This window comes from Molothrus aeneus, chromosome 17, assembly GCF_037042795.1.
Source record: "Molothrus aeneus isolate 106 chromosome 17, BPBGC_Maene_1.0, whole genome shotgun sequence".
Taxonomy (NCBI): domain Eukaryota; kingdom Metazoa; phylum Chordata; class Aves; order Passeriformes; family Icteridae; genus Molothrus; species Molothrus aeneus.
The window spans coordinates 12,953,357-13,092,704 of NC_089662.1; the positions used below are offsets into that span (position 1 = coordinate 12,953,357).

Here is a 139,348-nt window from a genome sequence, read left to right on the forward strand (position 1 = left end):
CGTCTGCAGATTTAACCAGCTCACACTTCACTCACTTTTCCCCCCCTTAAAGATCGGGGAAGAAAAATAACAAGATCGCTAATTAAAATTTAAAAAAAAAAAATCCAAACACCATAAACCCCTCCATGAGACTAAATGAATGATCTAAAAATAAACCCGAGGAGGACGGGGGTGCTGGAAGTAACTGTTGGAGGTGTTATCTGCCTTATCTACCACGCAGGTGCTGATTTGCAGCAGTTGCATTAAGCCCGTCATCATCAGCGACTCCACATTATCATTTTTGGTGGAGTCTCTATTTATTTTTATTTTTTTTAACGACGGTGTTTTTCTTCCAGGGATGTTTCTTTGAAATGCAGTTCGCGACGATTATTAGCGAGTGTGCTTGCGCTGCTCCTGGCGTCTTTAAGACTAGGAATCTAAATAATAAAATACAGGGGGAGCTTGAAGTTCATTTGTATTAAAGGGACAAGATGGATTTAGAAAGAAACGAGGAAGGGAACCGTCGAGCTTCCCTGGTTTGGGATCAGCTCTTCTTCCTTCCAAAGGAGAATTGTAACAACTTCGGTTATTTTTATTATAACCTCAGAAGCCAGATTTTGTTTCTTCTCAGAAATGTCACACTGAGAAACGAGCACGATTTTATCATTCTGTGGGATTGTCAGTGCCTGAACACCTTCGTTTTGGTGGCCAAAATCACGAAGATGAATTCGCGTTATTTATTGTGTATCTAGGAATAATATTTATAAATAGAAGCGTGGAAGAGGATGAGGGACGTATAAAAAATCACCTAAACAAGGCGACCGAAATAAACCCTTGGCTTCCTAAACAGAAGCCAAGAGAGCAGAGAGGAGGCTGAACGCGACCGAGTTTGAGAGAAACTTTCCCGCACACCCCCTTGCTCCTCGCTCTGCGCTCGCAGCCGCTGCCAGGGGCCGGCGCGGGGTCCGGGACCCGCGGGGAGCACCAGGAGAAGAGAATGGAAGGGAAAAGAAGGGAAGGGAGGCAGGGAGGGAAGGGAAGGCAGGGCAGGAGCGGGCACTGCCCGGCAGGTGATGGATGCTGGCCCTGCCCGGGTGCGGCTGCCCAGGGATGCTGTGGTGCGGGCACACGGCGGCTCAGCTGCTCCGCTCCTCTCGGCGGGCTCGGGGAGGGATAACGCTCCTGGGGCCGCTCCCTCTGGGCACGGTGCGTTCCCGGAGCGGTGCCGTTCCCGGAGCGGTGCCGTTCCGCAGCGCTCCGCGCCTCGCTCAGAGCCCGGCTCAGTCCCCGCGGAGCTCAGCCGCAGCCGCGCCCGCACAAACGCTCCGCTCCCAGCGCACTCCGGGGATGCTCAGGCAGCCGGGACTGCTGCAGGGACACAGAACCGCCCCGGACACGCCTCTGAGACTGGGGCAGAGCAGGGTCCGACCAGCAGCCGGGCAGGGAGGTGGGTGCTGACAGGTGGCGGCTTTTATTTACTTATTAAAAATAATAATAAATAAGTATTTTAAAATTGGTGCTCTAACTCCGGGGATATCTCCCCCGATTCCGAGCAGAAGGGGTGCCTTGCTCCGTGGGCGATTGGTTCCCTTTTTGACGAGGCTGCAGTTTCCCGTGGGGAGCACGAAGCACCCCCGGGCGTGAACACGCTTCGGGAGGGGAGCCAGAGCCCACTGCTGCGCCTCTGTCACACGCTGTAGTTTTCCTATTTGGCAGCAATTAAAAGAGAGCGTGGGGATGCTAATTAGTTACATCCTTCTTCCTCTGAAAAAATTATTTAAACACGCACATATCTGTATTGTTAATGAGGCTGCAGCAACCTGTCCGGATTGTCGCCTGGGCTCCTGCAGAGCCGCACAAAGGCAGCGGCTGCCCCGCGGCCCCGGGACACTGCGCGGGTTTGGGCGCGGATCCCCCCGGAGGGGCAGGACCCCCGCCCGCAGCCCAGGGCCGGGGCAGAGCCGCGGGGTCGGGACGGCTCCCGGGGGGCTCCGGGGGTGACCGGGGCCGCGGTACGAAGGTGCCGGGCGATGCTCCTCGGCTCAGCCACGGCCAGCCGGCCCCGCGGACGGAGCATCCCCACCGCGCCCCTCCCGCTGCCCTCCCCCTCCCCGAGCGCGGCCGCCCCCGCTCCGGGAAGGCACCGAGACCCAGCCCGTTCGGGCCGCAGCGCCGCGGCACAGCCCGCACGTTTCCAGGCTTTTTTTCCCCCGCTGTTTCTCCTCCCTTCACGGCCCCGGGGGATGCGGGGTGGGGGGCGGTGTCTGTGCGCGGCTCCGGCACCGGGAGCATCCCTGGAATCTCTGCCTGCCGGGAGCCTTTCCTCGCCCTCGCCGTGCCCCCCCGGCAGGGCAGCGGCCGCAGAGCCCCGGGCAGCTCCCCCGAGGCTCCCGCAGCATCCCCGGCAATGGCAGCCCGGGGGCTGCGGGCACCTGCCCCGCTGCCAGGTGTGCCCAAGGCCAGGCTGGACGGGGCTGGAAGCGACCTGGGCTGGCAGGAGGTGTCCCTGCCCAGCGCAGGGGGCTGGAGCTGCATCGTCTTTAAGGTCCCTCCCAACCCAAACCATTCTGTGATTCTGTGATTCTGTGATTCTGTGATTCTGTGATTCTGTGATTCTGTGATTCTGCACCGGTATGGGAGGTGCAGGCTGGGCTGTGAGTGGGCTGGGCCCCCCAAAATTGAAGGTGATGGGGAGGGGAGAGGGGCTGCACTGACAGGACTGAATCCCTGCCCAGCTCCCAGCCTCAGCTTCCAGCCCTTACCTCTGCAGGAAGTGAGAAGTGCCCACACTTTCTTCATTTTCCCCCAACCTATTAATTTGCTTAATAAACACCATCCCAGCTATGTTTTCTTCCTGCTCCTTCCCTCTGGAGCTGGAGGAGCAGAGTCCCCTGGCCATGGTGTGCCCTGAGCCTGCAGCACAGAGGATGTTTAGCAATTCCTGGGCAGAAGTGATGGGCTTTGGCAGCAGGCACTTTTGGGCCCTGGGTGAGATGCTCCCTGGCATGTGGCAGAGGCTCAGCAGGGATGTGCAGCTGCCTGGGGCTCCTGCAGAGGAGTTTCTCTGGCTTTTGTGCATGAGAAGTTCTGCCAGGCTGGATGGTTTGAGGCAGGAGATGGATACCTGGGAGAGAGAGAGCTCACAAGAGCCTGCCTGCAGCCACAGCATGGGACAGGGCACAGGAGCAGCCAGATTCCAGCCTGGCCCTGTCCCTGAGGCAGGGCATGACCACAAATGTGACAGCAGCTGCATTTACCCTGCTCTGCTCATTCATAGAACAGGGATAATAATCCCAGCAGTGGCCAGGGCTGAATTCAGCTCTGGTGGAAGCAGGAGAGGAGTGGGAGCTGTGGTCCCTGATCCCATCTCTGCCCAGAGGTGCCTCCTCAGGGCTCTGACATTTTGCCTGCAGTGGAATGATCCTTCCATGCTGGAGAGATGCTCTGATTTTTTAAAATTCCCTCCTTTTTATGTCCGTCAGGAGCTGTTAGCCAGTGCTGCTCCAAAGGCTGTCATTGCTGGACTGTGTGTAACCGTATCCAGCTCCCCCTTGCAGGGAACAGGCTCAAAATAAAAGATAAAAAACCCCAAACAGCCAAAACACCACAATGCCAAAAGTGAAATCAGGATTCATATATTTAGTTAGGCTGTTTTCTGTAAGTAAAAACATAAACGGGCTCTTGGCTCAAAAGACACAATTCATATTATAAAAACTCAAGGTTGGTGATGGTGTTTCATGCACACAATGGTTGGGGTACAATGCTGATGTCTGGGGAAGGTTCCTCTGTGGACAGAGATGGGCACCAAAGGGTCCTTCCCATCCCTGCCTTTGCGGGCTCCTGCAGCCCATGCACTGTCAGGGTATCAATCAAGCGTGTAAAGTGTCCTTTTTAAAGCACTCATTCTCCATGTACATCCATAGATGCACACAGACATGAGAGGAAAATTATCCAAACACCTCCCAAGGTGATTTTGGGCACAATATGAAGCAGAGATGCAGACAGTCCCTGTGCAGGAGGGAAGGAGTTTCCAGAGCAGCACTCAGCTCCCTTATTTCTTGTTACCTTTCACTCCTCAGGGGTGATGAAATAAGGAAACTGACCTTGATGCCAGGACAATGGGTCCTGTGAGTTGAAGCTGAGGATTTTCCCTGCAGGCAATTTAAGTAAAGAAAATATATTCAGTTACTCTCTGACTTCCATGGTCCAGTTTCTTGAAAACTCCTAATCCCTCTAAATAGCCATTTTTTCCTGGAGTTCTCCATCAAACTCAGCTGCACAAAATCTGAACTGCATCACAAACAGGGGAAAAGCTCTCTCAGGGACTTGATTTTGGTTACTCTAGCCAACACATGCAGAGGCTGAGTGGTTCTTTAACAGGTTTATTTTTTCCATGTAAAATCATTCGTGACAATTCCTGTAGCACTGGTGTTGCAGAGGCACAGAGGAGATACTCCATGGTGAAAGAATTCCCCCTGGTTTGAAGGCTCCTATCCACGTCCAGGTGATTTTGTGCAGGTAGGGCTGCAGAGGGACACAGGTTTGGGATGTCCAGGTGATTTTTCTTCTGTTAAAAACCCCCAAAACAGAGGCAAGATGACTCAGGGTGCTTCAGTTCCAACGTGAATTCAGGCAGCATTTCAGGCATCTGCATTTCTGGGCTTCCTGGGATTTAAGAGCCACAGTCCAGACACCACCAGGCAACACAGCACAAGCAGCTTTAAATCTCTTCCTCCTCCTCCTCCAAAAATCCAACACTGGAAAGCACTAAGTCAGTATAAAGTCACTCCACCAATGCAAATGCATTGAAAATGAAGCTGGCATTAACTTGCAGCAGTTTTACGCTGTGTAAGATGTCTTGTGCCCACACCAGCAGCCTGACCTGGTCTGTCGTCCTGTCCCCAAAACCAATCCACAGAAGCTCCAAAGCTGAGCCCAACCCTTTGGCTGGCTCGGCAGGAAGGCAGCCTTGGGCCCAGATTTGGATTGTTGGGGGAGCTGGGTGTCCAGAGAGCTGGGATCAACAATGCTGGGAGCCTTAGAGAGCACCTGAGGGAAGGAAGCCTTGGGGGATGTCAGAAGAGCTGCTCTGGGACACGGGGAGCTGTGCTTTGGAATGAGAGGGAATTTGGAGGGCAGGGAAGGCGGTTCTTACACTGAGAGCTGCACTGGTGGAAGATGGATGGTGCCTTTGAGAGCCAGCCCTGGTGCTGAGACAGGAACGAGGTCACCACTTCCTTGTGGTGCTGCATTAGAATGGAAAACAATCACAGCAGCGAAACAAAACCAGCTCAGCCCAAGGGATGCAAATCCAGCGGCAGACACAGCTCCAAGCAGGTCAGGCTACACCCATGCAAATGCTGGGGGAGCCCAGAGATCAGCCAGGAGGGTCACAGGGGGGCTCAGGGTGACCCCAGCCCAGCCCGGGCTCTGGGCACTGCTGGAGCCTGGCACAGAGCCCCTGAGATGGGATGGGATGGGATGGGATGGGATGGGATGGGATGGGATGGGATGGGATGGATGGGATGGATGGGATGGATGGGATGGGATGGATAGGATGGGAAGGATGGGATGGGATGGGATGGGATGGGATGGGACAGGACGGGACGGGACGGGACGGGATGGGATGGGATGGGGTGGGATGGGATGGATGCTTCTCCCTGTGCCCCTGGGGAGCTGTGCCAGCAGAGCAGAGTGATCAAGGCTGCTCTGCCCTGTGCAGACACAGAACAGCCCAGCTGAAGCACTGCTCTGTCAGTGGGGCTCAGCCCGGCTGCCTCCTGCCAAGGAATGCTGCTCCTTCTGCCAGGCTGGGCTGGGAGCTGCTCACAGAACTGGCACCAGGGCTGCTCCCCACTCCCAAATCCCTGCAGTGCTCCCTGCTCCCAAATCCCTGCGGTGCTCCCTGCTGGGGACACGGACCAGGGCTGTTCCCTGTTCCCGAGTCACAGGCACCTGCTCTGCCCCAGACATCAATAAAGCCACCACGATGGCCAGGGAAACAGGGCCCTGTGTGAGGGTCCTCCAGGGCACCAGGAATGCCCAGGCTCACCCTGTCCATGCCCAGGGCACCAGGAATGCCCAGGCTCACCCTGTCCATGCCCAGGGCACCAGCTGTCTGTCCCCTGTGCCTGTGGCTCATTCCAGCACAGCCAAACCTCTCTGAGCCCACAGTGCCTTCTGGAGCCCAAAGCTGGCCCTGCTTAATAACACAGGGCTGTGGATGGTCACAGGGAGGCTTCCCAGTGCATGGAGGGAGGGAGGGATGAGTTCACATTTCTGCTGCCACAGCTTTTGCCCAGTGCTGATTTCCTGGGATGATGAGTGGAAGAGCCCTGTGCTGTTGACTGTCTGTATAAAACTGCACTAACTGGGAAGGGAAGAGTTTGAACACTCTCCTTTTAAAATCCTGAGCCCTCCCTCCCTAAAAACCTCCCTCAGGATTTCAGGAGACCATGCTGTGACCATGGTCTGTGGTGAGGATCCCGTTTGCACACAAGCAGGGGAGGAGAATTTACATCTCCAGCAGCCCCAGACTGAGAATCTGCCAGGCTCTGCCTGTCCTCAGCAGCCCTGCACTACCCACACAGGCAGGCAGCACCAGCAGCAGCTCTGGGCTGAGCTGTTTCCTTGTTTAGAGCAGGGAAGCAGGAAGCAGGCACATGTAAAGCATATCCACAAGCTACAAACCTCCAGCTCACCCCGAGCTGCCCAGAGCTGAGCCGGGAGCTTGGAGCCCTGGCCGTGCTGGGACACCCAGGAGCTGTGTCAGCTCCCTCTGAGCAGTGGCTGCAGGCCTCCCCAGCCCTGGCACATCCAGCCAGCTCTGAGCAGGCACAGGGACAGCCCTGCCCCTGCAGATGTGCCCAGAGCACCTTGGCCAGCACCCGGGTGATGCTGACTCCCAGCACGGCCTCATCCCCTCCCTGGGACATGGAAAAACCTGGGTGGAGGCTGTGACAGCCCCACTGAAATGCTGGAAACAGAAAAGAAGGCCTTACAAACACTCTGGAATGGAGATCCCATCAAAGGAAATGCAATTGAAGGGGGAAAAAAATAAAGAAAATTGGGAAATTTTGTGACTATAAGAAAATGGACTGGGATTACATGAGGTGCAGTGCAAAGGACCAAAAGAGGCCAAAACTAACCTCAGAGATGGTGCAAAAGCAGGGGAAAAAATCAAGGAGGAAGGAAAAAAATCAAGGACACAACTTGGAGGGGAAGATATGAGGGACATGGCATGGATACTTTAAAAAAAAATCTTGGCCAAAGTGAAAGCCATCAAAAGGCATCAAGGGCAGGGACATGGACCAAAGCTTTCCCAATTGAAATTGCAAGATTTCGTTTCCCTTCCCAAAAGGAAGAAAAATGAAATTTCCTTTCGGGAAGGGAAATGAAACCTTGGAATGGGCAGGAGGCTCTGGGCAGGCTCCCCACACACACCTGGCTGGGGACAGCCCTGGAGGCTGCAGTCTCAGGACAGCCTCTCCCTGCACCATGCAATTGCTGCTCCTTGTAATTTTCCCCGAGCTGGTGCCATTGCAAATGCCATCCTTATCTCCCTAAGTACAGATCCTCTCCCCAGCCATGTCACACAGCAATTTGTTACATAAGCTCATTAAGTTTTTTAATGTATCTATGTTAATAGGCACATAAATATGGAAATCTTAATTTCAGGCCTGTCTCTGAAAAGCATTAGCTGGGAAACTGGTCTGAGAAAAAGCAAACAGGGCCCAGGAACGGCCAGGGTTTGGTGAATGGAGCAGGAGTTGTGCTCCTCACTGATCATCACCTGTGACCTTCTAAAAGCTCATTCTCAACAGAGAACCTGCAGTTGCTCTGCTCTGTTCTCTCCACCCTCAGCAATGCTGCAGTGCCAGGCTGGTTTTATCTCTGTTATTTTTCTCTCTTATCACAGGTGCACTATTAGCACAAATAAAAGGACTCTGGTTCTCCAAAGCAAACAGAGACGTTGGCTGCAGCCCAAGGATCCCCAGTGAACAACTGTAACCTGCAAAGTGCATTTAAAATGGCTCAGCAGAATTCCATCCACATTCATTTTCTGCATCATTTACAGTAGTAAATACTACTTCAGGTGTACTCCTGTTTGGCTCCACACCTTTAATTTGGTGATTTAACACAGGAGAACATCTCCACACCTCGTGATCCTTCCCTGCAAGGATCCTGACAGGAAAGGAGCTCTCAGGCCAGGAGCAGCTGTGCACTCTGCATTCATCCCACAGGCTCTGGGACAGCCCTGTGCCCCACCAGGCACTCAGGGCCTGCAGATGAAGCTCACTTTAATGAGTGATGTGGATTTGGCTGCCCCAGAGTAACTCCCTGCACTGCCAGGAGATGCCAAACCCTGTCTGGAGGCACCAGATGAGCAATTCCTGCCCGCCTGAAGCAGGGAACTGGTTCAGTGCTGTGATGGCTTTTAGGGGCCAGCTGGCTGGGGGGTGTGCACAGTGTGTCACAGCGTGTCCCCACCTCAGCAGGGATGAATCCAGGTGTCCCTGCACCCCCGGGGTGCTGGATGGGGCAGCAGTGCCCAGACTCCCTGGCACTGCTCATGGCCTCAGGCTGCCCTTTCCTGGAGCACCAGCAGCTCAGCAGGGCCAAAAGGGACTGGGGGATTTCTCCTCTTCCTTCTCTTTTTGAGCTCTCCCAGCAGCAGGACCCAGCTCCTGGGTCACTCCATGCATTTACTGCTAGATCAGTGGATGGAAGTGGCTCCAGAGGGCTCCCATGGGCACCAGGTACCCAGCAGGGGCAGTTTCTGCTTTGCTTTCCCAGGTCAGCACCCAGCACATTAAATTCACTTCCCTCTCCCAGCATTCTCCCTGCCAGGCAGAGATTGAGGCCATTCCCAGGCATTGTACTTGGCAAAATACAAATACAAATAATACAAATACGGATTTCCTCCTGGCACGGCTGGGATGGAGGCACCTCTCCTGGCCTGGCCATGTCCTCAGCTCTGCCTTTCCCTGCCCGGCTTCCCAGGAAAATGCTGCCGAGTGCTCCGCAGCCCCCAGCCCTGCAGAGGGCACCTGGTGCCATTGCCACGTTTGTGAAATATTGCAGGTTGCTAATTAGGCAGTGATGACCAATGGGAAGGGCATTTCCCGGCTGTTAACTGCAGACTCCTGACCTGGAAGGTCGCTCTCAGTCACCCAGGAATTACTAAAGGAAGGAGGAGGAGAGAAACAGACCAAAAAGAGCAAAAACCTCATTTTTTAAAGTTCTTCTCCATTGCCCTGCCCAGCAGGGAAGGGAGGGCAGGCACCCCAGCCTGCCCAGGGCTGCTCTGCTCCTGCCCCTCTCTCCCAGTTACTCCCATTTCCCAATTAATCCCCGTGCTCATGAGGAAACAGGACATTAAATATTCAAGGATTAGCTCATTTTTTAATATCTAGCTAAAAGGTGAAGCTGCAATTAGCAATAATGGGCAGCTGCTGGGCCTGTGTGTGCTGATCCCTGCCCACTTCTGAGGGGAAGGTTTCCACCCACTCCGCTTCCAAACTGGGCCATTTCCCCCATTTCACACCTGAATGGGGCCGGCTCTGCTCTCCCTGGCAGGTGACTGCATTTCAGCGGCTTCACAGTTAATTAAATTGCTGTGAATTGCCGCCTTTCCTCGGGGCTGACCCTGCAGAGCCCCGTGGTTGTGTTCGAGCACCTCTGCTTAGAGACACGCGGAGCTCCTGGAGCTCCTCAGCCCGGCCCTGGGGCCTGGGGCCGCCTCCGAGGGACAAGCAGCGACAAAAATTCACATCCCCGTGCCCTAATTCCCCACTCAGGGCCTGGCAAGCGCGCCCTGCTCTAAATACAAGCAAAGGAGAGCCAGAAGGGAGCAAAGGGCCTGCCAAACAGGCATGGGATGGGATCCCTCTCTTTTCCTGGCAGGGAAGATGCTGGTGCTTGGATTTTAAACAAAAATCCAATTTCTACCTGAGTCTCCAGCTCCGATAACAGCAAAGGGTCAGAAGGCTGACATTGAGGGGACCCTCCCTGACCCCTCTAAACCATGGAATCACAGAAGGGACCTTAGAGCTCCTCTCATTCCACCCCTGCCATGGGCAGGGACACCTTCCACCAGACCAGGCAGCTCCATGGCCCTCCAAGCTGGCCTTGGACATTCCAGGGACATCTATTATCTATTAATTATCTATCTATCTGTCTATCTCTATCTATCTATATCTATTTATGTGTATATGTATCTATCTCTATCTATCTAATCTCTATATCTATCTATCTATCTATCTATCTATCTATCTATCTATCTATCTTTTTTCAGTTCCTTACAGTTGTACCTTGGTAAAAAGCATAAAAATAAGGGAAGAAATCAGAAAATGCAGATGAGAAGGTGCAGAATTGTCAAAGGCAGATTTTGCTCACCAAAGGAGGTGTCCAGAAATATTCTCCAGTCCCTGAAGACCTCCAGGATCACAGCTCTGAGGTGTCTCCAGAGCAGCAGGAGATCATACACAAGAAGCAGATTTCATGGTCAAGGTTAGCTTTTGGCTAAAGAAAAAGTGATAAAATTGTAGAGGAAATGTCACTTGTAGAGCTTTGAACATTCTGATTTTTTTTTTTTTTTTTTTTTTGAGAACCAAGATTAGCTGAAAGCTCACAGTTTGCAGGCTGTTTTTGTTGCCCTGTCCTTGGCACACCTGCAGACAGGCAGGGACTGCTGCACCTTGCTGGGAGCTACAGGCAGAGCTGGGCAGCACAGGAATTCCATCCTCAGCAGGGTGGAATTCTCCCTTTGGGGAGAAGATGACAGCAGCCAAAAGGAATATGGAAAAATGAACCATTCAAGCAAACTGATTTTTTTTTTAAATGTAGTCTCTCCTATTCCTTTGGCCCAAGGGATGCTCTGAGCAGCCCTGTCTAACCCTCACTATGTCCAAATGATGCCAGCTCACCTCACCTGGATGCAGGCATGAGGCAGGGTGCTCCTCTCCTCCCCTGTCCAGCTTCTCCCATTCCCAGAAAAAGCAGGAAAGTCCTGTCTGCATAACCCTGATTATTTCCTGTGCATGTTCAAGCCAATCATGATGGGCCCACAAGAGCCAGAGCATGAGAGGCTTTTCTAGAACACTTCTTGGGGATCAAACCCTGCTCACTTTCTCCCCCAGGTGATTTCCTTCCCTTGGAGGGGGTGTTAAACCAGCAGCACCAGTGGCAGAATGAAAGGACCTGTTATTCTCCAGTGCAAGGAGGTTTTCCCACTCTTCATGAGGAGCAGAAACCTATTAGGAATCATATAAAGCAGGATTTATATGCAGCCTAGACTGATGAGCCATGTTATGCTACCTTTCAAAAAAATCCCAAAGCAGTCCACACCCAGCACAAATCAGGGGAATAAAGGCTTTTAACAGACAGTCTGCGAATTCCTTAAAAAAATATTCCATCCTGCCTGTACAAAAGGTTGGTGAGGAATTTACAAACGGTTCTAATCCCCCCCTAATCCTTTAAAACACCGAGCTGTGATCACAGATGCTGCTTGGTGATTATGTGTCTTCAAGGGCTTGTTTGGATACTTATTTAAGAGATACCAACTCACTTTCGTCATGGAGAGATTCACCGTGGCTTGATGTGTTTTTCTTGCACATTCTTCTGAGGAGAAACCCCAGGTCTGCTGGGAAAGGGCAGCCAGCCCCACGCCGAGCCACTGGCACAGCTTTTGGGGACAACCAGAGCTCAAAGGGTTCAAACCCACGGAGGATGCAAGGGGAGAATGCTCCTCTCCTTCCTCCCACCCTCGGCTCTTCTTCTTTGCAAGTGGGGAGAGCAATGGCTCATCTCATTCCAAAAAATGTTTCAGGACTCATCTCATTCCAAAAAATATTTCAATACTCATCTCATTCTAAAAAAATATTTCAAGACTCATCTCATTCTAGAAAAATATTTCAAGACGCATCTCATTCTAAAAAAATATTTCAGGACTCGTCTCATTCTAAAAAATATTTTAAGACTCATTCTAAAAAACACCTCAAGACCTCCCCAGCAGAAGCTGCAGAGGAGGCACAGTGTGTGATTACTCTGGTGGTGCCTTCAGCAAGCTCCTAATGGAGACTTTGTCTGCTTTAAGTTGTGTGTGATATTTCTGTGTGCACAGATAACCAGGGCAGAGCCGAGTTTTAACTGCTCATATGTGTTTAATTAGAGTTGCATTTTTAATCCTTTTAATTTGTATCTCTTTCTTAATAACCTCATCTTGGCAAGGGTTGAAAAGGAAGAAGTGTCATTTGAATATTGGGTAAAACCTGGTAACAGCTGAGCAGATTGTTTAGCAAAAAGGTTTCAGAATGTTCTTTAAAGACTGTGGGTAGCAGTTGTAGCTAAGCCGAGGTTTGCATCCTTTGGGAATAATTTCAGAGCAGCTTAATAAAAATACTCTGGAGCTCAATATATCATCCAAGGTATGGGGTGTTTAGCAAGTGTTATTTGTCTGTAATCTCCAGGCAGGTAAGATCACAGCAACTTCGATTTTTGCAGCCCAGTTCTGAAATCTCAATGCAATCACGCCATAAATTCATATTTAACTTTTGCACCAAAGGAGAAAAAGTCATTGCAGACTTCTGCAATCCCTGCTGATGAAAGGAAACATGCTCAGAGGTTAAAAATCCCATGGGAATGCTCCAAGCTGAATGAGTGAAAACACTTTCAATAATCTCTAAGTCTTGAACCCAGCTCTGATGGGGAGCAATGAACCCATTTCACAAGCACTTGCTTCTTTGCTTCAGATAAATCTCAAATTTTATCTCAGGAAAAAACTCCCCCTCTCATTAAATACAGGATGACCTGAAAAGAAGAACAGATAAAATCAGCAAATACAGTTGCAAATGCTACCATGAATTTGACCCAACACTGTGGATGGATCTCAACTCTGAGACAGCCCAGACTCCTCAGGCAGGTGATTTCTGCTTTAGAAGAAACAAGGCAAAGAGATAATGCAAGAAGAGCACATAAAACCACTGTGACACTTTGGGTGTCTTATGTGGCATAATCTCCTTCTCAGCAGTTCTGCTGTACCACCAAAATCCAACATTTTGGTGTAAAAAGTGGCCACTCTGGGCAGTGTCTGTGCCCCTCAAATGCAGGGATTTGCTGGGTTTGCTGTTTCTCACCAGCTGCTAACAGAGGCCAGCTCTCAGCATCTCCCACTTTGGTGATTCCTCAGCCTCTTCCCAGTGCATGCGTGGGAGCAGCACACAGTGAACAAAAGTTTATTTTTCTTTGCTATCATGCACAGGCTGTTTGGAAAGGGCCCACGAAGCCCTGAGCTGCTGGAGCTGCCTGGAAAGTGCAGATTTCAAGAAAGGCCAAGTGTTAAAGCAAGAGCTTCATTTGAGCTCTGGCAAAACACAGCATCCTCATCCTCAGGACAGCTCTCACCAGGCAGCAGCACTGGGAGCTCACAAACCACCTCATGTTCCAGTTCTGAAGATGGAAGGAAATAACTCAGTTCCCAGCCAATGCCCAGCCCAAGCTGCTGAGCAGAACTGGTCACCCCTCCCTCAGCAGCCCCAACCCAGCAGGAATTCTCTGCAGATGCAGCAGCTCCAACCCAGCAGGAATTCTCTGCAGATGCAGCAGCCCAAATCCAGCAGGAATTCTCTGCAGATGCAGCAGCCCCAACCTAGCAGGAATTCTCTGCAGATGCAGCAGCCCCAGTCCAGCAGGAATTCTCTGCAGATGCAGCAGCCCCAGTCCAGCAGGAATTCTCTGCAGATGCAGCAGCTCCCTGCCAATGCAGCCAGCATTCCTCCCCTGCGTGTGCCCATGCCCACACTCCAAGCCAGGCAAGGCAAGTCCCTGCAGGAAGCTCTGCAGCTGTGGGTATCTGCAGGAAGGGATCTCTGGGAGCTGCAAGCCAAGCCTGCCCTGCTCTGCTTTGCTCTGACTGCTCCAGTTTTGCCCTGCATTGCTGTGGCCACGCAGCTCTGGGAGGTTTTGAAATCAATAATGGTTGCCCTGGTCAAGGCTCTTGCCCAACGCTGTGGCTGAGGGGATGTTCCATGCTGGGGGTTGTGTGATGCTTCCCAGAAGGCTCCAGAGTTCTCAGACAAAATTACAGAGTTTTGTTCGTTCCTTTTGTTCGTGCCATTGCTGGGCTGTTTTCTTATGGATCATTTTCTGACTGGGAAACTGGGATAAGCCCTGTGATGGTGCCATGGGTGACACGCCACCAGCCCTGCAGAGCATGCAGAATTCACCACAGCACTGGGGGCTGAGTGGAAGCAGGGTGTTTTCTTCCGCCCTGCCAGGAAAAACTCACTGATGTGACACTGGGAATTCAGCTGTTGAGGAGAGCCTCTGCTCAGAAAGGTGGATTTTCACATTTTCACACCAAGCTGCTCCTGGGCTGATGGATATCCTCCCCTGGGAGGTGGCAGGGGGTGTGATGCCATCTGATGTCCTCGTGTTGGGGTGCACAGGAAGTGTGACAGACACAAAATGACCCCTTGGGGGGCTCAGAGGGGTGTCCTGCCTTTCTGTGTGTGGGTGGGGAGGGATGGTTTGGGCCTGCTGGAGAGGAACAGCAAAGGATTCCATTGTTGGGGCTGTTTGAAGGGCAGCAGTCATCCCCAGCACAGCTGCAGGTGCATTCCCAAGGGGAGCATCCAGAGGAGGGAAAACAGAGCTGCAGGGATGCCCTGCACCATCCTGGGCTCAGGACCTGCCCCTGTCCTCTCTGCTCATCACCCTTCCCACTGCACCTCCAAAATTCTGCAGCCCTGCTAGGGACACAAACCCTGGGAATCCCTGCCTGCCTTGAATTTCTTTCCTATCAGTAATTTTTAGACTGATGTTGAAGCCAACATCATCAACCACCCCTCAGTGAGGGTGTGCTGGCACCAGTGAGGAGGGATCAGGAGGGGATGGCACTGATTAACTCACCCAACACTAATTAACTCACCCAGCCAGCAGTGCCAACCCACTGGCTTTTCTTAATGTTTCAGTTATGATTTGAAACCAGGATGGTGCCACCTCTGTTTAGCCAGACCTCAAACACCAAGGGAAGACTGGAGCACAATTTATCAGCCTGAACCAAGCCCAGTGGGAACACAAGGAATGTGACAAGAGCAGAGCAAGTGCCACCCAAATTCATGGCCTGAAACTCTCCTCCAGTGCCAAGAGCTCCCCTGGGTGCCAACCCCACAGCAGCCAGATCCTTGTGCCATCTTCTCCCAAAATCCTGCCCTGCCTTTGATATGTTAATCCTGCATAAGGCAAATTCTCCCATTAGAATAAAGTCCATTCTGGTCTCCCTGCAATCTGCATGATCCAGTTCAAAGTTAAATTAAAAATCCCAACCTGTGTGAATGTTGCAATCGCATTATGAAATCTGTAAATCTATTTTTAATGTCTTAATGCTGAACGAGGCAAGGCGACTGCTGCATGGCATTTGCTTTACACTTTTTTGGATTCTCATGCACTCATTAAATATTCACTCTGCAGCTTTTGCATTTCCAGTAGTGCAGGACCCTAAAATAGAAGACAAGTTTTTCTTTCCCTCTTTTGTTTCTGAAATTCCAACTTGACTCCAAGATCTCTCCAAATCAAATGTGAAGCACTAAACACTGCAAGGAGAAAATGTTTCAAATTAATAGAGATGCCAGAAAATAGGATTTAAATCCTAAACATGCAGCTATTTACATTGTTTTTAGGAGGTGACAGAGCAAAATGTTTGATTTTATTTCAACTTTAAGATATATGCAATGTTAATTCTCTGAGTAGCTTGTTTTTATTAAGAAAATATTTGAACATTGCTGGAACAACTCTCCCAAATCATCATCTTATAGAACATTTCTTGGGGGAGCAGTTTGTGCTTTTCATTCTGATCTGGGATGGAAACAAGCTCTGAAAGACTGGAATTTTCTGTGTAGCAAACTTTATTTTCTGACCGACTGGCTTTGAAAAATCAGTGTATGAAGCAGCGAAATGAATCCTGCAGTTGTCACTTGGGAGCTGTGCCATGAGAGCTCGGGCTCTGCCTCTCCCTCTGTGCAGTCACCTCTTTGTCACCACTGATGTCCCAGCTGGGATGAACTCCTCGGTGTGAAGTGTATACAAAAATCCTGTGTATAAACAGCCGAGAGAGCAGGGAAGGACGGCAGAGGCGATGGATTTGTCCCGAAATCCCAGATTTTCCCAGCAGAGCGGCTCCTGCAGCGCTGCAGACCCCGCGGGTGCCGCGACCCCAGCGCCACTCGTGCCATGGAGCCTGAGGCTGGAAAGAGACGGGGATGGACATGGGGATGGACACAGGGATGGACACGGGGATGGACACGGGGATGGACATGGAGGGGATGGACACGGAGATGGACATGGAGGGGATGGACACGGGGATGGACACGGGGATGGACAGGGCAGGGATGGACACCAGGATGGACATGGCGGGGATGGACATGGGGATGGACATGGGGATGGACAGGGCAGGGATGGACATGGGGATGGACACGGGGATGGACAGGGCAGGGATGGACACCAGGATGGACATGGAGGGGATGGACACGGGGATGGACATGGGGATGGACAGGGCAGGGATGGACACGGGGATGGACATGGCGGGGATGGACATGGGGATGGACACGGCGGGGATGGACAGGGCGGGGATGGACACGGGGATGGACATGGTGGGGATGGACACGGGGATGGACATGGGGATGGACATGGGGATGGACACGGGGATGGACATGGTGGGGATGGACACGGGGATGGACACAGGGATGGACACGGGGATGGACAGGGCGGGGATGCACAGCCCAGCAGGGATGCACAGCCCGGCAGGGATGCACAGCCCGGCCAGCCTGGGCACTGTGGGCACCGCGGGCCCCTTTGGAAGGGCTGGGCTCTGGGTGTGCGGAGGGGCCGCTGGGCTGTGCCCGCTCTGTCCCTCCCTGTTTCCCCTGTCCCACTCTGTCCCCTCATGTCTCCTCTATCCACTCTCTATCCCCTCTCTATCCCCTCTCTGTCCCCTCTCTGTACCCTCTGTCCCCTCACTGTCCCCTCTCCGTCCCGGGGCGCTCCCGGCGCTGCCGTGCCCGAGCCGCTGCCGCCCCCTCGTGGCCGCCGGCCGGAAGCGCAGCCCGGCCTCAGCCCGCGGGCTGATTTTGGCTCCAAATTCCTTAAATAAAACAAAATAAAACCAAAAAGTCTTCCAGAGGCTCAATCCAGCCCCGTACCCAGCCATTCCTTCGGGATCGATGCATTCCACAGCATTTCGGGATGCTCCAGGCGCCCGCTCCCCGCTGCGGATCCCGCATTGCCCGGGATGCATCCCCAGGCGCATCCCCAGGAGCGCACCTCACTCATTTACAGGTGCTCGTTCGCGGGGAGAAAAGGTGTATGCGGCACTGAAGCTTGGTCTATTCAGTGAAATTCCAGCTTTTTTGGGGAATTTTGCCCACTGGAGCGCCGGCTGGCGGTGTCCATGGAGCCTCCCCGCTGCATCCATTGGGACCAGAGCTCTGGGATCGGTTTAATGATTCCTAAAGGAATGGGAACATGCAAACCAAATGAGCTTGGGGCAGCTGAAATCTCAATGGGGGAGTAAATGGCTGCAGTTTAAGAGATCCAAGCAGCCCAGGCCGGCCGCCGCTGACAGCAATTCAAATGCGAGCAGATTGGGCGGCACTGAATGAAACAACAGCGCCTGTTCAAATATTAGGAAAGACAAGGAAAAAAAAAGCTCTTGAAGAAACAAATCCTGCTGTGCTGGATGAGTTCCACGGGCTGACTAATCCGGGGATCTGTCCCAGGAGTCAGCAGCACCAAATACCTGAGGAAGGTGCGAGGCGTGGACACCTCACCTGCCCCGGGACACTGGGCTGGGAATGGTTCAGGGTAGCACCATCAGTGTGTAAGAACTGGGGAATCTAAAGTGAAAGACCAGAGCTCAACTCCATCCAAATGAGCAGACAATGCCGTTTTCATGGCCGACTTCTCAATTTTGTTAATATAATTTATTGGTCCCAGGCAGTGAAGAGGAGCTCAGATTCAAAGTTCAGCTCTGGGCTCACTAAAATTCCATGCGCTGCCATTGGGAATGGCGTGTTCCCAGCAGCTGGAGCAGGCAGGGAGCAGCTGGGAGGTGGCACCGGCCGTGCAGGGCGATCCAGGGCTGAGAGGAGCATTTATTTGCAGGTATTGTGGCTGGCCTGGCCAGCGCTAATAATCATTGCCATTCATAAGCATGAAAGAGTCAAGTATTCCCACCCCCCTGCTGCCATTTGAAAAGTATCTGACCTAATTATTACTATCCCTGTTGTGTAAATTCAGCACTTTGTCAGTCTGAATAAATGTACATTAGCCTTAACATGAGTGAAACAAGTTTAAACAATGAAGGCAGCTTTGTAAAGCTCCCTCGCTTTTTAACTTATTTGACACCACACTAAAGAGCCCATTTAGACTAAAGAGTTCAGCACATTTTGGGACCCATTAAATGCCCAGGTTGAGACTAGATATTCTCCTTTTTCTTTTTTTAATTTGTCCTCCCCAGTTGCTAAAGTCAGCAGAATTGAGCAATAAGCTGCTTTGCATTTCTTTAGCTTTGTAGGCAAGTTGCAGAAAGCTGCACCCATCCCGGCCAGCACAGGGCAAACCTCACTTATCACTGAGACCAAGGCATTCCTTGGAATTAGTTTTAATTAAAAGAAATTGCTCTTAATTAAAAAAAAAAAAAGAGGAAACTCATAGCACAAAAATGTGATATTCATGACTGCTAGGAAAACTTACACTGTCAAATTGTTTCTATTTTAGGCTAACAACATAGAATTTAGAGTCAGGTCAGCCTTTCATAGAGTTATGGAATTTTTATGGTCGGAAAAGAGCTCCAGGACCACCCAGTGCCAGCTGTGCCTGACCCCCACCCTGTCCCCAGCCCAGAGCACCCAGTGCCACCTCCAGGAATGCCTGGGACACCTCCAGGGATGGGCACCCCAACCCTCCCTGGGCAGTTCCAAGGCCTGAGCCCCCTTTCCACAGGGAAATTCCTGCTGATGGAGGAGTGACAAACTCCAAGTGTATCCTGACTGCAGCTGCCGTCACATTCAGGACATGACCTGGGAGAAGGAGAAAATTTACCCAGTCTTGGCTGCAGGACAAATGCAGATCAGCTCCATAAGAGCAAAAGGGGCTGAAAAACCAGAGCATCATCACCCTCATCATTCCCTGTTCCCTGCCCTCCTCCATCACTGAGGACATTTCCGAAGGCAGCAGAAAGAAAGAGGCAAACGAGAGGAAACAAGGGAAAAACTGGGTGGAAAAAGCAGCAGCGCAGTCAGAGCTGAACACTTCTGCCAGGGGAAGGGGTTTCTCCAGCAGTGAGCCCCTGACTTTTGAGAAAACCTCTCAGAGATCCCACACAAAGGCTGGGCTCTGCTGGATGTGTCACAAAGAGCTGGCAGGGAAACATTTTCCAAAGAGAATTTCATTTTACTCAAAGCCGTAATGAAACCGGTTCTTTCCCAGATGAGATCTGTGGTCAGTCTGTAAATTGAATTCTGTCACTGACCTGTGAGAGATACTTGGATCCACAAGAAGTTCAGTGCTTGACAAAGCCACAGCTCTGACGTTGGCAGCAGCACCTCCCCAGGATCTGGGCTCTTGGATGGATATTCAGATGAAAACCCTGCTTTATAGGCAGAGCTGCAGATGGATTTGGATTCCATCCCTCTTACTCATTTTGAAGCTTGGTTAAGTTTGAAGCACAGAACAAACCCAACTTAATTATAATTTCTAGCTGTCAGGAAGGAATTCTATCAGCTCCATCCTCCAGAAGGAAATCCACACTGTCTAGCAGTAATCAGTTCCATTTGTGACCCTCCCAACAAAACCCTTTTTGTCTGTGATTTGTATTCAGCTTAGGACATGCTGATTTCAGACCCTCTGTGGATTGTAATGTCTAAACAGCCTTTTTATTTTTAAATGCAAGCAAGAAACTATTTGGCAGGGTCTGAATCTGAAGCAGAATCTCCCAACTGCACTGGGGTCTGGGCTCACAGCAAGGCAGGACACTCACAGACAACTCTGTTTGTTCAGTTCAGCTAAGAATAGGATGTTAGTAAGAAATATTTTAATCTAACAGGCATCATGTTTTGAAGGGAATTTTCAGCTTTTTTGGCCAATTTGAGTGGCATGTGATGATCTCATGGTGTGGCAGCTGGAGGACAAATGAAGCTGCAGCTCTGACCACTGAGGATGGGCTGGGTGTGGGAACTCCCTCAGGTTTTGGGATTCAGAGGCAGCAATGTGGAAAGGACTGAGCCTGTCCCATGCCAGCCAGGCAGCTCCAGGATGCTGATTCAGGACACAGAGCTTTCCCCTTGTGCACACCTGGGCCAGCTTTCACCACCAGAGTGAGAAGGAATTTGCTGCATTTCAATCCAATCCCCAAATTCCACACCAAAAATCAGCCCCCAGTTATACAACTGGCACTAATTGGATTTTTTTTTTGAGCTTTTTTCAGAAGAGAGGCCAAGGCTTGAAGAGCATGGAAACAAAACTGTCCCATGAATTCCCCAGAACTGCCCCACGGATGCAGCGCTGCCAGAGCCTCATGTGGCATCTCAAAAAACACAGATTCCACATTCTAAGGCTTCTGCAGTTTTCAACTTTCACCAGCATTCAAATCCACCTACATTAAAAGAAAATTAAATTGCCCTCTCCAACAAAGAGCAAACCACAACAAAGCAAACATCCTGCAGCAAACTATTCCCTTGAATCCATTAAAAATTGCCAAGTCAACGTTCCAGCGCCCGCTGCCCATCCCAGGCTGCCAACAGCACCAGTGGCACTCTGGGCTCCTGTCTGCCACCAGCTGTGGCAAGAACAGGCCAGAAATATTCCATATTCCAACCAGATCTCATATTCCACATGCCAACAATTTATCACATTCCTTCCCAGCTGGAGCTCTGTAAAGGGCAGGAAAAGCCCCCAGTGCAAACACCTCCAGAAACCATAAATGGTGTAAGGTGGGGATGGTGGAATATTGGACACAGCCCTGGCAGAGAGGCAGAGCACGAGCTGATGGACCCAGGGGTGCAGGAGGAATCAGGCAGGAATTTGTTTCAATAGATGAGCAGATCAGAAGCAAAAAGGAGTCACTGTTATGGCCCAGTGGGCAGGAAAACCTGGGACCAACAGCTTGGACTGCATGATTTATCACAACAAAGAGAAGTAAACTGAATATTATGTTTCTCTGTGTATTTTTAGCAAAGTATTAACTAAATCAAAAAGCATTAAATAATTCCCTTTAGGGTTTATAACTGCTGGAAGTAGAGGAAAAGTGCAGTCCTATAAAACAGCAATAGGATTTTAACATGTGTTGTCAAACAGAATTAAACTACAAATAAAAACCCTACCATGGGACACCTTTAGTGCAGAAATTTCATTATCTGTAAGCAACAAATAATAAAGGATCATCATGAAAAGAATACAGAACAAGGAGAACAAAGCTGATCCCCAGCCATGCATACAAAATGTGCCTGATTCTTCCTGGAAGCTCCAGCAAACCTCAAACTGTTTGATGTGCTCACATCTCTGGGAAACAAAAACTTCTTACCACCATATAAATTCTACAGCAAACCAATTTTTAATTATAGCTATCAAAATAATAATAAAATCCCTGTTTCATTCAAGCTGTTTGAATCATGGAGACCACCTATGCAAATATCAACACAGCATCTGAATCTCCAGGTAACTACTGCCAATTATAAATGGGGACACTTTTAAAATGATATTACAAAGATAATTAATCATTTTCACATGCAAAGGTAACAAGGTAACATCATGCAGTGGTTTTTAAAGCCTCCTACTTTCTGCATTTCTAATCTGGTTCGTTTGTGCCAAGATTAGAGAAGCAGATTTCAATTTTAAAAGAGGGAGAGAGGAAAGTGAAAAAGTTCCAGCCTTGCCTCTGGTCATTCCATGTGGGGATTATGGGATTCAGACACTAACAAGGGAATATTCTGCTGTTAGGAACAGGCTACAACAACATGGACAAGGATGCTGCACAAACATTTTCATGACTGTGCTCTCATCTACTGTGTCGAAAGGTAAATTATTTGAAAAAATCTGCAGAAGCTTTTAGAAATACAGAGTTCTACTGAGGGCCCAGTTGGCTTGACAAACCAAAAAAGCATCATTTCTATTTTTGCTGTCATAAAGTTAGAGAGGGTTTGAATTCTGTAGTAATACACTGAAAGCTGTAATTACACAATTATTTTGTGGCACAAATCAACAGAGGAGAAGAGCAGGAACTTCTCCTCTCCTCCTGAGGACACTGTGACTGAGGATAACATCCAACTGGGAGGAGAAAAGGAGAATTTTTGTGCAAAAATTCCAACATTTCAGAATGAAATCTGCTGCTACAAACATGGATTCTGCTGGTCTGCTTCTTATTCACCAGAAGCTGCAGCTGACACAGGTTCTCCAGCTATGACCAGGTTTATAACCAACTTCCAAAGAGGAACTGCAGCCAGGAGCAGAGCTGGGCAGAGGGAGCCATGGGGAGGAAGGAGCCAGGGCTGCTCCTCATTGTTTCAGAAATAGTAAGCTGTGTGAGTAACCCAGTTGGAACACTCCTCCTTGGAACGTTTTGCTGAGCTGTGAGTTGTAAAAATAGATTTGTAAGCCTCAGACTTGTCCTCGCTGTCTGCAATGGATCTCTTGGTGCTGCTGCAAGGAGCTTTGTTGACTTTTCCTGGGACTGATGGGTTTCCATTCTCTGAGGGCAAAAAGAAACACAACGAAGCGTGACAGCTTACAATGGACAAAGGTGGTTAAATAAAGATGAAAAACAATGTTTGAAAATTTAAATATATGCATTTTTCAGCTCTCTCGTAAATATCTCCCATAACTTGGATGCAACAGCTTTTAGAGTTCACACTCAAAATAGATTTAGAAATCTTGAGAGAGGAATTCTGCAAATTTCTTGCACTGCAATTCAGAACTGACAACATTTATTCCTCCAAGTGAAAAATGGCTGATGAGCTCTGGTGTTTAGCAACATGAAAGCCCCCAGCAGCCTGCAGCATTGTTTGGAAATCAGCTCCCAAATGCCAAAAACTGAACTTGTGCCACACCTTTCCCCAGGGAATCCCTCTGCTCCCTTCATTCTTTGCAAAGCTATGACCAACAACAATGCTCTGCATCATTTGATGTCTGCAGGGGGGAAATGCCCATCCTCTGCTCCTGAGACCATTTTTCTCAGTCTATTTTATCTCCTGCTACATAAAAATCCTTTTTTTATTTTTTTTTTTTTACTATTTCATCTCCCAAGTTGGAGGATGGTGTTTGAAAAAAGCCAGGACTCTGGTGCAGAGAAATGAATGCAGAAATTCAACATCCTGAGTCAAACTGAGGCACAGGGGCTGCCAGGAACTGGGTGTGCAACCCTAAATCCTCACAAAACTGTGTGTGCAGCCCTAAATCCTCACAAAACTGTGTGTGCAGCCCTAAATCCTCACAGAATTGGTGTGCAACCCCAAATCCTCAAAGAATTGTGTGTGCCACCCCAAATCCTCACAGAATTGAGTGTGCAACCCCAAACTTGTGTGTGCCACCCCAAATCCTCACAGAATTGGGTGTGCAATCCCAGCAGAACAGTTTCAAAAAGCACTTTTTTTTTTATTTACACCCTCAGAAAATAAAAAAATCATTAATATTAATAGAATTACGAGGTTGCTCAACATCCAGGAGCAATTCTCATCATCTGGGATGAAATATTTTTAAAAGTCTCTCCTGTATAAAAGCAGACAGTAGAGGGCAGGTCAGGCATTGCTGATGGAATTTCATCAGTTCATCCTGAAGTTCTATTCCAGTGTTCCCAAGGTCTCACAGCAAATTATCAGGTAAAACAGAGGATTAAGAGTTAAATAATCAGGAGTTTTTAACAAAATTCATCCAAATAAAATGCCATAACATAGTTTTTGATCAACTGGACATCAGGAAACTGCAAATTCTCCTCCACTACCTCACAGCCAGGAAAACAGACACAACAAATCCATGAGTGTGTAAATAAGAATCTGTAATCTCATGAAGTCAGGTTCCCAACTTCAAGCAATACTAGAGTGACAAACAAGCAAATCTGGCCCCATTTTCACATCAGGATTAACCACCAACCTGAACTTTTGGTGAAGATTATCTGCCTGTTTTCCCCAGAGCTGGAATTGACACAATCCTTTCCACTCTTAGCTTTTGAAGGACCTGGAGAATCTAAAAAAAATAAAAATAAAAAAAAAAAATTAAAAACCAGAAAAATGAAATCCTGACAGCTTCAAGACTCAGAAGGTGAGACAGAATTTGGAGAATATTACCTGCAGAGGGCTCTTGTTGAGAGGCTGCTGCTGCAGTCTTGCCTTTCTTCGATTTCTGAAACAACACAAGCAGAAATCTGTAACAGACTGAAAGGAGATAAAACTCCCAGCTTGTATTTGATAGACACAAAATTGAATTCAGAACATTTTTGTTTCTTACCCAGTAGAACTCCTCCTTCCACATTTTTTGTATTATTTCTACATAGAAAAAGTAAAAATCTTGAGAACGTTGCAGTTACATTGAAGAAAATTATGCAGGACAAAATTGGATTTGTCTGGATTTAGTATTTTGGGTTGCATACTTTGAAAGGGGGGTGTGTTATTCTCATTAAATGATCATCAGAACCCACCCAGCAGCACAATAAATTGCACAACATTAATAAGACACAATTAATTGTAATAAAAAAAGATGTTTTTCAATAAAAATGTCAGAAGAATCTGGAATCTTGTATCCACTCAATTTTGTTTAGTCCATAAAAAAAAATCCCTCCTTGATACCTGCCAATAACTGAACCCTCTGCTGCCGGATTGTTTGGGAAGAAAAGATGGAAACAGTTAATCTAAATTTTTAAAAAGCATCTGTGCAACAGATTTTCCAAATTAATTTATGTTTGTACAGATTAAGAAACAGAAAAAAAAACAAGAAGAATCCCATTACTGGCTTTGATTATATAAAAAGAAAGAAGCATTATAACAGTCATTAGCATTATTCTCACTGGATACATTCTGAATTGTGAACATGTGGTAAGACAGCTGCACAAACTCAAAAGAAAATAAATATATTGAATTCTGTTCTAAAGCTCAGGAGAACCCCTGCTGTGAAGCAGAGGCAAAAATGCCACAGGAAATGTGGCTGCAAAGCTGACCCAGGAGGGGGGACAGAGGATCAGGGCTCTGCTGGAGGCAGGTCCATGGCAGCTCATCCCATCCAACCTTCCACAAACCAGCTCCTGTCCATTCTGCCCTTCAGGCACCTGGAAAACCCCAGTGCAGGGGATTCCCAGCTTTTCTAGGGGTGGATTTACAAAGCAAAGTCATTTCCCAGATGTTTGTAATTCCATGGATGCATAAATTCACCATGCAGAATATAGACTGGAGAGATTTCAGTATGGGCACCGTGACAGCTGCGAACTGAATCATTTTTTATCCTGGTTCCAGCTGCATCTTCCTGATGTTTTGTCTCATGGGGATAAAGAAAATGGGGGGTTTGTGCTTCCTGCCCTAAACACAGCAGGTCCACTGAGAAAGGAAAGTGAGAAAGGAAAGAAGGAAGGAAAGGAAGGAAGGAAAGGAAAGGGAGGGAGGGAGGAAGGGAGGGAGGGAGGGAGGGAGGGAGGGAGGGAGGGAGGGAGGGAGGAAGGGAGGAAGGGAGGAAGGGAGGAAGGGAGGAAGGGAGGAAGGGAGGAAGGGAGGAAGGGAGGAAGGGAGGAAGGGAGGAAGGGAGGAAGGAAGGAAGGAAGGAAGGAAGGAAGGAAGGAAGGAAGGAAGGAAGGAAGGAAGGAAGGAAGGAAGGAAGGAAGGAAGGAAGGAAGGAAGGAAGGAAGGAAGGAAGGAAGGAAGGAAGGAAGGAAGGAAGGAAGGAAGGAAGGAAGGAAGGAAGGAAGGAAGGAAGGAAGGAAGGAAGGAAGGAAGGAAATCTGGGTAACAGTGCCAGGACAGTGGGCATTGTGCTGCCAAGTGTGCTGCCACGGGCACTGGGGCTCCCAGGCCTCGGGTGTGCAGGGACAGCAGAGCTGGCTCCAGCTGCAGGGACCAGCTGGGGCACCAAGGTCACCACCTGAGGCTGGGAGATTTGCAAATCCTGTCCTGTAATTCTCCACTAACCAAAGAAATCCCATTTGCATCTTGCCCCAGGGCACACAGAGCCCCAGGAGCAGGGCACTGTGTCCCTTTGTGCTGTCACCCTAAAGCCACATCTGCTCTGCACACTCAGGCACTTTGCTGGGCAGAAATTGTGGGCAGCATCACCTTCCAGATTATTCAAAATTACTTGCTCCAAAGCTACAGGTGCTTTGTTAGGGCTCTGTTTCTAAAGAAAACCAACACAACCAACCACTCACTCATCTGCTGAGATCTGCAACAGTCTAGCAACAAATTATAAATTTAGTTTTTATCCCAAACTTTTAACTACCAAGTACTGAGGGAAAAAAAAAAAGAAAAAACCCTCTGAACAGACACCATGAGATTGTCACTCTTATGCCAGAAGTCATCAGACATGAGGTACAGAGACTATGAAAAACAGGAAGCAGACCAGCAGGATTTTTATGGAAAAGCATCTTTTTGATGTATTGCCCAGGCCCAGTGATGCTGCACTGGCACAGATGAATGAAGCCCCTGTGAGGAGAAGGAATCATATGCTCCCCAGCAAGTAAACAAGCATTTGCTTGAAAACAAACCAGGGAAATATTTGCATGGCAAAATCAAGGGATGAAACCTCCATCTCAAATCTCAGAGGCTGAAAGCATCAGATTTATGAGTTATGATTTCTGTTCCTGAGATCCAGCTAAGTCAGAGCACCCTGAACTGAGTCAGCACTAAAGGTTTGCTTGCTTTGGCATCCTCCAGGGAGTTCAGGGGAAAACAGCAGTGCTGACAAAATCCCCAAATGCAGAAGTGTCATTTGACAGCTCAGCAGCACAGAACAGCTCCCAGCTCACAGGGCAGAGCTGCAGGGATTTCATTTCCTCTGCATTTTACCTGGGCTGACATCAAAATGCAAAGGCCTCAACAGCATGGTGGGAATTAAGGGAAGCAGTGATTGCTGAGGACTCTGAGAACCACGAAACATCATCAGCTTCCACACCCTTACAGCACCAGCCCAGGAATGCACAGATCCCAGCATCCTGCTTCTGACAGAGGCCAATAAAAACCATTTTATTTTATAAGATCAAAAAACTGATGTTGTCATCAGGAACTGCCACAAGAAATACAGGGATGATGTAGCTCATTACTAGAATGAATTCATTTCAGGAAAACCACAAAATATTGTTCCATTTTACCCATTTTGAGTGCACAGGGCACTTCCTGCTGTTCAGGAGAAAGTTTGGGATGTACAACTTCAAGATGTTATTGGCCAAATACATACAAAAACCTCATTGCTTTTCAAAGCAGTGTTTAAATACAGCACAGCTCAGGGAGTAAATTCCTCCATCTTTAAAAAGATCAGCAAATCTAAAATCTTGCAGACAAGAATTTTCCCAATTTTATAATAAATAATGCTTAAAAATCTCACCTTTTCTAATTTACTTTTAACTCTTCTTTCCTCCATCCTTTTCTTCAGAATTTCCACATCCTCTTTATTACCATTAAGGACAATCACATCTTCCTCTTGAAAGGGAACACCACACTTCATGAAAGAAAAGAAAGGACAAAATTGCATATTTCTTTTTCTGTCTTCTATAAACAATACTCTGAACTAATTCTTTTATTTGTGTATTTTCTTTTCATGGTTTCCTTGTTTTACTGGCACAAATGGACTTAAAAGTATTCCAAATTAGCATCTACTCAATTTACTGAACCCCACAGCTAAAACCCAAAAGTACTTTCTGATTTTTAGTAATGAATGTAATTGATTAAGACCTGGATGCCATTCTGCTCTTGAATTTGTCTTTCACCTTAGTGACATAAGAAACAGCAGCTGATGGGAGCAAAGGTGTTATTCCTCTACATGTGGAACAGACAGCAAATTTTTCTCTTCAATTGGTAGACAGGAAAACATGAAGGGGGTTTTTGTTTGGGTTTTTTGTGGGGGTTTTTGTTTGTTTTGTTTTGTTTATTTTTATTTTACTGTGGGAATAAAAAAGAGTCATAAAAGCAGAATAATTCATTACCCTTGCCTTGCTGCCTCACTGGATTGTATCACAGAGACCATACCCTTATCTGATTTATCAAACACTCCCAAGTTTCCAACTACTTTCATAAATTAATCTGGATAATGGCTGTAATGTGCTCTGTGTACCTCCACATGTTTCATGGTTGAAGGCACAAATGTTTTCCTGTGCACATTTGCAATAATTTGATGTACCAGCCCATTGACCATGATGTTTTCTTGTCTAAGATCTCAAATTGCTTTTTTTTTTGTCTATTTGTTTTGTTTCTTGGGGTTTTTTTTGGAGTGGTTGTTTGTTTGTTTTGGGTTTTTGTTTTTTGTTTGGTTGGTTGGTTGGTTTTGGGTTTTTTTTTTTGTTATTTTGTTAAATGCAGAAGCTTTCTATTAATCTGCAAGATTAAATTATAATCCTGCCTCTGCCATTACTCTTCTTTTTCCCAACGAAGGTTTGGAAAGGTTACTCCTGTATTTGCAGGAGGAATTAAACAAATGAAAGGACATATGGGCAGGACTTTGCTCAAGTGCTGAGCTTCAAAAATGAACCTGAGCCTGAGAGGAGAACCAGGGCTTAGAGAGAGGCACAGCAGGCAGGAAGGGGATCAGTCACACCCAGGAAATGTGGGAGTAGCTCATGTTTCTCCATTTCTACTCCAGGAGAAATCCCAGCCTGGTGTGATCTCACACTTGGGAGGGAGAAGAAAAAAATCAAGAATTTCAGTTCAAAATCAAGAAATTGATTGTCAAAATTGAAAGTCAAATCAAGAATTGAAGAAATTGAAAGTCAAAATCAAGAATTTCAGTCTTCTTTCTGAGGCAGGAGCTGGCAGCTGACTTGGTTCTGAAGAAGCCCCACAAATTCCTCTATAAAAGCCCCACAATTTCTTTTCTAGGGTGGTTTCCTAATACAGCATTTTTCAAAGATATTTTGTCAGCAGAATAATTTCATTAAATGGTGCATTTTTAAAAGAGCAAGCAAATTCAGGTTCCCATCTGGAAAACACAGGCGGAATTGTTCAAAAGTGAGAAGTATTTACAAGAAACAAGGAAATGAAGACAGTGTTCTTTCCATTCCCTGAAAAAAAAAAATTTTGCCATGACAACATTGGATTATGTCAGCGACCATACCCTTCCAAACATCTTAATGAGATAAAAAGCAGAAAGAAGTTTCAGTTCTGCAAATTCAGATGTTTCTTCCTGCAGATTAATTAAGGTCTTGGGGCAGATCTTTCTTTTATGATATCACAGGGTCTCCTCTGCTGTGCCTTGTTTATCTTGGGCCTTTAAATATATATGAAGGTACCTGCTGAGCTCTTAGCACCTTGAATAGAGGACATTCCTAAATGACATAGTTTTTATCTTTCTTAAAATATAAAAGACAGGATTTTTAAAGTAGTAATGAACTCTTAATTTAAGATGATTTTCTGAATTCTAGAATTTACAGTTTCAGCTGCCTAAGAGAAGAGTTGTACATTATTTCTTGCTACATGGACACATTTATTTTTTTTTATAGCATCTAAAATGTAGTTCTGTGCATGACTACTCCAGTCTTAATGTAATACAAATAAACAACAGGCAGATATGTTTTCATATCTAAATATTTACACCAATGTTACAGCCTGGTGTCCTCAGAGAAACCTAAAGGCTCTTTCCCACATTCTAACAGTGAATTCCTGCAGTTCTTCTGAACATGACCATTACCAGGAAATTCCCACCAGGATATGGGACATGGATGGCCACAACCCGAGTGTCCCTCTCCAAACAGGGACATTTAGGAAGAGGATTGATCATCTCACTGTTCATCTCCCAGCCACACAAGCTCATGTATTAAAGATTATTCTTGTTTGCCACATTTAACTAAAACTTGTTTTAAGAGAGAGAATTTTCCAGAGGTTTAGCCATTAAAAGTTCAGGAGTGTAAGATTTGCTGAACATGGTTTTTTTGTAGACTGTCACCCAACCCAGACATGCAATGGATCAGGGAGCAAAGGACAAGTCGGGAGCAGTGGAAATTTCCCACCTAGCGATTCACAGAATGTGAACTTCCACTCAGGAGCTGCAGCATCTATTTCAAAACCAGTTCAAGAAAAAGCCTCAATTTACAGAGTTTCTCTTAAAATCAGTGATAATTCTGTACCTGTAATACCTGCAGCTGTGCCTTAACTTACTTTGCGGTTTTCTCTCTGTTTATTTCTGACCAACATGCTATTTGTATCAGAATGTTTCCTCCCAGTCCCAGCACATTTAAGCTCAACTTTCCACTTATTAAAGAACCTTTAAAAGGCTGTAACAGCAAACAGTGTGTGTGTGAAGGATGGCTCAAAGCAATCTGCTCCACAGCAGGTACTGTAAAGTAAAGCAAACCTTTCTGCACCAGAGAACACGTAGGGTTAACAACTCCTGGTGCCTTTCTGCCTGGGGTTCATTTCACACAGACCTTTATACTTTTACAATTCTGGCGTCTGTTTGTTTGCTTAGCTAAAAATTAGAGTTTGAAGGGCTGGGGTCTTACAGAACTTGTGGTTTCTTTATCTCAGGGTTCCAAACATGGCACACGGCTCTACTACACATACTTATCACACACACCTCGCTTTACTGCTACAACACTTACACTCTGTTTATAGCTGTGATTTATAACTATTATGTCCTTCTGTTTCCTATCCATTACCAATCTGTTTTTCTAGCCTTTTGTATCAGCTCTTCGTATTTTCCTGGCCCAGCGGGGCTGGTCCTTTGCTCACAGCATTCAGACACAGCAGTCACACTTAAACCTCCTCCTCATCTCCTTACCCACCACGGCCAGACCCTGTTCTGCAGAAGTGCCAGCAGTTCCATTCAAACCCTTTTTTTCTTATCTCTTCGGCCCACTCGGGGCTTGATCCCCGTTTTGCAGAGGGGGTTACATTTATAAGAAGCACTCACATTGAATTCTTTCGCTGACTTACACCTTAATTCTTTCTAACTTCCGCTAAGCTGCTGCTCCCAAGAGAGGTCTGTGCTTCCAGGAGATCTTTCTCTTTTCAAGAGAGATCCTTTTCAAGGAGATTTATTCTCTTTTCAGCTCCCAGCCACTGAGAATGCCCGGCAGCAGCAATTGCCTGCTGGAACCGGAAAGTTTCGGCAGGCGAACAGTTAAGGGCAGGGGGAGGAGGAGGAGGAGGAGGAAGAGGAGGAGGAGGAGGAGGAGGCAGCTCCCAGTGCTCCCAGTGCAGCAGCCGCAGCTCGGGGGGCTCAGGTGGGATTGGGGGGCACACACACAGCGTTGTTCCTGCTCCTGGGTAACATTCCCTTCTCCTGGGCAATATTCCCTTCTCCTGGGTAACATTCCCAGCCCCGGGCAATATTCCCAGCCCCGTTCAGGCTGTTTGGCCGGGAAGGCAGCAGCGTTCCCCGGACAGCACTGCGGGATGTGGAGCGCTCCGTTAATGGTTAACGGCACCGCCAGCCCTGCTGAAGGACAATGAGCCCCAAAATCATCTTTATTATTTTTACTGTTATTATTATGCTGCCGTCTCCTGGACCAGGTAAGGCTGCATCACTTGCTTCTTGCTTTTTCCTTATGTAAAGTGGTCATTTTACTGAGAAAACACTGCGCTAAGCTTTGCATTTCCTTTCCTTCTTTATGGATGCCCAGAAGGATGGAGGTCATTAGTACTGATTGTATTACAAAAATCACGGTATTTATGCAACTTATTTTTTTACAGCTCTAGAACTTAAGGGTTTAAGTAGCTTTCATTGTGTTTGTTTTAAATTACTGTGAGGTCAAATACACAAGGGGAAAAAAAAGGTAACAGGAAAAGAAGAAAAATAGCAAAATAAAGACAAACACTAAAACTTCATAAATTCGCTGTGTATGCAAATTACGCAGCGTTTTTAAATAATGATTTAAATAACTGGGTTTGATGGAGAAATGTTTATACTCAATGCACCTCAAAATCAGAAGCAGACTCCATGTTCTGACCCCCTTTTAAACAAAAACAAAGCAATGGAAAAAGCATTTTAAATAACTGATTTTAACATTTTTTTAAGGACTGAAGTAGTCTTCCCTTGTTTATAAAATGTCTACATTAATGCCTGCCTAAATACCTTTCAAACAAAAAAAATCAGCTATAAAAAAGTTGAAATAAGTATTTAATGCTTTTTCAGTATTTTATTAGAAGGTGAAGCATTCCCAAGTCATTTCTCTCACTAAATTACAAGGTCATATGAAGAAAACTTGATCTAAACTTTAATATTAGGCAAAAGCAAAGAGCACAGAGCAACCAGAATGTTTCGAGGTGCAGTGATGCAGTCCTAAATGCAGTGGCAGGAGAAACGGCAAAAAGCAGGAGTTGTTACCACAAAAGGCACCGTGTGTGCTAATGGGGTCTCCATGAGCTGAGCTGACATTTCACAGCCTTTTTCCAGGCATCATCATAATTCCCCTTTCCTCTAGACTTTACTTTGTTAATTGAGATGGAGTATCTTAGGCTTACAGCAATTTTCTGTTAAGCAAGGTCCTTAAAAGCATCCACAAAGGTGCTTGAAAATCCCTATTTTTTTTTTCTTTTATTCCAAGAATGTCACACGCTACTCGCAGGAGTTTTAAAAATTCATACAGCTCCAGGTTTAGAAAACCTGTGCATAAGGTAAGAAATGCTGAGTTTCAGAGACCTTCTGCTAACAGAAAATACTTGTCATGGCACTCTTACATAATAAGACTCAAGGGCAAGACAGTCCCAGTGCAGGGTCATTATGGACAGTGGTCATTCCCTACGGGATCTCTTGCTCCTCAAGGGCAGCAGGAAATTTGGGATAAAAATCCTTCCAGCAGATAGGGCTGAGAGTATCCTGCTAAACAACAAATTTCATATCCAGTGGCACTGACAGCTGCAATTCCAGCTCTAAGTCTGGTACCAAGAAGCTTTCATTCCATAATATCCTCCCAGGGCTGAAAGATGTCAAATGTTCTTGCAATTCCCCATGAACATATTAACACTGGAGAGGAATTGCTGCCTCTTGCCTGATTATGGGCTGTTTGTGTACTTTTATGCTGCCATAAAAATACAGTTTTTAGATGTCACACAGTCCAGTAGGAAAAAATCCATGGTAAGCACTTAACAGCCTGAAACAGCCCCAGAAGCTATTACTTGAAGGGTAATAAAAATTCAGGTGTATGAAACAAGCAGCTTACAGCTTGACTCCCTGCAATTACACTTTGCAACCTGTCCAGAATGTATTTAAGGAAAAAAACCTGCCAAGCACCCTCATTCTGGCCAGGTTCAGAGAATATTCCAAGTTGGAAGGGACAAGGATCACTGAATTCAACCCCCAAGTAAATGGTCTGTGATGAACCCACAATCTTGGTGTTGTTTTATATTTATCAGGTATAAAATCCTAAATATTTTTACAGCTGCCTGCTGTTGTTAGTGTAATTCTTATATTCAGAATGTCCTTCCCTGTGACACCCCAGAGATCTCATGACATTCACTAATTCAGAGGAATCTCAATGTTCTCCTGCCAATTATTCCCTCAGAATAAAGAGTTTGTCCAAGTCCAGCTCTGTTAGAACCCTAGCTGCTAAGAATCTGAAACTTTCTGTACTACCAGACACTAACCCCCAAGAGAACACTACATTTAACCTGAAGCAAAAAAAAAAAGCTCCCAAAATTAAATAATAGAGCTGAGATTCTAAGTGTGTAGTTTGAATAGAAGTGTGTAATATCACATAGTAGAAAACTTAAATTTTAAAGTTTTAGAATATAGTAATATATGTCTAAGGCAAAATAGAAGATTTAGAGCAAAAGCTAGTTCTTGTTCTTCACCTTTTTCTTCTTAAGTAGTATTGTGTAATTAGGGTAATTAGGGCTCCACAGAAATCAGTGTTTCCCCAAATCCAGCCCCTGGGTCTGTACATCATGGTCCTCACAGAAACCCCTCTGGGCTCTGGCACAGAGAGGATTCTGTGAAAATGAAATTAATGGATTTAATGTCATTTTTAATGCAGAAATCCTGCCTTTCCCCTTGCAGTGGCATCCCTGCTCTCCTGCTTTCTGCACAGCATCCACGGGCTTGATTTGCTGCAGCTTTTTGCTCGGATGGATGGAAGGCTCCCATCAAGGTTGTTTACCCAGTAAATGGATCCCTGAGGAGCTCCAAGGCAAAAATCCTCTCCTGGGAGCTGACTGCCTCCTGTTTTCCTTTGAGCTGCCTAAAGAGCATCCCAGGAAAATGGAGGAGCCCTGCACCTAAGAGGCAGCTCTGCTTTCTGGAATGTCAGTGGGAAGGAGGCACCATTCCAGCATGAAATCCAGTGCATACCAGTGAGGACCAAAAGATAAATACATTCTTTCCCAACAGCCTAACAAGATCTTAAAAATGTGGGAATATGGAGGATCCCTTCCCTCGTTTCCATTTGTTTTCTTGATGCTTTCTGAATTTCATGTCTCGTTGCTGTTTTAACTACAATGCCCTCTTTATTTTCAAGCTTTTAAGGGAGATACTGATTTTTTTATTAAAAAAAAAGTATTTTGCACTTCTTCCTAATGAAAACCTCGAGCCTTCTAACCACAGCAACATTCTTCTAATGAAACTACCTTTATAAAAATCTATTTTTCTATGTTTCTGTGTGACGCTAAATACTTCATGATTTTGATAGCTGCAAAATGTAAAATATTTCAATGCAAATTTTGTTTAAAAAAATCATTGAATGAAAGAAGAGAAAATTAATTACCTTTAAAATAAATTTAAAATCTTTAAAAAAATTAACTATTGAGCTCAATAGGAGCTGATGGACCTTCTCCTTGGTGTTTTTCTCTAGAATTTTGTGCTTCAAGGATAAAGACTTCATGTAACTGCTGTGGGATTCAGGACTGCTGCACTCTCATTCTTCTGACTGTTCAACACGGCAAAGGTAAGGAAAAAACCACAATGGAAAAATTCCTGTGCTAATACTGCTGTAAATTGGTTATCTCAGAATGCAATTGCTGGCATTGTGTCCTTATCTCAGGGTATGCACAAATACCAAAAAGAAGAAATGAGTGTTGTCCCCTTGTTCAGTTTTCCAAAGCTCAAATACAAAGATGTCAGAGGAAAAAAAAAAATAAAAATCTCCAAGTCAGAAACATGAGCTGACTTTATAAGGATAAAACCCAGTGTATTTCGTGGATTACGTTTTAGCCTCTTCCTTCTGTTTATTTAATAAATTTTCTGTTGATTTAATTTACTGAATTCTGATCCTCTGGCAGAACTTCAAGTTTCCCAGGCCTTGAGGAAATCTCAGCAGCAGCTGCTCCTGGGCTCTCAAAGCTCACTTCTTCCCTGGGCTCACCTCTGAGCACAGGGATCTCCCACCTGAGGGGCTGAGACCCCCTTGGTCAAGCAGTGAAGAATTCAAAGCCATTTTGGGTCCTTTTGTAGCATTTTGAGATCATTTTGTCCTGCAAGGACAAAATTCCTGCCTCGTGGCTCTGCATTCCCAGGGCTGAGTGCACTCAGTGTGGGCACACACAGTTCCTCCTGGTAGTAATCCCAATATGAATAAATGCAGCACTGATGTGGCATCTATTAAAAAAATAAACAGCTTCTTTCCCTCTGTCTCATTTTTCCTTTCAGATGATCTGAATGTTTAATTGGACTATGATAAGAAGACAGGAGCTGGAAGTAAAAGATGAACCCACTTCATGCAAAGAAATCAAGATTTTTAGTGTGTGTTGCTGGCTGTATGTGCATCTACACCTTCATTTACCTAACAGTTCCACTTTATGACGAGTCTGATGACCAAAAATCCCGGGTCAGAAGAGCAGAGTGTGGTTTTTACCCCGATGAACTTTGCTCAGCTCTTTTTGTGGGGAAACCTGCAGCCTCTAAAATTGGAAACTTCTGTCAGAAGTCCTACCAGCCCAAAGCCCTCAGCTGCATTCAGACTTCCTGCAGCTGCTCCACAGTCCTGAAGACTCTGCATTTTATCACCAGACCACTGTCAGAGGAAGAAGGAAATTTCTCCTTGGCATACATTATTACAATTCACAAGGAGCTGGAAATGTTTGTGAGGCTGCTAAGAGCTATTTATATGCCTCAGAATATTTACTGCATCCACATTGATGAAAAGTCACCCAGAGGTTATAAAACTGCTGTACAGAACATCGTTAACTGCTTTGAAAATATTTTTATTTCCTCCAAAAGAGAACACGTTGTTTATGCAGGGTTTTCAAGATTACAAGCTGACATTAATTGCATGAGAGACCTTGTTAACTCCAAAGTTCAGTGGAATTATGTTATTAATCTGTGTGGTCAAGATTACCCCCTGAAAACAAATAAAGAAATCATAGAATATATAAAAACTAAGTGGAATGGTAAAAACATCACGCCTGGGATAGTGCAGCCCCTGCATGTGAAGCACAGGACAGAGGTCAGCTACAGGGAGTTTGTGCACTCTGGAGTGCCCTACGTGTACCCAGCAAAGGTCAGGAAAGCTCAGCCCCCACATAACCTCACCATCTATTTTGGCAGTGCCTATTACATCCTCAGCAAGGCCTTTGTGGAGTTCACACTGAGTGATGCCCGGGCTAAAGCTCTGCTGGAGTGGTCCAGGGACACCTACAGCCCTGATGAGCACTACTGGGTCACCCTCAATCGTTTACCTGGTAAGCCTTGGGCATTTCTGCCACAAATAAACACAGCAGGGCAGGGAGAGGCTGTGAGCTGGGAGCTGAACAGCTCTGAAATGCAGAAATGAAGTCATTTCTTCAGCTTTGCTGCTGCCCTTTTGAAAAGTTGTATCTGGTGGCTGAGATGCAAAGCTTGATTGCAGGAAATGGCTACTTCAGTGCAGACCAGGAGTTAGAAAAATTCTGGTTAAAAAGTTTTTTGCTGCACGAAAGCTTTTGCTCTAAAGAAATTTTAAAAAGTGATTATACTGAGAATGCTACCTGTTCTTATGACATAAATATCTGCAAATAAATACTTAATGTGACTGCAGTTAAGAAGTGTCCAGCAGTGAAAATTTTCCCTGTAATAAGTAGAAAAGAAGCTTATCAGAGCCTTTTGTTTTGAAAGATGCTCCAGGGGCTACACCCAATGCAGGCTGGCAAGGAGACCTAAGAGCCATTAAATGGAAAGATCAAGAAGGGCTCTCACACAAAGGCTGCAAAGGTAACGTGAATTTTGATCATGAACTTAAATTTCATTCACTGGTGAGCATAAATTGGTGATTACATATTATTTAAAGCAGCTCTTAAATGTACTTCAGTGGTCATATATAATTTATTTTGGAAGTATTAAATAAAACAAGGCACCCTATAAATTATTGCACTATCCATTGATATATCCATTTGATATATATGTTATATTAATATATTAGTTACATATTTTATATATTTTGATATGACTGCAGGATTTATCCACTGACAATCCTTCTTTCAACCCCTAATTACCACTGCACTAATTTCACTGATCACTTCTCAGTGGAGGGGCTTTACCTGACAAGGATGTTTGTTAGGAACTTTCATCAACATTGGCTTGAATCCCTTCAATTTGAACAACAATAAGACAGAATAGTGCTGACCACATGGAAAGCATGCAGAAATAATTAAAATCCCCAAGTGTGCAAGCTGAGCCCGGGTGTGATTGAGCAGGGAATCCCAGTAGGAGCTCAGAACATCTGATGCCCACCTACAAGATTTTATTAAGCAGAACAACATGGCAGGGAGACAGCTGGAGGTAACAAACATCTATTTATGTAAAACATAAACATTCTGAATGTCTTTATGGACATTGGGGCATTATCCTCCAGCTCCATTTCTAATCCAAAGGTGAAAAACTCTTTTTAAAAAACGCTTTCGTTCATCTTCCCGCTGCTGCCACACCTCTCCAATTTCTCTCTGCAGGTCATTACGTCAGAGACATCTGCATTTATGGCCTGGGGGATCTGCAGTGGATTATTGAGTCCCCTCATCTGTTTGCCAACAAGTTTGAGGCTGGCAGGAACCCCCTGGCCCTGGAGTGCCTGGAGCGGCGGCTGCGGCTCAAGGTGCTGCGCCAGGCTCAGGTGCCCATCGAGCAGCACTGGCGCCTGCAGGAGCACAGCCCCTTCAACATGCAGCTGGATGTGTGAGCTCAGCCCCTCACAGCAGATCCTCCTGGGCAGGAAAGAGCAGAAAATGTGGATATTTACAGCCACAGCTTCACTGTGCATCGAGGGTAAAGCACAATCCGTAAATAAACGGGGTTTATTCATTCCGGTAGCAATGGGTTCATTCCCAAAGAATGCCCGAAATCAAAGGGGGAAGTTCATCATCCATTAAGTGACTTCTGTAGCTGGAAAATCAATATTCCTCATGTTCACAGCCAAAGCATGAAAATAATAAAATGGAAGCAGTGACTGAACAAAGATAAAATATGGAGAAATAACAAATTAAAGTCATGGTCACTGAATGTCTCGTGAAATGTTTTGAATAATGAAGTTGATGCTAAAATTTCAGAGCTTGTCCATAAGTGACAACCAGCTTGTGACACAGCCCGTGCCACTGGGGGGTGAGGGGTTGTTTTTGTTTCCCATGGCCAGCCACGTCCCTAATTTCATTTTGTAGCATGGCACACCACTGCTGCCCTTCTCAGGCTTTGCTCCTAATAACAGAAGGATCCTGCAGCAGATGTTTATCTCCAAGTGTCTGTTCTGAGTCTCTGCAGGAGTTCAGGGCAAGGAGACAGGGAAGATTTCAGGCTAGGGATTACAGGAAAACTGAGCAAAAAGCCATTTTTCAAACATTCTTCCATCCCTGACTGAGAAAAGCAAAGAGCCTGCAGCAAGTGCAGTAACACCTGGACAACTCACTTGATTAAAAAACTGCAAATTATTAATAAAAATTCATTAAATAAATAAAAATAAATTGTAAAAGGAGCAATTTCAATGCAATCTTCAATATGCACCCAAAACATCCCTGAGTTTTTACAAGAAAACTGGCTACAGATTGAACCTATTCCCAAAAAAAACCAACCCAACAACAGGACATGAAAGTTCCTTGTTCCAAACTTATTCCCAGGTTGCTGGAACTTTATCCTCATTTTCCCACACAAGTTTATTGGAAACATCATTTCTTGCAAATGAACTTTAACCTAAAGAAAGGCCATCTGGTCCCTATTTATTTACAAACTCAACCCAAAGGCCTGTGCTGGGTTTCATGGATAATCCAGGACTGATCCTGTGGCTAAATATTGCTGGAGATGGTTTTTTTTATGGAGGGAAATAAAGCTAAAAAAGCAAAGGAAAATAGAAGCCAGGCACATGTTCATGCTGAGCTTGTTGAGAGTCTCTCTCCAAACCATTACTGAAGCTAATGGGTGTCTGGCATGTACTAATCCCAGTAATATTCATCATTAATTCCTCTCCAGTGCACTGTAGGGCACTGCCAGCATTTATCCACTCCATGATGTCTTTTAAAATGGGAAAGGAGCGTTCCTTATTGCTGTCATTGCAGCAAATCCAGTCTCCAGCTTTCACCCCTGGCACCACCACATAGAAAAATTGTTGTGCATCACTTCCAAATTGAATTAAAATGAAAAGTTCAATAGCCAGGCACTGTATATCATGGGCTCCTTTTGCAGAAATTGAACCAGGCAAAAAACCTGCACAAAAAGGCCTCTGAAAATACAATTTTGATATCACTTGAATTATCTTTGCAGCATGACATTCTTTGCTTAAAGGATTTTGGATTTGAAACAAAATTTTAGGAAAATCATCAATAAACAATTTTCAAGTAATAAGAAATATTATTCAACTCATTATTGTGATTACCACGACCACATCACCTTGAAACACAAGTGAAAAGCTTTCATGAATTCTGTGTTATTATGTTAAGAGTTGCTCAATCAGACCTCAGTAAATATTTGTTAATTTGGTGCCCTAGGAGCAGAAAGTTCCAAAGTGACCCTGGTTCCAGGAACCACTGCTGCACACCCAGCTCTGGATCTGACAGGCATGGGCATAAATTCTGTTTCAGAAAGCTTCATATCTAAATTAAACCTGGGGTTAAGTGTTTGATATGGCACAGAGCTGAATACTTAGGGCACTAGTTCAAGTCTGTGTTTACTTGACTCTGAAAACAAATCCAAAATAAACTTTGGAGTGATCCAAGAAAGTACATTTTCAATGTAATCTTGGATTACATTTTTGAAAGTTAAATGTAACTTTCAAAGTGACCCCAGAAGGACTTCCAGCAGCAATCCCAGAACCTCTGTCCTGTCCCCACACCACTTGTAGCATATTTTACATCCATAGGAACTTCTTAGAGGGTCAGCTTTCAAATTAAAGCACAATTTCTAATGCTGCTAAGGAGTGCTTTGGACACGAAGAAACTGTGAGATACCACAAAGCACAGCAACGTGTTCAGAAGAGTTCTACTCCCCTCCTTGATTCTGAAGGAGAACAGCATCAGAATACACCCAAAAATCTGCCAAATCTCTCTTAGACCTTACTCAGTGTGCTCTCTCAGCTGGTTGCCATTGTCTTTGTGCATCAAAACCCAGCCATGAGAGGATGAGACACTAAATATTATATCAATTATTTCTAGAAGAATCTTTCTGAATATTGTGAAGAATTTCCAGCTGCATGCTAAATACTCTTGACTGAAAAAATGCTAGGGAAAATATGTGGTATTCATTTGGTTTTTGTAAAATTATCAGACTGGCCAAACAATGGACAAAACATCTCATTCCTGCATTTTATGCTCTGGTTACACCCATCCATCAACAAAAATTTAGATGCAAACAAAAAAACCTCATTAAAAATAAATGAATATCTGCCAAGAGGAAACAAAGCCATTAGGACAGAACAAAATGAGCACTGAAAGCAGCAATGTGAGATTAAACCTTACAATATTCAACAATTTACCAAGACAAAAGTGTTTCCCTCCCAGGTCTTGTTTAATATAAATATACTCCACATTTTATCCAATATCAGAGTGTTCACAGAAATTAAATAACTGCCCAATCTTGCTGATAATGAAAGTAGTGATAGGAAAAAAGGGTATTTGCTCATCATTGTCCTTAGCTACAAAAAAACCTGTACAATGAGATCAGCTATGTGAAATTAGGTCAGGATTTTCTACAATAATTTATAGAACTGCTGAGAATTCTACAAAGTTGGCCCCACCCAAAAATAAAGCAATGCCCAATGTTCTTCAAAAATACAAAACATTACCTGAACATACAACCAGTTTAACCATAGAACAGGTACTGATCAACACAAGCCATGTGCATTCAGGAAGAAAAAATTACCCATCAAACAAAACTCCCAGAACCAAACCAATCACCCTTTTAAAAACTGAAATTAGTACCAAATATTGGGGGAAAAGTACTTACTGCACAATATAACTCTGAGAACAAAAATACTCACTTTTATAATTATTTAGAGTATTTTTTTTAATTAAAAAGGCCATCAAGAAATACTTGAGGCCATCATATAACATAACTTTCACAAGTTCCATTTCAATTTGCATACTGAGATTAAAAACTCCCTTTTTAGAGCAGCAAATGCACTTGTATAAAAACACAGATGGCCCAACTGCTTCCACAGCTGGAAAAACTCACCTTGTGACAAACTTCTGCTTTAATTTCCTTGAGAGCACGCTCAGAGAACACACAGCCACAGTTTCTCAGGAAGCAAAACCTTCCAAGAAAAGATAACACACAATAATTTTTGGAGAACTAAGAGAGATCTGTGCAGTGCTGGCAGGTCACAGCCCACCTTCTTTACAAGTTCTTGCACCTAATCAAACTATCAGCATAGTTAAATGGGCAATTAGTTTATTATTAATTTGCATAGTGTAAAACATGAATGAAAAATATTGGCTACATTAAACCACAATAGATATTTTGGTTTTTTTATCTTGAGTATCTCCTGGCTAATCCCTCTCTGGAGGAAGAAATTCTTTGCAACCATTAAGGTGTGAACTCCTCCTCTTCTCATCCCTCAGGTGATAAAGAAGTTGCTGCTCTGCCCAAACCAGGCTGTGAGGAAATCCCCTGGCCCAGAGCAGTAAAATACAGATTTACTGCAGGGTTGGGACAGAGAATCCATCTCCAGTCCGATCCTAACACAGGGAGACAGAATGTGAGGAAAGGCTGGGAGAGCTGGGATTGTTCACATGGAGAAGCTTTGGGGTGGGCTCAGTGTGGCCTCACAGGGCCTGGAGGAGCTGCAGGAAAGATGGAGAGAGAGTTTGGACAAGGGCTGGAGGGACAGGACCCAGGGAATGGCTTCAAACTGCCAGAGGGCAGGGCTGGATGGGACACTGGGCAGGAATATTCTTGCCCAGAGCAGCTGGGGCTGCCCCTGGATCCCTGGCAGTGCCCAAGGCCAGGCTGGACAGGGCTTGGAGCCACCTGGGCCAGTGTCAGGGGTAGCACTGGAGAACTTTAAGGTCCATCCCAAGCCAAATCAATCCATGACTCCAACTGCTTGATGTGACTCCAAGGGAGGGCACACCCCATCTCCTGTGCTTCAGCCCCCAAATAACCTGTAGGCAATTTTTCCTTGCCAACACTGCCCCTACTCCTCCATTACACATCTTAATTTATTCAAGAAAAGGTTAACTTTTATCTTTCCTCTTAAATATACCATGAAAGAACACCCAGAAGCCACTTGAACTCTGAATGTTCAAGCTTGAAAACTGACAGCCAGACAGATATTTCCCCCCAGCCCTGAGTTAGCTCCTGATTTCCATTTCCCAGGCAGTTTCCCTGCTCTGTGTGCAGTTTGCAGAGCCCTGACCTGTGCCTGCCATTCATCTCCAGCCCCACCACGGGGCAGATGAAGCGTGCAGCCTGCAGGTCGTCGTACTTGTCCCCCTTGATGCTCTCCTTGTCCCCACACCAGGCTGGGTTATCCACCAGCTGCAGCTCTGTCACGTTCTGCAAAGGAAAAAACACAAACCTGGGTCAGGAGCAGGGAGGTCACTGCTGCCCTGTGCTGGGCACTGCTGGAATGCTGGGCCCAGTTCTGGCCCCTCACTTTGGAAGGACATGGAGGGGCTGGGAACACAAAGAACCCCTGAGGGAGCTGGGGGTGCTCAGCCTGGAGAAAAGGAGACTCAGGGCTGCCCCCATCACTCTCTGCAGCTCCTGAAAGGGGCCTGTGCTCAGCTGGGGCTGGGCTCTTTCTCCAGCAGCACTGACACAACCAGAGCACACAGCCTCGAGCTGCACCAAGGGAAATTCAGGTTGGAGATTGGGAAAAGGTTTTTTACAGCAAGGGTGATGAAGCTCTGCAATGGCTGCCTGGGGAGGTGGTGGAGTCCCCATCCCTGGGTGTGTTTAACAAAGCCTGGGTGTGGCACTGGGTGCCAGGGGCTGGCTGAGGTGCTGGGGCTGGGCTGGACTCAATGATCTGCAAAGTCTCTTCCAACCTGGTCATTCTGTGATTTCTGTGAAACTTTAAGCTTTTTTCCCCATGATTTTTGAGGCATGATAACAATCCTTAACATTTTTGCCATTGTGTTTTGTTGTTTAACACTTTAACCTATACTTACAGCATGACTCACAAATTTAACATTTTATTTCAACTTGTCACATTAAACACAAGCTGTTTACCTTAATGCTCTTGATATGGGATGCAGATTCCATGGGGGTTTTATCAGGGGATTTATCCAACAAATATTCAATGATGGCATCTTTGTTGTACAGCCTGTAACAGAAAAATCCCAGCGGTTATATTGGTTTGCCATAATGTTTTGTATTTATAATTTTATATTTATAACTTTAATTGATTTTATATTTTTATATTTAAGTAATTCCAATATATTAATATTATGTTATAATATATAACTAATATTTAATATACTACACTAAATTTGATTTTAACAGATTTAAATTAATTATTTCATATTTATAGTTTTATATTTATAAGTTTAATTGATCATTAATAAATTAAATTAAATTGTTAATCAATTAAACTAAATTATATCATTGATTATATATTTCTCTATTTAACTATTTTAATATACTACTATAATGTTATAATACATCATATAATTAATATTTAATATACTACATAAAAGTTGATCTTGATATATTTTAATCCTATATTATTTAGTTTTGTATCTATAATTTTATACTAATAATTTGAATTTATTTAATATTTTTATATTGAATTATTTTAATATATTTAAATTAATTATATATTATTTAATTCTGCATTTAGAATTTATACTTAAATTTTAATAGATTTTATATTTTCATATAAAATTACTTTAATATATGTTAATTAATTTTTACAACATTATTTAATGTTATATTTAGAATTTATAATTTTTTTTATAACTCCTGAGGAGTCCATGGCAGCATTCCCACCTGCCCAGCTCACAGGCCACGATGGGCCGACGCAGCTTCTCCTGGCTCAGGGCACAGTAGAACCACCTGGCCACCAACTCAGCAACCTTGTCAACCTGGAGGGAGAAAAACACTCATTAATTAAAAAATCTGTGAATTATTTAAGCATAAAATCAGCTCATACTTGAAGCATTCCTCAAACCCCCAGCTTTCTTACCAAACCTGCTTTGTGCACTCCGAGTTAATTCATGAAATAACTTCAGCCAAAGATTTTGGTAAAATTTCTCATCAGTTCTCCAGCACCTCCCTGGGCAGTTCCAATCCCTGACCCCCTTCCCATGGGGAAATTCCTGCTGTGCCCACCCTGAGCTGCCCTGGCCCAGCCTGAGGCCGTTCCCTCTGCTCCTGTCCCTGTTCCCTGGGACCTGTCCCCTCCTGGCAGGGAACTCCAGAGAGGGAAAAGATCCCTGGGGATCCTCCTTTGCTCCAGGCTGAGCCCCTTCCCAGCTCCTTCAGGAATTCTCCATTCCCTTCCCAGCCCCCTCAGGAATTCTCCATTCCCTTCCCAGCCCCCTCAGGAATTCTCCATTCCCTCCCCACCCCGCAGCGCTCCCGGGGCTGGTGTCACCTCAGTGCAGCTCCCGGCCCTTGGCCTTGCTGAATTCACGTCCAACCCCCTCCACAGCACACAGGGCCCCACCGCCCTGAGCGGCCACCAGCGCGACGCTAACACAGGGGCCCGGGGCCGGACTTTCCCCTCCCCGCACCCCTCCAGCCCTCACGGATGTCCCTCCCGGACCTTCTCGACTTTGCGGGGCCCCTTGACCAGCTCGTGCCGCTTGGGGATGGTGCCGCCATCGCATCCCATGGCGCTTCCGGGTTCTCCTTCCTCGCGCACTTCCGGGTACGCCAAACCATTTCCGGCGCACTCCGATGACGCATTGCCTAGCAACAATCACTTAGCAGCGGTCACTGTTGCTTAGCAACGGGTGGCTGGGGGCGTGGCCTTGACGCCTGGGCGGGGCGGGGCGGGCGAGCCCATCGTGCCGGGACCGGGGGCGCGCGGAACGTACCAACTCAGCGCGGGGGGGAGGGGATGTTCCCAGCGCTAGTCCCGCCCCTTTCCCTTAGGTTTATCCTTTATTTTTATGAGGAAATCCCCCGGGACACCCATTTTGGGAGGATTTCCGGCCAAACCAGGCGCTCCCGGGGCGGTGCGGGCTGGCGGGGGCGCTGACGAGGCGCGTCCCGCCCTCAGCGCTGTCATTGCGGTACAGGAGGGAGTTTAATCCACAGGAATTCCCTGTGGGATGCGAGCGCTGCTCTGAGTGGGATGTCGCGATGATAGTGACCCATGTCGGCGATAAATCACCCCGAAAACACGGGGGTGACAAGGAGAACGATGCTGAGGGGGCAGCGGGTCCCCGGGGCTGCTCACACCGTGATTGTCCCTTGTGAGGGTGGACACCCAGCAAAGGCCAGGCCTTGCAGCCATAAAATAAATTAATTAGAACTACAATTAGCGCGGGCGTAGCCGTGAGAGGCCGCAGTGTCTCTGTCACACCCAGAAATGTTCATGTCCAGAAAATTGGGGGATAAAGTAAAAAAGCTGTGCAGGCCGAGGCTCTGAGGGCTGGGCTGGAGCACTGAGAGCTTCCCCAGCAGGGAACAACATCTCCTGTCCAGCTGCCCAAAGCCTCTGCACCTTCAGTGACTATTTATTTAGAAATAAATGGGTTTTTCTCAGCTTGATAAGTGCTCTGAGAGCTCCGGGCTGTGACAGAGGGTGGTGTGCTCCCTGTGGATTTATCAGAGTCAGGACTTCTCCCAAAGTTTCCCTCTGTGCTCAGGTACCAGCCTGGTGCATTTCCTATTCACCAGATTTTGTACCATGTTGCATTTGTTAAAACCAAAAAGTAGCTTTGCAGCTGTTTAAAAAAAAAAAAAAACCAAAACAACCCTGTAATTAAAACCTTTGAGTAAAGTCCTCAGGAAACAATCGATATTGGGATAAGTTACAGAACATTGTGCAGCTACATTTAAAGACAGACTTTACAAGAGTAGAAAAAACAATTAAAAAGGAAAATACATTTATCAGACATACATAGAGAACAAAAAAAAAAAAATCAGTCCAATAATCGAAAACTTTTGCTCCAATACACAGCAAACAGTCCCACCCAGCCACTGTGACAATGACATTTCCAGGCAGGATGTGAAGGGTGGAGAATAAAGTGCAGATTTAATTCTGCATCAGCTGCTGTGGGGACCTTCAACTGCACTGGCACCCAGGGAATTCCTGATGGGAATTCTGAGTGTGGGGATCTTCAACTGCTACCAGGCAATTCCTGGTGGGAATTCTGCATGAGGGGATCTTCACCTGAACCAGCACCCAGGGAATTCCGAGTGGGAGTTCTGAATGGGGAGATCTTCACCTGCATGGGCAACCCAGGGAGCTCCTGGTGGGAATCCTGAGTGTGGGGATCTTCAACTGCTACCAGGCAATTCCTGGTGGGAATTCTGCATGAGGGGATCTTCACCTGCTACCCAGTGCACCCAAGGAGTTTCTGGTGGAAGTTCTGAGTGAGGGGATCTGCACCTGAACCAGGGTATTCCTGGTGGGAATTCTGAGTGGGGGGATGTTCACTTGCTACCAGGGAATTCTTGGAGGGAATTCTTAGTGGGGATATTCACCTGCACTGGCACACAGTGAATTCCTGGTGGGAATTCCGACTGGGGGGATCTTCAACTGCTAGCAGGCAATTCCTTGTGGGAATTCTGCATGAGGGGATCTTCACCTGCTACCAGGGAATTCCTGGTGGGAGTTCAGAGTGGGGATCTGCACCAGAACCAGCACCCAGGGAGTAGCTGGTGGGAATTCTGAGTGAGGGGATCCTCTCCAGAAGCAGCACCCAGGGAGTCCCTGAAGGGTGGAAGCTCAGGGTGTGACCCAGTGCCCAGGAGCTGCCCTGGCCCCTCAGTCCATCATGGCCCGGAACTGCTGGGTGTACTGGGCCAGCTGCTCCGCCTGCTCCCGCAGCTCCCTGCTGGCCTCGGCGTTGGGGAATTTGAGGGCAGCGCTTTTGGTGGCCAGGGCCAGGTTCTTGAGCAGGCTGCAGAAGCGGCTGCTGCTGTGCAGGATGTCGCTCCGGGCCTCCCTCTCCTGGCTCTCCTGGCACAGGGAATCCACCAGCTTCTGGCCCACCATGATGATGAGTTTGCTGTGGGAGATGAAGATTTCGGGGGGCTGCTGGCTGCTGAGGCTGGCGCTGAACACGCCCAGGGCCTTGTGCAGGGCGGCGAAGCACAGCCTGCAGTGCTCAGGGAGGGGGATTTTCCTGGCAGGTTCCTGCCTGCTGGCATTTTCAGTCTTTTTTGCACATGGCAAGACCTGGAGGAAAGGTTAAAACAGAAATAGATTCAGCCTGGTGTCACACGCTGGTTGTTTCTTCGGTTGCTCTACCCTGAATTGTTGTGGTCTCCAAATCGCCACACCCTGGAGCCTTTACAGTAATTTCTCTTTCCATAAAGTGTTGGAAATTCTCCTGATTGCTTTTTAAATGCAGTTTTAATATTGGATAGCAGACAAAGTGCTGCAGCTGAATATCAATCCTTTACACACTCTGTCCTTGAAGCTTTCAAATAATACAAAACATTGATCTTTAATGGACTTAATCGGGATTATGAATGATTAAAATGCACGAAACAAGAGTCAGTTTTGTGCCAGTGCATGATAAGATACTTTGAAATACTGATTCTCACAGCCTTTTCTCAAATGATGCTGAAAGGCAATAAAATAAACTGTATGACTCTAAACTGGAGTTGTTTGATTGAGGAAAATAAGTGTTCTTCACAGGTTTTCAGCAGTAATTCTGGGAAAATGATCTCTGAGAAGCAAATAGGTCTCTATGTATAGAGATGTGTGTCTGAATGCAAATTACTCTGAGTTTTATCAAGCACAGAAATCAGGGACTAAAAGCCCTTATAAATAATATTTTCAAAGTTAGAAATACCTTTGGGTTTGACTCTGTACTCTTCTTTGCTACTTCTTTACATGAAATGACTTTCTGTGCCTGTTACAAATTAAAATGAAAGCAAAGTTGAAACAACTACATAAAGTATTTAAATATAAATGTGGTTTTCTCTGATTTCATGGGGAAACAACTACTTGTTCTGCAGCCTTCATGTTGCAAATAGAAATGGGGGATTTATTAGAAGGAGCTGTAGGTTTTCTCCTCCTAAAAATGATCCTGCAAGATCTGAGACTGAAACCAACATCAACAAAACATTTCAATGTAACATTCCCTAAATTTTAAGGACAATCAGTATTTCAAACTAAGGGAGATATTCTTAGTAGATACTTTAGTGATTCTAAGGAGATTCTTACAATCATCCAGAATTATTCCAACAAATAAATGTGATAATTCACAGAGTTTCATTTCTATGCAAATTGGATTTCTATCCAAGTTAGGAAGGAACATCTCTTGTCGTGCCAAACACAATGTAGTGGCAGGAAGAGAAAAAAGAGAAGTAAGGTTTTGCTAACTTCCAATGAAACCTACTTCCCAAATGAATTCAAGCTGGCAAGAATGATAAAAATGTTTGATTTTCTCTGTTGATTAAAATTACTGCTCATTGTACACGTGCCATCCAGCACTGCCACAAAATCCTGGATCTATGTAAAGTCTGGAAAGTGGGATGTAGTGCAAACTGAGTGTGGCAGTGCAAAGTAAAATAGTGCTGATAGTTAACAGCCTAACATCTGCCAAGGGTGAGGAGTTCAGAGAGGAAACCTCAGTGTCACTGACCTGCAACTGGACATAATCACAATCCTCGCTGCAGCTTTCTTCTGGTTTCTGCACAGGGACCTGGCTTTGGCTGGGTTTCTCAGGAGCATTTCTCTGGAGTGACTCAATTTCTACTCTTCTTGGCACTGGGATTTGTTTTGCCATTTTGCATTCTGGGTTCACTTTTGGTTGCTTCTTTTCTTGCTCCTTCTCGCTCTTCCTGAAGAGCAGTTTCCCGTTGGCGATGATGATGGACACAAACCTCTTGATATCGTCTGGAATTGTCCTGGCCACCATAACGAAGCGATCCAGGTCGTCAGGGTTGTTCTGGGGCTTCCTGAGCACCAAAGCCTCCAGGGACCAACTGCAGCTGTTGAGAGCTTCCCTTGTTTCTGTCAATATTTTGTAGGAGTTCATGAGGATTTCCAGCTGTTTTTTAATTCTGGCCTGCAGGTTGTTATCCGTGAGGTTGGAGGCGTTTCCCTTCAGGGCTTGAGCAAAGGCCAGGAACTCTCCCAGTGACACCTTTATGTGGTCCACTGCTCTGTGGATCTCCTCCAGGCTTTTCTCCAGGTGCTCCTGCAATCTCCACTTGCTGCTCACAAAGATCATTAAACTGGCGATGGAGCTGGACACGCCGTGCTGCAGCCGGGTCAGGGTCTCGATGGCTGCTTCCAGCTCCAGTTTGATTTCTTGGACAGGCTCTGGTGATGGTGACAGCCTAGAAGATGACTCAGCAGAGGAGCTGGAGGATGAGGACAGAGTGCTGCTTCTGCTGTCCGCACTAGAAACACACAAACTGTCATTCTCTGACTTGGCATCCATGGAGAGCTGTGGAGAAGCACCGTGTGCTTGGTCACTGTTGTTTTCCTTCTCTCTCTTGGAGTGCCCAGCACTGGGCAAACCTTTGGGAATATCATAAACATTCTCCTCAGAGATCTGACTCTCAGCCTTGGCAGCCAGGAGCCTCGGGGGCAGCCCAGAGCTGCCGTTCTGTGGCAGGAGGAGCAGGTCCCGCGAGGGCGGAACGTCGTACAGGGGGATTTCTGGAAGCGTTAGTTTCCGCTGTGCCGGTGGGATGTCGTACAGCTGGGGATTCCCAGCCTTGGCTTCAGCTGGAGCCTTGTACCTGGCTGGGGGAATGTCATACAGCACCTGCTTCTCCACAGGCTGCCCAGGAGGGGCGGGTTTGAAGCCGGAGTTTTCAGGCGATACTGGAATGTCGTAAATCCATTCGGACTTCCGAGGGTTTGGCAAGGTGTTGTAATGGCCCCAGCACTTCTTCTGAGGTTTCGTTTCTGAGTCATCGAGCTCTCTTTTGGGAGGGACATCATATAACTGCAACAGAGCACAGAGGGTTCATAAACCATCTTTTTAAACAAGAATGAGAAGGCAGAACCGAATTCTCAGAGCACACAAATGTGTGCAGCTCCACTGATGTCGATGCAATGGCACCACGGAAAGGCTGCCTGTATCTTTTATTTTCTACCATGCACAAGCTGCATGTATAAAAGGTAAAATATTTGGAGCACAGGTGATTAGATCCCACAGCAGAGTCCCTAGCCAGTGAAATCTGTAGACACTTGATTTTTCCCCACTCACATGCACACCCATTCAAACAATGAATCACCAACAGACACCACTGACTCTACTCAAACACCTTCAATAAATTTAATTTTTGTTTGATACAGATATATGTGTGTACAGCTGGAGTCTAAGCCGGGAAAGGGGCGTTCAGGACCATTTGTTGTGTAAGAAACAGTGGGGAAGAGATGGGAGACCTGTCCCTGCTCCAAGCCAGGAGTGACAGATTATTGTGTGCCCACCAAGCCTGACTTACATTGCCTGCTGGTGAGGCCTGGCTGCCAGCTCCTCCTTTTTCTGCCTTGGATGGGATGTTGTAAAGCTGCTTCTGCTCTGCCTGGAAGCTCTCAGTGGATCTGCCCAGCATGGAGACCTTCCTTGTGCTGGGGGGAGTGGCACCACTCTGCTCAAAAGGAAAAAGAAAGGTTTATTTTGATCCTTTTTAGAGCCCATGGGGGCCTTGAGTGGGATCAAAGGCTTTGGGCCATACATGAGTAGGTTGGGTCTGAGCAGGGATCACCCAGGAAATCTGTGGATATTGATGGACTGGGCTCAGGCCTGCCCTGCCAGGAGCAGCAGGGAGTGGGGAGGCCCCTGATGTGCACCAGTGCCACTCACACCTCGGTGTGCGAGGTGACAGGACAGGCTGGGGGCTGGCGCCTGTCCCACCCTCAGAGGTGCAGGAAATGTGACTGCCACTGTAGGACACAACACAACACAGACTTGCTGCTCTTTCCAAGGTAAAAAAGGGGCTTTTTATTTTCTGACTCTAACATTTACAGATCTCCAAAAGTGACAGTGGACTGGAGGGTGACAGTGCCACCTCTCCAATGACACTGGACAAACCAACAGTCTATCAGATTTCTCCTCCTCCATAAAAGAAAGCAAAACAATAAGTTATTTACATAAAGTGTGTGAGGAAGTTTGTTACAAGAATGTAACCATCAGAAGGCTTAGAAAATCTTAAAAAATCAGGGGACATTCAGTGAGCCCAGGGGAGTGGGACAGCACCAGGGACAGGATTGTGTAACAGGACACGTCACAGTGATGTGACCAAATCCAGGGTGTGTTTTTCCCAGGAAGAGGGTGGTGGGGTGACATTTAATTTCTTGTGGACGTGGGCTTGTGACTCTTCTCTAAACACCCCCGAATCACCCCCACCAAATGACACCACCACATTTCCTCATGGATTCCGAGGCAGAGTGGGTGACAGGTCAATTCTACTGTCACCCTATTTGCTTTCTGTCAAATTGGGAAGAAAATCATCTGTTTTTAGCTCAAAACCTCAGTTCTCCTGAGTTTCTTAGAAATTTAGAGCAACGTGTCTTAAATCTGGTGCATTTCTAGTACACTTCCATTTTTTTCTATTTCTTTTTCTATTATAATTCCAAGGCAGAGAGGGTGACACTACTGATGTCTTACTGAATTTTCTGTATCAGTGCCAACCTCTCAGCCTCTGAATCCATGGAGAAATACCTTACTGACAGAAAAAATTGAAGTGTTTCTTAGAAACGCACCAGATTTGGGACACGTTGCTCTAAATGTCTAAGAAACTCAGGAGAACTGAGGTTTTGAGCTAAAAATAGATGATTTTCCACCCAATTTGACAAAAAGCAAACAGGGTGACAGTAGAAGTGACCTGCAGATGTGCTCTGAGGTGCTGCAGGGTGGCAGCTGCGGGGAGGGAGGGACAGGACTCACCTGTGGCAGCGGGGACCCATGGTGCTGCAAGGAGGGGACATCGTACACCTCACCCCTGATGTTGGGGGCTGAAGCCCTGCAGGCTCTGGGCAGGGTAAACAGGTGCTTGGAGGGGAGAAAAAAATAGTAATAGTAATAGTAATAGTAATAGTAATAGTAATAGTAATAGTAATAGTAATAGTAATAATAATAATAATAATAATAATAATAATAATAATAATAACAAAACTGCATCAACAGGAAGCTTTGAAAAGTCATTCGGCTGGAAAATCCACTGTTGGAGTAATCATTCTTAAGCGATAAAAACCTTCAGCTCTTCACTGAAAGTGAGAGACAGGAACTGACCTCACAGGCAACAGCATGTTTATTCTCAAATAATTCTCCTTTACCAGCAGTTCTGGTACATTTTAGATAAGATCTGACCTGGCACAAAGACAATCTGCCTTACTAACCACAGGGCAGAAAAGATTTGGAGAAAATCCAGCTGCAGTTATCACTTAAACCTTTAAACTGCCCAAAAGCAGAACCACTTAAAAAAGGAAGTGGGGAAATTTCGACTTCTCCAAGCCCACAGTCATTGGGTCAAGCCAATTTAATGTCAGAGCAGCAGCAAAGTGCAGGCTGAGCATTATTCTGTAGTTATGAACAAATGACTCATTTGGAAGGATTAAACCTTGATGTCCTGTCCAGCTTAATAAACAGGGAATTGCATCTTTGCAGTCAGATTCTTCTGTTTGATTAAAACATAATTTGAGCAGCCATGACCAGATCTGTGGGACAATTAATGTCACAAAATATGAATGCTGGGTTAGGACTTTTCTTTTTTACAATCAACCACCAAAAGATGGAATTTTGTTCATCCAGCCTGCCTTCAGCCTGGCTGCCCTCAGCTAATTTATAAATGGGCCCTTGCAAAGCACTGACCTCCAGAAACACTGCTGGGGTGAGATATTACAGGAAATTTTAAATTTTAAACTGGTTTTAAACTAGAGGGAGTGATTCCCATCGTGCAAATCCTGCAGCAGCTAAATGTAGGGGAAATATGGTAGAGGAAGAAGAAGAGTGCAGCTTCACTGTGCCTGGTTCAGCTCTCATGTGGGAGCGGGGAATGAGGAGTGAAGAGAAATCCCCTGAGTGCTGTGACAGAGAATCACAGAGCCACAAAATGGTTTGGGTTGGGAGGGATCTAAAAGACCATTTCTGCCACCCTCTGCAGAGGGCAGGAGCATCTTCCACTGTGCCAGGCTGCTCCAAACCCCCTCCAATGTGGCCTGGGACTCCTCCAGGGATGGGGAAACCTGTGCCTGAAGGAAGGCACAGATATGAGCATCCTCCTTGCAAACACAGGCACAGCTTCCCTGAGTGAAAGGGTAAAAGGTAAAAGCCATCCTTAGGCCAGGTCTGCTTCCAGATGGACAAATCTGAGAATCCAGCAGAAAGGAAACTCACTGGGTATCACATGTTGGCGCTTTTGGAAGTGGCAATAGAACCAGAAGGAAGGAGGTTTCTCTGTGGGGTGAAAACACCCCAGCTCTGAGGGATTTATTCTCGTTTCAGTGCTTCAATCAGCTCCCTCAAAGACTCACAGTGGCTTTTCCCAGCTGCTCAGAGGACAGCTGAGTATGGCAGGAGCTTTGCCAGCTGTGCCACAGGATCTCTGTGGGATGGTCTGGATTGTTCTGTGCTCCCTGAGCTCCCCTGCCTTGGGGACAGCTTGTGACCACCAGGGTGCAGCTGGTGTGGGGACAGCTGGGACACTGTGCCACAGGCAGCCCCACTCTCAGCTTCTGGATAACCATCAGAGGCTGGGACAGTCCTTTTTCATTCTTCATTCTTTTTCATTCTCAGACTAGGTGGATAAATTCATGAAATGAGGCAGGGAGAGCCAAGGAGCTGCTCTGCCAGACCATTCATCCACATAATGAATAGATGACACTTTCCACCTGATCTGCTGGCACAACATGGAAAATGCATGCCAGTTTCTGGTACAGTTTGCCAATGTCTCCTTTAGGGTCAGGAATGTGGGGAAATCAATGACAGCAAGTGCAGAAGAGTCTCTTGTAGCTGTACTCAGTTTGAGTTTGAGTTATGGTTGTGCACTGCAGCTGCAGAGCTGAAAAGGAGGTTCTGGTCCCCAGGGATGCCCTGAGTTTGTTGTTTTCTGGCACCCAGCAGGAAGCAGCAAGGAGGTTTCCATGACTGGCCTTCCACACAGCAGGAGGCAAGGTGGCTGAATGAGCCCCATAAATCAAACCACCATTAAATCAGCCTAAATCACTATAGAGCTGAATTTTCTTCCTTTTCCTTGCTCAATTAGAATTTCAAATGTGATTTCCATACACAGAATAACGAGCCACCCAATGCTGGAGAGCTCACAGAACTGAACAAAACCTCACACTTGAACTCTGTCCCCACCTGCTCTATTTCCCTTTCATTATGAAACATTCCCCACTCATTTTTTTCCTGAAGAAAGCACAAGGTCTTGATGTTAAAAACCAGTGAGATGTAATAAAATTGCATGTTCCATGTATGTTTGAAAGTCATACTGGGAGAAAGAAGAGCCAGGCCAGGGAGCTGTAATGAAACCCTGGAAAACCAGTTTGTTCTCCTCTATAACTGGGGGAACTGGTGGCAACTCCCCTCCTGTACACCTTGGTCAATATCTCAGCAGCAGCAAAAACGGGTTGGGAGAGAAATTGGTTGAGGGCACAAAACTTTGTGTCCTTCTGTGTGTCTGGCAGGGGCTGCTGCTTGGTGCAAGCCTAGGGACAGCCCAAGGGACAGGCAGCAGCATTCTGAGCTTGCTGAGCTGCTGGAGACACTAAAACCCAGACCAAACCCAGCAAGCACACACCAAAGGGTGATCTTTTAAAAATTATGAATCATGTTCCTGTGCAGATGGATGCAGACTCCACATGTGCCCAGAGGGCTCTGGATGGCTGCTGGAGAAAGTTCTGTGTCTTGTTATTTTAACTTTGTAAATAATTTATAGATTCTCCCAAACAAATGGTATATTCTTTACTTCCTGCCCTGTTTTACAGCTGTTTTAGACTGTCAGAAAAGTGAGGGAGCACAGAATGTGGAGACTCTCATCTGTCACCCAGAGCAGCAATTCTCACCCCATGCTATAAACTGATGGGAATTTCCTAAACACCATCCATTCTTCTGCTGCAAACTCCACTGAAAATCTCAGGCTTCCTTATTTCCCTGCTCCCAGCCATTGTTTTAACAACAACATCTGGGTTTTTTAGAGCATGTGTGGAGCGCTTGGTCCTCTCGCTGAGCAGCATTTCTCACCCCATGCTATAAATTGATGGGAATTTCCTAAACACCATCATTCTTATGCTGCAAATTGCACGGGCAATCTCAGGCTTCCTTATTTCCCCCCTCCCAGCCACTGTTTTAACACCAACATCTGGGTTTTGGGAGCTCACCTGGTGCATGGAGCGCTTGGTCCTCTCACTGAGCAGCATTTCTCACCCCATGCTATAAACTGATGGGAATTTCCTAAAAACCATCATTCCTCTGTTGCAAATTGCACTGAAAATCCCAGGCTTCCTTATTTCCCCCCTCCCAGCCACTGTTTTAACACCAACATGTGGGTTTTGGGAGCTCACCTGGTGCATGGAGCGCTTGATCCTCTCGCTGAGCAGCATTTCTTACCCCATGCTATGAATTGATGGGAGTTTCCTAAACACCATCATTCCTCTGCTGCAAACTCCACTGAAAATCCCAGCTTCCTTATTTCCCTGCTCCCAGCCACTGTTTTAACACCAACATCTGGGTTTTCAGAGCTCACCTGGTGCGTGGAGCGCTTGGTCCTCTCGCTGAGCAGCTGCGCCGCCAGGGCTGGCACCTGGTACACGAGCTGGGGCTGAACCCAGCCCTCCATCTTCTCGTAGGTGGCCGAGGGCGCCGTGGCCGTGGGCACGGAGGGCACGGGGGGCGCGGAGGGCACCTGGTAGATGCCGTGCGCGGCCGGCAGCTCCGCGGAGGGCGGCAGGAGCTGCAGGCGGTTGGCGGGGGCCAGGCCATGGTGGCCGTGCAGGGAGCAGTGCCACCAGCCCTGGCTGCCCGCCACGTGCTGCTCCAGCACCGTCACGATGTCCCCTCTGCGGAACGCCAGCTCGTCCGAGCACTCCGCCTTGTTGTCGTAGAGAGCCTTGGCCAGGCTGTGCTGGGGACACAAGCACACCCACGGTGTCGCTTTGTCACTTTGTCACTTTTTGTCACGTTGTCACAGCCATGCCAGGCTCCTCACTTCCAGCCTGGTGTTCCCACCCTGCTGGGATCCTTTCCCCACCTGGATCTCTGTTTGATTCACCCACCCCTCTTCTCATTGAACAGCGACTCTCCAGCACTGAACTGGAAAATCATCAGGCAGGGTCAGTGGAGCTCTTAGAAAAAGAGATTAGAAAGGAAATAAAACCCAAAAAAACAAACCCGAAAGGTTCTCCAGCTAAGGCAGGGCTTAATTAAATTCCAGCTTCAGGACAGCCCTCAATACTGTGGAGCTGGAGAGCACATCTTTGCCATCACAGTTAAATGTGGCACTTGGTTGTTGCAGTAAGGCGGGAAAATGGGATCTATTCTGTGATCCCTGTATAAAAAACAGGGATCTATTCCGTGATCTCTATATAAAAAATAGCTGGCTTTCCCATTGTCATTCTGTGAATTCTTCATCTCATAATTACTCATTACAAGATCACAGAGTCATGGCATGCTTGGGGTGGGAGGGGACCTTAAATATCATCTCATCCCACCCCTGCCATGGGCAGGGACACCTTCCTCTGTCCCAGGTTGCTCCAAGCCCTGTCCAGCCTTCCAGGGATGGGGCAGCCAGAGCCAGCAGGTAGCTTTAGTCACCCGAGGCAGTTTTGCAAAGGGTAGAGAAAGCTGTGGGTGCCATTTTTAGTTTTTTTTTCAGTACAAGATAGATTTTGCTTTTAGCTTTAAAATGGACTGTGTGCTCCCCTGTCAGTGGGAACACAGGCTGTGCCTCAGCATGAATTTCTTATCAGAAAGTGCAAGTAATGTCCAGGGAGATAGCACCCAAATAGGAAACGTGATGCCTTGTATTTTTGTGCAGAGCATTTGCTGTGGGGCAGCAGCTGGCCTGAAGCTGCAGCACAAGAACTCAAATTTGTCAGCTCAGCTGGCGACAAGGGCCCGCTGTTGGCTGCAGGCATTTCATGAACAATGGCTTTTTGTGGGACAGGGCAGCTGCCAGGGGGGACAGCAGCCCCCTTGGCCTCCTGGTCCAGCCTGGCCTTTGCCTGGAACATGGGAGCCCACTTTGGACTGGGACAATGCCAAATGTTGGAGTCGGGAATCCCCCCTGGACCAGGCCTGGGCTCCACACTGGCAGAAAAAGGAGAACAGACAACTTTTCTGGTGATCCATCAACACTGCTGGCTCCTTGGGCTGGGTGCTGCACAGACACACTTCTGAGCGACAGAGACCCTCTTCTTCAGCCCCAGGAGGGTGGGCAGAGGAAAACTCTGCCCCTTTTCCACATGAAGAGCCTTATCCAGGCACTCACAGGAAATGGGAGAAGGGATCTGAGCCTGGCTGGGCACACACAGCAAGGCTGCCCTTCCTTTGTGCACCCACACAGCTGAGAGGAAGCTTTGGTTCACACTGTGGTTTTAAAAGGCATCTAAATATTGACATTTCCCTTTTCCTGTGGAAACAGCACCTTTAAGATGCTGCTGAGCCTAATTTTATACCCAGAGACCCAAACCTTTCCATCAGAGGGGTCCCTGCTCGAGGCACAGCACACATTCCTTGAGTTTGACCAATAAAAATGTGCAAATATCCCAGGGCCAGCAGCCCCAGCCCGAGGCCAGGCTGAGGCAGAACACTGTGGCTCAGATTTTGCATTTCTGGAGCTCACATCTGTGATCAACACAAACCCAGGAACCTCTAGAATCATCCCAAATCAAGCCAAGCAGGAGATTATTAATGAATCAATTCAATCAGAGGGCACTCTGGGGGAGCTGACCTAGCTAGAAAACAGATCTGTTCATGGATCATCTCATATCCCATCCAGAGAGATGGGAGGGAAAAATGAAGACTTTGACTTGAGAGGTGATGGAGACAAGCCCAAAACTGCAGTCTGTAGAACATGACTGAACTGAGGGATTGTCAAACCTCACACAAGCAGGGTCAGTGGAGCTCTTAAAAAAATATTAAAAAAAGAAAGAAAGAAAAAACCACAAAAAACAAACCCCAAACGTTTTCCAGCTAAGGCAGGGCTTAATTAAATTCCAAGTTTCAGGAGAAACCCTCAATACTGTGGAGCTGGAGAGTACATCTTTGCCATCCCCTGTCGTATTTCAGTATGTCAGCAAGGTACAGAGCACGTCAGCAAGGTGCAGGGCATGTCAGCAAGGTGCAGGGCATGTCAGGAAGGTGCAGGGCATGTCAGGAAAGTGCAGAGCATGTCAGCAAGGTGCAGAGTATGTCAGGAAGGTGCAGAGCATGTCAGCAAGGTGCAGAGCATGTCAGGAAGGTGCAGGGCATGTCAGGAAAGTGCAGAGCATGTCAGGAAGGTGCAGAGCATGTCAGGAAGGTGCAGAGCATGTCAGCAAGGTGCAGAGTATGTCAGCAAGGTGCAGAGTATGTCAGCAAGGTGCAGAGCATGTCAGCAAGGTGCAGAGTATGTCAGCAAGGTGCAGAGCATGTCAGCAAGGTGCAGAGTATGTCAGCAAGGTGCAGAGTATGTCAGGAAGGTGCAGGGCATGTCAGGAAAGTGCAGAGCATGTCAGGAAGGTGCAGAGCATGTCAGCAAGGTGCAGAGCATGTCAGCAAGGTGCAGAGCATGTCAGGAAGGTGCAGGGCATGTCAGCAAGGTGCAGAGCATGTCAGGAAGGTGCAGAGTATGTCAGCAAAACGCAGACTATTTCAGCAAGGTGCAGGGCATGTCAGCAGCCCAGCAGGAGCCCAGGGGGTGAGTGCTCGCTCCCCCCGTGCCTGCAGGGCCATGCTCGGGGTATCTGCAGGGCCGTGAGGCAGAGCCCAGCCCTGCCTGCTCCCGCAGCTCCCCGAGGTGTGGGGGGCATCGCCCTCCTCTCCTGTGATCCCTGCCCTGCCTCTCAACAGGGGCTGCATTCCCGGCCCCTGAGCCCCGGCGTGCTCAGTGAGCAGGGGCTGAGCTGGGGGCACTGGGGGATTTTCCCTGCATTTTCCCTGATATCCAGCACAGCTCTGGCTGGGCAGTGTTCTCTGGTGCTTTGTGTGTTGTGGCCTTAAATATCCAACATGTAAAAAGCACTAAAGCAACAAAGGTGAGGTCCAAGTGATTTTCCTTCTTTGCTTGCTGCCTCATCCCCATCAGCAGCCTTGTAAAACCTCTCCTAAGACAAAGAACATCCTAAAAGCCCCACAAAAAGCACCTTGTGAGGCAGTGCTGGGGCTCTGCTCTCCCTGAGTGGGTTTAAACAAGCTGCTGACAAAGCACAGACCCGGAAAAGACCAGAAAGTGTCCCCTGCAGCCCCTGCCGAGGCACTGGGACCCCCAGAGCCCACAGCCAGCCCAGGGCAGAGCAGGGGGGTCCCACCCTGGAGGCACTGACAGTGCAGGGTCCCTGGAACAGCCCCACTCCACAAGTTCCCATCTAGCTGCAAGTGCATCTCCTTTATGGGAGCGTGGCTCAGGTGTGGGCAGAGTAATTCCCCTCCAAACTGGACTTGTCACATCTTTGTTGTTTGCAGATCCTTACCCAGCCCTGCTCCCCCTGCAAAGCCCTGGCAGCCCCTGGGAGTCATAGGGATGAAAGCTGCTCCCTCATGTTTATTAATGGAGAAATTGTAATTAAGGGCAGTAAAGCTGATCAGTGCCCAGCTCTATAATGTAAAATTTTATACCCTCAGAGTGACATCTGTGCTCTGTGTACACAATAGATATTTATGCTAAGGATGAAACATCCCACTGTTACTAAAATCTCCTGATGCCTCTCCTATCCCAAGCCTGATCTTCATGCAACAGAAAAAAAACCATCATTATTAAATATATACAAACATTGCTAGAAAAATCCAAGTGGACACAGTGATGTACAGCACGTGATAATTTCAGCATCTTGCCCACAAGCCTCCCAAAATAATTTCTCTATGTCCCCATCCCACTCAGTTTGTATTTGGAAATCTCAATTTGCTGCCCTGCATTATTTCATGTGAATGAGTACTGCACTATTTCACAGCATTTCAGATAAAAAAGATAATTTTTCATTTATTATCTTCAATTTGCTTCCTAAAAACCCCTACTGAGACCATGTAAATAAAGATACAGTTTAATCCTGGGAGGTTTTGTGGACTGAGAGAAATTTTTCTCATGTTGCACATCAATATATGAGTGAGCTCTTTTACTGCAGGAAAGTGGGACTTAAAATATTTGAGGAGGAAGAGATAGAGGGTTGTGTTTGCTAAACAGTTCTGCTCATACATCAGAGACACCTCTGACATGTTTACAGAGCAGCTTCCAGTTAATCTCTTCAGCTCCCAGCAAAGCTGCAGAAATAAACATTGTCCATCATCCCTTAGCTGGGAACAGCCTTCCCTGAGAATTCCCTGTTCAGCCCCAGACCACTCTGAGTCACTTAAACTTTGCTCAGGTAATTGTAGAGATTCCACATCAACATCCACAGAAAAAGAGGAAAATTTACCTTAAAAGCTCAGATCATTCTCCACCTGCATGTGCAGCATTTCCTGTGACCTGCAGAAGGTCCTTCTGCATTTCTTTGTTTTGTTTGTGTATTTTGGAAAATAATTGTTCAGCTCATACAGAAGTTTTGTGTGAGCTTCAAGGAGGAATGAACATCAGGACTTGCTTTTATTGCTTTAATTGATTTTGTGGGGGTGGAAGCAGGTGCTGATCACAGGTTTTGAATTCTAAATTGGATCAAATACAGAAGCACCACTTAAAAAAACCCAAGCTTACAAATCCTGCAGCTTCACACAGGGCACTGCTGCAGAGGTGGGAATTACAAGTTCTGTTAATTTCCCCCAAACTCTCTTTCCTCCACAAATGAAGTCAATCAAATCCTTTGTGCGTTAAAATCCCCACCAGGGGAAAATGCAGCCAGGGTTTCACCCCACTCAGAGCATTTGTACAGAAGTGCTCTCATGCCCAGGCTCAAGGGAAAATAAACTGTTCCTCCCTGTGGGACATTCCTGGGGTGTGGGTCCTCAAACCTGTCTTTTTCCCATATGCACCCAATCACTTTAGGGTTTTTTTTTATTTTTTTTTAACCTTTTAATATCTTAATTTCACCAGACTACATTTATTTCTAAATGTGGCTTTACAGACAGAGGAAGCTGTGCTTGCTGAGTACAAGTTGGGCACTCCCCAGAGCAGGGTCCTCACCCTCCTGTGAATCAGGGAAGAGCACTAGGAATAAATTGACATTTTTCATTGAAAACTGTGCATTTTCAGGAATTCCTGCTGCTGGAGGTGCCAGGGGGCTGTCCCTGCATGCTGTGCCCTTTTCCCCTGCTGTGGCAGCAGTGGAGAGCTGAGGGCAGGGTGGGGGTTTCTGATCCACCAAGAAGCAGCAGCAGCAGCACAACTCCCACAGCTGCGGCTGCCTGGGGCTCTGGCTGCACTGAGCAGCCCCCAAAATCTTGTCCTCATCCCCAAAATCTTGTCCTCACCCTCCAAATCCTGTCCTTATCCCCCAAAATCTTGTCCTCATCCCCCAAATCTTGTCCTCATCTCCTAAATCTTGTCCTCATCCCCAAAATCTTGTCCTCACCCCCCAAAATCTTGTCCTCACCCCCCAAAATCTTGTCCTCACCCCCCAAAATCTTGTCCTCACCCCCCAAAATCTTGTCCTCACCCCCCAAAATCTTGTCCTCACCCCCCAAAATCTTGTCCTCACCCCCAAAATCTTGTCCTCATCCCCAAAATCTTGTCCTCACCCCCCAAAATCTTGTCCTCACCCCCAAATCCTGTCCTTATCCCCCAAAATCTTGTCCTCACCCCCCAAATCTTGTCCTCATCCCCAAATCCTGTCCTTATCCCCCAAATCTTGTTCTCACCCCCCAAAATCTTCAGTCCTGACCCTGCCCCCTGCACAGCCCTGCAAAGCTCCTGTTTCTGAGATGGATGAAATGCATTGAATAAACTGAGGAGTGGATGGTTTCTGAGTGAGTATCACTGAAATTGTCACATTTCTCTGGGCAGAGAGGGGTTTCCAGCTAGGCTAATCCCTGGTGTGAGTCCCCAGGTCCAGGCAGCAGCTGGGCTCTGGACCTGGCTGTCATTAGCAGGGGACACATGGTGACAGCCCAGCCCTGCCCTGCCCAGCTGAGCCACCCCTTGTCACAGCCCCAGCCCTGCTCTGCACAAAGCCCAGCCTGGGCTGGGCAAAACCAGGCACAAACTACTGCAAAATGGGTTTGATCCATCACTCATCCCCCCCACGCCAGGAGAAAAGAGTATTTCCCAAAAATGAGAGCCACAGCAGCTCTGCAGGATGTGGCCAGTCCTTACCCTCGAGTGCAAAGGCTTTCCCAGGCTCACAGAGTTCAGACTGAAATTACTTGGCATTTTCCTCATCACACAGTGACCTCAATTCTTGAGACATTTCCATTACCCATTTTCTAGGAGTCAGTGCAAAACCATCATCTCTTTTGAGGTAATACACTGCTCAACTCTTAACCTCGTTTTTTCTTTCCAAGGGAATGTGGAAGTGACCAGTCTGAGTCACTCATGATCATTTCTAATAAACTTGTCATTACTCAATGTACACAGAACAAACCCTCACCCTCCCCTGCCACACTGGTGCTCTTGAGACACTGTTAATTTGGGTTGTATTTCAAAAAATTCAGACCACATGCTCTGTTGGTGATGTGCAAATCAGCTGAACACACACATTGCAAAGAGACCCCGCCAGATGCAGATTTTACCCTCTGTCCACTACAAATGGAATCAGGAAAGTCACTAAATCAACTGCAGCAGAAAGAAAAGAGCCCAGTACTTACACTGACCTTCATTGTGCTGTGTTTCCCTGTTAGTCCATCACCTGAGCAGCAGCAGGAGGAGGAAGAGGAGGAGGAGGATGTCCCCAGCCCTGCCGGTGGCTCAGGCAGCTCTGGAGGCTCTGGCTGGGAGCCTGGAGAGGGAAAGCTCAGCCTCTGCCGCCTCCTGCTCGCTGGGAGCCCCAGGAAAGCAGCTCTGGGAATGGGGGGAGCTCATTACGTGGCAGAATTGTCCCCAGGGAGCCCCTGGCTGCAGCTGGTGATGTGCAGGACACACAGACTGCCCTGCAGGGAGGGCCTGCCCTGCTCTGAGCACAAAACCCGGGCCAGCAGGGCTGCACCAGGAAAAGGGCTGCATTTGGAAGCATTTTTGCTGCAGCATTTTTTACTTCTGGTTTGTTGTGCTTGGCTTTTTGTTTGTTTAGTTTTTTTTAATTGTTTTTTTTTAATTTTTTTTTTCAAAGTGGTGTGAGTTTTGATACACTTCTAATCAGTCTTTAGAAAACTGAACAGATCCCCTTTGTGGTTATAAATCCCCTGCAAAACCACCTCCCCCTGCAGAGGCAGAAAACCCAAGGAGGAAAGCTAAACATGATCTGCAGCTGAAGGGTTTTGTTTCTTGGATTGTTTAAAAAATCCTTAAATATTATTAAGGTATAATGTTATTTAAAATTATTACTGGTTGCTATTTGCTTGGCAACAGCTGAGTCCTGGTCGTGCTGGTGCACAGGTTTTACCACTTTGGACTCAGGATATCTTGGGTGTTGGCAAATTTTTACTGGTTTTGCCTTTGTACACGTTGGCTTTTCTCTGGTAAAAGCCTCTTCCTTCCTCTTTCCACAGTAGCTTCAAGATTAAATTAGACACTGGCTCCCAAAGCCACAATCCTGTAGCTAGAAAAGACTTTTATGTCTTGAATAGAAAATGCTGAATTGAAAAGCTTCATCAACCAAATCTACACCTCTGGGCTGGGAGCAAACCAGCTGCTGTCCAGAGGAGAAAGAGTTCCTGGCACAAACCAGCCCATTTCAATGCCTTTGTGGTTTTTCTCTTCTTTCTTTTTTATTTTTTAAACATCAGGAGCAGCAGTTTGACCCCTTCAGACACTTCATGCCCTGGAGTTTTTCAGGTGCTCCAGCATTTGAAATGATGGGGTAGTATCAGTTACAAACCCACAGCTTGTGGCCACAGAACTACTTTCAAATAGAATGAAATGTTCCCATGAGTGAGCCCCAGAGGGAATCCCTGCCATGGCAGGGACACCTCCCCCTGTCCCAGGTGCTCCCAGCCCAGTGTCCAGCCTGGCCTTGGGCCCTGCCCAGGATCCAGGGGCAGCCACAACTGCTCTGGGAATTCCTGTGCCAGGGGCTCCATCACAGGGAGGGATTTTTCCCTAATACCCAACCCAAACCTGTTCTGTGTCAGTGTGAAGCCATTCCCTGGGTGCTGTCCCTCCATCCCTTGGGAATCCTCTCTCTCCATCTTTGCTCTTGGCTCCTCCAGGCCGCACTGAGCTCACCCCAGAGCTTCTCCTGTCCAGGTGAACAATCCCAGCTCTGCTCCATCCCTCTGCCCATCCCGGAGCCTCCTCTGGACCCTCTCCAGCAGCTCCAGCTCCTCCCAGGTGCCAGGGCTGGGCAGGGGAGCTCTCTCTCACCTGGGCACAGATTCTCTGTCACCCCCACACCCGTGTTTGTGGGTGAGGAGGGGAGATGTGAACGGGGCATTTTAGGGGAGAAAAACTCCAAATCCACTTGGAGCACATGCAAAGACCCTCCCATTTTCCCTCGGCCAAAGCTGTGGCACTGCAGGAGCTCATAGGGGTTTGAGGTTGCAGCAAGGGCTGCAAGGCTTCCTGTGCTGCCCCTGGATACACAACAACAACAACAAGCAAACAAAACAACAGCCCTGGCTGAACTGACACTGAGCTCCTCTCACAGGGGCTTTCCCCTGCAGGTGCAATAGTTGGGGCACAGGGATCATTGCAGAGCATTTCCTGTCACAGCAAGGCTGCTGAGACTTCAAGGAGTCCAGAGAGTAGAAAAAAAAACCCTTTGTATTTTTATATAATTCAAGTATTACAATAAACAGTACTGCCAGGGTGGCAGGGGACTTATAGAGAGTTAATCGATGATGTTGCAGAAATGATTTTGGTGTTTTATTACTCAGCTGAAGTTGGCTGGGTGGGCTCTGGCCATGTCTAAAATGCTCATGGCAGAACAGGCAGTTTGCTACCATTACACTGATTATTGACAATCCACTCAAGAGAACTGGAAATATATGTAGAAATAGAAAATTCTTCTATATAGAGATTAAAAATACCCTGCCTCAGTTACTGATGACTCAATATGAGAAGCTGCCCCCTAATCTTTACAAGCCTTGATGGAAAATTTGGAGTGTAAAAAAAAATGACTCATTGAGCTCCTACTAAGCTTTTCCCCACCAGTACTTTTTGTATTGAATTTCCAGGAGGCAGTTTGTTTACAGTAAACACTGAGATCATAATCCACCATGAAAATCCCAATTCCAGTACACTTATTGGATTTGCAGACCGCAGGACAGCAAGGCATTGACTTTGAATCAAGATTTCAGCATTCTCCAACCCTTACAGCTGCAGCAGGGCCTCTGATCTATAGAAAATTAATCTAGATGGAATGTGGATACAGAAATAAATGTAACAAACCTTATACACTGGGTCCTGTCTTTCAAAATAGGAACAGAGAGTGTTTCAAAATGTTTTCTGGTCTGCATGTAACATAAAGAAATTATGTCATGCAAGAGGGCACCAGGGCTGGCAGAGAAAGGATCTGTGTCTCTCTAATGTCACTGCAGCACGGCAGTGAGGTGGAACCTTGACATTATATCTTTATAATTTCACAAATGTGCTTATTTCCAGCACAATTCTGCTTTATCCTCACCAAGAAGATGTTTCTCCCAGTCAGTGGTTTTGTCACCATGAAAAGCACAAGGGGACATCAGGTACAGGAGCCTTCTGTCCCCCCAAGATGAGGAACCCAAACACTTCACAGAGCCACAGAAATGAGCTTGGCAGGGACCTCTGAGACCACTGAGTCCCAGCTGTGCCTGATCCCCACCTTGTCCCCAGCCCAGAGCTCCTCTGAGTGCCACCTCCAGGAATTCCTGGGACACCTCCAGGATGGGCACCCCAAACACCTCCTCCCAGGGCAGTTCCAGTTCCTGAGCCCCTTCCCATGGGGAAATTCCTGCTGTGCCCACCCTGAGCTGCCCTGGCCCAGCCTGAGGCCGTTCCCTCTGCTCCTGTCCCTGTTCCCTGGGACCTGTCCCCTCCTGGCAGGAGCTGTGCAGAGCCACAAGGTTCCCCCTGAGCCTCCTTTGCTCCAGGCTCAGCCCCTGCCCAGCTCCTTCAGGAATTCTCCATTCCCTGCCCAGCTCCTTCAGGAATTCTCCATTCCCTTCCCAGCTCCTCAGGAATTCTCCATTCCCTTCCCAGCTCCTTCAGGGACTCTCCATTCCCTTCCCAGCTCCTTCAGGAATTCTCCATTCCCTTCCCAGCTCCTTCAGGAATTCTCCATTCCTTTCCCAGCTCCTTCAGGGATTCTCCATTCCCTTCCCATCTCCTCAGGGATTCTCCATTCCCTTCCAGCTCCATTCCCTGCCCTGGACAGCTCCAGCCCCTCAGTGTCTCTCTGGCCATGAAGAGCCAGAACCGGAGGGATCTCATCACTGCTACTCCAACATCACCAAGAACCCCACTGAATTCCAACACCAAACCCTTCCCTACCCCAAAACCCAGACCTACCTTTGCAGGTGTGCTGCTCCTTGTGTTTTTCTCCGTGGTTGTCATTGTGCACTTGGAGCAGCACAGGGAACCAGGGGGATGGGGACCCTTGAGCCGTGCCCGGGCGCTGCGTGTGGGGAGCTCCCCTCAGCCAAGTCCATCTGACAGCTCTGCCCCTAGCAGAGAGACAAGCTTCCCACGTGAGATAGTATCTGAGACAACACAAGATGAAAGGAGGGCAGAATAAAACCCAAAAAAAGCCCTTTTGGCGACTGAATGTAAGAAAACGCCGCGTCAAGTGGGATTTTCCTTGGTCTTCCTGCACCAACTTGTCGCAGTTCAGCAGTGGGAAGTGTGAGCCCTCTGCCCCTGCTCCTGTTTCCTCTTTTGCAGCAGTGAGAGCGGGGCTGTGGCACAGTGAGGAGCTGCACAGCCCTGATAAGGCAGCCCTGCACAGCCCCAGCAGGGCAGGATTGCACTGCCAGCTCCTCCCGGCTTCCCAGGCAGTCTCAGCTCTCACAGCCTGAGAAGCAGGAGCCCGTCAGGAATTCAAGGCACACAGGGAAAGGTGTTCCCAGGGCCAGGGAATGCTTTGGGTTGGAAAGGACCTTAGGGACCACCTCATTCCATGGGCAGGGACACCTTCCAGCAGAGCAGGTTGTTCCGAGCCCATCCAGCCTGGCCTTGCACACTGAATTTCACCCTGGGCTTCATTTTCTCTCTCAACAGGATTAGTTCAGTTTTTCCCAGCTCTTCTTTCTCCCACAACCTTGTGGCCTAAGGAGGATGTCCAGGACATGGAAAGGCAGCAGGGTGCCAATGGCAGGATGGTTTTGTGTTAAAGAAGTAACTTTTTGCTATTGCACTGTGAGTTCAAGCCCCCAAAACTACGGAAGTTTGAGGTGAGAGCTCCCCCAGTTCACAGCCACAGAGGTGCTTTAACACATAAACCACAAAATGAGGGCTGTAAAAGCAGATTCCAAACACCAGTAACAAGTGCATGAATTACAGACAGGTGCTTTAGCAGAAGAGAAAGGTGGCACTCCAAAACTAAAAAAGCCACTGCTGTCACCCATCCCACATCACGCCTCAGTGACTGTGTCAGGACTTCCCTTTCCCTGCCCCCAGCTCTGCTTCTCCTTGTTTCCCCAGCAAAAAGGCACCAGCACCACCATCCCTCAGCACCACTGCTTCTGAAGGGTCAGAACACCGAGGCAGAGGAGGAGCAAAGAGGATTCAGCCTCAGAAATGTTCTGCATAGAGGGAGCTTTTCAAGAGAAAATTAAATTTCAGTATTTAAATAAGAATCTCCCACATTCTACATCTCGAGTCTGTAATTGTACCTGATTCAGGTGGAACACAACAAATTCATCATTGCCAAGTCCCCAAGCCCCAGCCTCCCATATTTGACCATTCCTCCTTTGTTATACAGAAAACAAATACAATTCCTTCTTTATGTATCAAAGAGCTTTTTAAAAGGCAACCTTTATTTAAATACAGACAAAACCTGTACCCTCACCAGCCCTTGACAATTCCTCAGTGTAATGGAAGTTAATCCAGCAGCAAGAACCACCTCACATTTCAAAACCCTCACAAAGGCAAGTGCTGAGCTCTGACCAAAGGAGCCTCCCAGCTGTGATGCCCAAGAGCTCTGCACGAGGAGGCCTCAAAAAAACAAGTTCAAGGCTCTGCTCAGGCAGATCTCTGGGAGAATAAGTGGTGAATTTTCTAACTTAGAGAAGTTTTAAGCACAGTTTCTCAACAATGGGTGCTGGGTTTGTGACTAATTTAAAAAGAATGTAGTTGAAGTGCTGTGTAAGACATAGATGAAGATTTCTCAGTCAATGAAAACAGTGACATTTCTGAGGTACACATACAAAAATTCAGATGCACAGGTTTCTTTCTTTGAGAGGATATTAAAGGTCTCTAAGGCAAAATTATTTTCACTTGCAGCAGCACTGTCACATTTTAATTGCAATGTGGATAATTCCTTAAAACTATTAGGAATTCATTTTGAGGTCCCACTTGTTAAGATAAATTCAGAAGAGGATGAGATGAAGTCTGACTTTAACATGAGAACTAGAAGACCATTTCTTGAATTCATCTAAACAATTTAAAATCCTGTTTGAATTCTTATGGCACAACTCAGAACTGTAGGCCTACTCGGCCAAGAAACAAAAACCACAAAGAATTCACCAAAACCCCAGACTGAAAGATACAAACCAGAGCTTTACAAATAATGAATTGTGGCTGAAGGCAGCTTAAGGCTTTGTTGAAGTTTCTACACCAAGTTCTGCTGCTCTTTGTGTGATCTCTTCTCTGCCAGAGTTCAGAGGGATTGCACAGACACAACACAGAGCAGAACTGGCTCCTTCTGAGCAGGACACAGTCCCATTATCTTGTGTGTGATTCACAGGCAGGGGAACAAGCTTAGCCCTTCCTGCCAGGACCATTTTCTTCTCCACCCCCTCCCTTCAGTACAATTAGAGATGACTTACAAAAATTAAACCGCGCACACTAATAAAAAAGATTAGCGTGGGGTGAAAAGTCTCAATATTTGCTATTTTCCTGCCACATCTGACAGAATCCCTGCCTGCAGAGCACCCTCAGTCCGTGGTGGATCTCCTGTACCAGAACCTGGCTCGGTAGTCGTCGCTGCAGGTCATGAAGCCGGGGTTGGTGGGGGAGTGCACGATGCAGCGCACGATGCTGTTGTGGCCCAGGGACAGCAGGTTCCGGCGCTCGGCCGTGCGCGAGTCCCAGCAGCACAGGCTGATGGTTCTCTCGTCGGGCAGCAGCACGTAATCCTCCGTGTGGTTGAACACAGCCTGAGTCCTGTGCACCTGGCGCCCGCTCAGACCGGCACCTGAACGCACACAGCACAACGGGGGCGTTACAAGTGTTCATGCCTACGTGTCACAGACAGGGTTTATGAAAAATCCTTTATCCTTTATTCATTCAGAAACAAAGTGTAAACAATGATTATCTGCTGCTGAGGAATGCAACAGGTGCATCTTTGATTGGTCTCATGTGGTTGTTTTTAATTAATGGCCAATCACAGTCCAGCTGTCTCAGAGTCTCTGAGAGCCACAAGATTTTATCATCATTCCTTTCTATTCCTTGCTAGCTTTCTGATGAAATCCTTTCTTCTATTCTTTTAGTATAGTTTCAATATATCATTGTCTTTTAATATATCATAAAATAATAAATCAGCCTTCTGAAACATGGAGTCAAGAGTCTCATCTCTTCCCTCATCCTGGAACCCTTGCAAACACCACCACATCTATGAGTCATTTTCCCTAAGCATCAATTTTCTATCAATTTTCTCTGCTGTTCTACCACTTCCACAAGCAACAGGAGGTGCAATAACAAATATTCTTTTGTAGTTTTATCACAGGACCAGAAAGATTTGAGTCTATCCCCACCCTGTCACTCGAGCACTGAGTGCCACCTCCAGGTGTTCCTTGGACGCCTCCAAACCTCCCTGGGCAGCCCCTGACCACCCTTTCCATGGGGAAATTCCTCCTGCTGTCCATGAATATATGCTAAAATTCCTTAGGGAACAGAAGGAATACCTACACCAACCGTCCCATGTCCAATCCTTTGCCTAAGAGTACTTCTGCCTGATATTTTTGCATGAGGCTTTCAGCTGTGACCAAGGAGAGGAGAACCCGCAGAGTCTGATGATCCTTGAGGACTTCTCAGTGTGTTTCCCACAGACCCTCCCTGGGATCCTGCAGGGTTTCCCGGGAAGGTGCTGCTCCCTGCTGGCTGCTCCCAGCAGAGCTGGCCTGCAAACAGGGACCTGCAAACCCCAAAACCCAACACACACCATTTCCAGCATCTTTTGTGCTCCTATTGCTTAAGCACATCAGTGCTTGACCCCAAAGCCTCTCACACAGCTGTTGCCACATGCAAAGCTTCCACAGCCTTCATTATTCCCTAAATCCTGCTGAGATCCAAGCATGGCACTGTCAGAGGACCTTGCACACAACTGCATCCTTGGGAAAAAAAAATACACAGAAATGGATCAAACCAGCTGCAGGTACACTTCAGAGCATTACCATGGCTATAGAGCCACAAAGTTAATGGTTAAATCGAGTGCCCTGAAGTAGCTTCAGTGTTCTTACTTTTCCCCAGTTCAGTGATAACTTCCCTCCAGAACAATGGAGTGAGTAATGATGTCAGAAAATTCTCCAGAATCTACTCAGACTAAAATATGTTTACACTGACACACAGAAGCTTCAAGCTTCTCTTCTGCAATTGGTCTAATGGAAACGTTTTTTAAAATCCTGGGCAATTTATCCTCAAAGCAGCAGTTTCTCCATTGCCTTTAGGAATTATTATTTTCTGACAGCATTTCCAGCCCTACCACAGCTCAGCACCTGGAAAAGAAGGTGTCTGGAACGTCACCTGCTACATACCTGTGTATTTCACCAGCGTCCGACCAGTGGATATCTCCCAGAGTTTAGCCACAGAGTCTTTCCCACTGGACAAAATATACTTGGAATTTTTGGAAAAAATAGCAGAACAGACTTCAGCTCCATCGTGTGCCTTCTCAAAGGTGGTGATGCAGCGGTTGGAGACCCCATCCCAGAGTTTGATGCAGCCATCCTTGCTGCCTGTCACGTACATGTTGGCGCTGGCGTTGTAGTTGACGGAGCAGATGGCGTCCGTGTGCTGGTCCTGGGGGTTGCAGGACACGAAGCACTGGAAGGTGTTGATGTCGTACAGACGAAGGGTTGGGTGCTGGGTCCCCACCAGGATGAAATCCCCAGAAGGGTGGAAAGAAATGGAGCGTAACATCTCTGCTTCCTGTTGGGTTAAAAACACACAGCGGGGTGAGGAAGGAAAAAAGCTCAGCTGGAAGGGTCAGTGCTGGTGGTGGTGAAGTGCTAAAAACTTACTGGAGTTATCAGCACAAAATGGAAAATGTTTCCTGTAGAATGGAAATGACAGGCTGCCCCTGGCTGCAGTGTAGTTTTTGTCCTAGAGCAGCCTGCAGTGCCCCCTTATTTTAGGATATCACACCCCCCAAACCCACCACCTAATCCCAAATGTTCCTCCAAATCAAAGATAACAGAACTGACTTCCAAGCTAATTCAGATTAGAGTTGGTCTAACGAATAAAAAGCTGACAGGTTCTAGACTTGAATACAAGTGTCCATGATGCACAGAATTGTGACACTGTGTAAGGCCTTAATTCTGTGTAAGGTCTCTGTAAGGTCTGCAATGCTGAGCCTGCAGCCCCTGATCACCTGAGGCACAGCTGAGCCCACACCACCTCGGCACTCAGACATCTGAGCTTTGCCTGCTCTGAGCAGTATCTCACCTGGATGTACTTGAAGGCTCTTTTGGCAGAAGGTTTTGAATAATCAAACAATTTAAGTGTGTAGTCCCTTGAGCCAGAAGCCAGGATCTGTTCTGTTGGGTGGAAAGCCAAACACGTCACCTCATCCACGTGATCGTACAGAGTCCGGATCACCGGGTGGTTCTCCATGTTCTGCTGCGCTGTCTCATTCATCATGACCTACAAACAACATTCAACATGTTGCTGCTCTTGGAAAATAAAGCAGGTTTTTGACAGGAAAAGTAGGTTTTAGGCTTGCCAGAGAGGCTGAACAGCAGCTCCTCTCTGACACGACCAGGCACGCAATCTGCTCCCTTGGTTATCTGAAGGCCCTTTATAGGCCAACAATTAGGATCCCTGTGTCTTTATGAAGGTCAAAACAACTTGGCTCAAGGACAAACTACTTCAGTAGCAGAGAACTGGTGCAAGAAAACATCACCTTCATAAACAGCCCAAAGCAAAACACTGACTCCTGGGAAGAATCAAGAGAAGCTGCACCAAAACTGCAGCTCTCTGCTGAGAATTTGGTGTGTGCTCTGTGCAAAAAAAATCCCACTTTTCATTGCTACCTGATAACTGCCTTGGAGAGAGATAAAGCAAATCAATGTGTGAAACAGTTCTGAAATATCCAGTGAAAACACAGGTGGCCAGGGGGGCTGCAAGGCCACAAGTGGGTTTTACATGAACCGTGCTCAGACATTACAGCCACCATCAGCACCCAGCAGAAGCTCAGTTCTCTCCCTGCTGCCAGTGTCCTTGCCCTGGTTCCTCTTCCTTCAAAGGGACTTTATGAGCAGCTGCTGGAGTAGGGAATATGTTGAGACAGGTATTTAGTCCAACCCACTGAGGCAGCCACAAGGTACAGATATGAAATGGAGAGAATTCCCAGAGTGGTTACAAACCATTATCCCAATGGGCATGGCATGGACAGGATTTCAATTGATTACAATCCATTATCCCAATGAGCATGGCATGGATGGGATTCCAATTCATTATCCCAATGGGCATGGCATGGACAGGGTTTCAATTGATTACAATTCATTATCTCAATGGGCATGGCACAGACACCATTCCCAGTGTGGTACAACCCCTCACCTCAATGGGCATGGCACAGACACCATTCCCAGTGTGGTACAACCCCTCACCTCGATGGGCATGGCACAGATACCATTCCCAGCATGGTACAACCCCTCACCTCGATGGGCATGGCACAGACACCATTCCCAGTGTGGTACAACCCCTCACCTCGATGGGCATGGCACAGACACCATTCCCAGCATGGTACAACCCCTCACCTCGATGGGCATGGCACAGACACCATTCCCAGTGCGGTACAACCCCTCACCTCGATGGGCATGGCACAGACACCATTCCCAGTGTGGTACAACCCCTCACCTCGATGGGCATGGCACAGACACCATTCCCAGTGTGGTACAACCCCTCACCTCGATGGGCATGGCACAGACACCATTCCCAGTGTGGTACAACCCCTCACCTCGATGGGCATGGCACAGACACCATTCCCAGTGCGGTACAACCCCTCACCTCGATGGGCATGGCACAGACACCATTCCCAGCATGGTACAACCCCTCACCTCGATGGGCATGGCACAGACACCATTCCCAGTGCGGTACAACCCCTCACCTCGATGGGCATGGCACAGACACCATTCCCAGTGTGGTACAACCCCTCACCTCGATGGGCATGGCACAGACACCATTCCCAGCATGGTACAACCCCTCACCTCGATGGGCATGGCGCTCTTGGCCAGCATCCTCTCGGTGTCCAGGATTTTGATGGAGGCGTCGGCCGAGCCCGTGGCTATCAGCTGCCCGTCCCTGCTGTAGGTGGCCACGCGGCAGGGTCCCTTGTGGGATGTCACGTAGCAGGTCTCGTACTCGGAGGCCTCGGGGGACATGGTCTGCACGTCAGCATCGAACTCCAGGTCGATGCCGGTGCCCGGTGCCACGGTGTCCGAGCGGCCGATGGCGTACTGCACAGCACTGTCATCGTTCTCCATGCCTGGGGACAGCAGGGTGGCACTCAGCACTGCCAGCCTGCCCCCCAGAGCCTGCCACGCTCCAGGGAACGCCTGGGAAAGGCAGCCCTGCAGGGAGAGCTGAGCTGGCAGAGCAGGTTGGGTCCCACGGCTCTGGGGAGGAGTGAGGGACAGCTGGGCTGGAGCAGGCACAGCTCCTCAGGAGCTCTGGGAGTGCCCCAGTGAGGACTGGGAAGGGCTGATCAATGCACTGACAATCAGTCACTGACCATGCACAGGCCTCTGGTCAGCTTTTCATAGGGGAGCAACAAGCCCCAACACTATTACATGAGTTTTAAAGTATAAAACCCAAAGGATTTACTGATTCTTTTCCTATTTTATTGCTCTGAAGCCAAACTATTCCAGCACTGCAAGGGAAAAAGCTTGCTGGTCTCCAAGCCCACTTCCCAGACTTTTATCTTTATTTCTAAGATGCAGCTACAGACCAGAGAGTTCAACATTGGCAGTGGCAACAGGGCAGACACAAGAGTTTTCAGCCCAGTGGTGATCTTTTTGCTGCTTTCATCTGCTCATTTCAAGTCTAGAATTTGCATTTCAAACAGACACAAAGCTTCACAGATTTATACCCTCAGAACTCAGCTAGTTCAGGCAGGAGAACCAGTTGAGTTACATATGGTGTCATGGTCAGAGCTCTTCTAGGACTTGGCCAGCTTGTTTCAAGAGCAGCTCAGGGGTTTCCCTGTTCTCCCCACACTGTGGCACTTCCAGAGGGAACCACAGGGAGAGAACAGGTGACAGCCCTGCTGAGACCCCAGAGTGTGCAGCTGTTTCCTGGGGACTGATCTATAAAAGCCAGCAAAGATTGCCAATGGAAGGACTTGCTCCCTCTCCAACACTGTCAGGAACAATCAGATTGGAATTATTTCTTCCTGAAGTCAGCAGAGCTCTGAGGGTGAGATTTTCCCTCAGATCTGGGGGCTCAGTGATTCCATTCACTGGGGTGTTTTGAGAAGACACCCAGAATCCTGAGTGTCCTTAGAGGAGTCCAAACAGATTTGGGCACCACTCAGGGATCTGGTTTGTTAGTAATGAAAAAGGAATGCCCTTCAAAACCCTACAGAGACAAAGGCTGTACCCAGATGTACAAGTGCTGTGCTATTACCAGACACCACCTTTGCATCAAAGGTGTCTTTGCAGTGACACCAACCTCTTAATGCACTGGGGAATTAGAAACTAGACTTTTATGTCAGCTTTTGATTCCAGCTTACCTAACTTAATTAGGTGCAGCAGTTGTTCAGAGGGTGCACACACAGACTGTGGTTTGATCTCATTTATCAAGCCATTGGCAATGTTGATGTATCCATCATAGAGCAGCTGGCTAATTATCAGTTTGTAAAGTTGCTGACGATCTTTCAAACTGACTTTTGTCCTATACATTGTGAGCAGGGACTGCCTTGGGGGGGCCTGGAATGAAGAACAGAAATCATATACAAGAGAGTTGCATGAAACCACCAGAAACTTGGAACAAACCTCAGGGCAGGCACTAAATATTGCTGTGGTTTTGGTGAAAAGCAGAGATGGGGAGAGGAAAGTGGGGGGAAAGAGCAGGAAAAAAAGGAGAGAAAGAAGAGGAAAAGGTGAAGAAAAGGTGGGAGAAAGGGAAGGAAGAGACAGGAGAAAGGGAAAAAAAAGGGAGAAGGAGGAGGAACAGGCAGGAGAAAAGGGAGGAAAAGGACAGGAAAAGAAGGGAGAAAGGGGAGGAAGACAGGGGAGAACGGGGAAGAAGAGAGAGAAGAGGAAGAAGAGAGGGGAGAAAAGGGAGGAAAACGAGAGGAAAAGGGGGAGGTAAGACGGAGGAAAAGACGGGGGAAAGGGAAGGAAAAGGGGAGGAAAAACCTGTTGCGTTTGTTTTCTGTGTCAACGCAAACCTGGGCCACACAGCGAAGCGGGCCGTGCCGAGCGGAGCAGAGCCGGCAGCGTGTGCCAGCGGAGCCAGCGGTGCTGCCGGCGGGCCCGGGCTCCGATGGATGGATGCAAGGGGCGCGCAGGACGGCACGGCACAGCACAGCACAGCACGGCACAGCACCGGCCCCGCCGCCCGCCCCGCGCCCTCCCCGCCCTCCCGCTGGCGCGGTGGGGCCGCAGCCCCGCGCGGGCGGTGCCGGAGCCGCGGGCGGGCGGCCCCGGCGGCGCCGGTACGTACCGAGCCTTCCTTCTGCCGCCCGCGCTCTGCCCCTAAGATGGCGGCGGGAGCGCGGAGCGCATCGAGCGGCGGCGGCGGCAGCGGCGGGGGCGGCCGGGCCCGCAGGACGCTCCTCCGCGAAGGCTGCTGCATCGAGCGCCCGCACATCGATGGGAGGCGGCTCTTGGGGGGGGCGACACAACGGGGCGGCGTCACGTGAGCGCCACACCCCCCGCGTCACGTGCGGGAGGCGGGAGCCCCCAGGATGGGGGGGGAGATCGCGGGGACCCCGATCCCGTTTTGGGGGCCCCGGTCCCCGACCCCGCTTTGGGGACCCCCATCCCCGACCCCGCTTTGGGGATCCCGATCCCGTTTTGGGGACCCGCATCCCCGACCCCGCTTTGAGGACCTCGCTTTGGGGGTCCCCATCCCCAACTCCGCTCCGGGGGTCCCGATCCCCGACCCCGCTTTGTAGACCCCGACCCCTATTACACGCCCCCCGCGCTAGGGATCGCGGGGTTCTTCTGGCCGTTCCCCCCTCCAGGGGTCCCTCTCGCTATTTCGCCCCTTCCGGGGGTCCCTTCTCTCCATTCCGGCCCCTCCAGGGGTCCCGCTCCCCATTCTCCCCTCCACCGATCCCGGGGGTCGCTCTCCCCATTCCTCCCCTTCCGGGGATCCCGGGGGTCCATCCCCGTTCCCCTTCCGGGGGCAGCGGGGTGCTGGCGGAGGCCGCAGAGCCGCGCTCGGGGCGGGATCGCGGGCGGGGGAGCGGCGCTGGCCCGGCCCCCAGCGGGCGCGGGGGGAGCCCGGGGCTTCTTTTGTGTCGCAGCCGCAAAGCTCCGGAGCGCCGCTTCCGCCAGACCCCGGATCCCAAACACGGCGACGTGAACGGGCTGGGAATGAAGCGGCTGGCGCTGCTGCCCGGCCCGGCCCCGTCCCCAGCGCAAACCGTCCCCTCCCCGAGTGCTACTCACGTCAGCCTCGAGAAAGGGCAGCCGGAGCGGGCGCGGGTCGAGCAGCGGGGCTGCCATGCTCCCCATGCCCCGGGGCAGCTGTCGTCTATCACACGCTGCAGCGACACGGCGACCCGACATCTTCTTTTTACCTATCCTGAACCACTTGTAAACACCAACACACACAACCAGGCTCTCCTTCGCTCTTGTTTTCAGCACCGCGGAGACACTGAAAAGTTCCCTTGGATCGCAGTTCTTCGCAAGCCCCGAGCGCCGGCTGGAGTTTCCTCGCTCCGCGGCGCCTCGCAGGGACCCGCGGGCTCCGGGCTAGCAGCGCCTCACGCCGCGCTCGCTGCGCTGCTCGCGGGCCGCGTTCGCTGACCGGCCGCGCTCCCGCTGTCCCGGCGTCTCCTCGGGAGCCGCGCGGCTCTGGGCGCTGCCGGGGGCTGCGGCGCGAAGGGTCCGGGCCGGGCGGTGCCTTGGCACTTGGCGCTCACCCCGCAGCGCTGGCGGCACGTGGCACTGCCCGGGGCCGCTCGGCTGGGACGCACTGGGAGGCTCCGGCCCTGCTCGGCCCGTCCGGAGGGGCACCCACACAATGGCCCCGCTCGCGCTCGGCCCCACGCGCGGTGGCAGCAGCGCCGCTCCCCGGCCTGGCCCGGGGGTGGACGGGGGTGTCTCGGGGGGAGTCTGGCGGGAGTGGGACTGACCTGGCGGCGCTCCCGGGCGCGGAGCGGAGCGGAGGCGGCGGCGGCCACAGGTGGGAGCGCGGCGCGTTACGCGATTTGCGTAGCGGAAGCGGCGGCTCGGCCGGCGGGAAGTGCGCGGGCGGCGCGCGCCGGGGGGCGCGGCGCTACGCAAAGTGCGTAACGCGCCGCGCGGCGACAACGCCGGCGGAGAGGCGGGCGTGGCGCGTGCGCCCCTCGCGGCGCGGCGGAGCGCGCCCGGCAGCCAATGGGCGGGCGGGCCGCCCGCGGGAGGAGCCAATCAGCGTGCGCGGGCTGCGGGAGCGCGGCCAATGGCGGGCGGCGGGGGTTTAAAGGGGTATTTAAGGCGCGGCGGTTTGAATTCAAACAGCTCCGGCGGCCCTGAGGCGGATGCGGCTTCCCGGGGAGCGTGGGGCGGGCAGGGTCCATCGATACCGGACCGCTATCGATAACGAGTGCTAATCGATAAGGGACCCCAGATTCCCTCTGCTCCGCTCACCAAGCCCCTCTCGCCCTCAGTCAGAGCCGCACAAGCCTCTCCCGCTCTGGCGCTATGGACAGGAACGTGAAGGAGAACCACGCCGCGTACCCAGGCCGCGCTGCCAAGGTAAGGTGTGAAATACACGGTTTATGCTCCTCTTCCCGAGCAGTTTCCTCTGCTGCATTCTTGGTCTCGATGCCTGGGAGTTTGCCATTAAAATTCTGGTCTGTTCAAGGAGTGGTCTTTAGTTTTTACCTTTTGGATTTGTTTCTCCCCATTGCATGTTAACTACAGGTTTCAAACTAGTAATTTATCTTTCAGTAGAAAAAACAGCCCAAAGCTGATTTAAAAAAAATTACTGTTACTATTAGCATATTATTAAATGGGGAAATCCTCTTTATATTATAAGTATTTAAGAGCCCTTAAAGAGAGAGCAAGTGTTATAATCAAATTACTTTAGATACAAATTTTAAAAGCAAGCACTGAGCAAATGTTACTATTGATACACATGTGCAGCAGTGCTCAAGATCACCCTGATTATTGTATTTTTCCAATTAGAAATACAGGCTCTGTCTCACTATTTTATATAAAACTAAATAGGCCTGGTAAGTTTTTGGAACAAAAAAGCAAAATGAGCAAAATTTCCTTTTAATTAACTACTTAGCACACGATTTTTCGTGTTTCTGTTAAAGTGCTTTTGTGTGGTTTTGCCATCCTGAGAGGGGCTGTGAAGCTTCTGCCGTGCTGCTGCACAATTAACCCATTCTCCTTTCTCTCTGAAGGTTGCCAATCCCATCGGGGATGCCCCCAAGCGTGTCCCTGTGGCGCAGCACTCAGCCCAGAGCCGCTCACTCACCAGTGGAGCTCCAGCCCGAGTTCTGTGTCCCGCAAACTTCGCCCAGAGAGTCCCCGTGCAGCCCCAAAAACCGCCCAGCAACCAAACAGCGCAGCAGCTCCGGCCCAAACCGCCCCAGCAGGCCGCTGTGAGACCTCAGGCTGCGAGCAAGAGCAGTGAAAAACCTCCCCAGGCTGCAGCACCTGGTAATTGTGAGGGTGATTTCCCTGTGATTTTCCAGCTGTGATACTCAGGATGCTCCTAAAGCTGCTGCTGATCGAGGGATGGTCCTGGAGGGAAGTTCTCAGTTGTGCCCCCAAACAGAAGAGCAGCACATGGTTCACCTCGGGTGTTGCTGAACCATCCTTGTGAATTTATCTCTAAATTAACCAATTAGAGACAATATGGTGTTAAAAACTTGAAGGTGCTCAGCAGCCAGCTGGGAGTTAAAGTAATTTGCATTCAGACCTCACAGATTTTCCAAGATTCATGCACAAGGATGCTTTTGTTTGGGGAGGGGGAAAGAATTCATGGGTTTTTATGCTCAGAAAAGCCTTTAAAGTTGTATTTTGCTAGCACTGTTTGTTTCCAAGCAGTCAGCTGTGCTAGGTTGCTTAAAATGTCATGGAATGGATTCTAAAAGCTGCTCCAGACGATGCTCAGGGCTTAGATTTGTTCCTATTTGTGTGTTCAGTGAGTCTGGTTCATCAATTGATTTCCTTCTCTGTACACAGCACAGAACCCTGAAGCAGAAAGCACCTCAAAACAGAAAACTGAGGAGACCAAGAAGAAAAGTGAAGAGACTAAGAAGTAAGTTCTATCCCTAAACTCTAGATAACTGAGCCCTGCTGGAGCTCCTTTGGCTGTGGAGCCTGGTGACCCCCACACTTTGCAGACAACACAAGGAAGGCAGCCTTTGACCTGGTAATTGCCAGGAGCAAGGACTTGCTGTAATCTAAAGAAAACTTTGGGCTAAATGCAGAGTAGCTCTTCCCAGGGGAGAGAGAGCACTGATAGCTGCTGCCCCAGTCACGAGATGTGCTCCTGAAAACAAAGCCTCCTTCATCTGGGCATGAGGCTGGAGTCTAATTTGGGATGAACCTGGATTTGTTTATGACCACTTTAAGTTGTTTTGCCATGCCCTGGTGATGTGTCTGGGTTAGGAGTATCCAAGGAGCCCAGCTTGGTAAACAGTCTTCATTTTGTAGCAGGGTGGTTGGTGTAGTGTCTGCAGAAGCTTCAGGAGGGAAGAAAATAGCTTTCAGAACTTCCTTTTGAAAAATCTCAATGCTTTTATTCTCTTGGTGTTTTCTTAAAGACTAAAATCTAGTTTAGAGTACTAAACATCTATTGAACAAGAATGTTATCAACTGTAAATCTGAGTCAAAGCCAACACAACTCCAGCTTTTGACTTTCCTCTTGCAGAAGGCAGTGGTCTCTTGATGATTTTGAAATTGGTCGTCCTCTGGGGAAAGGAAAATTTGGGAATGTGTACCTGGCACGTGAAAAACAGAGCAAATTCATTCTTGCACTGAAAGTGCTCTTTAAAACACAGCTTGAGGAGGCTGGTGTAGAGCATCAACTGCGAAGAGAAGTGGAAATACAGTCTCACCTTAGGTAAAGCTTAGTGGTATTTTACTCTGCTTTGTTTGCATGCAAATAAATGAAGTAGTCTTGATTATGATGAGGTTTCTGCTTTATGATAAGATTTCTTTGTGTGTTATGAACTGAAGGAACACAGATGAGCTGAAATTCCCATGCTTGCCTTGAAAGTGGGGGGGAGGAGGCGGAAATTAAAGGTTTTGGAGAAACACCAGGTTCAGAAGAACACTGAAATCTCTTTGCAGGCACCCCAACATTCTCAGATTATATGGCTACTTCCATGATGTGACAAGAGTCTACCTGATCCTGGAGCATGCACCTCGTGGGGAGGTCTACAGGGAGCTTCAGAGGCTCACCAAGTTTGATGAGCAAAGAACTGCTACTGTAGGTTGTTCCAGCTTCCTCTCCATTCCTCTGGTATCTGGGATCTCTGCAGGACAGAGCCAGCCCTTCAGAGCAAGTGTTGGGGGGAACTGAGACTCCTTACTGCTAGTTGGCATCTGGGCAGGGAATGATTGGGAAGACTTAGGGCTGTGCAGGAATTTATGTTCAGAATTGTTTAATATTGCAAGGCACAGCCTCTATTACCAGGCTTCAAGGGTTAAGGAGTAATTGCTTTAACTTAAAATTATAATTATGGCTCAAAAAGGCTGTGCTGCAGCCAGATAAACTCAGGTGACAGTATCTTAAAGATTGTGGCTTAAAGGTTGTTCTTTCTGTGCCCAGTACATCACAGAACTGGCAGATGCCCTCTCGTACTGTCACTCCAAGCGTGTGATCCACAGAGACATCAAGCCAGAGAACTTGCTGCTGGGATCAAACGGAGAGTTAAAAATTGCTGACTTTGGGTGGTCTGTGCATGCTCCATCTTCTAGGTGAGAATTCAGTCTCTTGAGCACTGAAATCCTTCTCCAGTGTCAGTTTTTGTCACGCAGTTGTGGAAGGGAGGTACATGGGAGCTTCTTGAAATACTGGGGAAAATGCTGCTAAACAAAGGTGCTAACAGGCAACTGGTGTGACAGAGGAGGGTTGTTGTCCTGGTTTTTAGTTCAAACCTTGCTGACCCTCAAAGGAACCTTGGTGTAGGGTTACATGGTCCCTGAGATGACAAACCTGCTCTTGGGCTCAAACATTATTCTGGCAATTTGGTTATTTCTGAGAGAGTGAGAAATGGCACCTGAGAAGGGAGGAACAGGTTTGTTCTAGCATGTGGGGTGAAGAAAGGAGCTAGGACTGACTGATTGCAGGGACTGAGATACTTTCAGGAGTAGAAAATGCCCTGCTGGCTTTTCTTTCCTAGCTGTTCTGGGTGTTGCTGAGGTACAGATGACTGCCAGCATTAGTTCTTATCTGGCTCTTGAAATATATCCTCTAATTATCTTAATCAATAATTAACTTGGACTTTTCTTCAGGAGAACAACTCTTTGTGGGACACTCGACTATCTACCTCCTGAAATGATTGAGGGAAGAACACATGATGAAAAGGTGGATATTTGGAGCCTGGGAGTTCTGTGCTACGAGTTCCTTGTAGGGAAACCACCTTTTGAAACAAAAACCTATCAAGAAACCTATAGAGCTATTTCAAGGGTAAGTGCCAGTGCTTATGCAGGTTAGCTGGGCCATGCTTTTAGTTCTAGAAAGGTTTCAGCAAACTTAAGTTTGAAGCATAATGAAAACAAACACAAGAATACACAAATGCTTTCACAAGCAGTGAGAAGCTTGTTCAGGGTTATAATGAAATTATTTTACCAATAGGCAGATGGTGCACAGCCTGCAAGGCTGGCACAGCTTTTAAGGGGTAACTTGAGTAGAGCCCTTTGGTTCTATCATGTGGTTATTGCTAAGACCTTTTGCATGATTGTTAATGTCCTTTTTTCCTTAGGTGGAATTCAAGTTTCCTCCATTTGTAACAGAAGGTGCGAGGGATTTAATTTCCAAGCTCCTGAAGCACAACCCCTTCCATCGCCTGCCCCTGAAGGATGTGCTGCTCCATCCCTGGATCACAGCAAACTCGACCAAGACTCCCACCAGCAGGAAGAGTGATGGTGCTGCCCCCTCCAAAACATAGCTCGAGGAGGGAGGGTGACTCGTGGGACGGACAAGAGGAGCCCTGTACTGTGACTACTGTCATGCTTACAATAGGAAAAGCAGGTCTTGGAATCTAGTGGCAATTGGGATGCAAATCCTTGGGTTGGCTGGTGTCTTAAACTCGAATTGCAGCATAAAATTATTTGACTTCTCTCTGGAGCTTGGGAATATTTAATGTACTTGAAATCAGTTCCATGTGGGCCAGTTTGCTGGTGTAAGTATGAAGCTGTTGGAGGCTCTTGTGCTGAAAATGGTTCCTTGTTCCACCACAAGGAAGTTGTTGTTCTGGCTTATGGAACAGTGCAATATCCTGGAGATGCCTGCTCCTCCCTCCCTGGGCTGCTCAGGGTGTCTTACCTGTGGTGTAACCTGAAACTGAGCGAGGTGTGAATGCCTTTTTCAAGTGTTCCAAAAATGATGTGGCAATTGGTTTTGTCTCTAGTTTTAAATGTGAGCACTCAATTTGTAAAATAAAGACTTGTTATACTGCACCCAGCAGCAGGGTGAGCTTCCTTGTGGCACTGCTTGGTTCAGGACCAGCACAGCTGAACTGCTGCTCCCAGAGGTGAATTCCCAAAGTGTAATTCCCACCTCTGTAAGAAGGGAAGCTCAAAGTGCTGGTACCACAGAGTCATTCACCATCCCACAATCCCAGTTTAGGACTGCAAGGTAAGTACCAAATGTGTTGCTACTTCACCTGCTTGGTTTATTGAGAGCTTGGCCTGCTCTTGCCTTTTTCCAGTGAGTTTATTCAAAGATCTCCCATCTGATAACATTTTCCAGCCCTTTCTCTCAGAAATACTTTCAGATTATGTTGGGTAACAGCAAATAGCAAGACCAGATGTTTATAAGACACTCCTTAAAATGGACCAAGGGTCAGGCCCCTTGCCACCAAAATCAATGCCAACTCTTTTCCAGGAAAACACTTAAAGCAAACTAAGAGAAAGCAATTTATTGTCTTTTCAGAATAAGATTTTGCTATTTTACAAACAGTTTTAAAAAATGATCCTTCTACAAGCAAGGAGTCCAGAATTCAAAATATATTCTCAAATTAATTTAAAATATACTTTGCAAAAATCTTCATCTAAACAAACTGCCAGTAGTTTATACAACCACATATGTAATCAGAATTCTGGCCACAATTTATATGAAGCTGCTTCTTTACAGCAAGAAAACTCTAGTGCTGCGTGCCTTCTACTGACTCTTAAATGATTTTATGATTTTAAATGATTCCATATGATTTTGAAAAAAAACTTTGAATATTCCTTCTTTATCACATTTAAGACAAAACATCCTTCTCAGAAATTATTCTACCTAAAGTAAACAAGGCTGCCTCAGAGTTATTTTGGAATTCTTATCCTTGGTCCACATGAAACCTGGGCATTTCTGTGGTGGGGAAGGAGTTAAGGTGCAATTTCATGTTCTAGCTGAGGGGAGGCATGAGGCTGCTCATAACAAGAAGTTATTTGCTCCTCCTTTCTTCCCTCAGCCAGCTCTTATCAAAACTCCACCCTTTCTTCCTCTCTATTCACTAAATTTTAGCAAAACTAGAAAGCTATTTCAGAGTATTTTCCTGCTATTTTACTTAAATCAGAGTTTTGTATAACCAGATCTGTCAGAGCCACCTTGGGGTAAGTGCAAGCACAAAGGGAACTCAGAAAAGAGCAGCCAGCAGGTCCCACACAGCCCCAGCTCTTGCTCAGGCTCTCCCAGCAGCACAGGCCTGAGCCCCAAAGCCAGGCCTAGCCCAGTGTGACACTCATTTATCTGCAGCTTGAGTGGAAGGTGAAGATCCACCCCTGTAACTACATTCTAACATCACAGTGTCCCCATAAGGAAAGGCAGAGCCCCCTCATTGCTACATTCACCAGTCTCAGCCCAAAGCACAGGAATTCTTCCTGGAAGCTGGGAATTGGAATGTTTGCACTTCTGGTGCAGATGATTTGAGTTTCACCCACGGGAGCAGAAAGCAGCTGGGCTTAGTTTAAAGATTTAAAAAAAGTGTTTCCAGTACAAAGCCAGATCTCAAACTATTAAAAAGCCCCAGCTCCTCTCTGCCTTGATGCTGTTTGGAGTATGTTCACATAGGTAATTCTGGTTACACTGATTCCAGTAGGCTCAGGATTTCTTCTGAGTCCATAGACATTTAAAAACAAAGGGACTTTAGTAAGGCTGGCTCCCAGCCAGCACATTTTCAAACAATAAAATCTTGGACTATGGAAGCAATACACATAGTTTCAGAACAGTGCTTCAGCTATTGTGACTAAACCAATTATGACTGCAATAATTCATCATATGGGTACTCTTACTGAAGTCAGGTCAGTGCCTGTGTTGTACTGCAAGAAGTGTACTTACTTCACTATAATGAAAGCCTCTTCTAACAAAAGAAACACCCACCTGCCACTTTAGATTCCAGTACATACCCTTATCAAGAGAGCTACTCATGTAGTGAGATTTTGTTTATTCTGCTGGAAAGAGACTCTCACAGTTCCTCAGCTGCACAGCAATAAATGAAAGCTATGACTGTTTTTAAAAGAAAAAAAAGGCTCAAAAGCTGGCTTATAAAGATCCAGAACTGTGCTCACTGTCAAGCATTTATATTCCCACTTGAAACACAAACCAGATCCCATTTGAACAGGTTTGTCCTAAGAATAAGCGGCGAAAGGGACAGGAGACAAGGACAGCACTTTTCACAGTGACATTTACCTGAAGGAACAAGCGAGAAACGCAAGATGAGATCGACCTGAACCCAGACAAGTCTTTGAAAGAAACGTTTGCCCTGAAGAGCTGGGCGGCTGCACTGGAGAGCAGGGGCAGGAGGCTCAGGGGCTGGAGGCAGGCGGTTTGAAGAAGCCGGCCTTGCGGCAGTAGCGCACCACGAAGGGCACGGACACCACGGTGATGCTGATGCGCACGGGGGCGAAGAGCTTGTGCACAGCGTAGGCCAGCACGAAGGTGCTGGTGCCAGCTGCCATCCGCGACTGCAGAGAGGCCTCGCTGAAACCCAGCTTCAGCAGCACCGCGCTCATGTCCACGCCGCTGCAGAGAGAGGAGAGGCTGCTTTAGGTTAGGGTTGAAAATACAAATACAAACTGCTGGGGGGTTGCTCACAAAGGTTCATGTGTCACGTTCCTACTCAGCCTTCAGAGATGGAGTTTCTCTGCAGTGATTCTTAAAGAGTTACTGCGAAGTAACCTAAGTGAAGTTTGCAGAGAGGAGATGCTACTTTAGGTTAGGATTGAAAATACAAACTGCTGGGGGGTTGCTCACAAAGGTTCATGTGTCACGTTCCTACTCGGCCTTAAGGGATGAAGTTTCTCTTAGTGATTCTAAAAGAGTTACTGTGAAGTTTCTCTTAGTGATTCTTAAAGATTACTGTGAAGTTTCTCTGCAAAGTGATTCTTAAAGAGTTACTGTGAATCAGATTACACTTAGCTGAAATTATGAAAGAAGTGTCTTGCACACAGAGTGATTTGAGAAGATAAACTCACTTCGGCTCCTCCTCATCAGCACAGCAGATGAGCAGAGCCCATGAGCACTGCGCTCATGTCCACGCCACTGAGAGAGAGGAGAGGCTGCTTTAGGTTAGCATTAAAAACACAAAAACTGCTGGGGGGCTGCTCACAAAGGTTCATGTGTCACGGCTCTACTCAGCCTTTAGAGATGAAGTTTATCTGCAAAGTGATTCTTAAGGAGTTACTGTGAATTTGTGTTGGGAGTTTCACCTTCCCAAATTTATATTAAACTATCTTCTGTGTCTTGGGGAAATTTATCACCTAAGCACAAACCAAATGATGTGTCTGCTGTTAGGCTTAGTGTTACAAAATTACAAATAATCTAAAACCTAGCAAGTGAAGGAAGTGTTGAAGAGCTCAAATGGGCATTATCCACCAAATTCATTAATACAGACATAGCAGATTTCATCAGGGATTCAACCATACCTGAAGGGAAAAAATGTTGTCATCCTGTGCCACAATGTAGTAAACAGGAGAAATGAGGCATTCACCTATTCCCACTGGAGTCAGGAATAAGCAGCAGGGAATGTTTGGGGTAATAACATGTTCCCCTGTCTCCTCAGCTGGAATACCTTGTGTAACATGCATTCCAACAAAGCCACACACAATTCCCCACCTGACTCCTGTATTTTTACTCTAATCCTCTTCTAGTGGCTGTTATTTTCTGCAGTTCAACTGCACAAACTGTGTTCAACACCCAGAAAAATACCTTTATCTCTAAGCCCCAGAGCACTTTTGCATGGCTCTATCTCTCCAGACCAAGCAAGAACAAAAGATATCTGCAGAACAAATATATTTTCTGCCTGGTCAGTTATGGTGGTGCTGTGCCTGCTGTTTTCCCTGCTGATGAACCTGTGCAAAATGTCCATGTACAACTCTCTTGTCTCATGCCTGATGGGAGATCAGGTCCATTTAAGGTCCCATCCATACTCAAAATTCAGGAGGGAAGGTCCAACAGGCATAAAGTGCCTGTCTCCTGTCAGAAATAAGCACAATGGTAAATGTATTTTACTTTTACCACTACCTAGAGATGACAGACAGCTGTACAAACCTCACCTTGACACAGCCAGGTAGAAGATTCCCAGAGATACTAAGGAAATTCCAACATGGAAGGAAACCCCTACAGCACCATATTCTTTAAAAACTTGTTTCAGCTGCTGGGATTTGTTGAGTTTCTTGTTTTCAGCACTGGGATCAGTGGCTGCATTTTTGAGGGGTTCAGCTGCATCCTGAAAAGAAAACAATTAGAAGTATTTATTAGTATGAAGCACAAGATCATATTACAGTTAGCTGAAATTACAAAAGAAGTGTCTTGCACACAGAGTGATTTGGGAAGACAGAAACTCACTTCTGCTCCTCCACATCAGCACAGCAGATGCTGTGGCAGAGCCCGGACAAGCTCCCTTCTCCCACCTACTCCTGTCAAAGAAGTGCACTGATCTTGGTGTAAATTCTTACACAATTCAGGTTTCATAATTAAAACCAGATTATTTGATCCCAGCGTGTGCCAAGGCACACCCACACAGCTGCTGGAGCCATGAGACTGGGGTGTGAGAGCTATTGGCTTCCACCCACTGCCCAGCTTTACCCAGTGACTCCTCGAGCACAGCTCTTTGTTCCAGGGGCACTGGAAGCCCACCTGGTACCCCTTAAAAACAGCTCCCTGATGGAAGAGATCCAAAGTTTAAGTTCCTTTAAATCACCCTTCATGGACGAGCTGATCAAAGGAAGAACTGCAAGTGTTGACAGCAACAAGCAACTCTGTTGCTACGGTGCAGACAACAACTGCAGGGACATGCCAGGGCTGGTGTCCAGAGCCCAACTGCACTGAAAATCTTTGTCACAGGAGAAGTCATTGACAGATTTTTATCTGGGTACCTTTCAAGTGCAGAACTTCGTACTAAACCATATCCCAAAGCAATCTGAAAAGAAATCAAAGGAGGACAGCTGTGGTGGCAGCCCTTGGAAACTCCCCATGCTCGCCAGAGAAGAAATACTGACAGGAAGAAAACATTTCCACAAAATCCTCAGGATTTGTCTCTAATTAGTCAGCATTTGTCAGGAAACATTAGAGGAGCCCTTTCTTTCCAGCTGAGCTCAGCAGCAGTTGTGACAATGTGACAGCCACCACAGGACAGGTAGAGCCACCAGGTGCCTGCCACCACTGTCCCACTGTGGTTTCAAGGCATACAAATTCGAAGAAAAATATTCTTGATTAATTATTGCACTTGCTAAGATTGTAAATTAGCATACAAGACAATCTTACAACCCTCAAGGCAAGCACACCACCCGCCCAGACCCTAACCCCACATTTGCTTGCTGTTTTTCTCTTTTGTAATGATTTGTGTTGCTTTGTATTTCATTTTGACAGGAAGTCATACAAATACAGAAACAGGAAACTGTGTAGCTTAGCTTATCCTGATTCTTGTCGTTTTAAAACTTTACATTTTTTCTTTTGTGGCTCATGAGCTCTGGGTCTTAGGGATGGATCATAAGGACTGAAAAATTGCTTGTTCTGATCTTTCAAGTCCATTCCAATTCACCTGTATTCTCAGGCTCCCACACCAGGAATGGTATTGAAGCAAAACATAAAAAAAGAATTTTCAAAAAAGAATTTTCATTTCAAGAGATATTATTTGGAGTACCCAGAGCAGTCACGGAAGGAATAATGTCCAGCTTAGCAAGTAAAGCTGCTGCCTATTTCCATGTCACTCTGCGACAATATTTCAGCTAAAAAGCCGATTTTATTCGCATCATTCAGGAGATTTAAAGCATGAAAACACATCTAAAACACCCCGTGATCCTTCACAACGAGGCAGCAGAAACCACGCTGCAAATTGCGCTGCAGACATTAAAGCTCACACTGCCAACGTGCCCACCAGCAGGTGCGAACCAGCTCCCACAGAAACACGACAAACACGATTTATTGATCCCATGGGGGCTGGGAGAGGGGATAGAGGTGAAAAACACTGAAATACACCCCTAAAAAGCCGAGGAGCAGGGGGAGATCGGGGCGCTCAGTGCCGCTGGGCAGGCGGCCCCTCAGCCCTCACGTACCTTGGCGCGGGCGCGGCGCGGGCCCGGCCCCGGCGGCAGCGCGGCCCAGGCGGGGCAGGGGGAGCGGGGCAGGCGGAGCGGGGACAGCAGCGGCGACAGCCGGCATAGGCGGTACATGGCGGCACCGCCGGCACACGGCAGCGGCCCGGCCCCCCGAGCGGCATGACGGGCCGGGCACACGCCCCGACCGCCTCCTTAAAGCCGCAGCGTTCGCGTTGGTGAGGTGCCGATGTCGTGTGGCACAGCGGGTGCCACGGTTCCTCTCGGCAAGACCTCCCCGCCAAAGATTTCTACCTGATATCCAGTCTAATCCTTCTCTCTTTCATTTTGAAGTCATTTCCCCTCGTCATGTCACTCCAGGCACTTATAAATGGTCACAGAGCTACAGAGTATCCTGAATTGGGCTGGACACACACAGATGATCCAGTCCAGCTCGGCGCTCTGCACAGGACGCCTCAACAATCCCAAATAAACGAGAGGGATTTTTCCTCAGGAACTGCAGTGACAGGGCGAGGGGGAATGGCTTCAAATGTAGAGAGGGGAAATTCACACCATAACAATCCCAACAATCCCACCTGCGCATCCCTGGCAGCTCTGTCTGAATGTGCAGCCTCGGCCGTGCCCATTCCTTGGGGAGCCTGGGCAGTGCCCAGCACCTCTGGGGGAAGAACCTTTCCCAAAATCCAACCTAACCCTCCCTGGCACAGCTCCAGCCAGTCCCTGGGTCCTGTCACAGCGCCTTGCACGTGGCCTTGCTGAATGAATTTCACCAGGTTTTCACAGTCCCATCTCTGAAGCTTGTCCAGGTCCCTCTGGATGCCATCCATTCCTCCATGACCACCCGACACAGCTGGGAGCTGTCACAAGCTTGCCCTCATAACTGTGGTCACAAGGGTTTCATCCCTGCATTTTTCTGAAATGCAGAAATAAATGCATTTTTCCGTGCCACTGCAGACACGGCTGCTCATGGAAGGGTGAAGGATGAATAACCCTGAAACTGCCTCCCCAGGTGGAGCCCCAGCAATGAGATCCTGCTCTCTCCAGCTGCAAAGCCTTTCCTCTTCAGGCACGCTGTGTTTCTGCAGCCATGTGAGCTCACAGGCCTGAGGACAATGGGAGGACTGTGTCGATAAATAAGAATTTGCCGTTCAGGAGGCTGGAGTGGAGCTGCACAGGCCAGCAGGGCACGGTGCAGCGCTGCTGGGCGGCTGCTGTCGAGTGCAAGGCTCCACAGAACAGATGGGTTTCAGGGAGGATCTCAGGGGAAGAGAGGATGAGAGCTTTGCTTGATTGAAACGATCTGTTCTGTCTCAACAGCACTGCCAGTTCCATGCTTTACACTGCCTGTAGTTCTTGCTTCATAAATCCAGCCCCTCTCTGGATGCTTTGGAGAAGAAAAGTTTCTCAGAACACAATCTCAACGTTTATTACTGCTCCAAAGCAGTTTGCTGTGTGTTTTCTGTGAATGTTTGCACACCAACACCACTGGAGCAGAGAGGTGGTAATGGCATGGCAGTGCTCTGAGCAGAGCACACTACAGCTTTGTCCATTTTCTCTGTGAATAATAAAGAAATCCCAGGAGTTAATTCTGGTCTCAGCAAAGGAGATGTTGGGGGCAGCTCTGGGTTCTGCACAGGGACACTGTGTCTGTCTGGGAAATCCATCAGAGCCTCTCTGGGACAGAGAGCACCGAGCTGCTCTCCTGTGACAAATGTGTTGCTGCTGCTGGACAGCCAAAAATCCTGGGCAAGTTCAGAAAAGAGGAGGAGGTCACTTAATGAGGCATGAAAGCATTAGGGCTGGCAGTTGTATATGCACAGCCTGGCTGTCTGCTGCCCCCAAATCTCAGTGGGAGGTTTTGTTTGGAAGCAGGAAGGAACAATATGATAAACACCCAGTGATATATGCTCAGTGAAAAAGTAGCAAACAGCCAGGCTGGAGACACCTTAATGTGAAGATGGTTTATAAGAAAAGGACATGAGCTCTGTCCTGCTCATTGTAACTAAATCCAAGAGGAGAAGGTATAGCTTTCAGAAACAGCTCAAGGAAAGGCTTCTGCACAGACATACATATTTACAAACACATCTCAAAATATTTTGGTGTCTGCACTAAATATAAGATAAACTGAAAAGAGGCATGCTGCAAAATGCTAAAAAATTGCACAGATCTCAACAGTGTGTTCTGCAGTTCTGAAACACAAGCATGGGGTGTGGAGAGGTGAACCCCAATTCCAGATGGCTCAGGGATATGTTATTTAAAAATAAACCTAAATTACTAACACACTTATCTACTACATTTGTGCTATGTCTGAACCCCTGTTCCATCTCTCAGTCTGTCTCTATGTAGATAAACTCTTATTTTCCATTTGCAATTTTCCTACAGGCAGAGTGCTGCTCTGGTTTTGTGTTATTTGTGTTATTGCAGTCACTGTTTATCATCAGTAAAAGGGAAGCTGGGAATTGAGCTGAGAGCTATTGAAGAGGCAGTAGGTAAAATGTCACCAGGAGATGCATTTGAATTCCTGTGAGGCAAAGACTTCTCCATAATGACCATCCTCTATAATTTGTCAGAAAGGTTTGTCATGTTTTTATCAGAATGTGTATAATGTAATAACATAGGGGGTACTCTTTATCAAGGTATCTATTATAAACCTCTTAGATAACAATTTCCCTTCCATAATTTGACTTTCTGAAGTCAAAATCTCCTTTGGTTTGACAGTGCTGTATGAACAGTGCCAAAACTGAAGCGTGCTCTAATGTACAATTTCTGTAAGCAGAAATCCAGGATGCAGAGCTGCTCAGTCTGTGCTTTGCTGAGAGCCCAAGCTAAATACAACCACTGCTGCCTGTGGGACTCTGCAGTGAGCTGCTTTAGGAGTTAAATCCATTTGCAGGGATAAATGTGATCAGTAATTCATTAACAGCTTGGGAGAATGTCTTAGCCAACCTACAAGGATGTTTTAAAGATGAAGAAATCTTAGAAGTCTGCTAAGTTTTCTAAATTGCATGAGAGCAGATTCATTACGTGTTTTTAGAATTATTTAATCTACAAATAATTCAGGGATTGTGAATGTGCTGGCACCAAAATTTAATGCCTTCTAATGGACACGTAGGAAGTGGTTCCTGTATGAGAGTGGGAGGCAATTTCTTCTTCGTGCTGGAAGCTGTGTCATTTAGCATTATTACAGATGTAGTAATGTCATGCATATAAATGTAATGAGATGAGCTGTGAACTGATCATGAACCTCATTTAGAACAGAAGCTAAGGTAAATTTTTTCGTATTATAGTAAATTAAGGGCATGGCATGTGAACTAGTTTTAAGTAGCCCTGTTCTTTAGTACATTGGCTTTTTCGCATCATGTTCCCAGAGTGTTTGAATCATGAAGACAAGATAATGGGGTAGTTGATAAGTTGAATAAGAATAAAAATGATATCAGGAAAGGAATATCCATATGCAGTTGATAAACATACTCATTAGTGAAGGTCTGGGTTAGGGATCCTTGAGTACATACGATCAGCTTTCAGGGACATCTTTCTTCTCGAGCAAAACCAGTAGAAAGTCATTAACTCCTGGTATCTTCTATTCAAATGGGAGAAGACTGCATGCTAGGATTGCTAAATCCAGTGAAATCCAGCCCAGGATTTTCATCTTTGAGAGAACTTCAGGGTAAGAAAAATTTCCTAACGGGACAGCAAAGAAGGATTTACTTGTTTATTTTACCTGGAAATCCTTGAAGAATGGGGCTGTGTGGGCCTGTCCTGGAGATGTGGGAATCCCTGATTGTCCAAGCAAGGGGAATTGTGGGTTCAACTCAAATCTTCCTTAATCAGGCAATTTATGTGATGACTTTGTAGGATCCTCTGCACAGAGGGGAATTTCCCCTACCCAGCAGGTTTTGTTCTTTAACCACTTAGCCTAGCTGGGCAAAAAAAGGTGTAAAGTCAAAACAGAAGAAAACCAAAGTGGGAATATCCATATTGCTCATGTCAGTGCACACACAGCTGATTCCCTGTGCATGTGTGTGAGGGAGCAGACTGTGCTGCTGAGCAGTGAGGCTCGTTCCCTTTCTGGGGAGGAAGCAGAATTCTTCCAGCATCTTTGTCCCTTTATCACCGAAGCTGCGGGAAAAATAAAAACTCTTCAACAATATTTTTAAAGAATCAAGGCATTACTCTATTTCTACCCAGGATGTATCACAGAAATAATTTCATCTACACACAGCCCGGGTATGCAGAGAAAATCATTCCGTGACACACGGATTTGACTGGATTTTCCACCAATTTTATGCAGTCAAAACCCACAGAGATTGATTGGTTCAATGTTCATTGGTTGCAAGTCACATAGTTCTCAGTATTTGGTTTCCTCTTGGTTACAGATCGCTTCTGATGCTAATTTGATCCTCATTCTTGTCTCTTCTTTCCCAGACCAGGTGCCTCAGACCACCCCAGGGCTGTTGTTTGGAGCTGATGGTTCGTTAATTGCTGTTGATGGATCTTATCCTTTGAGTGTCTTCTGTGCTACTCTCCTGCGTTGAGACAATGCCCATGGAAAGAAACTCTAAATCCCTTCCCCCGGGGCAAAAGCGAACACAGGCTGGACTTGATGATACCCAAAAGTCTTTTCCAACCTAGTTCATTCTGTGATTCTGTGAAAACTGACTAAAGTTATAAAATAAAAAAAAAATTAAACTTGGTATATTTTCCAACACCTTGGTTGACACAAGGCAGCAGCATTAATTCTCCTCTCCACAAGATCCTCACCAGTGATCCTCTGATGAGATGTTTTTCCATTTGGCCGGTGTGATGTGCAGCCTTTTGGGTATGTGTGAGTGCAAATCACATCCTGCTGGGTGTGGGATTGATAGCCCAGCAGAGCAGGGAGGTTATTTCCTCACGGAGCAGCTGAACTACAGGAGTGACAGCAGAAACCTCTTCCTTGGCACCTGCTGTGTGTCACCCTAATGGGGTGGCTCAGCTCCACATCCCAACAGCTCCTTCTGCCCTGGCTCTGGGGTACACAAAACTCCCTTCACAGCAGCACTGCAGCTCTCACCTTGCTGAAACAATTCTGCTGAAACAATTCACCTGGGCTACGTGTGAGGAGCAATGACTGCTGTACCCACTGCTGGTTCCTTGAGATGTGTCTGTCACGGAGCCATTCCCCACTGGAACACAGGCTTTAACATAAACTCATCTTTTTTGGTGTTGTCATCATAGTGCAAAAGTCCTATAACTTCTCAGTGATTTCTCATGGACCAACCAACCAACCAACCAACCAACCAACCAACCAACCAACCAACCAACCAACCAACCAACCAACCAACCAACCAACCAACCAACCAACCAACCAACCAACCAACCAACCAACCAACCAACCAACCAACCAACCAACCAACCAACCAACCAACCAACCAACCAACCAACCAACCAACCAACCAACCAACCACTCCACCTCTCACCTCACCCAGCTAACCCACTCTTTTGTAGCACTCTTCTTCTTATTGGACACAGCTGTGGCCTATTAAGGGCAGGCCTGTTCCTAATCTTTGGTGATTGGTACAGCTGCAACTCCTCAGGTCCTCAGGTGCGAGACCACCTTCTGCACTATATTTTCTTACATTCTATCCCTCCACATTTTGGTACCCAGCAAAGTTTGCATAACTCATGTCTGTGAAGAATTTATCATCTTCTACCCTTAGACTGATATTTATGTTGCACTGAAATGCAAACAGTCACTCCTGTACCTGGGCTTTGGCATTTGGAGAAGATTTTTGATGGTTATTTATTTATCATTCAGTGCAGCCCACTCTGAGGTGAGGTGTCTGCTCCAGACCTGCACCTCTAGAAATGAGCTTTTAAACTTGGAGTAGCCCAGCAAAAGGGCAGTGTCTTGTGCTGATTACTAAACACTGAGAGGCTGGAAATGATGCTGTGTGCTGAGTTCTGTTTAACATCTGCTGCCACTAACACAGGCAAAGGGGTATTTTGTAAAGTGAAAAATGATGGGGCCAAATTTGGAAGCTGAATGTTTAAACTGCTTTGCCTCATCGGGGTGTTTCACACCTCATTTGATTCCCATGGACTTTTAAATTTGCACTGAGATTCTTATGTAAATATAAAAGCTTCTTCTTTAGATCTAATTTTTGATTCCTCACACTACTGATGATAATTTAGCTTCATGAGAACTTAAGAGAAATTAGGCAAGAAATGTTCCAGGCAGTTAGGGAAGAGATTGTCCAAGGCCAGGTTGGACAGGGCTTGGGGCAGCCTGGGACAGTGGGAGGTGTCCCTGCCCATGGTGGACTGGATGATCTTGGAAGTCCCCTCCAATCCAAACCATTCTATGTGGTTTGTATTTGTTTTTCTAAATGTTCAGCAATTTCAAATTGTTTTCCCAGTACGAGAGCCAGTTGTCCTTTCCCCTTCAGGCTGGAAAGCTGTGTAAATAGTTGATAACATCCTCTTGTAGCAGCCCATAACTCGCATTCCCAGGGGCAGATTTTGCTGCCCTTTGCTCCTCACCAATATTGCTGTAAAGCCAATTGTCAGTCCATTTAGATGGAACAAGTAACAGCCAAGGCCACATTCGCTCTTTTCCACCTCTCCCTGCATAATGCCATAATGAAATTCTGGTCAGACGGTTCAGTGCAATGCAATATTCAATCTGCACTCGGAAAGGGCTGCTGTGAATTGCTGGGCACGGTGATTAGCCCCTGTTTGTCCGAGGTTACTGGAAATTGTCACATCTTGCAGGTGCTGTGCTGGGACACGGCCTTGGGGAGGAGTGATGCACTCTGTGCTCCAAGGGACAGCGCCTGGAGCTCTGGGACAGACACCTTTGTACAGCAGGTCCTGGTGGGACTGGCCAGAAGGAGAAACCCACCTGTGAACGGCCCTACAGCAGGAGAAAGGGACCAAGGGCTCCTCAAACCCTGCCAGCCCTAGGCTCAGCAGAAGGACAAACAGCAACTTCTGCACAAGGGGAGGTCCCATGCTTGCACCTTATCTCTGTTCTTGCACCTGGCAGAGGGTTAGATGGGATATTAGAAAAATATTCATGTCTGTGAGGGAGGTGAGGCCCTGGCACAGGTGCCCAGAGCAGCCGTGCCTGCCCCTGGATCCCTGGCACTGTCCCAGGCCAGGCTGGGCAGGTCTTGGAGCAGCCTGGGACAGTGGAAGGTGTTCCTGCCCATGGCAGGGGTGGTCTTTAAGTTCCAACCCAAACCATTCCATGTTTCTCTGATTCTGAGTGTCCTGACACCAGCAGGAGAGGTGCCTTCTTTTGGTGTCTTCTTCTGCTCTCATTTTCAGCCAGAATTTGAGATACACCAAAAATTGTAACTACTTGAATGACCAAACTTTTAATAGTGATAATATTGCATCTGTACAGGCATTTCACAGATGTGAGTAGCTTATAATGAGCCCATGGCTAGGGAACAATGTCAATTGAAGCCACAGCTATAAGCAGCTTTTTGGTCTGCTGGTCTTTCTAACATTTAACAATAGGGAACATTCTGTTAAAGCATCTAACCTATCATTTATAAAAGATTTATGCCATGTTTTCAAGTGTGAATTGGTGAAGTAGAACCACTATAAATAGAGTCATTGTGTCTGAGGTTGTTTGCTTTGAGATCTTACAACATAAGGAACCTTTTCTGGGGCTCTGGGCATGTGGTGTCCTGTTCCCAGCTGTGTTATAGTGCCAGGAGTGCCTGGTTCTGTTCTTGCTTTATGGTGGTGCTGACTGTATGATCTCAGGAGGAGGAGAGAGCCTGTTCTGTGGCTCTGGGAGCATGCCACCCTGTGACTCTGTGCTCTCTGTGACACTGGCACAGGTGCCCATCCCTCACACTGGGTGTGAGCAGAGATGTTCTGTGTGTATCAGTGAAATCCTTTAACATACCTGACAGCTGACACATCCTTTAACACATCTGAACAGGCACTGCAGAAACTTGCTGGAGACCAGGCTCCAGTCAGGAAAACTTTGCCAGGTTCCCTGCAGCAGCAGGGAGGATGAGTGGAGGGATGCTGCCAGCCTGCTGCTGGTATTTTTGCCCTGCTGGGCACATGCCTTACATCCTTCAGTCAATGGATGGCACTGCTGGCTTTCCACAGCTGGGCTGCTTTGGGGAGCTGAATTCTGAAGTGCATTTGTGACTCACTGCTCGCTGTAAAACCAGCTGGTGGGAAGGGGCTCCTTATGCAGCCGTGGTGCAGGCAGCTCCTGGAGCAGGGATGGGATCTGCCAGGGGTGAAAATGGCCCCAGCACAGCACCCTCACTGCCCAGTTCCTGTGGGGAGCCAGGCTTGCTGTGCACAGACAAGAGGGGGCTCCTGCTGGGTGAGAGGGCCTAAAGCACATTTTGCTGATGAGAGCCTCAACCTGCTTGGGCTCAGCCTGGAGCCATTGCCAGGTATGAGCAGATCTGCTGGGGATATCATGGAATCCCATCAGAAATCATGGAATGGTTTGGGTTGGAAGGGATCTTAAAGACCAGCTCATTCCACCCCTGCCATGGACACTTTCCACTGTCCCAGGCTGCTCCAAGCCCTGTCCCCGGGCACTGCCAGGGATCCAGGGGCAGCCACAGCTGCTCTGGGCACCCTGTGCCAGGGCCTCACCTCCCTCACAGCCAGGAATTTCTTCCCAATATCCCATTATTCATTATTTCTTATTAATAATGAGTAACACGCTCTTCATTATTTGTTATCCTATGGGATAGGGCATGATAATTCACTTATTATTCAGGGATTTAGCAAATGTATTGGTTTGTCACAGACTGCTCACTTGAGCTTGCTGAGGCAAATTTTTAATTACACTGTTGTTATCCCAGAGTTGGTAAAATGGGAAAGAAGAGCAAGGACATAGAGTACGGTGAATTTAAAAGGGGAATCAGAAAGGAGAGCTGAAAAATGGAAAGCTATAAGGACCTTGAATGTTGTACAAAGTTATTAAGCATTCAAGGCAAAGAAGAAACAGAAGTGGAAGGGAAGGTTAGAAGAAAAGCTGTCTGTGAACAGATCTTCTTTTTCCAGGAACCTGGATAAGCCCTAAAAATAACCCAATTCCAAAAGATCCTAAAGAAACTCAACCTGAAAACCCACTTGGTTTAGCTGGGTGCAGCTCAGTGACATGAGTAGTATTGCAATTATAAAATGGATGTAAATCAGAGTGATCTGTGCCTTAATTACCAGTCTGACAGAACAGCAGATCCAGTCCTGTGGAAACCCCAAGTGGTTTCTGTGGTGCCTCACCCCACAGACTAATTGGTCACTTGCCTTCTAGATAGGCTTTCAAGATAATTAAGAAGAATAATAAATTGGGAGAATATTTTGCTTCTAATTGGGTGTCAGATATATTAAACCCTTGAGAAACTGAAGAGTTTGCTAATAACCAGAAACCCTCAGCTTTCTCTGGTGCTGCCTGCTTTGTTCTGAGTTGTTTGTGGAATAATCAGGTTTTAATGGATGTGACATTCACCACCACGGCTAACCAAGAGGCTTTGATTTGGGAGAAGTTCTGCTGTTACCAATGCGAGAACAAATTTTGCTGACCTGAAAAGAAAGAATTCCTCATTTTTGGTGTTACAAAACCCAATTTTGCCTGTTATTTAAAAGCTTTCAGCTGCCTCTCACAGTAATGCAGGAAAAGTAATTGTACTGGAGAAAAAGGCCTAAAATACACATTTTTCTGCTTTAAACTTCTCTGGGCTAAGCAGTTCTGTTTTCTGCTGGCCTGTGAAGTAAATAAACATCAGAGTGTCTCAATTGCTGGGAATGGACCTTAGGAATTCAGCTTATTGATGCAGCCTTTGGGGTTTGGAGCTCCTGGATGATGCTTGAACCCACAAACATCAGGCATGTGCTTCTGAGTGGTTTCCATGGAAATAACATTAAAAGCTATTTAAAGAATGGAAGAAAAATGTACACATCTTTTATGGATTTTTACACCAAAATAATTGATTCTAAAAGCTGGGGTGAAGCAGTTCACACTCTGATGCAATGGGGCCCAGAACTGTTTAATTCTGGTTTTGTGAGGGATGGAGTGTTTCTAAATGCTTGTGACAGGAAAATACTGTGCAGACAGAAGTTGCATGAGCATTTATAATTCTGTTTTATCTTCACTTTACTTGCAGAGGAACGCTCCTGATGAACATGGCAGTCTTTTGTAAGCCAGTATTTAATATCAGTATTTAATTCTCAGTGAGCAGAAAGGGTTTGGGCTTAGTTCAGATTATTTCTTTTTTGTTTTCAGAATAAACTCAAGAATTAAAGAGGAAATGATGAACTCTTTGGTCCATTTTGAAGTTGAGGAGATGGCACTGAAGTGACAAACAGAGCATTCAGCACCCACAGAGATCTCAGAATAAGAACCTGGCATGTAAACAGGCAGTGAAAAAGGAGGAAACCAGCCTGGAAAAAGCCTCTGCCTTTGCTGGTAACTGCAGGGGCAGGGAAGGGAAAGAACAGGCTGGGAATGGGGCACAAGAGATTTGAGAAGCAGCAGAGGGTGGGAGTGGGGGCAGAAGTGATCTGAGAAGCAGCTGCCAGGGGATAGTGACTGCAGAAAATGTCCTTTATTCATGCAACAAGACTGGAACTGCCTGGGCAGTGCCATTTTGAGCTGGGTCACTGTTGCTCCAGTGTGACATCACCACCAGGGCTGGAGATGATCAAATTAATAGAAACTGGGCATGTTAATTAAGAGCCACACCAGCTGTCCTCTGCTCTTAGTGACAGTGTCATCCAGCTGTGATAGCTGAGTAGATTTTCTCACCCACCAGTGGCAGGCAGGAATTTTTAGCAGCTGATAGACCTCAGATCAATAACTTACATAAAGCAGCTCCTGAGTCACCCCCAGCAAGTGTACACATGTGAAATTGGGAAGGAATAGTCTGGAGCTTGTGCTGCTCTGATATCACAGAGTGGGGGAGGTTCAGAGGGCCCACAGTGGCTCCTCTGGTGCAGCTCTTTTCTCTTTTCTCTTTTCTCTTTTCTCTTTTCTCTTTTCTCTTTTCTCTTTTCTCCAGCCTCCCACAGTTCCTCTTGGAACAGGATTTCTCCCCAGCTGTCTGCACAGCTGTTTCTCCAGAACCAGATGTTCTCCCCAGATGTCTCCACAGCTGTTTCTCTTGGAACAGGATTTCTCCCCAGCTGTCTGCACAGCTGTTTCTCCTGGTACCAGATGTTCTCCCCAGATGTCTCCACAGCTGTTTCTCTTGGAACAGGATTTCTCCCCAGCTGTCTGCACAGCTGTTTCTCCAGAACCAGATATTGCCCCCAGAAGCAGAGGGGCTCCCCTGTGCCACTCCTGCCTGCTCCTCTGAACTGTTCTGCACTGAGCAGCACCAGCACCAGGATTTGGAATTTCCCTCCTTTCAGAAAGTTTCCCTTTTAGGCTGGAACAGATAGAAAATGTGACCCTGGAGGCACATGGCAACATTTGCCTCTGCCCACGTTGCCAAACACAGCCTGACCTTGCAGCAAACCACGGTCTAAGCAAGAAATGCTCAAAAAACCTTGGGACTGTTCAGATTTTCAGTTGAAGGAATGAGGAGATAATTAGTTCACAGGAAATACTTCAGTGGCCAATGCCAATCCAATTGAAATGTTAAGCTGTATATTCATGCTCAGCAGTAGATTTTTTTTTTTTTTAATGATGTAAAATGCCAGCTAGAAAAGTGTTTTCCATCTAGGTTAACAATAGAGGTTCTTGCATAAGCCACTGGAGCTTTCAAAAAGTGCTTAAAAATAATTTCCTGCAAACTTTAAATGGAGTGAAGATAAAATTTGGAATAATTTCTGTGGGTACCTACATTATATTTAACTGGTTGGTATCAACATCCAAATTGAATTTCTAAGGCAGCAGCCATAGGTGCTCACAAATTAGGGTTTATATGACATGCTTTTATTTTAGTTGTTACAAATGCTCCAAATGAATGAAGGGACCTTTATTTTTAGGGAAAAAAAATCCTAATGTTAACTTAAAAACCTCACCTCATCCAGCTTTTTATTTACTGCTGTAGAATACCAGGGGCCAACTTTACATTTTTCTTCTGTAGCTGAAGCATTTGTGTATTAGAAAGGTCAAGAATGTCCAATATTCAACTTTCTGGACATTTTTTGAAGTTCATGGAACATTACCAACTGTTCTTCTCTTCTAAATATACAATTTTATTCTAAACATGCAGTTGTGCATTTCATAAAGGTTACAGAGTTTGTGACATTCCCATTCTCGTATTTTTTTAATATGAAAGGACCTGAAGGTTGCACATTTGAATGCTCAGAGGTTGGCAACTAGAAAGCAAACCCAGATGAATAACCTGTAATGAATACTGGTTCTACTTTGGGTTTTTTGGGGTTTCTTGGGGTGAGTGAGCACAGGAAAAAATCTGATTAACAGTTTTGTCTCTGATTTGCAAACAATTCAGATTTCTGCTTCACTTTCTTTCTTAAACCACAGTGTAAGACTACTGTGAGCTCTCAGGGTCGGGTTTAATTGTACCTCAGAAGAATTTGGTGGCTTTTTTGAACAATTCTTGAAGCACATAAGATAAAAAGAATTCTGGTGGTGAGCAAGTACTTTAAAGCTGTGTTTGGGGCTCTGTAAAAAGCCCGAACAACTCTTGCCTTCTGTTGCAGAAAAGTTTGAACGTAGCCGCTTCCTCATTCCCATGAAATTTTGTTTTTATCGAAGAATAAATCCTTTTGTAATGTGCTTTTTTTGTAACGTGGGCTGCCGTGGTGCTGACCCGTGTCTCCTGCTGGCTGCACACGGGGGTGTGGGACAGCTCCTTGCTGGCCAGCTGCTCCCCAGCATTAATCCAATATGCAGATCCTGAGCCTTAATGAAGCACTAATTAATGATCTGGCAGAGCCTCAGCAGCCTGGCGCACCTTCAGGCTGCCACTGGGTTATCTCCGGAGCTCCTGGCTCGGCTCAGGCACTCGCTTGGCACAGAAGGTGAAGGAGAAAATCATCCAAGTCCTTTAAATTCCCCTCGGAGCTCAGTGCCAGCTTCAGAAGGTGCGGTTGCTAATGGCCTGGAGGTGATTCATCCATTATCAGGTAATCTGAATTTAGCTGAAGGGATTGAAATTCACCGAGCTGAAGACAAAAACCTCACCGCCTTTAACAGAGAGCTGCCCATAGAAATGAGCAAAGAGTTTGAAGTTAACAGAATGATGAAAAATCAAATTGAAAACTCTGGCTGCTGTGGACTGCCCAGTGGAAGCAAAGCTGAAGGAAATGTGGTTTCCCATGGCTTTAGATGGGCTTTTTGGGATGCTGGGGTTCGAGTAAGGCAGAGAGGAGGCTCACACATGGATTTTCTGTGCATCTGAATGATCCCCAGGGAGGGAACAGGCTGAGTGCCCCATCCTGCAACTGCTGACAGCAAAGCTCATATTAAATCCTGGCTTTCCCATAGTCTGGCAGAGTACTGACCAGTAAATAAGTAATCTCTTGGTTTTACAAAGCTGGCATTACTGCATGAGCAGTTCCATGTCTTATTTTATGTCCCTGGGTGAGAATGGAGCCTGGGAAGTGGTCTTAAACACAGCTTTACTGTCCGATGGAATACTTACAATTTCAATTACTTTTGTATTTATAAAAGAGTACATGGATGACACAAGCTTCTGGAAGAGCCAGGAAATATTTTAAATTTTGTTTCGCTTTTCCATGACTTGACATCTCTCTTTTGTATATCCTGGCTCTGAGTCACCCTCAGTCTGCAGTTAAGCATTGCTGATGAATTCTCCCCTGGATCACTCATAGGTCATTTGTTTCTTTGTCTCTTGTGTTTGATTTTCATCTGGCACTGATGAAACCTTGCACGAGCTCTCCAGGGTGGCCACCCCAGCCTCCAAACTAACACAGGATTTTTCTCCCTTCGCATATTTTTTGCCATTTTTGAATTTAAGCAGTCATATCACACACAGAGCTGGGATTGAACTGCCCGGTGATAACTCCCTGCCTCCTCCACATTTGTTCCCTTCTTCCATTTTCTGTGCTTCTGTGGTTTTGCACCCTGGGGTGACAGAACTGACCTCTGCAAGTTGCCAGCTCTGGAAGAGTCCTTAAAAATCCTTTGTGTGACTAAAGAGAAATTCCTGCCACGGAGCCCTTGATTACTTTTTTGTCTGCACAGAGCAGCAGCCTCTGAGTGCTGGGACAGCCTGAGGTTGAGTGCCCTGGCTGTGCAGGCAGAGTGAGAGGAGGCTTTGAAGAGGGATCCTTCCCATAGAGGGAGAATATTCCGTGTTAGAGTGCAGGAAGGAACTTCACTAGACTTGAGACAATGGCTGTTCCTTTGAATCAAGTTGTGAAGTTATCCTAACAGAGGAGGAGGAAAGAAGGAAGAAACTGTGGATTGCTTCCACCCACCTTGACCCCACAAACAGGGATGGGGTTTTCTTTGTGCTTTAAAAAATATCTGTGATTAAAAAAACCCAAACAACCAAACAAACAGCCCACAATAAAGCAACAGGAAAAACCTCTCAACCAACCCCCTCTAATAAAAAAAGTTCCTTTCTTGCTGTTATGCAAGGGCTGAGATTAACCATGGAGCTGCCAGCCTGGGGTGGCTCCACGTGGCTTTGGGAGTGTGGAGGAATTGCAGAAGAGCTGGGACTGGAATCTGCACTCAGGGAACCCAAAGCACATCCAGGCTGTGCCCGGGCCACAGCAGGGCTGTTTGTCACAGCCAGGGGTTATCCACAGAGGGCTCTGGGGGCGACAACTGGGCAGGAAAACTTTCAAATGTACCCCATTATTTTCTCTTTCACACCCAAGCAAAATCAACATTTCACACCAGTCCAGCTGCATAAATGAAGGATTAAGTGAAAGGTTAAGTGATAACAGAAAGCCACAGCAATCCAGAACAATTTCTTCTTTTGAATTCTTATTAATTCTTTTGAAATCTTGCCTTTTGACATAGGGTGGCTCAAACTTTGAATTCCTGTCTCTGGGAAAGTGGACCTCAACCCTGCTCTGAGACTTTCTGACTGTGTCCTGTAGAAGGACTGAGTCCCCTCAGCATCCAGCAGGATTCCTCCTGCCTCAGCCTTGCCTGCAGTCTCAGCAGCTGAGAACACCCAGTTAGGCCATGATAGCTTCAGGTTGTATTGAGATGAACTCTGTACTTTCAATATAATCTAATGTTTGATCTTTCTGACCCCAAATCAAAGCTATTTTCTGAAGCATTGCCATGGTGATGCACAACACAGAATGTTGTCATTGCCAGGGCTTTTAGAGCTTTATTGAAATGCTTTTGAGCTGCAGAAAAAGATCTATGGGAAATAATGGTACATTATGTCAGAGATTGATTTACAATGGGCTGGTATATAAAATATTTAATAGAATCTCTAAAATTATATCAAGACAAGTTACCAGAAAATTAAAAATACCAAAGTATATAGAGCTGCAAACATGGACATTAGTGTGTGAGTACAACCAGGCCTCTCCTTCCAGAGCTCAGAAGGAAAATATGTTTGCTGGCAAATTGAGTAATTGTTTCTGAAAATTGGCAGCTCCCTCGTTTCTGGGTAAGCCTTCAGCATTACCTATTCCTAAGAAACTTCTTTGTATTCACAGAGTGCTTACTATTGTGAAGCTAATAGATATGTTTTTGATGAACACATTTTTCCATTTGAACTGTGAGAGCAGTAACCTTTAGTTATCCACAGACAAGATCATTTAAATTCTAGGCTCAGTGCAGCAAATTTGCTCAATTCAGAATCTGATATGCACATTGGCTTAATTATTCTTGGTTTTGGCTTTTTTTTTCATTGTGATGAATCTTATGTGACGATCAAATAGTGAAGTTTATTTTATCTGTGTGCCAAATTCATTTGTCGTCTGATGAATTTATTTCTCCCCAATTCAACACTGCTCTTTAAAAATACACGGGATTGCTTTTATTGCTTTTTTAGAGCACCCTTTCTAAACATCAGATTCTAAACATCTAATACCATCTCTCCCAAAAACGAGCAATGGGTGTTGGATGTGAAATCCTGACCCAGCTGAGGATTCAGCAGAATCTTCAACCATTCCCAGGTAGTTCAGGCTCCATCCAGTGGAGATGAGGGCCAAACCCCATCCAACCCCAGGTCAGGCCAGGTCCTGCAGCTGTTCCTGAGATGTGGGAGCTGATGAATCAGTCTGGGATTCAGGCTGCTAAAACAGCAGTCAGGGCTCTGCCTTTCACCTTGCAGAGCATTAATTCAAACATATTCTGTCATTTCCTCTCAAACTTCTCTTTGCCACTAATGGCAATAGAAACATTAAATTTGCATACATCAATTACTAAGCAGTTATGTTAACCAGATTGTTAGGTTCATTAATACTGCTGGAAAGTGAGGCTAATTATATCCTGCTTCCCATTTGGGGTGTTGTTTCTGTCTGAGTTGTAATGTGACTAAATCATTATTTTGATTATGCTGATGAGTTAGTTCATTCTCATTTATCTCCTGATTCTTTTCATTCAGAAACCTTTGAAATCTGCACAGATGCTGCAGTCTGAGAAGTCTCCCACTGAAATTCAAGCAATACAGTTCTGTTCTTCCCAGGACAGAGCTATTGGAAACTGGGAGGAGGAAGAGAATGGGACATTCTCCACCCATAAGGATATATTAGCTCATCATATGGATTTTCTGAGTGAGTTTGGGCAAGTTATTACAAATCAATGCAAATTAGTTCACCTTTGCATCCAAGCAACCCAATAAATGGATTGAAGCAGCAGATTTGAACTTGCTTATGCTAACAGTTATCCTGATCTGCTCCTTTTTCCAGCAGGCCCTTACCAGGTCTGGAAAAATCCTTTCTCAAAGATCTTTGTTTTCCATTCCTTCTGAAAAACCCTTTTCCAAGGATCTTTGTTTTCCATTCCTGTGTCATTTCCCAAGCCTGAAGCTCTGCCGGTCTGTAAGATGCTGTCTCTCCTGAAGGAGGCACCTGACACATTCAGGGGGCCATTTCCTAAATAAAGGCAGAGATTGTACAAGTCCTTTGGTGATCAACAAGAGCTCTCAGTGGTGAGGCTGACACTGCACTCCTGCCTGCTCCTATTCTCTCCCTGCCGTGTCAGTGGAGCTCCAGGGAATCAGGAGGGAGCAGAGAGTGATGCTGAGTGCCAGAAGAGTCTCCAATCCAGCACACACTAAAGCAGTGACACAGCTTTGCCTTTCTTCATCCGTTCACAAGGCTCATTAGCACTTGGTTCACCATGTCAAAATAAAAGAAGATGAAAGCAGAGCAGCTAAAGAACAAATTGAGAATTCCAGAATTGTGTCAGAGCACTGGAACACTTTTGGTCGCTTGAGGGCCATGGCTGTTCGTGTCTGGGGTTGGTGCCACTCTGCTTTCCCAGCCCTGCAGGTGTCCCAGGAACCCCTGGACGTGGCACTCCATGCTCTGGGTTGGTGACAAGGTGGGATCAGGCACAGCTTGGACTCTTGGAGGTTTTTTCCATCTTCAGTGATTCCATGATTCTGTAACAGCAACAAAATTCTCCAGCTATTGCCGAGCTTTGCCAGAGCTCTCTTCTTCCTGGCTGTGACATCCAGAGTGGCCTTGAGCTACAGAAAAGTGACAGAGCCACCACAGCTGTGCCCCCACACCCTGGGCCTGACCTTGGCATTTGTGCCACTGACTTCTCCATTCTCAGTGAGCCATAAGGACAAACCACCAGCCACAATAACTTGTTAATTAAACCAATAAATGGATTAAACACTGCATTTCTTTATAGGAAAAAAAGAAATGCTTCAGATTACCAAAGAGCTTTTTGGGGTTTGGATATCTGGAGCCCAATCCTGCTGCCCGAGTAGCTGTAGCCAGGATCCTGTGGTTGCAGGCTGTGTCCTCTCACAGGAACACCGGGTTCTATTTCCATTCCTATTCCCATTCCCATTTTTATTCCTGTTCCCATTCCCATTCCTGTCTTTGTTTCTGCCTTTCTCTGAGCTCAAATGCAAGCTGTGCACTCTCCCTGTGTCCCTTGCCAGGCTGGATACAATGCAGAGTAACTTAATTAAGTTGCTCAAGGGGGGAAAAGCAGAGTTTGCAGCAGCCAGACGAGAGCACAAAAAAAGCAGAGCATTCTCTGCAGCTAAATGATCAGTTATACTGCAAAAGGAATAACAGATCCAGCTGGAAAAAAGGCACTTTGGATAAGCTCAGGGATCCCATGTTATGTTCAGAATCAGCTCATTATAAAAAAACAGTACAAGTGTGCCTTTGTGCTGCTTGGTCTTTCTAACTGGGCAGTGACATTTAATGAAACTGTGATTTTTTTTTCCCCTCATTAATAATGCAAAGTATTTAAACAGCATGTAGCAGCGCTTTTAGAGGCTGTGCTGATACTTTGCGTTGCTCCAAGCAGGACTGGTCACTCTCAGTGAGAGGAAAAGCTTGGGCTGGTCATGTCACGCACTTCAGAAGCTGCAGGGCTCCTGCAGGAGAATCTCCAGGTGTGTCTTGAGGACCTCATTTCCCCCAGGCTGTACAAATAGCTCTGCTACCCTGCCAGCAGCATCCAGCACCCTGAGTGGAGCCATCCTCAAGGACAGCGGGGCTGGCAGTGCCCAGGGATGTGGGCACGTCTTCCACCTTGGCATGGATTCGCTTCTTTTCTTTTTAAGACTTTTATCTCTGTGTGTGGCACAGGATGGTGGGTCAGAGATTGAACAAGTCTCCATTCTGTTGCTTTACTTGTCTCACAGAACTTCCTGATTCCCCGAGGCTTTTAGAGGGAGAAATAGCTTCTAACTTGTTCTTGGACAGAAAATAAAATGCCCACATGCTCTCCACTCTGCTTGGGGCATCATTAAGGCAGCTATAATTGCACTAATTTTAGTGGAAAGGAGCCTAGTTCAGTCCCCTGAGTGCAGCAGGAGTTTTGAGGTTGTTGTGATGCTGAAATGATTTTAAAAGTTAAGCGCTGCAGCTGTTTCAGAAGCTGGCTTACAAAACTATAAATCCAAACTCCTGTTGATGTTAATTGCACTGAACAATGTACTGAGCTAATTGAAAGCTTTTAGCTGGTTTGGTTATCCATGCACTCCTCACTTCCTTATCCAGGAGTCCCAAATTACATATAATGAAAAAAATGAAAGCATTAAATGGTTGCTGCAAGTGCTTGGAGTGCAGTGTGCCATAACATCCACGTCACCAGCACAGGAAACAGAAAATGTTCTTGTCTGGAACATTTCCATTCATAGAATGATTTGCTTTGAGAGGGAGCTTAAAGGAACCTCCACCCCCTGCCATGGCAGGGACATCTTCCACTGTCCCAGGCTGCTCCAAGCCCTGTCCAGCCTGGCCTTGGGCACTGCCAGGGATCCAGGGGCAGCCCCAGCTGCTCTGGGCACCTGTGCCAGGGCATCACCACCCTCTGAGTTAATAAAGAATTTTTTCTTTGTAATTAGTCCCAGTCTTCCCTCTGTCAGCTTGAAGCCATTCCCCTGTCACTCCTTGTCCTTGTAAGAGTTCCCCTCCAGCTCTCTTGAAGCCCATTTAGATACTGCAGAAAAAGTTCATCTACAAGACACAAGACATGGGGAAGGATGAACACTCAAGTTCTACATGAAAAATTATTTTATCTTTAGATACCACGAAACAAACAAACAAAAAGTTTTCTTACTGTGTATTTGTGATTCTGGAAGGTTTCTGAAAGCTGAAAATTTCCAGTTAAGTATTGTAGACTCGACAGTAAAAAGCAAGATAACAGAGATTCCTCAGTTTTGGTGGCTAATATTGAAGCACCATGTCTCCATAGAGAAAGGGATACAGCACATTGTCACAGCACATTGTCACTGCACATTGTCACAGCACATTGTCACAGCAGTGTCACTGCACATTGTCACTGCACATTGTCACAGCAGTGTCACTGCACATTGTCACTGCACAGTGTCACAGCACATTGTCACAGCACATTGTCACAGCAGTGCCACAGCAGTGTCACAGCACAGTGCCACAGCACAGTGTCACAGCACATTGTCACAGCACAGTGTCACAGCACAGTGTCACAGCACATTGTCACTGCACATTGTCACTGCACATTGTCACAGCACAGTGTCACAGCACATTGTCACAGCAGTGTCACTGCACATTGTCACTGCACAGTGTCACAGCACATTGTCACAGCACAGTGTCACAGCAGTGTCACAGCACAGTGTCACAGCACATTGTCACAGCAGTGTCACTGCACATTGTCACTGCACAGTGTCACAGCACATTGTCACAGCAGTGTCACTGCACATTGTCACAGCACAGTGTCACAGCACAGTGTCACAGCACAGTGTCACTGCACAGTGTCACAGCAGTGTCACAGCACAGTGTCACAGCAGTGTCACTGCACATTGTCACAGCACATTGTCACAGCACAGTGTCACAGCAGTGTCACAGCACAGTGTCACAGCAGTGTCATAGCACATTGTCACAGCACAGTGTCACAGCACATTGTCACAGCAGTGTCACAGCACAGTGTCACAGCACAGTGTCACAGCACATTGTCCCTGCATGTTGGGGGTAGCTGCCACTGTAAGCAGTCAAGGACAAGGACTCTCTGTTCCCTCTCCAAGGAGGGAACTCTTCAGTGGCAAGGCCACCAGGCTGTTCCTGCCTTGAGGCCGGTGCTGGTGAGAGGATCTGGAGGAGTTTCAGGCAGGGACAGGGATCCAGCTCTGGTTCCTGAGGGGTGACTCACAGGCTGCCATGGCCCAGCCTGCACAAAGGCCGGGATGGATCCCAGAGCTCCACCAAAACTGAGCTCCTGCCCAGCTGCTCAGGCTGGAACACATTTTACCCATGCTTGGCACTGCAAGAACCCCCTGGTTTTCTTCCTGTGCAGGTGAATTTCTTATGCTGGGCTGCAGAACTGAACGGCTGCAAAGATTTCCCCAGCTTTAATTTTTCCATGATTATCCAAGTAGTGCTTGGTTTGAAGCTTCCATCAAGAATCTCATTTTCACTATAATGAAAAACAATCTGCAGGAGCTATTTATCTTTGCTTCTGTTTCCTACATGCTGGTCTTGGATTGTGTAACCAACACCAGGTGGACACTGAGAAGTTTTTCTGTGATAAACCAGAAATATTAGCTTGTGATTTATATATTCAAGGATGATAAAAGCAGCCCCAGCACCTGCCAGTGAGCAGAGCACTGCTGGAGGGCTGTGCCTGCCTGGCTGTGTCAGCTCAGCCATGATTAGTGTATTGATGGTGCTTGGCAGGTACCTGAAAACAATTTTCCTTGAAAACAGTGCTGTGTTATGTCCTCCAGTTACCTCCTCGACTGAAACTGCTGTGAAGATGATCTTTGCTATTGATAGTAGAGGTGAGAAGATGAAAAAAACCACACCATCCTTTTGTGCCAATAGGTCCTGGGAAAGAAAAGAACTGAGTGTTCGTGGTTCTTGGAACTTCTGGTGTGTCCTGTTTTACTCTGTAGTTACACCCTTAACCCTGGAGCATAAAAATTCCTCCATAAAACACGAATTCATCTCCTGGAGGAGAAGGGAAATGAAGAGAGGGAAATATTAAGTCTCTAAATTAAATTAGTATTTGTATTACAGCTCTCCCAGGTCCTGACATGGAGCTGCTGGTCTTTGGCATGGCATGGCCCCAACTTTGGCATGAGCTGCACCATGGCATGGCACCAGCTTTGAGACATGAGCTGCACCATGGCATGGCCCCAACTTTGGCATGAGCTGCACCATCAGGGAGGATGGGGAACAGTTGTGCTTTCCAAAGAGGATGTAACCCCTTGGAAGAGCTGTCAGGGGAAGGTTTGTGGAGCCATGGAATTACTGAGGTTGGATCAATAATGGTGAGGGTGCTTTAGAGTCTGCTTGTGAACCCAACACTGCCTCTGAACATCAAAGGCAATCCAAGTCCACCTGCAAACATCAAAAACAATCAAAAGCCTTGGGAAGGGGCAGGAAAATGGTTGATTCTTCGGTTTCTGAAGGGGCTAGAGAAGCCTCTTGCTTTGGGCATCTCCACTTGCCCTACCAAGAGGAATTCTCCTGCAGCCCCTCTTGAGGTGAGTTACCTCAAACCTGTGTGGAAATCTGGCAGCTGGAACAAGGCATTGAGGAAAAGAGGTCTCTGAGATAAATTCAGCATGAAATGTTTACCATGTGTGGCACAAGCCTTCCTCCTTTTTTAACCATTTAACACTCTTCTCAGACCTAGTGCTTGTAGCAGTAATCACAAAATCCTGTCTTGGTCATTTTGAAACGTGTAATGAAATTTGCTAAAAAGAGTGTGAAGTCTGCTTTTGATTACAGATCTAGCAGGATCTTTCCAGTCTTCTTTCCTTTTATATGGAGGAAGAAAAAAAAGTCCCTTTCCAGTGCATTATGGCAAACTTTTAACTGGCAGGATGGCTGAAGTGAAAATGTGATCAGGTTGGCACAGCCAGGGTAAATCAGAGTGAGATTTTGGGATGATCTCTTCCCACTGTTCAGAAACACCACTGTGAGCCTCACAGCTGTTTTTTTGTCTTTGCAGGAGCCCCCCGGAGAGAGAACAATCATCTATTGTCCCAGAAATCCCCCATTTTCTCACAGGACCAGGAGAATGAGAGGCACGGATGTGGAATTGTGGCAGCGCGTCACAAACGAGAGGGGACAACCAAAGCACAAATCTGCTTCCAGAGGGAGCACAGGGAAGGTGCCATTGCCACCACCCAAGGCAATAAAGGCAGCATGAAAAGAATCACTGATGATATAAGAAGTGCTGATGCACTGGAAATGTTTTTCCTCCCATTCATTCTCCGTGGACACTTCCTTCAATGTCCATGGCCAGCAGTGACAGTTGAATTTTACTTGGAGAATGTAAATGGAGAATTTGGAGTTGTAAATATTTGCATTTCAGCAGCCACACCACACAGTGACCAATGGGCCATTGTATGGCTGCTGTGGCTTGTAGCTGCTCCCAGTCCCACTTCTCTGGGGCTCTTTTCCCAGTGAGGCTCCCAGCAGCACCCTGAGCCCTCTGCCAGATTTTGGGAGCAGTTTTTGGACATTCTCAAGCATTTTTGTTACTGAAGTGGGCCAGTGTAACAAGCCAGAGCTTGCAGCATTTTTCAGACTGGAAAATCTCTGCCAGTCTCTCACAGTGTGGCATCAAGAAAGCTTTAATTATCATGTGCTTGACAGCAAGAGGTAATTGATTTGTAATTTGTCTTGGGTTTGTGGTTTGGTTTGGCTTTTAATAAGGAATTGCTCTAATTGCCATTTAATGTGCACTATTCCATCCAATACTTATATTTTTCTACTTGAGTGACTCTTCCCATAGTGGTGTCTGTTTAAAAGGAAGTTTTTTGTCAAAACAAGAATTGTGACGGGCCACAATCTTCCTCCCTCGAAAGAAAGCAATTATTCAGCCAAAATATGTACACTCTGGTGATTATGTCAATGTATCACTTCCTGCTGGGTATTAAACTGTATTATTTCTAGAGTCTGAACTGGGAATATGATTAATAACAGCTTCTGATACAGCAGATAGCAAATGAAGGCTGAGTAATAGTAATTTTTCATTTGAATCTCAGCCAAATTGGCTGTTTTGCAGTACTGGTCTGTGGCAATTATTTGTTGTTCTGCTTCCTAATGCTGATTTCCTTCCAGAGTTGATCAGCATGAATCTCAGGGAAACACTGAGTCCATAAACACTTGTGGCCAGGTGGAGAAGGCAGAACTGCTGATGGGAGCTGCTTGAATCCAGGCCCTCCTGCAGGACAGGGCTTTTGTGGAGAGCCTGGTCCTGCTCCTGGTCCTGCTCCTGGTCCTGGTTCTGGTCCTGGTTCTGCTACTGCTCCTGATCCTGGTCCTGGTTCTGGTCCTGGTTCTGATCCTGCTCCTGGTTCTGGTCCTGGTTCTGCTCCTGCTCCTGATCCTGGTCCCGGCTCTGTTCCTGCTCCTGATCCTGCTCCTGGTCCTGGTTCTGGTCCTGGTTCTGATCCTGGTCCTGGTTCTGTTCCTGCTCCTGATCCTGCTCCTGGTCCTGCTCCTGATCCTGGTTCTGCTCCTGGTTCTGCTCCTGGTCCTGGTCCTGCTCCAGATCCTGATCCTGGTTCTGGTCCTGGTTCTGCTCCTGGTCCTGCTCCTGCTCCTGCTCCTGCTCCAGATCCTGATCCTGAACCTGGTCCTGGTCCTGGTCATGGTCCTGGTCTTGGTTCATCTTCCTAATTATAAATTGCTTTGTGCCAGTTTATCTTCAAATGACCCTTGTAAATGTGTTGGTCTCGTTTGTTTTCCACATTTTAATTGAAACTAGCTGGGTGTAAGGCAGCAGAACTGAGGGTGCTTAAATTCTCATTAAAACAACATGAACAGAAACAACTTTCATATGTGCAAGGCACAACAGATAATTCCAGATTTTCTGTGAATTGTCAGCCACTGACTCCAAGTGTGGCTTCATAAGGAAAATGAAACAAGGCTTGTACATACACAGGTATTAATGCATAGATATATATAAATATGTATAAATCCATCTATAACTCATGATGACTGGAAGGTTCTTCTGCTATTTTTCACTGTGAGCTACCATTTGCAGGATGTGAAAATGCCCATTTTGGCTGCTTAGACCCCATAAATATCCAGCCAGAGTGGGTGTGATTAGCCAGCTTCCAGCACACTGGACAAGGCTCTGTTGGATCCACAAAGAAAACAAAATGATGTTTGAAATCCATTCATTACAGCATTAACATGAGCGTGCCAAGCCATTTTTTTGGGAACAATTACAACTTTTCAATCAGAATAGGCTTTTTTCCCGACTTTTCTCCCTTACAGAAATTACTTTTTGCTTTTAACACATGCTCACTGATTATGCAGATGGCTTAATGACCTTGTTTTCACTGCTGCTTCAATGTGGGAGCTGTATTCTTAGTTAATTCCATCTTTGCCTTTATTGAGAATATCAGATTGCTCCAAGTCCTTTGATGTGGTGGTTTTGATCATGGAGGGCTCTTGCTCACCATTTACAGAGCTGTCCAGATGCACTTATCTCTTCAGAAAAAGTAATATTGGGCCTTGTGTTGCATGTCCTGCTCATTCCAGCTCCCAACAGGGCAAGGAAGGGGCCAGTCCAGCAGTGATTTAATTTTCCAAACAGCAATATTTGTGCATATGCCTCAGAAGTTATTTGCCTTTTCTGCTCAGCAGTTAGACAACAAATTGGTAGTAATTATCACATTAAAAGGAAAGCATTACTTCGGGATAGCTGAATAATTTTTCATTAAGGAGAACGTCCAAAGGGACGGCATTTAAGAAAACAAAGCACAAAACTGTCACACAGCTCCAGCTCTCCCAGGGAATTCTGCTCCCTGAGCTGTCTCTTGAAAATGCAGCTCCCTGGGCTAAATATCCTCCCTGCCAACTTTTCCAGTTCCATTATTTGACTTTGATGGAGGTGTGGGGTCCCCTGCATATCCTCTGATATCTCCCCTTCCAGGCTGAGATCTCCTGAGCAGCAGGTTTTGGTGGCTAATCAGGAATCCTGTTCCTTCTGTCCATGGCGCCACTTAAGTCCCACTTTGGTCTGCAAGGCATCAACCAGAGGAAAGCCAAGCCCTTTCTGCAGCTTTCCTGAAGAAAAGCAAACCTGAGGTGCCCAGTGGGAAGCCCAACACCTCTCCACATATTGCTTTGCACATAATAATTGAGCTGGGCTTGAATATTTCTCCTTCGTTCAGCCTGCCAGTAATTTAACAGCTCTTAGATTCTGGTAAGGAGCTGCATGTAGGTCAGAAAATGATATTTAAAATCCACCCTGCCTGAGAAATAATGAGTTCCATTCTGAAGGAGAGCATTGATTTTCACTGTGCTTGTGCTGTCACACAGAACTGAGATACCTGTTACAATATATTTTTGTTATTTGAACAAAAAAAAAAAATATTTGTTATTGAAATTTGTTATTTGCTCTTGGGTGCTTTAAATGTCTGCATTTTAAGTTTGAAAGGATTATTGGCTTATCTGTCATTTAACCCTTACAAGTACAAGATGTTTTTAGCTAATACAAATTAACAACACCAAAATAGAAAGGCTAAAGCCACAGGGCAAAATTTTGTGGGATCTTTTGGAGGTTTTCCTTTTGGGAATGAGCAGTGGTAGATAAAATAATATAAAAAATCTTCTTGCTGAGGGAACAGAGCGGAGGCAAATGTTCCCTTGCCTCATTTCTGTGTTTGCCTCTGGAAATAGCTGAGCATGGGAAGTGCAGCTGCTGTAGCTTTTTCTGTCAGCCAGCAAAGGAGGTATTTTAATACAAGAGAAAAAACCCTTTACAAGGAGCAGTCACAGTGGTGTGTCAGCTCCTGGCGAAGCTGCCAAATAAACAACCAGAGAAGGTAGAAATCAATTCCAAACCAAGTTAGGTAATATGATATGAGAAAAGAAAGCAATGAAGTGAAACTTGGAGAACATCATGTTTTTTCTGCTTGGTGAATTGGTTTTTAAAAAGAATATTTGGTCACTTATGTATACCCTGTCTGATTCCATGCATGCCTGGCTTAATTTCAATAGATTTTGTACCTGTTTATTACCCACTCACAGAAATTATGAAGAAGAATGAACACTCCTTTATCACTTGATAAAAATGTACTGTTCCATGATATTTTGCTTGTTTCCAATGTCAGTCCCATTTTTCCAGCATTTAAAACTTAGCATTTAGTAGTTATTATCATCTTTGTAACAGAATTTATGATGTGTGGTTCCTATTTTAAAGAGATTTGTGTTAAGAACAAAAGAATCTATTGATTTTGGGCGATAACAATAGGGTAGACTTATCAAATTACACCTCAGATCATTCACAGAAAGGCTAAATTCCATGAATCAGAGATGGAAACCGTGCTTGCACTGTTATTACACCCACAAGTCCACTTGTACTTGTTCTCAGTTGGAAATAATTTCAGTTTCAACTGCTCAGTTAAAAGCAAAACCCCTTTGTGTTTTTATCCAAATGCAGGTAGCCAAAGAGAACAATGGCTCATTAGTAAAAGCTTTTTAACACTGAAATATGCAACTGTCCTTTTGTCTACAAATACACACAGTTCCTGATTTAACAGGAACTGTTAAACTGTGCCTCAGTGCACATTTTTCTGCTGCTTCTCATTTTAATCAAAGGGAGTTTCTTTGATTTCTTGAAGAATCCCCCGTGGGGTGATGCTGGCTGATTGAATTTACCTGAGTGGGTTTTCAATGTTTAATTCTGGCCTCTCCAATGTGGATTTGCCAAGAGGAAGTTGCTCAGAGCTGCTCCTGGGCACACATCTGCATTTTTTTGGGAATAGGAATGACATCCCAGCAAACTGGAGCTGCACAGATGACACAGTTGTAGGTTTATTTATGGCATGGCAGGTTTGTGCCAGGTTACACATGGATTACTGGGGTTTTTTTAGACTTCTTCCAGCATTAAACAGGGAAGCACTGTCAAAGAGTACTGAGGGGATGGGGGGAATTATTTATTTGTTGAGTTTCATTTGAGTGGAGTGCAGAGGAGAAGGGAGAGAGCAGAGATCCTGCCCAGAGCTCTGGGGTGTGCCTGGCAAGGGGCACAGAGCGGCAGCCACAGACCCAAAGCAGCCTCATCCAGCCCTGTTTTGTTGGTGTCCCTGCCAGCTTAAACAAACCTGAGGGGAAAACTGATTTTAGAGAATTGTAGCTGATTCTGCTTTCAAAAAAAAAAAAAAAGAAAAAGGTCTGTTTTAGCACGGCTTTGGTGTTCACTGGTGGGCAGCGTGTCCATTTTTGCTGCTGCCTTCCCCTGGAGCTGAGTGTTCAGCTCACAGCACAATGCAGGGGTTGGTATTCTGTATTCTGCCTTGATTTGTGGTTTTAAATAGCCCCTGTTTCACTGAGCCACACAGCTGTCCTTCTGGAGAAATGCATGGGCTGGTACATAGACATCAAAGACAATGCAGTTCCCTTTGTGAGACAGCAGTCAAGTGTTTGGGTTAAGTTTTGTACACCAAGCTGGATGTTCAAACACATTAATTACTTTCTTAAAAATAAATTTACTGCATGCTCCCTATTTGGTCCTGTCTCCTTTCTGTTTTGTTTTGCCAAAAGTTTTGGATTCCCCAAGTCAGTTCCTTTCATGCAGAGAAATTTGGAAATGAAAGATGACATTTATTTACTGTCCCTGTACCATTTCAAACCCTGAAATTACGAGTCCTTGATTTAGATTTAGACCTTTCCAAGTACACGCTGTACAGTTTTAAGATTACTAAAGGCAAACTTCACAAGTAGCACATAATTGACTGTAAGTAGAGGCAATAAAAGGCTGCAAGTGCAAGGTCTGGTGTTTTGCCCAAGTGAAGAATAAGCTCAGACTCACTTGGAGAGACAAGGGCTTTGGGAAGAGGTGCTTTGGTCTTGGAGGCTGAAGACAGGAGTAACGTGCAGGCTTTGGGAGATCAGACAGGAACAAGGATGAAGTCTGGCTTAATCAGCTGCAGACTCCTGATTTCACACTTCTTGTGTCCTGACTGGCACCAAAGATATTCACCCTCAGGCCTGGCCCTCTCCCACATCTCAAACATCCCCACGTGCACCCAGGGCTGTTTTCCACGCCTGCTCACACTGTGTCCCCACCCAGCCTTCTCTTGCCTCTCTTTTTTACCTGATCTTCCCTTTGAGGTGTTCACCCTGGGCTGAGGAAAATCTGCATGGCACTGCCAGGAGGAGCTTGTGGTGTGCTCACATTCCTGGCTGCAGGCAGGGCTGTGGGATCATGGAATGCCCTGGCTTGGGAGGGACCTCAAATCCCACCCAGTGCCCCCCCTGCCATGGCAGGGACACCTCCCACTGTCCCAGGTGCTCCCAGCCCCAGTGTCCTCGGGCACTGCCAGGGATCCAGGGGCAGCCACAGCCGCTCTGGGCACCCTCCCAGGGCAGAATTCCTCCCCAGTATCCCATTTAACCCCCTCTATTTCACTTTGAAGACTTGAATCATCCCATAAGAGTGGATTTTCCCCTTGGATGTGGGGCAGGGAGCTGTGGAACAGTTGCTGTGCCCCTGCTGGTCCCCTGGTGTCCCTTGTGCTGTCCCAGGGCTCTGGGGCTGAGACTGGGCTGCAAACAGCAAAGGGGCTCCCAGTGTCTCTGGTGACACCCCATCTGTTGGCTCCTCCCAAATCACCTCAGTGGTTTAGGTGAAGCCACCAAACAGCAAACCCTGCTCCCCACCCAGGCCTCAGCAAATAGAAACCTTTTATTTCAGTGGCAATGCAATGTTTGTACCAATGGTCTGAACAATGGCCTTGTTTGACTGCAGAGCTCTGTGCCTGACTTGGTTATTTGCCCATTAATACAAATGCTGTCAATTATAGAATATTTAGGCACTAATTGATGGAGAAATTGCCTGCACAGTGCTGAATTTCATGTGAAAGAAACAAATCTGTCTGTAATTGGCAGAATATGCTGTGTGGAGTTGACTTAGCAGGATAACTCATGTTGTTGGGAATTCAAATATTTGTCTTAAATATATGAGGATTTCCTAGCACGTCTTTGAGCAAATGGCAATCCTACAGTGTCTGTGAACTTCTTGATTTTCCTGCAGAAAAACTGACTCAATAAATCCATAATAATGATACCTTTAGATGCAAAATATATAATTTAGCCTGCCATTTCTTAGACCATCTGGGGGGAAACTGCACATATCTTGTTCAACCCAGCACTCTCCTCAAGGAAGAAACATTTCTTATTAGGAGCAGATTATATGTTGGTACACAAGTGGTGATTATGTGCTGGTGTACAAGTGGTGGCATTTCACTGCAGCCCTGCCCAGGGGCAGATTCCCAGCTGGAAATGTTGCTCTGCTTGCACAGGTGAGAGGGGCCCTGCCCTGGGTTTGGATGCTGTGAGCACAGCCCGAGGGTGCAGGGCTGGGCACTGCCCCTGGCTCTGTCTCCTGGATGGCTCCTGCTGGGTTTCTGTCCCTGGGGTGGCTGAGCACCAGTTCCAGGCTCCCCTCTCATCACCATGGTTATGTCTGTCCTACTGGTTGCAGTGCAGCCCTGTTCTTCCCTTCCATTCCTCTTCCATTTCCCTTCCTTTTCCTTTCTTTTCCTTCCCTCTTCCTTTCCCCTTCCTTTTCCCTTCCCTTTCCCCTTTCCCCTTTCCTTTCCCCTTCCTTTCCCCTTTCCTTCCCTCTTCCTTTCCCTTCCTTTTCTGTTTCCTTTCCCCTTTCCTTTCCTCTTCCTTTCCCCTTCCTTTTCCCTTTCCCTTTCCCCTTTCCCCTTTCCCCTTTCCCCTTTCCCCTTTCCCCTTTCCCCTTTCCCCTTTCCCCTTTCCCCTTTCCCTTTTCCCTTTTCCCCTTTCCCTTTTCCCTTTCCCTTTCCCCTTTCCCCTTTCCCCTTTCCCCTTTCCCTTTTCCCTTTTCCCCTTTCCCTTTCCCTTTTCCCTTTTCCCTTTTCCCTTTTCCCCTTTCCCTTTTCCCTTTTCCCTTTTCCCTTTTCCCTTTTCCCTTTCCCTTTTCCCTTTTCCCTTCCATTTCCCTTTCTTTCCCCTCCAATTTCCCCTTTCCCTTTTCCCTTTTCCTTTTCCCTTTTCCCTTTCCCTTTTCCCTTTCCCTTTTCCCTTTCCCTTTTCCCTTTCCCTTTCCCTTTCCCTTTCCCTTTTCCTTTTCCCTTTTCCCTTTTCCCTTCCATTTCCCTTTCTTTCCCCTCCAATTTCCCCTTTCCCCTTTCCCTTTTCCCTTTTCCCTTTTCCCTTTCCCCTTTTCCCTTTTCCCTTTCCCTTTTCCCTTTCCTCCCCCCCTGGCTCTGTAGCTGTGAGTATTCCCTCTCTCACTGCTGTTTTGGGGTTCAGCCCCATGGTCCTTCCCTGTTTCCCCTCCCACCAGGGAAGCCCTGGATCCATCAGTGCCCCACAGAATTCCAGAGCAGGGCTCAGGGTGTGCACAAACCCTGGGGCTGAGCAATCCCACCCTCCCTCCTGGGTGACCTGGTGCCACAAGGGGTCAGGGATCTTTGGGGGGTTTTATGAACTCTCTTCCTGCACATGGCACTGAAAATTTGGCTTTTCCCTCTCATTTTTGTGAAGAGTTCCAGGCCAGGAGCAGCCTGGGACAGTGGGAGGTGTCCCTGCCCACGGCAGGGGTGGCACTGGCTGACCAAGGTCCCTTCCAACCCAAACCATTCCATGATTCTCTGAATTAAGAGGCTTTTCCCCAGTGTTAGACTCTGTTTTCAGTTTTGTGAGCCCCCAGACCGGTTTGCTGCGTGTGTTGCTGTGACAGAAGCAAACAAGATTCCCAGTGATCTCTCCAGATTTTATTCAGCAGAGGATGTTTTGCTCAGAGGCGAAGCACTGAATCAGTCCTGCTAAAATTGCTTTTAAAAGAGAAAAAAGTAGGACATCAGAGAAATAAGTAGGACATCAGGTGCAGCAAGAGCTAAATACACAATAACCTGAGGCAGAACATTGTGGCAAACCATGCTCCAGAGTGTGGGGATACAGAGCACTGAGGAAAAGCAGAGATTTTTTACAACAGGTAGGCACAGTCTGTGCACACCACAGAAGTTTTGTGGTTTCCCATGCTGATTTCACCTGCATGTGCCACATCAGCTGCTGCAAGGTGTGACAGGCTGGGCTAGCAGGACACAGCTGGGCGCTGCTGAGCTGGGCTTCGTGACACACACATAAAGCTGAAAGCTTTTGGCTTTGCCAGTCAGTGGGATTTTCTTTGGTCTCTTCTTGAAACAGGGAGAATTTCCATTTGTGCCTGCTCTGCTCCACAGTGAGGTTTTGCTTTTTTTAAAAATTATTTTAATTTGGCCTTTCTAAAATGAAGGGTTATAGGATTGGGTAAGTGCTGGAACAGAGAGAGTGCTGGAAAGGGGGAAGTCTGGAGGGTGTGATTATGAGAGGAGGTGAGAACTCAATTAGGGAATTTTGGGTGTGATCAGAGGGCAGGAGGAACAGGGAATGTGAGGTTGGTTTGAGGTGGGACAGAGTGTGGCTGGAGCATGGGGAGAGCTGGTTCTTGGCCCCAGGAGGATTATCCAGCCCATGAGATTGGGACATGGGGCTGTTCCTGTGGGATGCTGAGGATCAAACACTGGCCAGGAGGTGCAGAGTGGGAAATGTGACTCCCCACAGGCAGCAGGGCTGGGTCTGGAGACACTGGAACAGCAGCACCAGCGTGGGGCAGAACTGGGGGCACAGGAGCTGGGGAAGCTCTGGGTGCATGAACAGATCCTCATGAACTGATTCTCACCTGGCAGAGGGCAGTCCCAGGAAAAAAACCAATAATAATAATAATAATAATAATAATAATAATAATAATAATAATAATAATAATAATAATAATAATAATAATATCAACCCAGCAACTCCACCCAAAATAAGAAGAAATAAAACAGAGAGTTTTAAGTCAAATGAGATTTTTGAGATGTTTGAAAGCATCAGACACCTCTGAGGGTTTGGGGATCCCCTCCTGCTGAAAGCAAGGCACCAGAAAGGTGCCAAGCAGCCCTTAGGAGGCTCGGGATGTTCTCAGCCTGTCCCCAGGGTGGTGCCACTGCCTGTGCCCATGCCTGCAGCAGCCCCTGCTTGGTGACAGTGAGCTGCTTGAAGGCACCTGCAGGGTTTGTGGGTTTGCTCCTGCAGAGAGCAGAGGCAAAGGCTGAGCTGGTGTAGCTGCAGGAGCTGGCTGTGCATGGCACTGACACCCAGGGGGCTGGAGAGGGTGGCAAACAGCCCCGGTGCCCTCCTGTGCCCAGGGCAGGAGCACCCAGCCCCTGAGTGCAGCCTAGAGCTGCAGGAAGGACATTTACATTGTCCTGCCCCAGGAGATTTATTTCTCAATGGGTAAAGTCCTCTCTGCCACACTCATCTGATTCCTCCCAGCTGCTGAACTTAGAGGTGGATATTTCTAAGGACTCCCTGCAGCTTTTACACAAAGCTGCATTCAAAGTGTTTTGCATTTTAGCTCTTTCTGCTGCTCGGATCCGTGGATCTCATTAGTGAGGATTTATCAAAAGGAGGCTGCTATGAGTTTTTACAAACGTAGCAATTACTACATTGATCAGGGCATTCCAGCTTTAAAAAAATAATAAAAAATTCAAGGGTATAATACTCTTATATCACAATAAATAATGCAAAAGCCTTCACATGAGTCAATCCTATCAGGCAGCTGTTGAAGCCGCGCTGTCACTGACACTGTGGTGATAACTGACTTCAGAGCAAGAGAAGTGTTTGCTTTCACCCTTTGAAAACTGTACTCAGGCTGCAAGCAGCAAAAATGTCAGTCTATTCTTTCATTAAAAGGCGGGCGTAGAACAATGCTGTTACCTGTTGGTGTATGGGAAAATAGCTTTTCACAGAGGTTACTAATGGAATCTTTTAGAAAGCACTGACTTGTTGGCAGTGGCACTGAGATAAAGCAACAGGCACAAACGAATGCTAGAGGGAATGTTATCTCAGTCTCTAGAAAGTGGCATTCCCTTTCAGGATTCCTTTCTCCCAGTAAGTTTTTGAAGCTGTTTTGTAAGCCACTCTGGATTTCCTTCCATTATAACCATTTAAAAAACTTCAAATAATTCAGTTGAAACCGGTTTTCACTCTAAAAAGTAGGAAACAAGACATCATGTAGGAAGCTTTTGTCTTTCCTGCACCCTTCCTTCAGGCACTGCGTTTAAAGTGAGCTGCTCTGCATCTCAACATATACATAAATATATTTATATTTATATACACCTATGGCGTGTTTTTTCCACCCAAAACCAGGTGTTTTACAGCATGCACTGTCCCACACTCATGCCATAGCAGCAGCACACAATTTCTTTGAAAGTCTTCCTCATCTCCAGGCTCCTGAAGGCATAAATGAGCGGGTCAATGACCGAGTTGCACATGATCAGCACCAGGTAGGTGTTGAAGTGCGCCGTGTAGCAGATGCAGTAGGGGTTCATGGGGCAGGAGATGATGAGGATGAGGTGGAGGAAGAAAGGCGCCCAGCAGACGATGAAGACCCCCAGGAGGATGGTGATGGTGACGGCGCCCTTCATGCAGGTGCGCTGGGGCGGCACGCCCTCGACGGGCAGCGCCGCGATGCGCTTGACGTGCAGGCGGGCAAACAGGAACATGTGCACGTACAGAGAGGCCATCAGCAGCAGCATGGTGAAGAACATGGTGATGAGACACACAATGACAGTTTTGCTCTCCGAGTAGGCAATGAAAATGATGCCACAGATGATGCACGCCACCCAAATGAGCACAATGAGGGTCAGGGCTTTCTTCACCGTCATGATGCTGTGGTAACGGAGGGCATAGAAAATAGTGATGTACCTGTCGATGGCTATGACCAAGAGGTTGCAAATGGAGGCTACCAGAGAAATACAAATCATGGAGTCAAACACATTGTCCATGTGCTGGATGAAGTGGTCGTCGATGATCAGGTAGCCGTTGCTGAGGATGGCGATCATGACGGTCTCCAGGGCGTTGGACATGCTCACCAGCATATCTGCCACGGCCAGGCTGCAGAGGAAGAAATACATGGGAGAGTGCAGGTTCCCGTTCTTCAGCACTGCCAGGATGACAAGGATGTTCTCCAGCAGGCTGATGATCCCCAAAGTCAAGAAGACCTCGGCTTTGATGAAGACCTGCTCGCAGAACCCGTCGCCGCTGCGGTTGGTGGGGACGGAGTCGTTGAAGTCCTCGGTGGTGTTCAGCAGCAGGGGCTGGAAGGAGAATGCAAAGCGTGTGGTGTTCATTGTCAGCACAGCAGCTGGGCTCACCCCTGCCTGGGCACCTGAGGCAGCACAGGTTAAAAAAAGCAAACAAAATAGAAAAGGGAAAACGAGTCCTTCCAAGCTGCTGCTGTGCATATGGGGTGCAATCAAGCAGGACTTTAGTCACTTTTACAAGGGCAAACATCAAACAATCTGCATTTACAGTGAGTTTTATGCCAGGCTGCTCTTTCCTTTAGAAGAAAGTGAGCTCCCAAGCCTGTGGACAGCGAACAGTTGTGTCTGCAGGGAGGAATCGGCAGCCGGACATTGCGGGGCTCAGCTCTCCTGGTGGTGAAAAGCAGGGAGTTTCCCCGTCTGCCGGGGCAGCGTGCTGCAGCTCAGCCCAGCATCTGCTGCTATTTCCGTGGGAGGAAAGGAGCCGAGAACTAAGGGATTTATACATGCAAGAAAGAAAAACCAACTCCTACTCCAGCCTGCGAGCGGAGCGTTGGCCATTGGAGAGCGAGCACCTTGGTGAGTGACAGCTGGAGCACCTGGAGCAGCATCCCGCGCATCCCAAACTGTCTGGCGCCCTCTGCAGAGACCGAGCAGCCTGGATCTGCCGGAAAAGCCGTCTGGAAAACGTAAAACCCACCCAGAAAAACTTCCTGCCTGCTCCGTGGGAGGGTTCGGGGCGGGCAGGGTGCTCCGTGCACCTTTGGGTGGCCACTAGGACTGGTCTTAAACGGGATTGTTCCCATTTAAACCTCTGCAGGACTGAGGAGATTTTCATTTATCACGCGTGAGCAGGCAAGCATAAGGTAGATTTTCCTTGCACTTCATTCCTTGTATATTTCTGTGCTGCAATTTTCTTAGTTTGATTGCTTTAAAAGCATTTGCTGATGTCTAAACGCTTCCCACCTCATGTTTTTGCAGAAATACTTTGGAATCAAGTGCAATGTCACTTATAGTAATGTTTGGGGCTTCTGCTGCAGGTTTGTTAGCTTTAAAAAAGTCACAAATCTCTCCCAGTTTCATTGTGAGCTCCCAGAATTACTGCCTTGCACCCATAATTCAATACCAAGAGGCAACACTTCTCAAATTTAACCTCCAGGTGACAGATTTACAAGGACAGTGCCCAGTGCAGTAGTTTTAAGTGAAAAAATAGCTGGGGATTTGATCCCCAAATTGCACAGGTAATATGCTGGGACAGGAAGTCATTAAATGTGTTGCATCATGAATTTCTGAATGTATGTGACAGCAGGACAAGCTACCACTTGCACTGAGGTGCAATTTGAGGTGGAAATGGAATGTTGTACACCCAAGTGGATTAATGGCACCATCAGCTTTGCCATTAAGCACTAAAAATAGTGGGATGGAGCCTCCTGTGTGACAGCAAACCCGCACTGGCTCTGAGGCCAGTGCTGAGGGGGGAGAAGCTGTGTCTGCACCGAAGACAGCAACGTGTCAGCCCTTATTTTCCAAAGGATTTCTCTGCTCAGCACTGGAAAACCTCAGTGATCTGAAATGCCATTAAATATTTTGTATTCTCCTTATTTTCCAAAGGATTTCCCTGCTCAGCACTGGAAAACCCTCCTGAGCATTTCTTACAGGTTTTCAGACCCCCAGAGGTTTATAGAGACAAGGGGGGATTTTCATGCTTGTTTTGCTTGACCCCTAGGCTGATTCTGGTTGCAGAGGAGCTTTTCAGCCTCCAGAGTGATTTACTGAGGTGGCTTCTGGAGATGGGCTTCAGAAATAGAAACATTTTGGGATGCACCTCAACTTCAAAACTTTTCTGTGTGCAAACTCCAGCACTTGGGGAAGCTGCTGCAGTTAAAACCTGTTCTCTAACTGGAACAGTTACTGAGGAAAACACCCCTGTGCTTCTATAATGATTGTTTAAAAGCCCATAAAAATGATGTTAAAACAGGTCCAGATTTGACAATATTTATCAGCAGCCTCATCCTTTTAGAGTGTATTCAGGGGAAAATGCCTCTGTGCTGCTCTGGATTCAGGGCTACTGACCTGTGCCCCTGCCAGGGATGTGCAGGACCCAATTCCCATTCCTTTCTTGGCCAGAAAAATGAGATTTCCCCAGCACAAAGCTGGATTTGTCAGTTCTGCACTGCCAGACCTTTCCTTCAGCAGCAGCCCCTGATGCAGCCCTGCCACCATCTCTGCTTCTCTGCCCACGCCAGGGCTGCCCTTCACTCTCTGAGTCTTCCAAACTTGAAATTATTACCTAGCCCAAGAATCTGTGATGAGAGTTTTGTGTGCTTCAATCATAGCAGATGGATCCCTGAAAGAATCCTGAGCAGCCCTGAAGTAAAGGTCAGGACAGCCTGCCCTGAGCCCACAGAGATGCAGTGGGTTAAATGTGGAAATTAGATTTATTGTGATGTCTCTTACATTACTCTCATTCGTGTTCTGTCCTAAAATAACTCCTTTTCTAATAAAGAATAAGCTGTAAATAAGAGGATGTCAGCAGAGTTAATGAAATATTGGCTGTGATGAAGGCAGAGCAAAGGTTTGGCTGTTTTATCCACCAGCAGAAATGAACAATTTTCCCAGGTAGAAACCTCTGCCATGTTTTACAAAGCAGTTAAAAGCAAGGCTGGTTTGGTTTTTTTAAATGCTGTTATTGCTCAGTTGTTTCTTCACTAGTGAAACTATTTAATCCTCAGGGAAAGGTAAAGTAGCATTTACTGCTACATGTGGATCCTGGAATTTCCTAAGAGAATTCCCCTGTGCTGTTGTTGAATGAAAAATCTTGTTTAACACTTGACATGAGACTGGGCTGATAATGGCTGATAAATGTGTATCACTTTCCTTTATTTTCACTCTTTTTAACAGTGGTTTCTGCCAGACAAAAATGGAAATTTTAAAGGAAATTAGAGGGAAATAAGCAGATATTTTCTCCCATGCAGCAGGGAATTATTGTTGTCCTGATGTTTCAAGTAGCCAAACCAGTGAGTGGAAAACTCTTGAAGACCTTTTCTCTGTGTCGTTCCTTATGGAAAAGGACTTAAAAGATGAAATATTTTCTCTCAGCAAAGCCAACGATGCTGATTTTGAATTCTGTGCACATTTTTAGGAGGGTGCACTCGGGATTGATGGGGAATATCTGTGAGCCCAGGCTGGAATTCATCACCTGGGCACTGCACAGGGGCTGCCCAGGGCTCTGCTGACCTGCAGAGCTGCTCAGGGCTCAAGGGCTGCCTCTGCAGAGTTCGAGTCCTTGATAATGGAATACTTGACAAAACAAAGGAAACTTCAGATCTGATTCAGCACTGGTACAACATGAACTGCTTGACTACTGACTTAACTCAAGGAAAAAAAATCTCTTTAATAATTTTCACTGGAACATGGAGAGATCACTCATTATGATAAAGAGCAGAAACACACTTTGGGACATTTTCTATGATTGCATAAAATGATTATAAAATATATAAAATGATATAAAATGATTTCTAATTCATGATTATAAAACTAAAAAAAAAATTCTGGACTTAGGAGCCTCACAAGAACCTGGCAGGTGAGGAAAGCAAAGACACAGTGATTTACTGAACTACTGTGTTTTTCTTTAATGTCTTGAGGTAGCAGCTTTCCAAGAGCAATTCTTGTCCTGTCAGAGTCACAGGCTTCAGGATCACTTGCCATACCAGGTATTGGATGTAATAATGGAAAGATTTCCATGTCTTCCTCCAAGAAGTTGTAGTTCCTGCAGCTCCCAGCCATGCCCATAGCTAATAATGTTATTTTCCAGTCTGAGGCAAGGATGAATCTGACATCAGCTGAGGTCAGAGAAAGTTCAATCTGTCTGCACCACATTGCTGGCAGAGGTTTTCACACTGGGAGAGTAAATCCTCACCTCACCCAGGAGCTGAATCCCTGCTGAAGCCGAGCACCAGGGGTTTGCATCCTTTGGGATGTTATCCACTGCATTTCCCTTCAGCCCTGCCAAGCTGTCATTAGTGAGGAGAAGGAGCACGAAATCCTGATTGCAATGAGGGGGCTTTCAGATGAAGATTTCTATAATTTCAGCCAGTTAAAAAGGTTAATTTAAACAGACTCAACTTTGGGACATTTTGGACAATTTTCCTTGTCATCCCTGCCTACAAGGAGACAAAGCAGACCTGATTGCAAAACACTCACCAGCACCTGCAGGTGCTTCTCATGTGAAAGGGAAGTGAAGTGTTTCAGACTAATAATGCTCAGTGTCAGTTTTGTTCTCTCATTTGCAGAGTGAGGGACAAGCAGATGTGATTGATCCAGCTGCATTCTGCTCTTCAGCTTCATCAGGGACAAATATCCCTGGAGCATCTTCCCCATCTCCCTGGAAGCTTCAGAAACCTCCTTGCCCTGTGCTGCTGGGGCTGAGGGATGGGTGAATTTGGCATTTTCAAACCCCACTGCTGCTGCTGACTGACCTCATTCCTGGACCAGAGAGAGCTGAAGGATTTTGGAGGCTGGCAAGCTTTAAAGATGATTTTACTGAGCTGTGGGTGGATGGATATTGGGACAAATTGCTCTGCTAATGCTCAAAACTCCTCAATTTCTTGCAGCACTTGCAGTCCAGTGTTGCTGCTTTCCAGACAAAAAGGACAGAAAAAAGCCCCACAGCCAGACCCAATCCTTTAATTTTATTCACCAGTTGAGTCTAACTTCTGCCTTTCTAATTTTGTCCAAGGGTTTCCTGCTCTATTCTTTTTGTGTGTCCTATGGTTATAAAAATTCCAACTTCAGTGCTTTTATCTGTGTTGCTTTTGCCAGTGACTTCCAGGACAGAGAGAGTCTGGTTATTTGTTATGGTTTGGGGAAAACAAGGAATCTGCTGCCCTCCAAAATGTTGCTCCTCAACAATAAAATGGGATTTCAATGCTCTTCAGGTTTAGAGAAGTTGTTTTTTCTTCAGATTCTGCAGTTTGCAAAGTGAGCCAGCTGTTTTGAGTAATGTCAGACTACAGGGTGTCAATACAGAATATTTTCTGTCAGAAACAGAAGCCCCTTGATTCAGAAAGCAAAGCAGATTTGGAAAGCCAACATGATTCATGTAACCTCTCATGAATTTATAATGGAAAACAGAAGTGACAACTAGTTATTCTGCCATTTCTTTCCTTCTTTTTATTTTCAGCTGAAATCTCCAAGGTTATTTACACATCTTTGAGTTTAATAATAATCTATAGTTAGGTGTTTCTGAATAGCACATTTTCCTGTTTGGCACAAAAAGAGAAGCTGAGGTTAAAGTTTTATTTGCTCTGAAAATTGTCTTGAAAAGAGAAGGGGTTGTCATGAAAAGGTTACATCATGAAAAGGTTATCACTCGTCCTGCACTACTTCTGATGGCAGAAATAACAGAATTGCAGCCGATTCCACACTTTTGTGGCTGCTTGGAAAGTTCCCAAAGTGTTTTGCAGCCTTGCTCTTCCAGGCAGTGCCTTGGAGGACGCAGGTGCCAGAACTTCCAGGCAATCAAGCCTGACCTGAGGAGCTCCCTGCTTCACAGGAGGGTTTTGTGTCACAAAAGGTTTTGTGCTCCTATTGCAGAGGGGCAGAGTGACCCTTCAATCCCCTCCTACTCCCCTCATCCCTCTCCTTGAATCTGGGTTCTATTATTGTCTTCTGGTAGTCATTAATTATTTTTGTGTATCAATCTGTCTTGGTTTGAAAAGGCACATTTATATACAAAAGGCAGGAGCCTCCCTTGAAATTGAAAATTTAAACCCCCTCTCTCCAAATCGTTATAATTTTGAAATTAAGGGGCTCTCAGAGGAAAGATATGGGAAGAGAATGCACATCTTGTAACCTAAGACAATGTGCATTATGGATGTGTCTAGATACAATATCTAGACTTATTATCACTTAGGATTTTCTTGATTTGAGCCATGGCAGCTTGAAAGGCTTGTGTAGCAGGAGAGCCTCTGTGCTAAAGGTGTCCAGAGATCTGTCCCTGCTGTAAATTCCTGCCCTGCCTCGTGGGTTATTGTTCCTTCCCTGGCTGATGAAGTGTCAGAGCACAAAATACTGCTTTTAGCCCTGAGATCCAAAGCCAGGTACACCATTCCTGTACTTTAACTAGAAGACAGGTTTTTTTTTTTCTCCTTGTGTAGTTCTCCTTTCCCTCTCCCTCCATGAAAAGCAGAGCAGGAAGCATGTTCAGCCTGGGATCTGAGCTTCACGTTTTCTCCTCTGTAGCAGGACAGGGATTTTTCTGGGAATTTCCTTAATTTCCCTGTGAAGAGGGAAGTGAGGAGTGAACACAGCCAAGCTGTGCAGGCTCCCCCTGCTCTTCCCATTCCTTAGCAAAGAGCCTGGAGATAAAAAAGAGCAAAAAGAGCCTGAATAACTCCCTGGAACTGAGGCTGGAATTTCCAAAAGCTCTCAGTGACAACCTGTGGCTGGCACACATTGGTGGCCAAGGTTTCCTAAGAGCAAAAACACAGGAGAGGGCAGAGCTGAGTGCTCCCTACACTGTAAAACAGAGGATAAGGCTGAATTCCTGCTGGGCCTGGGCTCAGTTCAGCCCTTTCCAGTTCTGTGGCTGCTGCTGCCCAGGCCTGTGCCCTGGGGATGCTGCCCCAGCCCCTGTGCCAAAGTGCTGCCCAAAGGCGAGGCTGATTCCATGGATTTCCCCCTTTGAACGGTGCCAGCATTCCCGGAGCCATTCCCTGGCCACAGCCACTGAGAGCCCCTGGGTTTCTCACTCTCATTTAAACTCACAAACCCTTGGAAGCTGTTGCTTTCTGATCCACTTTTGAACAGCCTGGAATTCAGGCAGTTTCTGGTGCCACCTTGTGTCGCAGGGGAGCAGATCTGTGGAGCTGCCACTTCCCCTGGGCACTGGGACACTGTGGGTTTGACTTCTTGACTTTGGGGTGCAGCATCAGAGTGAACAAGGTGACACCACCAGGGAGGTTCAGAGGGTGAGACTTCTGCATGAAACGAGTTTGAAGCAGTTGGAAATTAATTAAATGATGAATTGGTGCTTTGGCTTTTCCTGGAATCGTTCAAGGCCGGACTGGACAGGGCTTGGAGCAACCTGGGATAGTGGAAGGTGTCCCATGGCAGGAGATGGAATGAGATGAGCTTTAAATTTCTTTTTCAACCCAGAGATTCTGTGATCCCACGATTTCCTTTATTGCTGTTTGTTGCTCACAGTGAGGAGCCCAAAGGGAATTGCTCAGGTAGATGAAGAATTGTTATTTTTGGCAATGTGTGGGCTGTCCTTTCCCTTGATGCTGACCGTGAACCACTGTCAAAGGCAGAAAGCTGCTGAGAACATTTTTGTTGTTCCAAATTCAGCAGCTGAGTCGTTTGTGTATTATCAGTCAAGGGAATTGCTAAATGCTCCATTGCTAATTACTGATTTGCTTAATTTATGTGTCAAGCTGCCACTGTGCTTTGCAGATGTATTTTACAAATAAGTGAAAAATAAGAAAGGAAGCCAAAAAATGACATTCCAATCCATCAGACCTCGTGTACCAATTTCTTCATTGTAATGAGCAGATTAATTTTCTCTACTTCCAAGTTCCTACTTTTATTTCTTTTCCTTTTATGGATGCTCCCATTATGCATTCATAATACAGAATTAATTAAAAAATTAACTCATATTACCCAAAAAAATTAAAACTCACATTTTATGGGAAAATATTTCTTTTATGGTGTATCTGGTGAAACATATAAAAAGTTTAAATTTTCTTCATGAGTGAGGGTGCTGCAAAAATGGGCAGAATTTTGCTGAGCATCACTAGATGTCACCCTCCACCTGAATTTAGTTTCACAGAAGTTTTATTTTAAATTACTCATCTTCTGTTCTCATACTCCCCCCTCTTTTCCCCCCTTGCATTTAATGCATCTCCCAGTTCAGTGCAGCACAAACTGTTGTGCATCAATATTTTCCTTGCTTAAAACCAGAATCAAAATTAGGCCAAATGGAAATTGCTGGAATTTGCAACACCATCAATTTCTGTGCTAGATCAGCACTGAGGGAACAGAAAAAGCAAAACCTCCTGGGCCAGGGTTTCTGTCTAAGGGGTCTGGCTGGATTTTGTTCAGATCTTGCTGGAATCTCCATTGTGGGAAATGAAGAGGAATGCTGAGGTCAAACCCCCATAAAGTCACAAGGAGCTCTCACTTCTCTGTTTCAGCACCATTTCCATAGGGAAAAAAAAAAAAAAAAGAAAGGGCCCTTTTATAAAACAGGTGTAGGCAGCAATTTTCAGGTGAAGCGAGTTTGCAGGGAAAGGCTTTGTTTTTCAACTCTGAAATTCCTTGTGAGAGCATTCCAGCCCTGCTGGAACATTCATGCTTGAATGAGAGGCAAAAATGTGTTTATGAAGGTCATGCTGTATTTGTGTATTTATTTAAAGAATAATTTAATTCAGCTCTCATTTTTTTAACCTGAAATAACTTATTTCATGGTGTTCTTTTCTTAGGTGTTAAAAGGTTTAGGAAAATTCTTTAATGAAATGAAAAAGAGAGTTTTGTCTATTAGAATAATTAAATAATAATAATAATAATAATTAAAATGAATAATTTTAATTTAATAATTAATAATTTTAATTTTAAATTAATTTAAAATAATTAAAATAAATATTACATATTTCGGTTGACTGAACACATACTGGTCATAGATTTAGGAGGTTTTTTTCTTTAACTTCTACAAAGAGCACAAAACAATGAGTCCACAAGGGGTTATCTGATATTGGAAAACCCTTTGGGGTTTAGAGTTTCAGGGAGCAGGCAGGGAATTTGGTTTCTGGCCTGTGAAGTCACTGTGAGGTAACAGAGACCAGGAGGTTGGAGTGGGTGCTCACAGCTTGTGGCTGGAAGGAAATTTGGGAAAAGGTGTTCAGAAGCTCTGGGAGTAAATCTGAGAGAATCCAGTCTTTTTCACCTAAAAACCATGAGGTTTAAGGAGAGAATTGGGATTCTTCAGCCTGGAGAAGCTCTGGGGTGGCCCCAGTGCGGCCTTGCAGGGCCTGGAGGAGCTGCAGGAAAGATGGAGAGAGAGGATTTCCAAGGGATGGAGGGACAGCACCCAGGGAATGGCTTCAAATGGACACAGAACAGGTTTAGGTTGGGTATCAGGAAAAAATCCCTCCCTGTGAGGGTGGTGATGCCCTGGCACAGGAATTCCCAGAGCAGCTGGGGGAAGTGTCCCAGGCCAGGCTGAACAGGGTTGATGTTTTTCTACAGCAAAACTTGCTCTTCTGGTGGAAAACATTCACCTGGTGCATTGTTCAGACCATGCACAAAGAGTTCTTGCTCTTGTTCTTGGTTCCCAGCCTTTCCCCCATCATTTCCATCCCCTCTGCAGGGTGGTTTGTTCCTGCAGGGAATTTTCCTGTGTTTGCTGCAGCTCCTGATTCTGGCAATTGCTGGAATCCATTCACTGAGAGCAGAGAAAGGGAAATTACACCAGAGCCTTTATTCAAGGAAGGTGTAATTAAGGGCTTCAGATTAATTGAAGATGTTTGCTCCAAGAGTGGCAATTGAGCTGTTCTGATTAAGTGCTTGCTCCCAGCCTCTCACATCCCTGCAGAGCCTTTGGTGAGAGAATCCTGTCATTTCCCCACCCTGAAATGTTCTGTGCTGCTGCAATCATGTTAGAACGAGAAGTTCCTTGGGATTCTTTAATTTCAAAAGAAAATCATCGTTCCTCAAGGGCTGAGGATTCTAAGGGGGAGCAGGCCAGTGCTAGAAATGTGATTCTGAGTGAATTAGTTGCTATTTAATTTTAACCAAATGGCTTCAGATAGCTGTCAAAGAAATGTGTTTCCCATGAATCCTTTTTCTAGTTTAGTGAAAAATTTCCATCTGCCACTCTGGACACAGAGCACTCAGAATTGAGGGCGTTGAAAGACAATCTTCTATTAAATATTTCCTTAGAAGACCTGGATTTAGTCAGGCCCTGTTACATTATTGGCTGTGTTAGGCTAACACTCCATCAAAGACTTACTTTAAATCAGTTCAAACGATTAAACCCTGCTTCTATCAGCATGTATTGACCTTCCATTTAATTTCCAGTGCCTCAAGTGATCTGGGAGAGTTCATTCCTAATCCTTTCCCATTTCTTGCTGCAGAGCTCAGGCACTGATGGATGGGGTTTGTACTGTGAGCCAGAGCCCACCCTGGGCTCAGAGTGATCAGAGGCACCTGCTCTGCCCTGGCCCCTCAGCTTCCTCTCTTGTTTCTGTTATAAAGCTGCTTTTAGAGCAGCAGAGGAAGGACACCCGGTCACCAACCCCTAACGTTTTCAATTCCTGTTGCTTCTTAAAAACTCTGCTTTGCATTGACACTTCAGAGCTTCTGATTTTCTCCTCTGCCTCTGCTTGGGGGAGAAGAACTTTCAAAAGGTGAAAAGTTCCACCTTCCAGCTGTGTCTCCTCAGAACTTTCAGTGTCCCCATTGGTTCTGACACAGGTTTGTGATGTTGCAGGAGCCACCACAGGAAGGTGGGCAAACCAAGGTGTGTTTCCCCTGCAGGTGCTGAAGTGTTTTTGTCAGGGCTGGGGTTTGATTTCAGGAATGCTTCGCTGGCAATTCCCTCTCCTAATCACGATTCTCTCCACCAGTACAGACAGCAAAGAGCATTCAAATGCACAAGATTCCTCTAAAGATGCACAAGATTCCTCTTAATGCACAAAGATGCACAAGATTCCTCTTAATGCACAAGATTCTTCTAAAGATAAACCGAATTTAAAATGCTGTTTATCTTTGGAGGAATCTTGTGCATTAATCTGCAGGTGCTTCCCCCCAGTATGCAGCTCCCCATGCTGGGGTTTGGAGATGTGTTAAAATTGCTGCTGTGCATAAAAACACTGCTGGGAACGTTCAGCATTGTGTTTGGAGCTCCTCAGGCAAACTTCCTTACATTTACATGGAATTTATGTGGGAACTGACATGTGTTGTGTGTTCAGACAGATGCAGTGTAATCAATCATAATAAATAGTAATAAATCATCATTTCAGTATTTAGGGCTCAGTGATTTCAGGAAGGCACTGGAACATAAACATCAGTTCAGGAAAAGCAAACAAACAACTTCTACGTTTTTTTGGTCTTTCCACAGAGCTGCCATGAGGAAGCCAAGCATCATTATTGTTTCTTTCAGTTCTCAGCATAAAAGGAAGTAACACTTAATAAAAGCCATTGGCTGCAAGATTTCCTAAGAGAGAGAGGCAGAGAGAGAGAGGAGCAGCATGCTGTGCAGAAGCAGGTGTGATTCATGAATAAGCTGCTCTTTGGCACCCTGTAGGATACTGATGAAACAAATAGACTTTCCCCAGACATGGATAATACAAGAACAGCAGACACTTTTTCACAGGTAAAGCACAAAGTGTTATGGCTGGTGTGGAAGTGCTGCTTGTTGTGTGTAGCTGAGATGCTTTATCAGAAACTGGGGAGGACTTGGTGCTTTATTGGCAGGGGATTTGCAGCAGGTTTTGGTGTAATGGGCTATTATGTGATCTGAGCTCAGCCTGCTCTAATCTATCATGGAGTGTTTGCAGAAGGTGTGCAGGAGACAACATTTTTCTGTGCTTTATTCTTGAGAAAGTTGAAATGTGCAAAGTTTTCCTGATACAAGGAGAGGAAATCAGTCTTTCTCCTGCCATGCTAGAGAGGATTTATTAACACTTTATATTATCTGTGCTAAAAATTTCCATAAGGTAATTGGAGGGGAGAAAAAAGTGCGTTATATTACAGGCAAAAGCAGTCTTTTGATAATCCCACTGGAATCTGAGGTGATTGATATGCCAGGATTGAATATACATCAGCTTGCAGCACTGTGGGTTTGTCTGAGTGCCTGCCACACACTGAGACTTGGAGCATTCTGCTTGTTTCAAAATTTGGGAGTACCTGGAGAATTGAGGGAAGATCCTCTGTGCCTGGGAGAGATGATGGGATTGGCAGAGGGAAAAGAGGAATCCGGGAAAAGGGGAATCAGGGAAAAGAAAAATCAGGGAAAAGAGTAGTCAGGGAAAAGAGGAATCGGGGAAAGGAGGAATCAGGGAAAAGAGGAATTGGGGAAAAGAAAAATCAGGGAAAAGAGTAGTCAGGAAAAAGAGGAATCGGGGAAAGGAGGAATCAGGGAAAAGAGGAATCAGGGAAAAGAAAAATCAGGGAAAAGAGTAGTCAGGGAAAAGAGGAATCGGGGAAAGGAGGAATTGGGGAAAAGAACAGTCAGGGAAAAGAGGAATCAAGGAAAAAGAGCAATCAGGGAAAAGAGCAATTAAGGAAAAGAGCAGTCAGGAAAAAGAGAAATCAGGGAAAAGAGTAGTCAGGAAAAAGAGGAATCAGGGAAAAGAGGAATGAGGGAAAAGAGCAGTCAGAGAAAAGAAGGGTTGTGCTGTGTGCAGGCTCTGAGCTCTCCTGGCTGGCCAGGGGTGAGGGCTGGGGAGGATCCAGCCTTCCTTGCTTGGCTCACCTCCTTCCCCAAGTGTGAGAGATTTGCCAGGCCAGGCTCCGGCAAACCCCAGAGCAATCCCACAAACGAGGAGGAAAACAAAACCTATCTCTGGCTTTTTGGTTTGTCACAGGGGAAAAGGGCAGGGGCTGCCCTTGCACATTTTCAAAGTTCTTCTCCTCCAAGCAGAGGCAGAGGAGAGAGATCAGAAGGGCAGGGGCAGGGATGGGTGATCCAAACACTGAATTCTTGAACTGGGGTCACTTCAGTGATCCAAACACTGAATTCTTGACCTTTCCACACATTCATTGCTGCACCTGAAGCGCCATGGAATTGCAGCAGGTTTTGGTGTGATGGGCTGCTCTGGGGGCTGTACCAGCCTCTCCTCCAGCTCCCACCTGGCCCTGTGCAGGAGATGCTGAGGTGCTTTGGTGCCAGAGGGGCTGGGAGGGCACAGTCCCAGCCCTGGCAGGGTTTCCCCTCTCCCTGCTGGCCCTGGCCCGGCTGTTTCTGCCTTGGCACAGCTCAGCAATCTCTCACCTTCCCTCTTGCACCGCTGGGGGGTTCGGGGGCTGTGGAAATAATCAAATGTTTGCTGCCAGAGAGGGCTCGGCTGAGCGAGAGCAAACAGGAAACCACGGCCAGGTGGTGCCACTTGTCACCCACTGTCACCCCCAGGAAAGCACATGCACAGAGCTCAGCTTGTAGGAGCACCAAAATACCCACAAAGACAAACGGTGCCTGAGAAAAGCGAGATTTAAACTTCTTGTGAGCTCCTTTGAGAAGCAGACTTCATGTCTTCCTGAGGCTTCTCATCTGAGAGCTGCTCAGATCATGGTGCAAGGTCAGACCCTCTTGCTTTTCCACCCTGCTTCACTTTAATCAACTGCTCTAAAGTACTTTATCCCCGTGGATTTCCCCTACAATTTTCATTAGGCTTTTTCTTAAAGGCCACCTCTCTTAGATGATTGATTTTTTCCCTATATATATTTTTTTTTTCCCCTGGTCTTTTCTAAGGTAGCTGGAAGTGGATTTTCACTCTGTACTTACCAAGGGATCAAGTCTATTTAAATATTTTCCATATTTTCTGATCTGTGTATTCATGAATGTGCACCCAGCAGCTCTGGTAGCCTGAGGGACAGGGCTGAAGCCCATCCTGAGGTGTCTCCCCCTCAGTATCCAAAAAAAGTTAAATTTCCTGCTCCTGAGCCTTTTGGAGCTCCTTGTTCCATTCTCAATATTGCCAAAATTCCTTTGAGGTTTTGGTGTTGTTACCATCAATCTCTCCACACCTTTATACCAGTAAGAAATAAATTACAATAAAATATATTTTCATATACCAGTAAGAAATAAAATACAATAAAATATTGTTCTTCAGGATCTTTTATTGTATTTTATTATTTTAATATTATTTATATATTTATTTGATTTTTTTCCTCCAGCTCCTCCAGGAAATGGCAGAATGAATATTCCCAATATTCATACTTCCAGGAGCACAATGAATATCCCCAAGCCTTTTTTTGAACAGAAATTATTTTCTGACTTTAGGACCCAGCTTAAATAGATGTCCAGGTAGCTGATCCTGAGGAATCTGCCCATTTGAAAAAATAGTGTATTTCTAAATTATTAATGTGTATTTTTAAAGTATTGAGAACAGAACAAAACCATTTCTAGAGACAAGGATCACATCCTGCTGAATCTGTCAGACTTCAGGAGGAGATGGACGAGGAGAAATTCACCTCAATATTTTGCTAGGATGATTTATCAACACCCCAGGAAAAGCCAGGTCAGAAATTATACATCAGCAGATGGATGCTCGTTGGGTTTTTTTGGTTTTGTTTTTGCTTTTTGGTTTCTTTGCAAACTCTTAGTCCGTGTTTTGATTAGAACATAATGAAGGGTCTGTTCATTAAATGTTCCAGCTAATTACCAGGGAACTCGTGGCGCCCCTGGATCCTCAGTGAAACGTGCATGAAACCAGTGCTGCTTTCTCTCTGTCACCCTCACTCCTCTTGCTTAGCAGGTGTTAATGTGATTTAATAAACCTCCAGCAGGGTGAAATCTCGTGTTCAGCATTTAGCAATTTCAGCAGCCCAGAATGAATCTTTCTTTTACGAGCCATGAGGGGCACAAGGTGAGATTGTGAGCAGAAGGATGCACGTTTTTCTCCAAAAAAATTAGATGTGGCTGTTAAGTAGCCCAGCAATCTTTGTTTCGTCACAAAATTAATCTGACCCTCACGTTAAAAA

General features: G+C 46.7%; 8 protein-coding genes across 11 annotated transcripts; 2 read left to right on the top strand and 6 right to left on the bottom strand.

Annotated features, from left to right (window-relative positions):
- Nucleotides 1-21,563: 21,563 nt before the first annotated feature.
- On the bottom strand, nucleotides 21,564-45,348 carry RTF2 (replication termination factor 2). The gene is made up of 9 exons (XM_066561619.1): nucleotides 45,242-45,348; nucleotides 44,464-44,558; nucleotides 43,705-43,798; nucleotides 42,887-43,026; nucleotides 41,704-41,782; nucleotides 27,544-27,657; nucleotides 24,312-24,366; nucleotides 24,118-24,210; nucleotides 21,564-22,720 (listed from the first exon to the last, which is right to left on the bottom strand). Exons 1-9 carry the CDS (start codon nucleotides 45,308-45,310, stop codon nucleotides 22,536-22,538), a joined length of 924 nt encoding a protein of 307 aa, XP_066417716.1. The 5' UTR covers nucleotides 45,311-45,348; the 3' UTR covers nucleotides 21,564-22,535.
- Nucleotides 31,358-38,550, top strand: LOC136564059 (beta-1,3-galactosyl-O-glycosyl-glycoprotein beta-1,6-N-acetylglucosaminyltransferase 7-like). The gene is made up of 6 exons (XM_066561809.1): nucleotides 31,358-31,661; nucleotides 34,147-34,439; nucleotides 34,937-35,029; nucleotides 35,731-36,761; nucleotides 37,174-37,269; nucleotides 38,004-38,550. Exons 4-6 carry the CDS (start codon nucleotides 35,786-35,788, stop codon nucleotides 38,228-38,230), a joined length of 1,299 nt encoding a protein of 432 aa, XP_066417906.1. The 5' UTR covers nucleotides 31,358-31,661; nucleotides 34,147-34,439; nucleotides 34,937-35,029; nucleotides 35,731-35,785; the 3' UTR covers nucleotides 38,231-38,550.
- Nucleotides 45,349-46,708: 1,360 nt separating the features above from the next.
- Nucleotides 46,709-63,506, bottom strand: CASS4 (Cas scaffold protein family member 4). Of its 2 annotated transcripts, XM_066561694.1 has the most exons (7): nucleotides 63,495-63,506; nucleotides 56,311-56,688; nucleotides 52,512-52,616; nucleotides 51,067-51,213; nucleotides 49,248-50,564; nucleotides 48,453-48,512; nucleotides 46,709-47,830 (listed from the first exon to the last, which is right to left on the bottom strand). In XM_066561694.1, the coding sequence occupies exons 1-7, from the start codon at nucleotides 63,504-63,506 to the stop codon at nucleotides 47,417-47,419; spliced, it is 2,433 nt and encodes an 810-aa protein (XP_066417791.1). In that variant the 3' UTR covers nucleotides 46,709-47,416. The 2 variants fall into 2 exon arrangements, with proteins under 2 accessions (XP_066417791.1, XP_066417792.1); XM_066561695.1 differs by lacking the exon at nucleotides 48,453-48,512.
- A 5,194-nt stretch (nucleotides 63,507-68,700) lies between these two features.
- CSTF1 (cleavage stimulation factor subunit 1) lies at nucleotides 68,701-78,535 on the bottom strand. 2 transcript variants are annotated; one of them, XM_066561689.1, is made up of 7 exons: nucleotides 77,757-78,535; nucleotides 76,804-76,965; nucleotides 75,869-76,064; nucleotides 74,346-74,623; nucleotides 72,583-72,780; nucleotides 71,676-72,066; nucleotides 68,701-70,117 (listed from the first exon to the last, which is right to left on the bottom strand). In XM_066561689.1, exons 1-7 carry the CDS (start codon nucleotides 77,874-77,876, stop codon nucleotides 69,858-69,860), a joined length of 1,605 nt encoding a protein of 534 aa, XP_066417786.1. In that variant the 5' UTR covers nucleotides 77,877-78,535; the 3' UTR covers nucleotides 68,701-69,857. The 2 variants fall into 2 exon arrangements, with proteins under 2 accessions (XP_066417786.1, XP_066417787.1); XM_066561690.1 differs by lacking the exon at nucleotides 76,804-76,965 and having other exon boundaries at nucleotides 77,757-78,533.
- LOC136564105 (bcl-2-binding component 3, isoforms 3/4-like) lies at nucleotides 78,063-78,871 on the bottom strand. Its single transcript, XM_066561878.1, has 2 exons — nucleotides 78,593-78,871; nucleotides 78,063-78,425 (listed from the first exon to the last, which is right to left on the bottom strand). Exons 1-2 carry the CDS (start codon nucleotides 78,869-78,871, stop codon nucleotides 78,063-78,065), a joined length of 642 nt encoding a protein of 213 aa, XP_066417975.1.
- On the top strand, nucleotides 78,836-83,866 carry AURKA (aurora kinase A). The gene is made up of 8 exons (XM_066561583.1): nucleotides 78,836-79,049; nucleotides 79,706-79,964; nucleotides 80,493-80,568; nucleotides 81,184-81,375; nucleotides 81,606-81,744; nucleotides 82,087-82,235; nucleotides 82,773-82,947; nucleotides 83,243-83,866. Exons 1-8 carry the CDS (start codon nucleotides 78,996-78,998, stop codon nucleotides 83,426-83,428), a joined length of 1,230 nt encoding a protein of 409 aa, XP_066417680.1. The 5' UTR covers nucleotides 78,836-78,995; the 3' UTR covers nucleotides 83,429-83,866.
- Nucleotides 83,867-84,385: 519 nt separating this feature from the next.
- Nucleotides 84,386-90,137, bottom strand: FAM210B (family with sequence similarity 210 member B). The gene is made up of 3 exons (XM_066561397.1): nucleotides 90,021-90,137; nucleotides 88,020-88,192; nucleotides 84,386-86,487 (listed from the first exon to the last, which is right to left on the bottom strand). The coding sequence occupies exons 1-3, from the start codon at nucleotides 90,135-90,137 to the stop codon at nucleotides 86,271-86,273; spliced, it is 507 nt and encodes a 168-aa protein (XP_066417494.1). The 3' UTR covers nucleotides 84,386-86,270.
- A 31,142-nt stretch (nucleotides 90,138-121,279) lies between these two features.
- MC3R (melanocortin 3 receptor) lies at nucleotides 121,280-125,101 on the bottom strand. Of its 2 annotated transcripts, XM_066561755.1 has the most exons (2): nucleotides 124,914-125,101; nucleotides 121,280-124,699 (listed from the first exon to the last, which is right to left on the bottom strand). In XM_066561755.1, the coding sequence occupies exon 2, from the start codon at nucleotides 124,514-124,516 to the stop codon at nucleotides 123,755-123,757; it is 762 nt and encodes a 253-aa protein (XP_066417852.1). In that variant the 5' UTR covers nucleotides 124,517-124,699; nucleotides 124,914-125,101; the 3' UTR covers nucleotides 121,280-123,754. The 2 variants fall into 2 exon arrangements, with proteins under 2 accessions (XP_066417852.1, XP_066417851.1); XM_066561754.1 differs by having other exon boundaries at nucleotides 121,280-125,101.
- Between the last annotated feature and the right edge of the window lie 14,247 nt (nucleotides 125,102-139,348).

What these genes read in the sequence shown, in the direction of transcription:
- LOC136564059 (XM_066561809.1), top strand. Translation starts at nt 35,786, where the DNA reads ATGAACCCACTTCATGCAAAGAAATCAAGATTTTTAGTGTGTGTTGCT. An exon ending in CACCCTCAATCGTTTACCTG is followed by an intron (nt 36,762 to 37,173) that starts GTAAGCCTTGGG and finishes TTGTTTTGAAAG; the next exon opens with ATGCTCCAGGGGCTACACCC. An exon ending in CTCACACAAAGGCTGCAAAG is followed by an intron (nt 37,270 to 38,003) that starts GTAACGTGAATT and finishes TTCTCTCTGCAG; the next exon opens with GTCATTACGTCAGAGACATC.
- RTF2 (XM_066561619.1), bottom strand. Translation starts at nt 45,310, where the DNA reads ATGGGATGCGATGGCGGCACCATCCCCAAGCGGCACGAGCTGGTCAAG. An exon ending in TTAAAAGTAAATTAGAAAAG is followed by an intron (nt 24,367 to 27,543) that starts GTGAGATTTTTA and finishes GTGTTGTTTCAG; the next exon opens with AAATCGAAGAAAGGCAAGAC. An exon ending in TCAACAAGAGCCCTCTGCAG is followed by an intron (nt 24,211 to 24,311) that starts GTAATATTCTCC and finishes TATTTTTTTTAG; the next exon opens with ATTCTCCAGGTCCTTCAAAA.
- CASS4 (XM_066561694.1), bottom strand. An exon ending in CCAAGCGCTCCACGCACCAG is followed by an intron (nt 52,617 to 56,310) that starts GTGAGCTCTGAA and finishes CTCCCCTCCAAG; the next exon opens with CACCTGTTTACCCTGCCCAG. An exon ending in AGGCCTCACCAGCAGGCAAT is followed by an intron (nt 50,565 to 51,066) that starts GTAAGTCAGGCT and finishes GCTCTGTTGCAG; the next exon opens with TTATATGATGTCCCTCCCAA.
- CSTF1 (XM_066561689.1), bottom strand. Translation starts at nt 77,876, where the DNA reads ATGTCGGGTCGCCGTGTCGCTGCAGCGTGTGATAGACGACAGCTGCCC. An exon ending in GGCGGCAGAAGGAAGGCTCG is followed by an intron (nt 76,065 to 76,803) that starts GTACGTACCGGC and finishes TCTTCATTCCAG; the next exon opens with GCCCCCCCAAGGCAGTCCCT. An exon ending in GACGCTGGTGAAATACACAG is followed by an intron (nt 70,118 to 71,675) that starts GTATGTAGCAGG and finishes GTGTGCGTTCAG; the next exon opens with GTGCCGGTCTGAGCGGGCGC.
- LOC136564105 (XM_066561878.1), bottom strand. Translation starts at nt 78,871, where the DNA reads ATGGACCCTGCCCGCCCCACGCTCCCCGGGAAGCCGCATCCGCCTCAG. An exon ending in CGGCGCGTTACGCACTTTGC is followed by an intron (nt 78,426 to 78,592) that starts GTAGCGCCGCGC and finishes CACTCCCGCCAG; the next exon opens with ACTCCCCCCGAGACACCCCC.
- AURKA (XM_066561583.1), top strand. Translation starts at nt 78,996, where the DNA reads ATGGACAGGAACGTGAAGGAGAACCACGCCGCGTACCCAGGCCGCGCT. An exon ending in AAAAGTGAAGAGACTAAGAA is followed by an intron (nt 80,569 to 81,183) that starts GTAAGTTCTATC and finishes TTCCTCTTGCAG; the next exon opens with AAGGCAGTGGTCTCTTGATG. An exon ending in GAAATACAGTCTCACCTTAG is followed by an intron (nt 81,376 to 81,605) that starts GTAAAGCTTAGT and finishes ATCTCTTTGCAG; the next exon opens with GCACCCCAACATTCTCAGAT.
- FAM210B (XM_066561397.1), bottom strand. Translation starts at nt 90,137, where the DNA reads ATGTACCGCCTATGCCGGCTGTCGCCGCTGCTGTCCCCGCTCCGCCTG. An exon ending in CGCGCCGCGCCCGCGCCAAG is followed by an intron (nt 88,193 to 90,020) that starts GTACGTGAGGGC and finishes TTTTCTTTTCAG; the next exon opens with GATGCAGCTGAACCCCTCAA. An exon ending in TTCTACCTGGCTGTGTCAAG is followed by an intron (nt 86,488 to 88,019) that starts GTGAGGTTTGTA and finishes CTCTCTCTGCAG; the next exon opens with CGGCGTGGACATGAGCGCGG.
- MC3R (XM_066561754.1), bottom strand. Translation starts at nt 124,846, where the DNA reads ATGCACAGCAGCAGCTTGGAAGGACTCGTTTTCCCTTTTCTATTTTGT.